The following is a 142,355-nucleotide window of genomic DNA, read 5'->3' as shown; positions in this document are numbered from 1 at the left end:
AGTGTGCCTGCTATACTTACCTACTTACTGTTAAACCGGGCATGGGGGTGCCAGCATATGCCCTAATGGGTCGCCCGCATGCCAGACATAACTGCTGTCTGCCCCCGTGGTGTAGGAGCTCCTAGCAGCCTTGTAATGTGCTGCCATGTAGTAACTCTTTCCTTTGCCTGTTGGTCCACTGGCATGAGAAGGCATCTGACAACATGGGAGCCAGAGCATTAAATTTAGGGCTTCTTAATGTACCTTCTGGCGGAAGCCTGCCCACCCTGGCGACTAGAGCATCTGTACCACAGAGAAGGGAAGTGTCATTCCCCAAGTGGATAAGTGGGAAACCTGATGAGTGGCAACACCCCTGTTTTTCTTCCCGTGTTTTCAAGACCCATTGGTTCAGTCTGTTGGGACCCCAGCACCGTAGACGGGAACTGGTTTAAGACTGTCCACTCCATCCTGAAGACTAGAACTCATCCTCGCAGGCCCCCAGTTCCAAGCTGGCAGCTCAGCTGTGCCTGCACGCGGCCCTTCCTCTGCTGAATCAGGCCGTCGGCTTTCCCGCTGGTGCGGCGTGTGGCACAGGGACTGAACCCCGTGGTCGTGTGCCCACCGCCCTACCTCCCGTCTGTGACACCCGTTCCTGTTCTTTACTTTTAGCAAAACACCGAGGAGAAAAGGGGCATATCTGGGTATAGCTACACCCAGGAGGAGCTGGAGAGAGTGTCCGCCCTGAAGAGTGAGGTGGACGAGATGAAAGGGCGGACCCTGGACGACATGTCGGGAATGGTGAGTACGCTGCTTTGGTGGCTTTTCTTGTGTGGCCGGAAGGCAGATATTTTTGTTTGTCCTGTTTTCAGTGAAACATTTAAATTTTCATTTCTGCATATGCTTATTTTTTTTTCATCTGTCTCTAGCAATCTCTTTTTGAATTTTTGCATTTTAGTAAGATTGTTCAACTTATAATGGTTGATGTATTTTGTGGTTTGGTGGTTTAAGTGTGTAAGGTTATATACAATGTAAAGGAAATATTTAAGGTAAAAAGTAAGTTTTCCTAAAGCATACCCCTCTAACTTATAAAGTTATTTCGCTTTTGTGTATGTCCTTAGTATCTTTCTATACTCGGGGCTGCTGTTCAGCCAGCATGCTCTGGCACAGCTTCATCGGGCATTCAGATGTGGAAGCCTTTCCGTCCCTATGGGCAGATAGCTGCTGCCCCAGACTCTCTGAGCACCCGCCTCCGCCTGTCCTGTCCACAGTGGCCACTCGCCCAGCACCCCCTGCGTCTCCCCCCAGTCTGACGCCCGAAAAAATGAACGCTGAGCACAGCAGAGGCCTGCGAGACCGTGTTTGTCTCGGTGGCCGGCGCCCACGGTCATCGGTCATTGCTTTCCACTTCATCCGTGTTTCTGTGTATTTTATATAACCTACACAATCACGTACCGTTTTATGTACGTGATTGTAGTTGTATATAGGCAACTTTAAGTTTGTCTTAGTCACTCAGTGTTAGATTATAAACATTGTCCCATATTGGTGTGCGGTCTTAATAATTGACATTTTGAGTAGTTTATTGGTATTCCATCTTACTGAAGAATCAAGATTACTAAATCGCTTCCCCATTGTTCGGCATTGAAGTAATTTATAGTTTTTTTTAACTCGCATAACATTTCAATAAATATCTTTATGCACGTAGTATTTTTGTTCTTTTGAATTCTTTTCTTAGATGTCATGCACTTTTTTAAATGACAGGTGAAAAAACTGAATTCACTGGTATCTGAAAAGAAGTCAGCTCTAGCCCCAATTATAAAAGAACTACGACAGTTGCGTCAAAAGTGTCAAGTAAGTAAATTTGATATTGTGATACTTTTGGTATTTTATGTTGTTGAGATGTACTATATTGACATGATTCTGCAAAAAAGAATAATAAAGTTACCCGTAAAGATTTCTCTTTGATTTATGCTACTTGTTTTGTCATAAATTACTGGGCAGGGGGAGAAGGAAGAGTTTAAGCTGAAATCACAAATGCAGCCAGATGACCTTTTTGCTTTAAACCATGCCAGAGCTGTAACTCTGAGGTTACATTCTTCTGTGGCCAGGTAAATCTCCATGTCTGCCTACGGGTGGTGACAGGTTAACTTCAGATTAATTGAACTTGCTTTGCTGGGGGGCAAACCATGACAGCTTACAAGTGGTGAAATGCCATTCCTTGGAAGCTAATTCTGACCGTTGCTGTAAAGATAAACTGTGAGGCCCTGGCCAGGGGGCTCGGTTGGCTGGGGCGTGGCCCCGAACCCCAGAGGACTGCGCTTCCTTCCTCGGTCGGGGCACATACCTGGGCTGCGCGTTCGGTCCCTGGTTGGAGCGCCTACAGGAAGCAACTGACTGATGTTTCTCTCTCTCTCTCTGTGTCTCTCTTTTTCTTTCTCTCTCTCTCTTCCCTCCTCCTCCTCTTCCTCTAAAATTAGTAAACGTACCCTTTGGTGAGGATTAAAAAAATAAAAAATAAAATTCTGCAGCATACCAAAAAAATATATTTTTTGCTGATCTGACCAAAAGAAAGTATTCTTTTGACGTATTCACACCAGATAGCTATCATTGTGTTGGCCGCTGTCATTTTTAATTTGAAAATCTAAAGCAAAAGAGGTCAGTGCTCCTGACTAAGTATTCAGGTAGTGCATGCTTTAAAAATTCCTGCCGCACGCTGGCTGAAAATAGCTCCACTGGTAGAATCCTTGGGAAAGGCCCATAAGAACAGTATCCCCTGATGTGTTCTTGCATGTTCTGGAGTTTGTTGCCTTAAATATCTCAACGACAGCTTGACTGAGCATAAACTTCTTACATCACGCTTTCATTCCTTGAGGATTTTTAAAGTATAGCTCTACAGTCTTCTGGAGTTAAGTGTGTCGTGGAGAGATCTGAAGCCAACCTGGTTTTTCAGTGACTTGACCTTGAAAAGAATGTAGTTTTCGGTGGTTGGGTACCGGGCTCTGCACGTGCGCGTCGCCCCGGGCCTCCTGGCGGTGCGGTCGGGACTGCGGGCGAACGGCGCGTCGTCCAGGGGGTGTGGACTGCATCCGTCTCGCAGGATGGAAAGGGTTCCGGAGGTGGTGAATGTGAATGGACTCATTAACACTGCTGAACCGTACACTTCAAAACAGTTAAGGTGGTAGATTTTATGTGTATTTTACCACAATTTAAAAAAGATTCAAGGTTTAAAAAAACTTCCTGATAAAAATTATTTGTTTTATCATTATGTTTTGACTTTCTATTTGACTCTCTCTATTTTTGTCTAGGAGTCTTATTTTGTCTGCTATGCATACAAATATGCCAGCTTTCTTACGATTAGTATCGCTTGGTATGTTTTTATTTCTGTTTACTTTCAGCTTCCTGTACCTTCATTTTTCTCTGTCTGTGTCTCACCAATAACATGTAACTGGATTTGGTGTGGGTGTGTTTTCTTACATCCAGTGTGAGAATCTGTCTTTTACCTGGTTACCTTAGTCCCCTTTTACTTTTACTCCTATTACTGGTACATTGGGATTGATGTCTCTTTGTACACCCTGTTTGCTGCACTTCTTTGCTGCTTTTCTTCTGTCCTGCCCTCCATTGCACAAATCCTGCTCTCTTTTATCTTCTTTCCCCCTATTTCCTTTTCTATCTTCATCTAATACTGCTTCCTCTTAAGTTTTTAACATCGATTTGCCTGGCTTCAGTCTGAAGGTAGTCAGCGTCGCTCAGGCAGCACAGGGACCTTGGACTGATTCAACACCCCCTTCCGCTCCTCTGTACCTTATTTCCATTTTACTTCTTCACCTCTAAAAGAGGTTGCCATGGCGGTCATTACCGTTATAATTGCTACTTCACACATCATTTCCTGCTTAGATTTACCCACATACTTGGCAGTTTTCACTGTTGCTCCTTGTATTTTAATCCTTCCTCCTGGATTCAGTTTCCTTCTTCCTGAGATTAAATGTCCTTGTTTTGTTTTCTTTAAGTGGTTCTTTTAATAAAGAATCATTACTATCAGTAAATCATTTTTTTCTTCTTCTTAAGTCATGCCTTGGTCAGAAAAAGTTACTGCTTTCCAGTTTCTTTTGTGGTGTTGAAGGGTCTACCATCAGTTTAATTATCATTTCGTTTTATGGGATGTGTTCCCTGTCATTGGTTTTCATACTTTCATCTTCGTCTTCAGTTAAACCCAGGCCTGACTGGTGCAGGCCAGCCTCAGAATGACCTCGGTTAGTGCTCTACTCCTGGGCTCTCGGGTTGGAAACCAGTCTGGACTTCCCGTGGGGTTCGGAGTTCTAACTTCCCCCTCTGCCCAGGCCTCAAGCCTTGTCCCCCCCGCTGCTCGGACACGGAATCCCTCTTGTCACTGAGACTGACAGTCCCCGCCCCCCTTCACCAAGGGGAGCGTGGCCACAGGGGGTCATGCGGTGTTCCTGGCCCTGCTGGTTCCTCTTCCTTGAGAGCTCAGCTCTGGATCGGAAAGGGTGTTCACTCCACCTGACCACGCGTTCGTAGATACTTGTAGCATTCGTAGCTCAAAATGTTTCATTAGAAGAAAGTTGGAAACTACTCAGAGAGGCCCGAGCTGGAACTCTGACACCTGCCCGGCAGTCCCATCCTTGGGAGGCCCGCAGCCTCCCCGAACTGCCCTCAGGCGTCACGTGGGGAGATGGATGCCCACAGGAGCTGTTGTGAGATTTCGTCGTTGTCCAAGGTCGAGCTCGGACACCCCGTCACGGCTCAGAGTCCGCCCGGGCCCCTGACACAGCCTGCAGCCTCTTCTCACGCTCCCCGACACACGCCAGTGTGATGAACTCCTTGTACACCCTACAGTGTTCTCCTCTCCGGCTTCCAAGCCTCTATACATGGTGTGCCTTTCTTCCCGAGCACCTCCTCCCCGTTCACCTCCCCCCGACTATTCTCACGGATCCGCACAGCTCAGCTCGGATGCCGCGTTCTCCAGGAAGGTGTCCCCGCTGACCCCCGCGCCTGGGCGAGGTCCCGTGAGAGCCCCATTTACCCACCACAGCACCAGCAGCCTGTTTACTCGTCGGAACGTAACTTGCGGGGAAGAGTCTTTGGCTGTTTTGTTCACTGCTGTGTCCCAGCTCCTGACAAACAGCCTGGCACACAGCTCAGTACATGGTGGCTATTGTTTTTATCAGCACCTTCATCTGTCATAATTCTCAAATGTCTGATTGTTGTATAAATAACTCTTAAGTATGCCAAGAGGCTTAGAGTTAAGTTACAAGACTAACAAGGGCATGCATTGTGTCAGAGCCACATTTTAGGCCTTTGTTTTTCGCTTATTCAATCATTTGCCCTTTTTATACTAGGAGCTGACCCAGGAGTGTGAGGAAAAGAAATCCCAGTATGATAGCTGTGCAGCGGGCCTCGAAAGCAACCGGTCCAAATTAGAACAGGTAAGAAGACAGTTTTTACTTTCAAATGTAGCAAAGACTGCCTGCGTACGCATAGTTTCTCTGTACCAATGTCAAAAGATTCCTGAATCTTTCCCCTCCTCCCTTGAGCCTGTCTCCTAAGTTACAGAGATCTTTATTTCTTCAGGCGCGGTGCGTACCCCCTGAGTTCTCCACCTGTACCACTGCCACCAAGTCCAGGCCCGCCTGTCTTCCTAGGCCCCGCAGTGCCCCGCCACCTGCTGGCCCCTTGCACTCTTACCTCCCTGCGGTTTAGCCTCCAGAGAGCAGCCACAGAAACTGAGTAAAACTTGGGCCGCCCTCCGGTGGCTTCTGTGACACTTAGACTCTGTAACTTCCGGACCGCGGTCCAGCAGGCCCTGCCTCCCCCTGGACTTCATCACGTCCGTGCGCTGGGCTCCTCATCCGCGGGCTGCAGCCGGCCTGGCCGTCGCCGGGTACTGCAGACAGGCCAGCCCTGCTTCCACCTCCGGGCTTGTCGTGTGCTCCTCCCTCTCCAGGCACCCTGTCCCCAACGCTCTGCCTTGATCGCTCCTTTTCATCTTTCGGGTCTCGGCCTGAATGTCGCCTCTTCCTGGAGACCTGCTCCGGTCTCCCTGTCTGACGTTGCCCACTCAGTCACGCCATCACACTCACAGTACTGCCCCCTTCCAAAATGACCTTCATTCTGTCTTTCCCTGTGACGTCTGTTTCCCCTCTCGGGTGAGAGCAGGGTTCGTCCCGTTCCCTGCCGTGTCCCCAGCACTTAGCAGAGAGCTGGACACAGCCTGGGGACCTAGTCAATGAACGACTGTGCGCGTGGTTGCAGAGTGACGTGAGCCGCCCCTGAAAAGGTGGCCGCCCAGGCCGTGGTCACAGCGCACAAAGTCACAGCCGCGGCAGGGGGACGACTGGCCCACGGCGCTGCTGCGCCCGCGCGCGCGGCCGCCCTCCTCTCCGCGCCGGGCTGCTCCCGGGAACGTCGCTCACCCAGAGCTTCCTGTTGCAGGAAGTCAGAGGGCTCCGCGAGGAATGCCTTCAGGAAGAGAGTAGATACCACTATACAAACTGCATGATCAAGGTAAGACAAAGAGAGTGAGTCAGAACCGCTGCTGAGATTCTCCTGGGCCGAGGGCTCCGCCTAACGCGTGGTCTCCCACCCAGAACCTGGAGGTGCAGCTCCGCCGGGCCACGGAGGAGATGAGGGCCTACGTCTCTGCCGACCAGCAGGGGAAGAGAAGGGCCGTCAGGCAAGTGACTCTGCTGTCTTCATACTGTGTTACCTGGGGTTTCCACCGCTACAAGGTTCATAAGTAAAGTGAAATTATAAAATGTAGAGTCCTTAAATAAGCAGGTACTAAGATATTATTTAGGGGTCAGTCTCATTAAACATCTTCTGGATAATCTAGCCCTGCTAAGTAAGTAGGAATATGTATAGTTTTCTCTCTTGCTTAGTGTCTTTATTGTCACAAAAGATACATATACCATAAAATCTGCCGTTTTAGCCATCTGAAGCATGCAGTTCAGTCGCATTAATTACATGTTGTTGTGCATCCATCACAAGTATATGTTACCAAAACTTTTCATCATCCCAGACAGAAACTCTTGTAATCACTAATAATTCCCCATTTTCCCTTACCCAGGAGTACACATAATTTGATAGTTGGTTTTCAATAAGTACTAAGGTTTGTCTATTTTTAAAGTCCCACGTGGCCTGGACTATAGTCACCTGCCTGCTACTGGTGCAGTGCCAGCGGCTGCGTTTCAGCTGGGAACCGTGGGGCTGCAGCGCCCAGCGTCCAGGCCGGGGAGGGTCTGCCTGTGCGCCCCCGCCCCTTCCTGTGGTGGTTTCCTGTAATCACCGTTTGCAGCAGACTGTCATAAACCAAGTGTTGCCTTAGAAATACACGTGTAGTTGAATTGCTGTCTGTGATAAAATCCAGTAGTTGTACAAGATACACTTTCTTTGCCCCTTAGCACACTTCAAATGTTTTGCTTTTATTACCCAGTAAGAACTCGAAGTGTAGGATTCACATTTGTTCTAGATTGAAGTTGAGATTTTTAGTAGCATAAACTTTAATGTTACAAAAAGGAATCTAAGACATAGAATGTCTTGGCAGAATCTAAATTTTTTTATACATAATGCACTGGAATGCAAACCACACTGAAGATATCCTATAAATAGAATATTTTATCTAATACTTCAACATGGTAAACATATTAAATGCGCTTATTCAGATTCTTTCATTGAATGTAAACTTAACTCAATAAATCTATACGGTCAATGCTAATATTTCACAAATGTAAGAAGTTAATTTTGTTTATTAATATGAATAGCAAAGAAGGAACTCTTGCTCCTGAACTGCTGGTTTTCTGAGTTTTCCAACCAGACATTCTTCTTCACCGTTTTAGCAATCATCATAACCCTTCATCACTCCTCCCTCTCCCCATGGGAAGCTGTCGGGCCGCCTAGAGTGGCGCACGATGAGAGTGTTATGGATGTTACGGGCTTAGCTACATTCTCAGCTCACTGATACGTGCCTCGAGTGTGATTACTGATATAGACACAGTATTTGTTACTGTTATTCCATTTTCCACTTTTGTGGTACTTTCTGGGTAAGGCCAGAGGTCTGAGGAATCAGCTTGGTCGTGAAAGATCATTTGCAAATTTGAATCTTATTTAAAGAGGCAGCATGTTTTATTTCGAAGTACTGGAGAGGGGCTGTCCAATGTGTCTCGAACTTGATTTGTCCAGTTCCTAGTTTTGTGACCTTGAGCAGATCACTTCCTCGTTGTCAGGTAAGGTAAACAGTGTGTACCACCGAGGATCAAGTGCAATACGAAGTGTGCAGCAGGGTGTGGGAAATTCCGAGCGTTCCTGGAGCCCGATGACCACTGGCTGTCCCGTGTCCCTCTGAGACCCCGGGGCAGGACGGGCGCTCCGTAATTGCTTCTGGAGCGGATTAAAAATGCGGGTCAGTGTCACAGGGGGAGGGCATGAGCCTGTGGATTTCTCGACAAAGCAGAAATGGAAATTCTAAAACAGTTGGACATTTCTCAGGCCTAGGGTAATAAACGAATTATTTCAAGTTACCCGAACTACAACCATACCTTCTTCTTAAGTCAGTGAGACGTTTACATCCTCTTAGCTGTTAGTCACTGGACAGCCGGACAGGCGGACAGTGTGACGCAGTGTCTCATGAATTCCAAGGGCAAAAGGGAGGTTCGTCAGGTCGTGTGTGTTCCCTCCCTGCTGTGCACAGACTCTGCCTTCACTTCAGCTCTGAAGCGCTCGGGCCACTGTGGATTGACATTCTCTGTCCTGATCATGTTTACCTTCCTTTTTGCATAAATGTGAATCCTCCTTCGCTTAGACTTCTAGGATTTCTCTTTATAGCCTATGATTTCTTAGATTCTCAATTTTGTGTTAATTCCTTCTTAAGTAGTATAGTGTAGTTTGCACAGAAACATGGTCTCTTTCCATCCAAATTTGTGGTCTTAGGTGTCTCTCCACCCTCCAACCTTTGTCTTTGACACTTTAAATCTCACCTTCGGTGCCTGGCTGGGTGTCGTCCCGCACCCCAGGGGCCTGCGGGTCCCCGCCCCCCCCAGGCAGGGCACGCACAGAAGGCAGTGAAGGCGGCCCAGCGGAGTCTCTCTCCCTGCCCCTCCCCTTCTTCTCTCTCTAAAAATCAATAAACATGTCCTCAGGTGAGGATTACAAGTACATAAATAAATAAATCTCACTTTTTGTCTTAGGTAGTATTAAAATATAATTATACTTTTGTTTAAAAATATAACACAGTTATATGTAGTTTTATCTTTACATTAAAATTTTACCCTTTTTTGAGATTACAAAAGAAACACTTATGAAACCAAAAACTGACCATTATGAAATGCAGTACACAAAAGTTGAAAGTAGTCCACATTGCTATGCCTCAGAAATGCCTAATGTTGTTAATATTTTGGTGTACCTTATTCCATATTCTTTTCCCGTGCATTTGTGTGTGTGTGTGTGTGTATTAGCAAATGCATGGAAATTTTTTTGCGTATATAAAAATAAAATTAAATGACACAATTTTTCTCTTCATAGTTTATCTAGAATTCTTTCCACCTTAGTGTTTATAGATCTACCTCATCCTTTTTTACAACTTTATGTTATTCCTTTAAATGGAGTACTATAGTTTATTTAAACATTTTCCCGTCTGTCGGCTTCCGTCTGTTTGCAGTCTTTCACCGCTACAAGCAATGGTGAAGTAAAGGTTTTTGTTTTTATCTTTATTAAGTTACGAGTTTTCTGTAGAATCACTTCCTAGAATTGGAATTCCAGGTTAGATGCTATCTAGTGTTTATTGTTGTTGTTGTTGTTTTAACGTTTCTCCCTTTTGCAAACCTCCTCAAAAAACAAAGTAATTTAAGCAAATGGGTTGCCATTGTTTTAGGGCTAGATCAACCAGAAATAGTACTTAACATTTTAATTCCCTTAATTTCGTATGCGATGTTTTGCCTTTTTTCCTTTAAATTACTACTTACTCTAACTTACTTCTAAGAACTAAGAATGAGGAGAGAGAGTGTTTGATAATGGGTTTCCTCCTAACTCCAGTGCTCTGAATGTTCTGTTTAATACATTTGACAGGTATGTTAATTTATAATTTAGTTGTGTGATAAAATTATTGCTGTAAATTGAGACTTAATCACTATGCTGGCTCTCTAGGGAACAGTACACCAAAAATATTGCTGAGCAGGAGAACCTCGGAAAGGTAAGAGTGTGTTATTTATTTTTTCAAATGTGTCTAATTTGTACATAGTTATGACATTGTCCTTTTTAAAAGGTTTAGTACAAAAAATAATAATAAATAATATATATGTATGTAAAGTTTAGTGCAGTTTCGAAGGGAAATTGGTTCCATCTTAATCCCTTTAGAAGATGAAGATTCTTTCTTAGGAATTTAGTTTTATAAAAGAAAAAAACAATTTTAAATAACAAAGCGTTCATGAGAAGTTTCTGCATAACAAACAAAAACGCCCCATGTAATGAACTACCAGGTTTTCAGATTATTCTCAGATATCTCTGTGAGGTGAGAATAAACATACTTATCTATTTTATTTAGTAAATACAAGCTCTTACTTTGAGCCAGGCACTGGTCTAAGCCCTCTGCAAACATTGATTCGTTTAATACAAATCATAAAAAAAAAAACCTCGAGCCATTCAGCAGCCTCCCTGTGTCAGTCTTTGGGGAGGGCCCCAGAAGGCGGGGCCGTGTGGCCGAGGCCTGTTTCCTCAGCTCTCTGAGCCACTGCAGGTAGAAGAGGTGCTGGGGAGCCCGAGCCCTGGCCTCCAGGACTCAGGTGACCAGCTGACTGGTTCTCCTGATGAAAGCCCTGGCTCTCCCTTTTTTTAAAAAGCCCTGCCGTATGTTTATCAACAACTCGGGACTAGTCACTGAGTAGGCTGGCTTCAGTCCTCAGGTTGTGGTTCTGGACAAACCCAGTAAGCACTGTGGAGTTGCTTTTCTCATATTGAAACTGAAATAGGTAGATTAAAATGTTAATTAAATTATCTACATGAGTTCCAAGATCATTCTCAATTATTTTAAGTCCATGTTGCGTAGTGCAGGTTAACTGCATTTCATAATACATCATTTTATCTGTTTCTTATTTAGTTTCACTGTTGAAAATTGAGGTTAAGATTTTACCAGTTTTTCATAAAAGTGTCAAGTTTTTAGCATCATAGTCAGGGATCATTTAGATTCAGTTTTCCTTTTAAAATACTGACTCTGTATGGGTGCCTAATTTCATTGTTTAAATATTCTTGAGTCTGCAATGTGGAAATGATTAAATATACATTGAAGTCTGTCCATTCTGAAAATACAAATGAAAAACATAGCTTTGTTTTCATCTTAGTACATTGTATAGTTAAGCTATTGGTCTGACTCAGAAATTGATGAGGGCAAGATTATTCATCTTTATTTACCTTTTCTGGTTTGAATAATTACTACAAAATACATGTATCTATACTTCTACATAACAGCTGAATTGACTCCTATAAACCTGTAAGTAATACTCTTAAGGTGAACTCGAGGAAAACAGTAGAGTAATTGCTAAACAGACTTCTTGGAGTTTTTTAAGAACGACTTTTAGAAACACTTTATTGTGGCAGACTTCGAGCCCACGTGACAAGCAGAGGGGGCGGCGGGACCATCACCCAGCTTCAGTAGCCGGCCTGTGGCCGGTCCTGTGTTTCCGTGTGGTCCCACCGTTACCCCACCCCAAATCGTTTTTAGGCGAATCTCAGTGATCTTATTTTTTTTATGTGGTCGAATTTCAGCATATATCATAAAGACTCCTTTTGAACATAACTGCAATACCATTATCATGCCAAAAATAATTGAACAATAATTGCATAATACCTAATACCCAGTGTTCCAGCTTCACCGGTTGTCTCACAATTGCTTAATGTTTTCTTTGTTCAAGTCAGGATTCTAATTGGAGTCCATACGTTGTTATTAGTTGATATATCTCTTAAGTGTCTTTTTCTCTAGGTTACTCCTCCATCTTTTTTCTTTATAATTTATTTCCTGCAGAACATCGGCGGGGGTGGGGAAACCCGGTGGGTTTTGTACTGAGGGGTGTCCAGCATCCTGAACTTCGGTGATGACATTCTCGTGGTGTCAGTTAATATGTTCTTCTGTCCCCAGTATGTTGTGTGAATTGGTAGTTCGGTATAGAGTCTTAATTAAATATGATTCGACATTTGGGAAGCATACTTCTTAAGCGATAAGGTGCACTTCTCTCAGGAGGCTTTTTGTAATGTCGGCAGCCATTAATGATCGTGTCCTAGATCCAGTACCCATTAGACATTGCAAAGTGATATCATTCTCTTTTTTTAAGATTTTATTTATTTATTTTTAGAGAGGGAAGGGAAGGGGAGAGAGAGAGAGAGAGAGAAACATCAATGTGCGGTTGCTGGGGGCCGTGGCCTGCAACCCAGGCATGTGCCCTGACTGGGAATCGAACCTTTGATGCTTTTGGTTCACAGACCCCGCTCAATCCACTGAGCCACGCCAGCCAGGGCGCAAAGTGATAACATTCTAATTAAGTTGTTCCTTTTTCATTTATTGGCTGGAATAGTTCTGTAAAGAGCAACTTCTTGCCAACTACTTAGCTACCATAAGGTACAGTTCATATAAAAAAGGCAGGATAACTGCTTGATTTGCTTATTTACTAGTTTTCAAAATAATGAATTGGTCCTTTATCATCCTTCAAAAGTATCTTTATGACTTGTAGATTTAATATATTTGATGTTTCAATCTATTGCAATTATTATTCCTATCCAATTGCCTCGTGTTTGGCCAGTGGAAGTTCTTGAATCCTTTTGAAACAATTCTATTAATAGACTTTGATGGCTTTTTTATTTTCTGGTTAGACAGAATGTTCCAGGCTCATCTCGTACATTTCCGTCCCAAACCTGGAGTCAGCCATTTCTCTACAAAGTGTTCATCTGTTCTCTCTATGATTTGTGAAGAAATGTCCATTATATCAATGCAAGTACATGAAAAATGAAAGAAACCTTAAAACTGACTTCTCCATTTTATCAGAAAAATTGAGTTCACTTGCGCTTTATTCCTTTCCTGTAATAAAATGGAATGGCATGCCGTACCGAAAGGAAAAAAGAAATAATCTAAAACTTCAAGACAAACAGAGAAGAGACCTAGCCATGCACGGTGACGGCAGCCTACGTCTTACAACCCAGCACGGAGTGGGCCTTCCCGGGCCTCCGGGGTTCTGAAACTCGGCCTGCCTGCACACAGGGCACACACTGCCGTGTACCTTCCCCTGTGCTGCAGCAGCCCCCCTTCCCGAGAACAGTGAAATCTGTGACAAGTATTTTTTGTACATTGCAACTGTCAACAAAATAATACAACTGTACTAAATGACAGTAACATGAAAAATAAATTATATACTAAAGTCAGTCACAGTCAAAGGTAAAGGTTTCAAACACACGTGGTTGTGAAGCAAATTAAACTTAATTGTGTCTAACGTAGTGCCCACACCCTGCCTTTAAATAACCTTTAGAGGTTGTTAGGATATTTGACAAGGAAATTATTCCAATAATAAAAGAAAAGTGCCCTGGCTGGTGTAGCTCAGTGGATTGAGCACGGGCTGTGAACCAAAAGCATCGCAGGTTCGATTCCCAGTCAGGGCACATGCCTGGGTTGCAGGCCACGGCCCCCAGCAACCACACATTGATGTTTCTCTCTCTCTCTCTCTCTATCTCCCTCCCTTCCCTCTCTAAATATAAATAAATAAAATCTTTTTAAAAAAATTTTTAAAAAGGAAAGTTACAGTTTACGTAGCAATTCAATCTTAAAATCATGCTCAGAACTTGAAAAATTCTTTATCTGACTTCTCTTGTTTTAGTTTATGAAGATAAAAATATTTGTTTTAAGATACTTTATTTGTAACATAGACTTAAATAGATGTATTTGCATCCAGGTATTGTGTCAAAAATTGCTGGTTATATTTAAATTCTATTTTCTTAATTCTGTTTTGTTCCCTGTTGCTGTCTGCTCTTACCTTTGCTCTCGTTAGCCGCGGCTGGGGAGGGCAGTTTTTAGTAAGTGGTTTCAATCTGGGCCTCAGCGTGGTTTAGCCTCTGATGTGGGCACAAGTATCACCTACTGCTGGCCTCCTCATTCGTGTGCTTGGATCAGCTGCTAGCTCCGCTGTGTTCTGAAAGAGGAGAAGATGGGGCTGCTTCTGCATCTTCCCGTGTCTCTCCTTGCTCTTCTGTCCTTCTTGGTGACCTCCCGCACGCAGGGCCAGCGTGTGTCTTTCACACCGGCCCTCACACGCACACACACACTCGCGTCTTCTCGGTTTCCCTCTTCCCTCCCTGCTTACCCTCCGGCCTCTCCGGCCTCTCACTGCGCGCTCCCCTCCTTTCAGTCACCCCTCCTCAGTTCGTCATAATGTAGACCCAAAGTGCCTTTCTGCAATTTATTGACATTTTTTATTAAAGATTTTATTTTATTTTTTGAAAGGAGGGAGGGAGGAAGGGAGAGAAACATGGGTGTGTGGGAGAAACAGCTGCTGGTTGCGTTTTGCACACCCCCCCAACTGGTGATCTGGCCTGCAGCCCGGGCATGTGCCCTGACCAGGAATTGAACCAGTGACCTTTCGGTTTATAAGCCAACGCTCAATCCACTGAGCCATACCAGCCAGAGCTGAAATTTTTTCTTATTCCTGCTTATTGTAGAGTCAGTGAGTAGAAGTTTTGGTACGTGGAACCCTATAGGCTAACAAAAACAATTCTAATAAGGATTTGGGTCTATTTAATAGTGTACTTTTAAAAAAATCACTAGATCTTCTCCCTTAGAAATATATGCATGCAGTTTGATTTTGGGGGACATGCATAGAGCATATACTGAGTCAGGAAAGAATATACCATTCAATAATAATAGCATAACATGATAGTTTATCATGTATTTTAATATCTTTTGTTTCATGTGAAAAAACCTCATAAGGCAGATGCTTTTATAAGTGTCCCCTCATATTAGCCTTAATCGACCATTTAGAAAACTAAAGTTCAGAGAAATTAAGTGTCTTACTTAGAGCTTGTGGCAAAACCAAGGTTGAAACGCAAGTCATCTGATTCCCAAAATCTGCGTTCTTTGTTTCTACGCCGTGGTACTGTTCCATTTTCCGGATTCCCTTCCCCGCTTCCCCTCCTTTTCTTTTATATATTTTTTTTTTGCTTTTGTTGTTGACACTATTACAGATGCCCCCATTTCCCCCTCTTTGCCCGCTCCTCCCCAGCCCCCACCTGCCCTCCTTCTGGCCAGCACCTCACTGTGGTCTGCGTCTGTGGCTTGTGCATTTATGTTCTCTGCCCAATCCTTTCTTTTATATTTTTCTGCTCTTTTTAACTTCAGCTTGTCCTGTACCTACCATAAATGTAATTCACTTGTATAATCTGAGTTTTCATACATCATAGAAGAACCTGGTTTACTTAACTATTCGTTCATCAGTTGTACAAAGCGTATCATATTCTTTTGATTATGGCAATAGAAGTAAATCCCTGTAAGTGAAATTTAATTATTTTTTATTTTTTTTGTAATAGAAACTTCGGGAAAAACAAAAAGCTGTACGAGAAAGTCATGGTCCGAATATGAAGCAAGTGAAAATGTGGCGTGATTTTGAGCAATTGATGGAATGTAAGAAACAGTGCTTTCTGCAACAACAAAGCCAGACTGCCTTCGGTCAGGTAACTCAGGAGGGAGGCGAGGACCGGCTGGTGCTCTGAGTGTCTGTCCTCACGCAGGGCTGGAGCCGGCGCAGCGAGCCGTAGGCAGACTTTTGGGATGTAGTTCTTTTCTTGAAAGGGGTTTATACGCCTCGTACTTTCAGATCAGCCATTCCCTGCGACGTTTTCCTGAAAAATAACGTTAAGGCAGATTTAGGTTTTAAAGGTTTTTTTTAATACAAAAAAATGGCTTTTAGTTTTGCTTAGTTTAAACATTAGTGGTATCTTCTGAGTTTTATGAGACAGGTGACTAAGTTTACTATCTGTAAATGTAAACATATGTCCATTAAGAAACATGTAGTTTTTAAAAAATATAATAACCCAATGGCTTAATGTTTTTCTTAATCTTTTTTTAACTTTAGAAGAATCTTTTAGGAACTAATATCTCTTGTTTTGAAGAAACATTTATCTGAAGTTCAGCAATTTCTACAGTTTCACTTCAGTTTCTTTTTCTTCTGTAAAATTCAAGAACATTTAATATTTTGAATAACATCTTTGTTCTATTTGTATTGTCTAAGGCAAATAAAAGTTGGTATACATATCATGGCTGTTTGTTTAAAAGTTATATAGTGTCAAACTTTACTTTTTAAATAACTATTCATGTTATAATAATGTATTAAATTTAAGGATTATTGCTTATTTTCACCAAAAATCTAAAATAGTATTTAGGTCTTGGGAACTGTTAATTTAAGTATAGAAATTGTCATAAATGTTGATGTTATCATATGCTAAAAAGTTAGCACAGGATTCCAGGTAAAATTCAAGAGTTCAGAGTGCTTCTAGTCTCTGCTTCGTTTGGACAAGGTACGTGAAGATTTAATTTTTCTTTCAAGAAAGATAATAAATTTATATGCTACCATTTGCTTCATTTAAGTTTGCAGATACTTTTCAAAATGTTTTTCCTTTATATTTGAAAACTCAAACTTCATTATTAGCATGTTTATCTTGAGTTAGTTAGGTTTTTTTAGCTATCCTGGGAAAAAATTAATGAAGAGAATGGTTTCTCCCCTGTACAAAATATACAAGCTGGATTATGGCTTTGGATCCTTGTTTCCAAGTGTAACCTACTCATAGTTTTTGTTTGAAAGCCTCTTTCTTAGTAATCAGAGAAACTTACTAGCATGGGATTATTCTAGAAGCTATCACAAGAAGAGTCGGGATCCAAGGAAGAACTTACCAAGAGGGTGTAGAAGGAAACCTCTTTTAACAAATCTTAAGAAAAAAAGCATTTCATTGTTGTTTAAATGGTGTGAATCTGGTCCTCAGCTTCCTTCAGCCTCCTTGTGAGCAAACGTCAACCACCCGCCTTCTCGTTGGTGCCTTTAGATCAGCTGTTCCGTCCACCACGGCCTGAGAATACGGGCTGTTTCACTGTGTGGAAGCAAATCCTTCTTAACTCAGTACTCAGTTTTTGAGCACTGAGGTGCTTGTGTGTGCTCAGCGTTGGCCACTGGCTTGTTGTTGTTAAGCCCGTGGTAAGTGATGTTCCTTTGCCCAGAGTAGGAATTCCTTCGCGGATGTTTGAAAAGGACGAGATACCCTTCATAGATCAGCATTGTATTTGCCAGAGGAAAGTCAGCTTGTAAGATTATTAAGCCTAGTATTTAATAGTTTTTAGCCTTTGTTGTCTTTGGTGATCTTCTCTTAATTTTTAAAATTGTTAATGACAGATACTCAAAGGAATGCTTTTGAATATTGGTAGCCATTTTATCCCACACAGAAAGAGCATGTAGATGAAACACTAAGGCAGCTTTCAAAATTACTTTGTTAACTGAAGCAGAACATTATTATTACTTCAAGAAAAGCAAATTGAAAAAAAACTAAAAGTACCAAGTTATTTATAGTTTTTATGTAACGTTGGACATTTAGTAATGCAGCTTAGTGGGTTTTGTGCAGTGACTTTCCACTCCTTTCAGGATTTGATTGAAACATCAAAGATCTCACAGTTTTTGACAGCTGGCGCTAACAGAAGAGCTTATTACATTTTTCCTTCAGGACCAATACTCTAACTGGCTGGTTGATGAGAGCACTTAATCGTTTTGGAAAGTACTCTGTCTTCCACGTGGGGGCCCAAATAAAGGAGAAGAATGTAGCCTGTGAAACCCGCTCCTGCGCTCGGAGGCCGCCTCCTCCGAGGACCCGGCGTCGCCGGGCCAGCTGTGTGCACTGCTCGTTCCAGAGGCCCCGCTGGCCTCGCCTTCTGCCTTAGTGGGGGAAGTAATCCCATGTTAAAGGTTGTCCTTTAAGAAGAATTTTATCATGGGATGACCTCTTTTCTGTTGTAAATCCATTAACAACTAAATCCAAGATCATGGATTTCCCAGGTTCAGAGCATGTACCAGAAGGGTCTTAGAGCATTGTTGAAAGGCATATGGAAGTCAAACCAGATCTCAGGAAGTTGCTGAACACTAACTTTCTTCTTTAGATTAATGCATCCTATCATTTTGCTTTAATTCAACAGGCAACAGTAAAAAAAGAAGCTGTTTCATTAAACTATCAAATAAATCAAAGTGTATTATTCTGCCTAATTAGTTTATATAACATATAAATATTTTTGAAAATGTTCAGCTCTGTGCATTTTTAAAGTGTGCTGGTTTCTTAAGCTAGCACGAACAGAGTGATTTGAGTAAAATAAGAGACTGAATGTGTTGCTCAAACTAAAAATATATAAATTTGCAGAATTCTTCCAAATTGGATTTGAAGCATGCCCAAATGGGTAGCTTGTCAAAGCTGTCTTTCCAAAGGCAAAATCAAGTTTGTGTTGAAAACTGACTTTGGTCCTGACTGGTGTAGCTCAGTGGATTGAGCACCGGCCTGTGAACTAAGGGGTCGCCGGTTCTATTCCCAGTCAGGGCGCGTGTCTGAGCTGTGGGCCAGGTCCCCAGTTGGGGGTATGCGAGAGGCAGCCGATTGATGTCTGCTTTGCACATGATGTTTCTCTCCCTCTCTTTCTCCCTCCCTCCCCCTCACTCTAAAAATAAATAAGAATCTTCTTTAAAAAAAGAGAAAAACGACTTTGTATGGAGATGTGTGTCTCAGAGAAATCTCCTTGTCTTACACAGGCATTCATTCACCCAACACTAGTGACTAATGAGTGTGAATCAAAGACTTGTTTCCACAAAGGGTTCTAGGCGCCCACATCACTCCTCCTGCTTGGCAGGAAGGAGCGTTCAGTCCCTAGGGAGTGGGTAACTTTCATTACACTCGGTTATGTCAGTAACTTCTCCGTTGTGGTGGTGAATGTGAGCTCTAGATTATATGTACTGCAAATGCTTTTTTTTTTAACAATCCATGGCAGCTAGGAGAGAAGTAAAACTGCATTTTTATTGACTGTGTAAATGTTTCTCCTCCTCCCTTTTCTTTTAATGAAAGCAGTTTCATTGGAGCTGCTTGCTCGGGGCAGGCAGGCCGCAGGTGCGCGTTTCCGTCGGGAGAGGGTCGAGGCGCGTTGTTCTGAGTGTGTCCTCAGTGTTTGCCCTCCCATCGTGGGATGGCCTTACAAAGAGAAGGTTGGCTGTGACTGTCCTTTGGTCCTGTCCCACTCTTGCCCAAGAAACCCAAGACTAAAACACAGAACCCAGGCGAGTGTGCTGAGAAGGACTCGGGCACGCACGCTTTCTGCTCTTGTGCTCCCTCTCTTGGCAGACTGGGCGTCCTTCCTCAGCAAACACGTAATCTCACAATTTCCTTTCTAGAATTGCCCAGGCTTGAGTCACCAAACTTGCTTTACTCCTATGGCAACTCACTCTTCAGAACACAGGAGGAAATTAAAGATTTCTGCTTTTCAGGGAAAGTGTGCGTTTCCCCCTCAGCTCAGGGCGTGTCGGCGGTTCCTGGCAAGGCCGCGGCTGCTCAGCCCTGCACCAGGGGGTACCTGGTGAGTAGTCACGGAATCATGGGGCGGAACCTCAGAATGATTCACGTCGTCCCTGATTCGAGTGGGGACTGGGAAGGATCTCGCCCAGCCTCCGCACAGTGCCGGGACCAGCACGGCAGCGCCGGTAGCAGATCGCTCCCCAGCCTCGGGAGAGTGAGCACAGCATGGCTCACGTCCCCTGAGGGAGCCTGTTCCCTTGTTAAAGAGTACAGTCTGATGCCTTTCTCGGTCCTGAACGTGGAGCACACTTCTAGAGGAGGAAAAAAATCTTTTCTTGATCCTCTTCCGAGGATATGTTCATTGATTCTTGAGAGAGACAGAGAAACATTGATCAGTTGCCTCCTGCTTGTGTCCTGACCTGGGATCAAACTCACGACCTAGGTGTATGCCATGACCAGGAATCGAACCCACAACCTTTTTGTTGTAGCAGATGAGGCTCCAGCCAACTGAACCACCCAGCCAAGGCAGGAAGAAAAAAATTTTTTAAACAGCAGTAAGGCAAAGCAAGATCGAACAAACTTGATTGCCTGTAGCTTTGTGATCGTAATAATCATAACCGTGATCGTGATGATGACAGCGCCAGCAGCCAATCCATTACTGAGCACTGCAGGTGCACCAAACACTGTCCCGAGTGCTTCCTGTGTGACCACTAATGTAACTCTCACGGTAAGTCTGTAAGGTACAGACAGTTATTCTCATTTGATAAATGAGTGACCTGAGGCGAAGAGCGGTGTCCACAGTGCCACACAGCTCGTAACTGTGGCAGAGCCCAGACCTCAGGCCCGTGCCCTTAACTTCCGCGCCTGGCTGCAGCGTGGCCCACGCCCGTACTGGCTGTGTGTGCGTGCGAACAGGCTGATGGCCATTTATGAACGATAATATGTGTGAAAGTATTTTTAATGCTGCTTATAATTCTTTTTTATGTGTTCAGTTACTATGCTTGAAGAAGAAACTTTATTGCTAAGTAATTACAATTAAACTCAACCAACCAGATGAGGGAATTATAATAAAAATGAATGTCAAGGACTTCTGGCCAAGATAGAAGCATAGGTAGACACAGTGTGCCTCCTCGCATAACCAAAAGAAGGACAACAAATTTAAAAACAAAAAAAAAAAACAACTAGAACTGACAGAAAATCAAACTGTATGGAAGTCCGACAACCAAAGAGTCAAGGAAGAAACATTCATCCAGACTGATAGGAGGGGTGGAGCTAGGCAGCGAGGGCAGAGAGGACTCTCAGCAAGGCGGAGGCTGGAGGACCGGGCGGTCCCATGTTTGTGTGCAGATAAACCGGGAGGAACACCTGGGGAGCGAGAGAGACTGAGCAACCCAGGGTTCCAGCTCGGGGAAATAAAGCCTCAAAACCTCTGACTGAAAACACCTGTAGGGGTTGAGGCGGCAGCAGGAGAAACTTCCAGCCTTACAGGAGAGTCTGTTGGAGAGACCCACAGAGTCCTTGAATGTACATAAACCCACCCACCTGGGAATCAGCACTGAAAGGGTCTGATTTGCTTGTGGGTATCAGGGGAAGTGACTGAAAGCCAGTCAAGAGTTGAGCAAGTGGCATTATTCCTTCTCGGACCCCTCCCCCATATACAGCATCACGTCACAGTAGCACGTGGGTTGCGAGACCCTGGTGAACACTTAAGGCTCCACCCCTTAGTACATAACAGGTGCACCCAGACAAAAAATATGGTCCAAATGAAAGAACAGATCAAAGGTCCAGAAAAAATACAACTAAGCAATAGATAGCCAACCTATCAGATGCAGAGTTAAAACACTGGTAATCAGGATGCTCACAGGATTGGTTGAGTATGGTCACAAAATAGAGGAAAAAGTGAAGACTATGAAAAGTGAAATAAAGGAAAATGCACAAGGAACCAACAGTGACAGGAAGGCAACTGGGACTGAAATCAACAATTTGGACTGGAAGGAAGAAAGAAACATTCAGCTAGAACAAAATGAAGGAACAAGAATTCAAAACAAAAAAAAAAATGAAGAGAAGCTTAGGACCCTCTGGGACAACTTTAAATGTTCCAACATCTGAATCATAGGGGTGCCAGAAGGAAAAGAGGAAGACCAAGAAATTGAAAACTTATTTGAACAAATAATGATGGAGAACTTCCGCAATCTGGTGAAGGAAACAGACTTCCAGAAAGTCCAGGAAGCTCAGAGAGTCCCAAAGAAGTTGGACCCAAGGGAGCACACACCAAGGCACACACCATAATTACATTACCCAAAATTAAAGAGAAGGAGAGAATCCTAGAAGCAGCAAGAGAAAAGGAGTTCCCATAAGACTGTCAGCTGATTTCTCAGAAGAAACCTTACAGGCAAGAAGGGGCTGGAAAGAAGTATTCCAAGTCAGGAAAGGCAAGGACCTACATCCAAAATTGCTCTATCTAGCAAAGCTTTCATTTAGAATGGAAGGGTAGATAAAGTGCTTCCCAGATGAGGTCAATTTAAAGAAGTTCATTATCACCAAACCCTTATTATATGAAATGTTCAAGGGACTTAGAAAAAGAAGATGATCAAAAATATGAACAGTAAAATGACAACAAACTCACAACTATCAACAACCAAACCTAAAAAAACAAAGTAAACAACTAGAACAGGAAGAGTCACAGAAATGGAGATCACATGGAGGGGTTCGGGGGAGAATGGGGGAAAAGGTACAGGGAATAAGAAGCATAAATAGTAGGTACAAAATAGACAGGGGGAGGTTAGGAATAGTATAGGAAATGTAGAAGACAACTTACATATACAACCCATGGACATGAATTGAGGATGCGGGGAATGCTGGTAGGAGGAGGGGTGCAGGGTGGAGGGGAGTAAAGGGGGGCAATGGAACAACTGTAACAGCATAATCAAAACATTAAAAAATAATAAATGAATGTCAAGTAAATGCATAAGAGAAATGAATAATAGTTTTACTGATAAGAACTACAGATGCTACATTTGATCTTAGCCAAAAGGCTGAGAAGCAATGAATAAGAGTTTTAGATACAGAGCCAATGGAAGTTTTATAGGTTATAACTTAAATCTTTCTCTCTGAAAGTGTTTAAATTATGTCTCCTAGTGCTGGACATTTAGGTCGATTCCAGTTTTTTAGTTTACGATAGTTCTACAATGAAACTTAAAGACTGAAATACAATAAAATATTAATCAGAGCCACAAAACTTAATTTGGTCAAATCTAGAATCCATTGAATAGACTTGTAGACATTTCTTGCCTTCCCCTGTGGAAATGCCTAGGCCAAGCCAAGGAAATTAGTAAGATACTAACTGGAGGTTGAAAGTGGAAGTTCATTCATTCATTTATATGCAAATGCCATCTTCTGTGTGCCCGCCACTGTGCTAAGGCTAAATATAAAATGACATGACCTGGATTTTGCGCTGAAAGGGCTCACTGTCTAGAACACTGGAATATTGTATAGCAAAAAAAATGTAAAGTTCTCGTTATATAAAAAGGACAAGGATCTCGGAGGAAGAAGCAGTGCACTCTGACATGGGGGAGGAGGGTCTAGGGAAGAGGCCGGACTTGCACTGGGTGTGTAAGGACGAGTTAAGATTGTAATGGGCCTGGGACAGGTGGGAGACCTAGGGGCAGGTAAGGACGTGGCACGCTCGGGAACTGACGAGAAGCCTGGTCTGGCACAGCAGTTACCCAGCTGCGTGGGGAGGGGACGGAGTTCCCGCCGTGCGCCAGGCTCTGTGCTCTGTAACCTGATGTGCTGGGCACTCGGCTAGCCGCTGTGAAGGGTGTAGTAGGAGTATAAGACATGGTGCCCGTCCCTCACAGGACGGACAATACATGAAACAACAGCGAGCATTTCAGAACCTTTATTTGCTGTTTCAGAAGTCAAAATTTTCATGAGCAAAATCAGAATTCTGTTAGACTTCTTTACCTTCTTGTGAGGGTTTAGCGTCTCTGAAAGTTTCAACTCAGCTTTTTGGAATGGGATCCAGAGCTGACAGTCCTGCCTTGACTGCCGTGCTTCAGTGGGTTGGGCGCTGCCCCACAAACCAGAAGGTCGCCGGTCTGATTTCCCGTCAGGGCACGTGTCCGGGCTGGGGGCCTGGTCCCCAGCTGGCGCACCTACGGGGGGCAGCCAATCCGTGTTCCTCTCATACACCCATGTTTCTCTCCCCATCTTCCTCCTTCCCTTCCCCCCTCTCTGAAATCAAAAAAGAAAAATAAAGAGTTAATAATCCTAAGGTAATTCAAAGGAAAAAACAAAACACTGGGCTGGAGCCATCTGGGCAGGCCAGGGAAGGAGACAGTACAAGCTGATGCCCTTCAGGAAGCCCGGGTAGAGTTTGGCTTGGGCGGGCAGCGGCAGCACCGCGGAGGGGGGGGGGTGCCCCGCGGTGCGTGCCAGCAAAGCTGGACACGCTGCGGGGGTTGCAGCTGGAAAGGGAGGGAACCTAAATCACTGGAGGTTTGGAGTTGGTGTGACTGCGAATCATTGTCTGTTTGGTGTGTAATTAGAGTTGCTCTAATATTCCTGCTTCCTATTAGACCCTTGACGGAGTGAGAGGTTCACTACTTTGTAGAGATTGTCTTCCCAGGACACTGCTGTCATGGGCCAAGTTTGGTTTGTTTTTTCATGACAAAGAAGAACAGCGTAGACAATAAGCCAGTTATTTGTTTCACTGTGTTGGGGGGATATTTTTTACACTAATTCAAAGATTCAGCATTTTATTCTTTGACTCAGTCCACAACTCGATGTCCTCCAAACCCTCACTTTTTTGCTGCCTGTAACATTCTCAGAGACATAAAAATATTTGATAAGTCCAAGGAATTTAGCTGGGAAACAGAATATTTAGAAGTTTTATTTTGGTCGGGAGACATTTTTATAAATGTATATGATTTCCTATATATCAAAAAATGTGAGAAAAAATGCAGAACTGGTGTTTCAGCTGTGCTCGATTTCTTTCTTCTTGAGAGGAGGAAAGAGAACCTCCTTTTGCTGCGACAGTTGCCGGGTCCCCGAGGACAGCGTCGGCCTGACTTGCAGAGCTCGGCTTGTGGGGACCTGCCAGTGTCTAACCAACGGCCAACTCTTATTCTGACACTTCTCGAAGAATTTGATTGAAACTATATATGTCCAGATAACACTCAGCAAAGTGCCCTTCTTGCATTTGTTTCAAGATATATTTGGAAACAAGAGAGATGACCTTGGGCTCAGCTGCTTTTCCAATTTAGGACTTCTCTCTGGGTCTACTGAATAATATTCCTCAACGCTGAAAAGTCAACGCGTAGAGAAGCGTTTTAGTTGCTATATGCCATAAGTCCTATGATGGAGAGGTTTTTCCCCCCTCGGCAATATGTTCTGCCTCTAAACGAGTGATATATTTAGAGCACAAACTCTATATTAGCTTTCTAACCATCCACTTCAAAATACATACAGGGACACATTTGCTTTTCATCAGAGTGCCTTTTTGTAATCTAAATTGAGCTGTCCTTGCTTTTTGAAACATTTTCGCATCTAAGAAATAAAAAATAACAAGCACTTAACCCTTCACCTTTGCTTTCTGGCATTCGAAATTTCTTTCGAAGCCAGGGTTCATTGTGGCTTGATGTAAGATCTAAAAGCAGACATTGGAGGCTCCGACGCCCCCGTCTAAGGTTATTGCCACCTGTCCAGATGACAATAGAAGTCCGACCAGTCTAACCTCAAGCCCGAAAGCCAAGGTTGGCTCCCAGCTGTATCTACATTTAGCCCATGGAGGTGGACGGTGTTAACTCTCATTAAAGTGACATTCTTTCAGTTACCATGGTGCATATGTTGAAGGTATAAGCAGTTCCATTTTTTTAAAAGATTTTATTTATTTATTTTTAGAGAAGGAAGGGAGGGAGAGAGAGAGAGAGAGACATCAATATGCGGTTGCTGGGGGCCGGGGCCTGCAACCCAGGCATGTACCCTGACTGGCAATTGAACCTGCGACACTTTGGTTCGCAGCCCGCACTCAATCCACTGAGCTATGCCAGCCAGGGCAGCAGTTCCATTTTTAATTTGTTGTCACAGCCACAGGATAAGACTTGGGGGACCTTTTTGATAAGGAGACTTTACTTTTAAGCAAATAAGAATTATAGTCTGATCATTGTCCTACATGGTATATTACTGGAAATAGTAATATTTTCTATTTTTATGTGGTTTCTGAAGATGTGATAGTCAGAGCATTTTAGAGATCACTGTATTGTTAGCAACAGTCTCCAGCATGTACAATACATTAATTCTAATAAAATGTTGTGTTACGTGCGCACACATACAAGCACATGTAGAAATGGAAAAACAGCCCTGGCCGGTGTGGCTCAGTGGATTGAGTGCCAGCTTTTGAACCAAAGGGTCACTGGTTCAATTCCCAGTCAGGGCACATGCCTGGATTGCAGGCCAGGTCCCCAGTAGGGGGCGCACAAGAGGCAACCACATTGATGTTTCTCTCCCCCTCTTTCTCCCGCCCTTCCCCTCTGTCTAAAAATAAATAAATAAAATCTTAAAAAAAAAAAGAAATAGAAAAACACAACATATTCCATATAATACCTCGAAGGGTACCTTGTTATTGAGGATTCCTTGTTCCATGATTTGTAAGCAAGTATTACATCAACTTAGCCACCAGGTGAATGATTTTGAACAGGTAGTCAACAGATTTTAAAACGACTATTAGCTTAAAATATTTTTAAAGATGATCTGTCTCATCAGATATCACTGATCTTAATTTTTAATTATTTTATTTATTTATGTTTAGAGAGAGGGGAAGGGAGGGAGAACATGTGTCCGGACCAGGAATCAAACCGGCAACCTTTAGGTTTGCAGGAGGACCCCCGACCCCCTGAGCCGCGCCAGTCAGGGCGGGTCTTAAATTTGTAATGTTACAAATTATTGCACCAGCATTACTTTGAAGTTTCCTAGTTAAAAAACTGGTGACTTTTATTTTTAATCAGACATTTACTCCTATATAAAAACAGGTTTTGCATGGGTGTGGCTATCCTGTGTACACTTCCATTATTTTATTGCTGTTGAACTAGCACAATTGCTTCAGTCGCCACACTGCCCTAATTAAGTAAATAAGAGCTCACAGGACCCGAGCTCATTGATTTCATGGGATAAGCAGTGTAGTTTGCCTTCCCGGTGCCAGAGATGACTCCAGCTGCACAACTTTTAAACTGGGCTCTTCAAAGACGGGAAAGGAAAATAAGGTGTTACTCTATAAAATGTTCCTTAGGTCTACAGTGATCAAGGAAGGTTTTATTTTTTTAAACATATTTTATTGATGATGCCATTACAGTTGTCTCATTTTCCCCCTTCACTCCCCTCTGACCTGCACACCTATTCCCACCCACATTCCCCCCCCCTCCCCCGTTGAGTTCATGTCCGTGGGTCGTACATATAAATTCTTCAGCTTCTACATTTCCCATACTATTCTTGCCCTCCCCTGTCTATTTTCCACCTCCCGTCTATGCTACTTATTCTCTGTATCTTTTCCCCCTCTCTCCTCCTCCCACGCCCCTGTTGCTAACCCTCCATGTGATCTCCATTTCTGTGGTTCTGTTCCTGTTCTAGTTTGCTTAGTTTGCTTTTGTTTTTATTTTAGGTGTGGTGGTTAATGATTATGAGTTTGCTGTCACTTTATTGTTCATATTTTTTATCTTCTTTTTCTTAGATAACTCCATTCAACATTTCATATAATAAGGGCTTGGCGATGATGAACTCCTTTAACTTGACCTTATCTGAGAAGCACTTTATCTTCCCTTCCATTTTAAATGATAGCTTTGCTGGATAGAGCAATCTTGGATGTAGGTTGTTGCCTTTCCTGACTTGGAATACTTCTTTCCAGCCCCTTCTTGCCTGCAAGGTCTCTTTTGAGAAATCAGCTGACAGTCTGATGGGAACTCCTTTGTGGGTAACTGTCTCCTTTTGTCTTGCTGCTTCTAGGATTCTCTCCTTCTCTTTAATTTTGGGTAATGTAATTATGATGTGCCTTGGTGTGTGCTTCCTTGAGTCCAACTTCTTTGGGACTCTGAACTTCCTGGACTTTGTGGAAGTCTATTTCCTTCACCAGATTGCGGAAGTTCTCCATCATTATTTGTTCAAATAAGTTTTCAATTTCTTGGTCTTCCTCTTCTCCTTCTGGCACCCCTATGATTCAGATGTTGGAACATTTAAAGTTGTCCCAGAGGTTCCTAAGCCTCTCCTCATTTTTTAGAATTCTTGTTTCTTCATTTTTTTCTTTTTTTTTTTTTTGAGGCATTATTAGGTTTCCCATCTTCTCAGTTAGTGCCTTCTTTTTTTTAAGGTTTTATTTATTTATTTTTAGAGAGGGAAGGGGGGGAGAGAGAGAGAGAGAGAGACAGAGAGAGAGACAGAGACATCAATGTGCGGTTGCTGGGGGCTGTGGCCTGCAACCCAGGCATGTGCCCTGACTGGGAATCGAACCTGTGATGCTTTGGTTCACAGCCCGCACTCAATCCGTTGAGCTACACCAGCCGGGATGTCTCTTCATTCTTTTCTGGTTGGATGTTTCTTTTTTCCTTCTGGTCCACATTGTTGATTTGAGTCCCAGTTTCCTTCCCATCACTATTGGTTCCCTGTATGTTTTCCCTTATTCCCATTAGTGTAGCCTTCATTGTTCCATCTAATTTGTGACCAAATTCAACCAATTCTGTGAGCATCCTGATCACCAGTGCTTTGAACTGTGCATCTGATAGGTTGGCTATCTCTTCATTGCTTAGTTGTATTTTTTCTGGAGCTTTGATCTGTTCTTTTGTTTGGGCCATTTTTTTTGTCTTGACGCACCTGTTACGTAGTGAGGGGTGGAGCCTTAGGTGTTCACCAGGGCAAGGCAACCCAGTTGCTGGGTTGTGACACTGTATGTGGGGCAGGGGTCCAAGAGGGAACAGTGCCACTTGCTCTGCTCGCTGCCGCCTTTTAGTCACCTCCCTCGCTTCCCCCAAGCAAAATGGGCCCTCCTGGTGCTGATTCCTGGGCGGGTGGGTTTGTGTAAGTTCTAGGACCCTGTGGGTGTCTCCAACAAACTCTCCTGTGAGCCTGGGAGTCTCTCCTGCAGCTGCCTCAGCCCCCACAAGTGTTTTCAATCATTCCCTGGAGCTGGAGCTCTGGGCCTCGAGGTCTGTATCGCTCCCCAGTAGTTTCTCCCAGTGCATCTGCGTGCGAATGCGGGACCGCCCGCTCCGCCAGCCGCCACCTGGTGGGGTCCGCCAGCTGCTGCCTTGCGCGCCCCGGTCCTCCGGCCACCGCCTTGCTGCGAGTCCTCCCCGCCCAGCTGCCTGTCTCCGCCCCTCTACCAGTCTGGATGGATGTCTTCTTTAACTCCTTGGTTGTCAGACTTCCATACAGTTCAATTTTCTGTCGGCTCTGGTTGTTTTTTGTTTTTAAATTGTTGTTGTCTTTCCTTTGGTTGTGCGAGGAGGCACAGTGTGTCTACCTGTGCCTCCATCTTGGCCCGAAGTGTCAAGGAAGGTTTTCATGGAAACTCTCAGAGAAAATGTGATTTCATTTTAAGTAACACAGATTACATGTAAGTTTTGCTGAATGTTTTCATGAAACGTTATTTTTCAGATGTGTGTTTTCTCAGCCTTCTCCTAAAAACACACAGAAAACTTTGACCAGAGTCAGAATATTCCTGCACGGCTTCTGCTTCGGTTTGTCAGCACGTTCGGGAGCCTCTGCATTCCCTCCAGCTCTCCGTGTCATCTCAGGCTCTCTTAACCCGATCAGGGCATCACCGCTCTCCAGAAAGGACTCTCTGCTCGAGAATTAGTGTCTCTCTGTCAGCCTTCCTAAGAGAGGAGACATTTCTAGCAACAAGATAAATATATTTCTCTAAACTCTTTTTTCTCTGTCTTCTATAGATAGACTTGGTATCCAGCTGTCTGCAGACTTATGTAGAATCTGGTTTATCCAAATATACGCAGTGCCATCAAATCAAGAGTTTATTTTCTTTTTACTTTGAGAGAGAGAGAGAGGGAGGGAGAGGGAGAGAGAAAAGAGAGTCACCGGTTTGTTGTTCCACCTCCTTGTGCATTCCTGGGCTCATTCTCGGACGTGCCCTACCGGGGATCAGACCTGCAGCCCTGGCGTATTGGGACAGCTCTCCAGCCAACTGAGCCGCCGGCCAGGGCCCCTTTTATTTTTCTCATTATACCCGAATATCTCACCTTGATCTATCTGTTACAAAATCCAGATGTGTTTGTTTAGCAAGGGCAGATCTAACATGTTCCTAGTTAAAACTCGCTTTAACATCTTTCTTTTTTTTTTCTCAGACCCTCTCCATCTCCTTTTGTTCTCATGACCCCCTACCCCGCATTTACGTGTAGCATTCTCTTACTGCTCAAACTTTTTCTGATCATATCTCATACACACACTCTCTTGCCACTTACCGAGTATCTCTTAAAAATTGTATCACTTTGAAAATGCACGCTGCGGTGATGATTGCAGAAGTCCGTGAACACACTGAAAAACAATGGACGCATGAACTGTATGGTGTGAGCATTGTGTCCCAATAACACTGTGAAGACTGAAAACACATGCTCAGTGTAACAAAATTCAAATAATATCAAGGAATATTAGTTTAAAGAAAGAAAAAGCCCTCCCCTACCCCAGAGTTCTCACCTCTCCGAAGTGTTTTCACAGTCAGATTTTAGAATAGTCCAGATATCTTAATTGTATATGCAAGCATATGTATGTATTTACGGTCTTTTAAAATTGTATACAAAAGTGGTTATATTCACGGATCTGCAACTTGCTTTTTGCACTAAACAGTAAATTATAATCATGTGTATATACAGTTATCTTATTCTTACTAGTCGCAGGAAATCCCAGTATATGGATCTAGTGCAATAAACACGTTCCTTGTTGAACATCCTTCTACATATATCTTTGCACCTTTATGCAAGTACATCTGTAAGAAAAAATTTTAGAATGATTAGATTCAGAAGTGTGTACATTTAAAATTTTGATGGGTGGGATGATGGAGACCACTGTACTTGAACAACAATAAAAATATTTTAAAACATAAAATGTTGCCCTGGCTGGCGTAGCTCAGTGGATTGAGCTGAGGCTGCAAACCAAAGTGTCGCAGGTTCAATTCCCAGCCAGGGCACATGCCTGGGTTGCAGGCCATGACCCCCAGCAACCGCACATTGGTGTTTCTCTCTCTCTCTTTCTCCCTCCCTTCCCTCTCTAAAAATAAATAGATAAATAAATAAATAAATAAATAAATAAATAAATAAAATCCTAAAACAAAATAAAATAAAATGTTGATGGGTTTTGCCAAATTGTCCTCCGAAGAGCTGGTGACAGTGTGCGGTCCTGGCCGCCGTGTGTTTGGGCCTCGTTCGCTGTCTCCTACCTGTGCTGGGCGTCCTGACAGGCTTAAAAAATTATTTTCATAGCCCTGGCTGGCGTAGCTCAGTGGATTGAGCGCGGACTGCGAACCGAAGCATCGCAGGTTCGATTCCCAGTCAGGGCACATGCCTGGGTTGCAGGCCACGGCCCCCAGCAACCGCACACTGATGTTTCTCTCTGTCTCTCTCTCTCCCTCCCTTCCCTCTCTAAAAATAAATAAATAAAATCTGAAAAAAAAGAAAAAAAGAAAAGATTTAAATTATTAAAAAATTATTTTCATTGCTATTTTTAAAATTATGACTGAGGTTGAGTTTTTATGGCCTATTTTTCAATTTCTTACATAATATTCTTCCTAACTGAAAAGTTCATATAGTTAATTGTAGAAATTTAATTTTATTTATTTATTTTAGAGGGGAAGGCAGAAAGAGAGGGAGAGAAACATCAATGTGTGCTTGCCTCTCACACGCCCCCCCACTGGGGACCTGGCCCACAACCCAGGCATGTGCCCTGACTGGGAATCCAACCAGCGACCTTTGGTTCACAGGCCAGTGCTCAGTCCACTGACCCACACCAGCCAGGGCTGAATTGTAGAACTTTTAAATAATACAGGAAATAATTTAAGTCACCTATAATCCCTGCACCCAGAGTTTACCACCATTCACAGTTTTACTTCTAGTCTTTCTATGAAATATATCCAGGGATTATTTTTAAGACATTATGAGGATCAGAAAAAGAACTACTTTTTGTACTTAAAATACACTGTTTACAAAATGAGGTTATAATTCAGCTACTTAGAATATTGCTTTGAGCTGTTTTAATCAAGGTGTTATATAAACATTCGATGGGACCGGCCAGTGGAAAAATCATTAGCATTTTCCCTTGACATTGTCCTGTCACTGCCAGGGCTCGGCCTGGGTTGGATTCCCCAGGAGCCGGCCGGTCTTTCAGCAGAGCGGCCGGGGTCTGTGATCCCTGAGCGACCCAGAAGACAAAGAGTCCTGGGCATACAGACCCACACTCCCTTAAATATACATGTGCACTTACATATGTTTAGGCAGGCGTGTTTGCACATGATCATCGTCTGTCTCTCTCACACACACTCAACAGGAGACGAGATGAGCAAGTCAGGGTAGGAACGTGCAGAAAGTGTGGGGGACACCTAGGGATCCACACCCAGGGATCCACACCCAGGGATCCACCAGTAAAGAGATCCGCCCGGAAGGCCAGTCACCCGAAGACGCAAGGCCTGCACAGGACTCGTGATTTCTCGTCTGGTTCTCATCCTGGGCTGGAAACACATGGAATACAGGATTGGTTTCTGTCAACTGCTTCGGCACCCAGGCAACTTGATCAGCAAACGCTATAATAATGAATGAATGAAAGCAAAAGAATGTGACCTTGAGCAAATTACTTAATCGCTTTGGACCTCAGTTTCTTTCCCTGACGACTTCAAAGTGTGGTCGGCCCTCTGAATCGGCAGGTTCTTCATCCCCAGGTTCAACCTACGCAGGAAACAGAAAAAAAAGTTATGTTGGTGCTGGTGTGTACTGTGTGGTTGGGCCTGTGGCGGTTGCATTGGCCCACGTCCCCCAGTTCCACTTTATTTAGAAATAGGTTTTTGTAAAAACTTGACATAAGTAGAAACATTTCTCAGTCTAGAGCTTTGCTATAAGAATAATAGACACGATCTAACAACCATTTACATAGCATTTATATGTTGTTTGGTATTTTAAGTAATCTAGAGATAATTCAAAGCATACAGGAAGAGGGGCACAGGTCATACACAAATACTATGCCACTTTATATAAAGGACTCAAGCACCCATGGGTTTTGGTATCTGGGGGGCCCCTGGAGCTAATACCCCGCAGAAAGCAAGGGCCAGCTGTGCTGTGTGAAGGTGGTGGGTGAGCCTGGGAGCTGTCTCCAAGATGATTGGTGACTTTTACAGAGCTAGGCTCAGGTGCCGTTCAGCTCCATTCAAGGAGGCCCTCCTGCAGCAACTACCCCGGTATCACCTGCTTGGTTCACCAACTACAGAATAAAGTAAATGTAATGTAGCTTTACAATTATGAACAGTCACCACTATAGTCTGAAGACTCTGACTTCTTAACCACAGCCTCATTCTCAGTATTCAAGAATATCTTATATTAATCTAATACTGGAACACCCATCAGGCCTAGGATACAATTTATAGGAAATGGATGTTATCATGCCTTTAACATGCAAATGCATCTGTATGATTATTGCTTAAGAACAGAGATGATCACCCAGGAAAGCACAGGTATGTGTGTGGAATAGTAGCTGTTCCCTGAGTTACATGCTTATAATGAACATCTGTCCTTTGTGGCTTAGTTTATGTCAAATTGCTTCAGACAGTTTTAAGCAGTGGTTACATTTTGGAGTTGATGTGATAAAATCAACATTTATGAAAGATTTTATGTATTACTAAAGATAGTTTCTGTGACCTTTTAAGTTTGTTGAAAGAGGAAAGAAGTGTATATTGTAAAAGCAGGTAAGATAAGAATACACTTGGAAACATAAAATAGCATCAGCCCGTAGACCTTAGGGAAGATACCTGACCTCGTGGCCCAGGTCCCCCAGTTCCACTTTATTTAGAAATAAGTTTTTGTAAAAACTTGACATAAGTAGAAACATTTCTCAGTCTAGAGCTTTGCTATAAAAATAATAGACTAGCGCATAAACTTTCCTTTTTTTCTATTTGTAACCAAAAGCATTGCATAATCAGGCAAGAACCAGGAAGTAAAGATAATCACAAAATTAAACCAAGTGATCTGTTTTCATTACTCCAGCAGGAATAAAAAGTAAAGATAGTCACAGCCAGCAAGTTTCTTTGTCGAATTTGAAAATTCTTTCCATGTCAGTCATACCTTAATAGAATAAAAATGAAATTTTTATTAGGGTTTTTAATTCAACACTGCCCTTTAAAATTTTTTAATTGTGGTGGAAAACACATAATGTGAAATTTACTATCTCAGCCACCTTTGAGTGTACAGTTCAGTCGTGCTAATATATTCACATTGTTGTGCAATCCGTCTCCAGAAGGTTTGCATCTTGCAAAACTGAAACTCCCTACCCATTGAACAACTTTCCGTCCCCCTCCCCCAGCCCCTGGCAGCCACCACTCTGCCTTCCATCTCTACGAGTTTGACTGCTCTGGGTCCCTCGTACAAGTGAGATCAGACAATAAGTACTTTCTTGTGATCGGTTCGTCTCACCCAGCCTAATGTCCTCAAGGTTCATCTTCACTGCAATGTGACGGGATTTCCTTCCTTTTAAAGGCTGAACGGTCCTGTTTAATATCATTTTTATAACGCAGTCTATTTTAATCTCGGGCGTCTTTACTAGTGTTGTCTATTTTAATGTCCCAGGAGCATGTCTAAATGCAGAATGATGAGAAGCAAGTTGAAATGCACATTTGACCTTTCAAAGTCTCTTTTCAAGAAGTCGAATGAGGTTATAAAGTCATTCAACAATGTAGGAGGACTTCCTCAGTGTGAGAAAAACTGTTTGATGCTAAATTAGCAGTCAGGCCTGGGAAGACCTTTTGCAAGCCGCTTGTATTGAACGTTTTGAGTCGTCTTGTTTGTCTAGAAATACATTTGACCGATTACAGCTTTTTTTGAAGTACCTTCTAATCTATCTCTGCAGCCGGGTGGTTTTCTTCTTCCTTGAAGCCTGCAGACCGTCTTTCTAACTTCTTGAGACGGGGTGAGGTGTGCCCGTGTTCGGTGGTAGCGGCCGCCGGTGTGGGGGCGGGGGAGCTGTGGTCGGTTTGGGCGAACCGCCCCGCCGCGCCGTTCGCCTGCGTCCGTGTGGCTTGCCCTCTCTCTAGTTCAAGGTCGCGAATTATAAAACGGGGCTGATGGTTTCTGTCTCCTGGAAATGTCATGAGGACAGAGTAAGTCGTGCTGTTCAAGTGCTTACACTTCCAGGAGGCAAGGAGCTAGGGAAAGCCTGAGAATCCTGCGTGTTTCTCCCTTTTGGCTGAGACAGGGTTTCCTGGGCCGTCTAAGGCAAGCCCAGAGGAGACATTCAATCAGAAAATAGTCTGGGGCGGGGTGGGGGGCGGGGAGCAAACCTGCTCAAAGGGAAAAAAAAAAGCCTTGAAGTCTCAAGTGTTTCCAAGAGATTCTTCAGTAGTTGCTGGCCAGCAACCTGGAGTAGGAGGCTAGAGGTGATTTATTTTTCGTTCTTCCAGTTTCCCTCTCTGGTCTGATCTCTCTCAGAGCGACACCAGCTGGGCCGGGGCCACGGGTCGGGGCAGAAGACAGTGGTCCGCCTGCCCGGGTCCGCCTGCCCGGGTCCGGCTGCGGTGTAATCCACCGGCCCGCCTGCCGCGGCGGCGGCGGCGGAGAAAAGGGACGGCCTTTTTTACTGATTTGCGCTTCTTTGATTGTGTGTCTAAAGGAAGCCATGGTTTCCGAGAACCCGGCTGACTCGGTGCCCTCTGACGGTCTGGCCGTCCGTGGTCAAGTGCACCCGGAGGTGAGCAGCTCAGTCTCCCAGGCCGTCGCCCGGCGGCGCCAGAGTGCCGAGGACCCTCGAACTAATCGTGGGCTGCTTGTCCTTACCAAGGATCCTCGTGTCTTCCGTTGCTCTGTTAGTCTCGTACTGTTGCTGTAACGAATGACCACAAACTTCAAACACCACACGTGTATTTTCTCACATTCCTGGAGGGCAGAGCCTATGAGACTGAAATCAGGGTACAGACGGACAGGGCCGGGTCCTGCTGGATGCTCTAGGGTAGGAGCCAACCCCTTGCCTTTCCAGCTTCTGCAGGCCGCCTGCGTTCCTTGGCTTGTGGCCCCTCCATCCACCTTCCAGCCACATCACTGCAACCCCGCTGTCATCCTCGCATTTGTGACGCTGACCCTCCTGGTGGTACAGGGACCCTTGTGGCTAAGTTGGGCCCCAGCACCCCCCTTCCTTGGGTTTCTGAGGACTCCAGGGGAACAGGGTGTCCAGGTGCTGTCGGGGCTGGGAGCCAATGGGAAATAGGTGGATTCAAGTCTCGGGAACTCCCCTTAGGGCAGGAGGCAGCCTGACATAACAGGCCATTGGAGCACCCCGCCCCCGCCCCAAATGCGCTGGCGATGGAGGGGAGACCCCGGAGACCAGGAATAAACAGAAGGGGCGCCCCATGTGTCTGGAGTGGAGGAGACTCAATCAGCAGAGGTGAAAGCTGGCTAGCTGACACCATTCTCCTTCACCCCGATTTTGGAATCACTTCACCAAAGCACCACCCCACTTTCCATCTGCCTTTATTTTTAGTTTAGGGCATTTTATATTGTTTGAAGGTTGCCTTGCAACCCATTTGCCTGGAGCGTTTAAACAATATAGAGTTTCTCTGCTGAGCGGCAACAGTAGCCAAGAGAGACCGAACATAAACTTTTAAGTCTATTTTCCCAGAGTTCGGATCAGCAATGGCTTTAAACAGACAGCTCACGCCCCCTGGCTGCCTCTCCCTGGGGGGGGGGTGGCTGGAGAACATTTTGTGTTCGCTTATCTTTCTTACTGTGGAAGGGGGATAAGCACCAGAACAGGAAAACAAAATATCTGGCTATTAATATACCCTAAGTCCTCCAGCACATGGATTGGGTTTGTTTATTTGTGAAAGGCAAGGATGCTTCTCTGGGCGCAGGCTCCACTGCCAGCTGGAAGGGGCCCGGCAGGCACGGTGCCCTCTGTTGGGTGATGGGGATGGGGAACCCGCGCCTGACTTCCTCCCCACGGGAGAAAACCCTCAGACTTTTCTCCAGAAAAGTTGCTCTTCTGGCTCGGCCTGCCTCAAGCAGCATCAGTCAGTGAAATTAAGAAAGAAGGGAGGGAGGGAGGGAGGGTTTTACCGTGAAAGAGCCAGAGAGTGCCCCCAGCACCCCCAGCTGGGAGTGCCCGCCAGCCCTGTGCCCCACCTGGGCGGCCAGAGGATGTGCGTGCGTACAGGTTCCTCAGGAGGACGCCTTCACGGGCAGGGAGCAAGGTGGGGCTGGAGCGGCTGCCACCCCAGGGGACGAGCCCTGTGCAGAGGAAGTCGGCCGCGCTGAGCTCAGAGGCAGGGTGCTGTCCTCCAGTTCATTCCCTCGGATCCCTCCGCAGTTTGAACGCAGTGCCCCTGCGCAGACGGAGTTCTCTGGGGGACAGGTGGCTGGTTAACGAGAAGCCTTCTTGCTGGGACAAAGCCAGAAGGGAAGAGATTTCTTTGGGTGGGAGGGTGGAAGCGCAGCCCCGCACCTGCCTGTCTCCAAGGAGGTTCTGAGCACCCTGGGCTGCCTTAAGAGGGCTCTGCTTGCCACCCACGGGGGGTCAGGCCTTCTCAGGCCCCGAGAACACTTGGATCCGCCGGGAGCCCCGGGCAGACGCAGAGAGAGAGCAGCGTTGGCAGTGCCCGTCCTCGCCAAGAGCAAACAGGGACAAAGGTCGCCGTACTCAAGGCCGCCTCTCCCAGCCCGCCCGCCTGCCAGGCTGCATGCCCCAGGTTGTCCCAGCGTTGCTACACAGTGCACGAATCTGTCACCTCTGTGCCTGCTGGGTCACCCGTCACCCCGGATCCAGTTCCCTGGTCAGGAAGGTTCTGACACCCGGGCAGAAGCAAAGGCATTAACATTCAAGAGCTTTCAAGTCGCAGGGCTGACGTGTCTTTACCTGTTTGTGACGCACGTTATGATGCCATCGTGGAAGTATGTGAGAGGAAAGAATTTCTAAGCTGGCTCCCCCGCCTGTCTGAAAAAGGCGGGGGTTGGGGGGGGGGTTCTCCGTGTAAACCACAGCTCTTGGGGCACTGAGAATTTGAGCTCATGTTCTCCGTGATGGGTCCTCGCCCTACATCTCGCCGCTGCCCCGGCGTGTTGGAGTCGGCCTCTGCTCCAGCAGGTCTGCGTGCTCGCCCGGACTCGCCGTGAGGACGTCAACAAGTCGGAGGCCACTGAGGTTGCCAAGGGCGCCCGGGTCTGGCCCGGCCTGGCGTGAGAGCAGCAGGAGGAAGACGCTGGGAGCATGATGAAGGCACCGAGGCCCTGGCCCTCGGCCCTCCCTGTTCGGGGTTAGAATGAGACGTGGTAGTTCGGGGGTTTTTTTTGTTTTCCTTCTTTGTACCCGGGATCAGCCCTCAGCCAGGGCAATGGCAGCTGACATTCACCGAGGTCCCGTGCTAAGCACTCGCCTTGAATTACCGCCTTTCACTTCCACCTCCGACGCGTGAGGTGGACGTGACAGGGTCCCCACTCACAGGCTCCGAGGAGCTGAGTGACCTACTGCCGGTGACCTGCCCTGTTCATCTGCGATTATGGCTTGCCAGCACCCTGCCCTGGACGCAGGCGGAGGAAGAATAATGCATCGCGAGGGCGAGCCCTCCCGAGGGCTGCGGTGGCGTGCAGGCCCCTCAGAAGCCGGGCCCCCCTGGTTCATGCTCCACGGGGCCATCTGAGGAAGTTGTTTAGCTTCCGAGGTGATAGATGAGGCCCGGGCCACTTCTGTTTGCAGAGCGCGGCATGGAAGGGGAAGTCAGGACAGCGCCGCTTCTCCCGGCCGCCCCAGGGCCTCCGCGGGCCGACTCCTGTGGCCGTGTTTATGTCATTATTCCTAAGCCACCAGCCCCGGCTCTGCAGCCCTAAGCTCTCTCTTCCTCTAGCGAGCCTCCACGTGGAAGGAAGCCAAGTGGGAGAACTTCCCCCAGCGTTTCCCCTGCGTGCAGCTGGTACCAACTCGAAACCTAAGACTCGGAACACTGCAGCCCGACTGGAGCCCGGCCGAGCCGTGTTCCTTCCCAGATGCGGCGGGAGGCCGTTCCGCGGTGCGGGGCCCAGGGGGGTGGCCCTGTGTCCTTGGTTTGACCCCAAGGGGTCACTGGCGCACCACGCCAGTCAGTAGTAAATCTGTAGACTGGGACTGTCAGCAGCGGCTTAGGGAAGGGAGGGAAGAGGGTGCCCAGGCTTTGCCTATTTGGTTTGGGGCCTGCCTCTTCTAGAAAAGTAGTCCCTGGGCAAGGAGGCTGGCCCCGGAGTCCCTCCAGCGCTGGAGGAGCCCCCTCCCGGTGTTGCTTTGAGAGGGCGGTGTCCATGCCAGGCCCTGTCCCCCACCCCAGGATTCCTCCGGCCGCCTTCACAGCTATTCGTGTCCCTCGTCCTGGCTGATGGGTTGCTTCCATGGACCAGCAGTGCTGGTCATGACCCCCTGGCTCTCCCGGCCACCCACAGGGTCACAGGACCCTCTGATGTGACGCTCCAGCCTGCCAGGCCGGCTCCAGCACACAGACGGCAGACGACGGCGTGGCCGCGCTCTCGGTTTCCGAATCACACTCGCCCGCGCTCCCTCCCAGGCCCTGCCGGCCCCTGGTTAATAAGCAGCTCACACAGAGACACCGAGAGCTGTTGCAAGAGGGGCCGAGGCCGTCTTGAGTCCGGGCCAGGAAGCCTGGACTTGGCCCAGGATCTCGGTGGCTGCTCTGTTCTCTGCCCTTTGGTAGCCTCCCTCCCCAGCCCCAGCCGGAGGCGAAGCCCGCCCGGGTGCTCCGTGCAGAGCAGCGCACCCTGAGGCGACGCGGCTTGAATATTTATTAATCAGTGAGAGACCCCGCCGAAGCCTGACTTCCCTGCCCAGAGGGTGTCAGTTCATTCCAGAAGAGACCGAATTCCTGCCCTTTGTGCTTTCAAGCCGGGGTTAGGAAGAGCCTGAGGCCCCTGTTAGCTACCCACTCATCTCCCACGTCTCCCTCCTCCAGCTGCCCAGTGGGCCCTTCCCCCGCCACCCCTCCGGACCCCCCACCTCCCGTACTGCTTCATCCCCCGGGGGCCGGAGATGTCCTTGAGGCGACCCTGTGGAAGGAACCAGAGGGGAGTGTGTGCCTGACCCCCCCCACACACACCCCACCCGCCTTCCCTCCTCGCTTTGGTCCGAATCCAACCCCACGAGGGAGCTGGAGCCCGGTCCCTGGGCCTGCGCATTGTCAAGGTCCTGGTCACCTTTAATGCCTCCTGCAGGGATCCCCATTGCCAGCAGAGCCTTTTCTGAGGCTCTGCACCGTGACATTTTAGACTTGGAAATCCCGAGACAAGTATGTCTCACTTAATCCTCGCTGCGCTGGCCCCCAGCAGCTGCTCTCGCTGGGCCAAACTCGTCCAGTACCGCCAGTTCTTCCAGCGAGCGTTCCCTGCACGCTGGGCATTGTGTCCGGGCCGGGCACACAGGATCAACAAAGCCAGGTCCCCGCCCTTGCGGGCAGCCAGGCGCACACCAAGCAGGGACGCCTGTCACTCGGAATGCCTCCTACCCGACGTCCCTGTGCTTTCCCAGGCTCTCCACGGGCCCGCTCTCCAACTGCGGCTTCATTGCTCATTCTAAGCCTCGGGCTGCCCGTCTGTAAAATGGGGCTGTAAATCGTACTCAACCTGGTGAAGACATTGTGAGGACGAAACAAAACCACTCATCGTAAGGCACACGGGGGGGGGGGGGAAGAAACTCTGGCCGCTGCTGCTGTTTTCCCCCTGGGGTAGCGCGTGTCAGGGGCAGCGCAGAAGCGGGCAGAGCTGAGTCTGAGCCTCAGTTTCCCCACCCACTGACAGCTGCTTCCTTACAGGCCAAGTATTCCGTCCGAGCATCAGCTCATGAGCGATGGTAATTTCCTTAATCAGAATGAGTTAGTCGGTCTGTGTGCAAGTCCCTGAAACATAGCAGGAGGTCAACACGTTTGTCTCTTGGAACTTCTTAAGGGTCTGAGGACCCTATGCTCCAGGAAGCTGGAAGAGACTCAGAGAGACTCCAGGGCCTCCCGTAGCAAACGTCCCCACCCCCCTGGTTAATCCTCCAAGCCCGCCCTCCCGGATCTGGTCCGCACTCTCCCGGAGAGGCTGCCGCGCGCGCGCGCTCGCCGGCCGCGCGCCCGCCCTCCGTCCTCTGAGCTTCTGTACTAAGTACCTGGGGCCGCGTCCTGTCCTCACTCAGGCCGCACTCGGCCGAGATAGCCGCGCAGCTCCGCTAATCTTCCCCCGAGCTCCGCGCCCGCCCTCGCCGCGCCCCCCACCCCGTCCCTCGTTCCCCCAGCTCCTTAATCAAATTAAGGGAAAGAAGAGGATTTAGATAGGGTTGCTAAATATACTTGTGTTCAGGGGAGGGAGACGCAGAGAAGCGTTTGCAGGAGGAGGCAGAGTGTGAAATTCCTTGGTGGGACGGGCTCTGAGAGCCTCCTTCTCTAGAGTGAGCCCCAGAATCGCCTATCTGGACAGAGTTTTCTCTCTGGCAAAGTGCTTTCACAGACATTATCTCACCGCGATAGGGCCCGGGTGGCAGAGCGCCCACTCCCTGGAGAGGTCTGTCGAGGCCACCGCGCCTCGTGAGCCGGGCTGACCCTGGGCTATATATTGCACAGGACACCCTGGCCCCACGGGGGTGGCGCTCAGCTTTCTGTGGAGCTTGACAGCGACCCAGGGGCCCTCGCAGCTGGAGGTCACAGTTTTCCCTTCGGTGTCCTTCCCACGGCAGATTCGGAATCTCCTGAAAATCTTTACTTCTTAAAAACTATGAAGTGCTCATGGTGGAAACCTTTGAAATTACACTAGCAAGGAAAGAAGACAAAAATCACCCGTAATTCACAGTTTACCTCCTGGGGTAGCATTTTGAGGCCACTCCTTTAAGCATTTTTTAAATAGATGCACGTATTTGTGTGTGTGTGTGTGTGTGTGTGTGTGCAAAAGTGGGGTTATAGGTTGTATTCTGCTTTTATATTTAATGGGTCATTTTTGCGTTCCGTTTCATCAAAAATTCTTCTGAAATGTTATTTTAAAGTTACACGAGTTAGCATTCTGTTCCTTATTAAAAAATTACACGTAACCATTCTGAAAAATCACTGCTCCCATTTAGATGTTCAAATAATCCGGGAACCCTGCTCAGGGTTAAATCATCACACTTCATTATGCCAGGTAGACACCGATAAACTGCGTCCCCAGGTCAGGAGAATGAGGCCTGATGGGGGGAGGGAACGTGGCCCAGCCAATAAAGACTTAAAATGCTCACGTGATTTCACAGGTTTTAAATCAAATGGCCAAATTTACTGGCTGTGTCATGCCCTCTAATACAGACTTGTCGTAGTTAACCGTCCTCTTTTGAACATTTAACTTGTTCACCCTCATTTCGTGCTGTTATAAGGGAGCCGTGATCCTCTCTGCCTAAAATCGTCTGTGTGTACATCTCGTTATTCCTTCAGGATCATTTCCTAGAAGTGAAATTACTGAGTCATCACTTTAAGTCTTGCTGCTTATTACCGAGTGACTCTCCAAAAGCCAGCATGCACTCCCCCCAGCCCGGTCTTTAGGAACAGTCCGGTTTAGTCGGCAGCCTCTGTCCCTGGCTCACGTTTCCTTGATTCTGAGCGAGGGTGAGCTGCTCTCTCACGCGTTGATTGGGTGTGGGTCCGCGAAGGGTCATCACAGGCCGCAAGCTGTCCTTCCGGCTGGCGCTTCCCATTCGTCCTGTCTGTGGATTCTGAGTCTCAGTCGGGACCCGGAGAACGTAGGGGTGCATCGGCGAGGGAACGATCTTTTATATTTAACATATGCGGTAGACTTTGGTCTCGGTGAGGACTTGCATCCCCATCCCTCCCCCCCACTCCTCCCCCCAGCTGCGCGGTGTAGCTTCCTCAGCCTCGCCCCACCTCAGAGGTCAAGGTCTCCCTTCAGATAACGTGAAGTGCAATCTGCAGTCTCAGACCGTTCTGAGGACAGTGTAGTTTTATCCAGGAAGCAGCTGGGCTATGTCCAGAAAGCCCGTGAACTCTGCTTTCTCTCCCCAATAAACTTTAATTCCTTTAGTCCTCAGGAGGCGAGGGAAGGGTGGGAGCCAAAAGAAGAAACCCCCTTTCTCATGAGCCCCCTGGCTGAGGCTGCATGCATGCACCCCCCCCAACAGAGCTTTCTGACAGGGCCCGGTGTCTTTGAAGAGCCCCACAAGACTTTGAGCTACATAGGAATGCGGTCTCTTCTCCGATGGTTACATAGTCCTGCCTGGAGCCATGGGCGAGCAGAAGGTGCTAGGGAGTTCGGCAGGTGCCCCCTCGGAGTCTGGGATTCGCACCGACCTCCTGGCATTGGGCTCGGCCCAAAATGCCTGCCCGGACAGAGCGCCCCCACTTTGGGAGGGGCTCCATTCACGGTCATTGGAGAGCCTGGGTATGTCCCTTCCGTGACTCCTGCCTCTGGACGCTGCAGTTTTCAGCCCCGTTACCCCCTCCTTCCCTCCACCGACGGCCTTCGGCCCGGGCTGTCGGACACTCGGGCCTTGCAGGTTTCGCCCGCTGGAGCCGAGGGGACTTCCAGGCCCCGCAGGCCGGGGAAGAGGAGGAAGTACCAGTGTGGCCTGAGGAAGGGCAGTAAGACCTTTCCTCGGCCTCTTGACATACTATGTGTTTTTTTAAAGATTTTATTTATTTTTAGAGAGGGAAGGGAAGGGGAGAGAGAGAGAGAGAGAGAGAGAGAGAGAGAAACATCAATGTGCGGTTGCTGGGGGCCGTGGCCTGCAACCCAGGCATGTGCCCTGACTGGGAATCGAACCTGCGACACTTTGGTTCACAGCCCACATTTAATCCACTGAGCTACGCCAGCCAGGGCCAACATACTATGTTTTTTTAACATCAAAATCACGTCTTTGGCTCTATCCCCTATCTCAGGTCATGTTTCAAAAGGTCCTCGTCTGTCATTCTCGCACATCCAAGCCCCAGAGGGTGGGTGGGGTGCTCCACCCACAGTGGCGGCCCTTGTGGAGGGACAGAATGATGGCATGCATCAGAAGGCTGAGGGCGGCGCTTTGCCTGTGCTGGGAGAGCTTCAGCAGCACGTCTTTGGGCAGACCGGCAGTGTTCCTAGGGGTAGGGCAACAAAGATGCAGAGGTCATGCCTCTGAGCCTGACGGGGTCACAACAAGATGAAGTTGGTTTGCAGGGCAAACAAGTGGTCACCCACGACGCCGTGCGAGTTCGGAGGAGGGGGCGCCCACAGACCCCAGGCAGCCAGGAGGGCTTCCCAGAGGCAGCTCTTCATGCTGGACCTCGAAGGCATGATACCTGGTTTGGAAAGTGGCCTCGTGCAGGAGGACATTCCAGCAGGGGCTAAGGAACTAGTTAAAACACAGAGGTGGAAATGCAGTTGGCTCATTTGGAAATGGTGAGGTCATTCTAGCTGCTCCTGCTGCTGTCCAGGGCAGAGGGTCTGCCGGGGTCCCACCAGAGAAACAGGACCAGTGGGAGTTAGAGATTGACTGTTCGGATGCGGGATGAGCACAGGATTTGCGAGGTTTATGGACCGGTGGACAAATGCACGAGGAGCATTCGAGATTTTGCTCCCTGGCATATGTCCTCAGTTTGGCTCAGAGAAACTCATAAAGTTTCAGAACAAAGAGAAAAAAAAAAAAGGCAAAACAGTACAGCTTCCAAAATTGTTCCTGGACCTATATATCTGTAGTAAAAATATAAAAATATGCACAAGGATGACAAACTCCAAATTTAGAACAGAGTTTATCACGGAAAAAAAAAAACAAGGACAAGAGTGAATGCGAGACGCTCACGCGGAACTTCCGTTGTACCGATCACGCGGTATTTCTGAAAGTGGGTGGCGGCTATTACGGATCTTTATTATGTTATGACCATACTTACTTTTTTATATGCCTGGCATGGTTCTTACAAAAAAAAGAAAAAAAAAGGAAAATGTGAAAAACATGAAGCCTCTATATCCTCAATCGTATTCATGGATCGTTTGTTGTTGGGAGACTGAACCAGGCGTTTGAAGACGGCTGGACCCTCAGGTGAGCCTCAGGTAAGGCGCCCTACCAGCTCCATCGGGCGCAGGGCCATGCTCGTCACTTTCTTTCTCTCATTTCACCTTGACAGAAGCCACAGGAGGTAGATTGCATTGTCCACATTTGACCAACTAGGAACTAGGAACATGGGTGATGTCGTTTGCCTAAGAGCGTACATTCCTTACCAGGTGGCAACAATTTCCTGAGTGTTCCCCTACCATTCCCCAAAGGTGATATTCTGAAGACCGGTGACAGCCGGGAATCATGAAGGTGGAAGAACAGAGCAAATGGCAAACAGACCCATTGTCCCACTCGTACAAAGTGGCCTCCGGTTGTCTCATTAGCCTGAAGCCTGGAGTTTGGTTGCCTGTGGTCAGGTCTCGCTCAATCCCAGTGCCTAGAGGGCCCCTGACCTTGGCTGACGGGGAGGCCTGGGCTAGACCTGTCTTTTCTTCGATCTCCAGGCTTTCTCAAGTTTTTATTCCTGCTTACCGTGGGCACCTCTTGCTCTAGTTCCCTTTTTGTGTGTGTTCACAGCATTTTAATTAGGCAATCTTCGAATGCCTTTCTCCTGTTATCACTGCTGAGGAAGTGAGCAGCCCAAATCCCCACGTAAGAGTTCGGGGTAAGACAAGGTCGGCGAGATGTGTGGTGTGGAGGTGGCACTCCGCAGGGGAAAACAGCTCCCTCGGTGGCTCACATTGTTTTGGGGCTTGTTTGCGTTGCTGTGCAGTGGTAATGGAAAACGAATAAAAATAAAAATCCTGGGGCCCATTTTGGCCCGCGCTTGGGAAGTTAATCCCATTGTCCTGGCTGAGTTCCAGCTCAGGTCACTGCATCGGGCTGGCTGGCGGAAGCCTCCGTGTGCAGTTCTCAGTGGATGTAACTTTCTGCTTTGCCTCTTTCCCAGCTCCCTGTGCGGAGAATTAAACAGCTGGCCCTTCCCCACCCCGGGGAGGCTGCGGTTCTGCGGACTCAGGACGGTCCCGGCCAGCCTGGGCGGTGTTTGCTACCGTGCAGATCCGAGTGCACGGATCGTGGGGTCACAGATGCCTTCCCATTAAGGTTTTTCAGGAACCATCTGGTTTGTTTCCAAAACTCTCACGCATCTCTTCCCTCCACTTGTTATGCAAATTTGAAATGCTTCTTGACCGGAAACGTTTCTTTATCTGAAGTACTTAGACATGTATCTCCTTTCCATACCATACATGCTTTTGTTGTTTCTTTTCATTAGTTTACAGGCTTTTTTTCCCCCCCTAATGTTTAACTTTCCCACAAGAAATTCATTGCATTTCGTGGTGGGAGGAATGGATCTATTCTAATTCTTTTCCTTGCAAATAATTTATTCTCAACACTTTATCGAACAGTGATTGCTAATTATGTGACTTCAGCAAATGGCTTTGCCTCTCTGAGAATCAGCTTCCAGTATCTGGAAAAATAGGAATGCTAATGACACCTACCAAACAGCCTCGCCCTGAGGACGGAGCGAGACAACCCGTGAAAAGCTCCTAGCACTTTGCATGCTTAGCAAATACATGTTCCATAAATGATGTCTTCCTTTCATCTCCTTTTCTTCCTTTTCTCTACATCAGCTTTTTTGTTGTTGTTGTTCTTTTCCTTTTTAAGAATCCTGTACGTACCACTGAAATCACGCCTACCTGGAGTGATCCAGAGGTTGTCCATCCCAGGTTTTCACTTAGGAAGTCACTGAGCAGAAGGCTCGGGAGGGAGGCGCGAGTGGGGTGGCGAAGGCACCTTCCTGAGGAGCCTCGCCCGAACAGCACTTGCACTTTCCTGGCTCGCGAGTGACCAGGCCGTGTCTGCAGCCCCCTCCCCTCCCCCCAGGTCAGAGAGTGCTCCTTGAGGCTGTTCCTCTGAGGCCTCAGAAGGCTCCCCTGCCCAGGTAGCCGAGTCAGATCTTTGGGGGGAAATGTGCTATCTGAAGACAACGCTGTGTGTGGGGTGGCTTTACTTTGGGGGTGAGGTGGGGGTAGGAGTTGGCCGTGGGTCTGCTGCATTCCAGGAAGAGGGAGGACTCTTCTCTCCCCGATGAGTCATGGGAGAGAAACGGCGCGTGTTCGCAAGCATCTCCAGGCCAGCCTCTGCTTTCTGGTACTCCACCCATCCCCCACCTATGCAGATGGGACCCACCAGAGAAGAGTCAAACGTCCAGCTTGAGCGCTAAGGCGGAGGGCAGGGGTCTGAGACGGAAAGCAGCTGAAAGGGAAGGGAGGCGGCTGTGTTGTGCCTCTGGGCTCCAGCAAGCGAGACACGGGACAGGAGCTCGCACTGGGTGGGTCGGCCTCCCAACGAGGACATGGTCTGGGTGGTGTGGGAGGACACAGTGAATGAGCAGGCCTGTCCCTGGGCGCCTGCGGGACAGCACGACTGCAGAGGACAAAGGAGCGGAGGGGGTTGCAGGGAAGAGGGCAAGGGCATCGAAGAAAGGGGAGCCTTGCCACTGAGAGAAGCGGGGAGCTCCTCCTTTGCGGGGAAGACGGGGGCTGAGCAGGCTGGAGAGGGACAGGCGCAGGCGAGTGTGTGGGGCAGGACCCTCCCCGGAGCCCCGGAGCCCCGTAGCCCCGGCGGACTGCTGGAGCCAGACGGGCTCGTGGGGCCTTCTCCCAGGCGGAGGGGGTCAGGCTTGTCAGACACGCTTCCCTCAGGATACACAGTGTCCCCCTCCCTCCCCCCTCCGAAATCAGGAGAGAATCTCAAGGTGGCAGGAGGGCAGCCAACCTCCTGGGACCTTTTGTGAACTATCAGGTAACTACAGCGGGATCACAACAGGAGACCCAAACATGCCTCCGCACCCCCCCCCTCGTTTTTTTCTATTGTGGGACATCAAGGGAGGGAGCTGGTCAGCTTGGGAACAAAGATCCTATTCTCGGACTCTGTCCACTGCAACCCTATCCGCTGCGTTCACAGCCCTTGGGTCTCTGCCCGAAGGAAACTCTACCTGCTCCCTGCGCTATCACCGCGGCCGGAGCGGCAGCACCCTGGCTCCCAGCAGGGAAGGGAGAGTCTGAGTAACCCATCATTTAAAGTTAAAATCGCATTCATTCCCTGTTCAGTTTTCTACCAGGTTCAGGAGGCCCTGTCACAGCTGCATTTTAAGCATTTCATTGTTCAAGGTCCGAGCTCCTTGTTGGGGGTTGGGGTGGGTAGGAAGCAAGGCGGTGGGGGAGAACTTTTGAAATCTTTCCACAAAAATCAAAGAACAAACCGACCAGAGGGAAAAAAATAGCTGCTATATTTAAACTACATTATCCCATCAGGGAGCTATGGTTCTGAAAACCATTCCACAGGACTTTGGCACCACTGCATGGGTTTCTTTAGTTTAGTGCTTTATTTTTTTTTAATGGTAACATGTATTTCTCCAGAGCAGTAGTTGCAAAGGAAGTGACGGACATCACTCATTAATTTGGTAGATACGTACTGAGCACCTGCTATATGCCCCGCGCTGCTCTAGGCACTGGGGATGCAGAGTGAATGCGGGAAACTCAGTCCTGAAAGCAAATAACCGTCACACGTTCATTCATAATCGTGCGCCTTCTAAGGGGCATGATCCCTGTTCCCCTGGAGGTTCCAATCCGGTGGAACAAGACAGACAATAAACAAGTGACTTCGGCGATAATTGCTATGAAAGAGAGAGAGAGCTAGTCATACGTCTGTCCCTCTGATTTTCCTCCTGCCCTCCCCGCCGCTCTTCTCAGCTCTGGGTGTGCAAAGGGTACAAAGTGTCCACGGCCCACTTCTCACTTCTTGGAGAAAGGTGACCATCCTAACGCGCCGCCCGCTGCCTGTGTGGCTTTCACAGGTGAGTCCCTGTCCCAGGCAGGTGGAAAGGTCAGGTGGACAGCTGGGTTTAGGAGTCTGGACTTACACACGTGTGTCATTGGTAGCTCGGTGGCGTTGAAAGCCACGGGCCAAGAGAAGCTCATGGGGAAGAACGCCGCGCCCTAAGTCCTGAGCCGCCGCACGTTTCAAGCGGAGCAGGAGTTCAGAGGGGCAGGGAAGGAGGGCTGAAGACGGTCAGCCAGAGAAGCAGGAGGCGAACGGAGGTGCTGCGTTACAGCTGAGCGGTGTACAGGCTGCTGTGTGGGCCGCAGAAGTCGCAACTAAGGTCTGGGTGGTGAGGGTGGGGGGACAGAGAGGGCCATTCTTCCCAGGTGAGGTGGATGTTAGCTTTCACCTTGAAGGAGATTAGGTGCTCACAAGGCAGATCCAAGTGGCAGGAACAGCCTGAGCAAAGGTACAGATCTTCGCCTTTCCTCGACGAGGTGGTGCCTTTTGTTTGGCCAACCCAACATGCATTCCCCTCCTTCTGGTACCAGCACCATGATTTTCTTCTGGGTTGTTGTTTCCCAGGGTATGGGTCCTGAACTAGCCGAGAGCTGGAGCATGCTGATTTGGGGACCACTGCTCTGGGGAACCACTTGTTCCCCGCTCTCGGCACATGTAACTCAGGTGGGGCTGAGCACAGTCCATGCTTCAGTGGGGAACACAGGGCCCTGAGAAAATATTGGGCCTTCCCCTGTATGGAAATCGCTAAGCTTGGCGAGCCGTAAATTGGAGGTGCAGGGGCCATGTCTGCTACCACCTGGAGAGGGCCCGCCCGAGAGCAAAAAGCTAAGGTGAGCAGCAGAGCCCAGAGTCAGGGTCTCGGTGGCTTTATTTGAGCACCTGGATCAAGCTGTTCTGGATCTGGGTCTAGTCCCAGTAAGTCTCTCTCTCCCTCTCTCTCTCTCTCCCTCTCTCTCTCAAGTATAAGTCGGCTTTTTGACACTGAGCCATCAAAAGAATAGTTATTATGGAGGCAGGGAGGCAAATTCTGGAAAGATAGTTTATTAAGTTTGACAATTTCTCAGATGTTAAAGGGCATGTAGAAAAAGAGGTGGTCCCACCCTGGCTGGTGTGGCTCAGGGGACTGAGTGCTGGCCTATGAACCAAAGGGTTGCCAGTTCGATTCCCGGTCAGGGCACATGTCTGGGTTGCTGGGCCAGGTCCCCAGTACGGGGGGTGCATGAGAGGCAACCACACATTGATGTTTCTCTCCCTTCCCCTCTCTAAAAATAAATAAATAAAATCTTTAAAAAAAATCTTTAAAAAAGAAAAAGAAGTGGTCCCGAGGCACTGGCATGTGCTCAGTAGTAATGCAAGTCATGCCAAACTGGACAGATTTCTGTGAAAAGATTACTAGAATGTGGACTTTGAGACTATTGTAGGCAATGTACCTAGATCTCAGCAGCACCTTTGAGAGTCCTCTCATTAACTTCTCAGAGATAAGAAGAGAAATACGGGCTAATACTGAAGTGGACTAACATTCTGTAATCACCTGGAGCGACTTTGATTTACATAACAAAGAGTTTAAATGGCACAGGCAATCCTGCTCATCTTTGCACTCAGCAAGCACGTGTGTTCCCCAATCAGCAAGAGACAGCAGCTGTGACCAAGGTAGACGGTCTTAGTTCCTACCTGCCTATCCTTGTAAACACCTTGCTGTGCTAGTTTCAAGCTTGGTATATAAATATGTATTTTTCATACAGCATGATCCTTAAGTCGAGCTGACCACATCAGGTGTTCAACCAAACAAATGGGCTGCTGTAATGTGGTATGGTCCAGTGTTATGGGAGATAAGGAGGCGTGAGAATGCCTTATCAGGTTTTCACTTTCCTGACTTTGGAACCCGTAGTCAAGTCAATTTACAGCAGCTGGACAACTATCTAGTTGATTGGTTATATTCTGATTTGGAATGAAAGTCTAGAAGTTCTATTGGATAAGGACATAGAAGTCACAAGTCCTGCTATCACATCTGCGTGTCACACAGCTGGGACATGGAGATGCAACATCGCCCACCACAGACTGCAAAGATGGGCCAAAAGGACTCCAAGAACATTCTACTGCAGTCACAGTTCAGTGCCTGGGTTAAAAATATCCATATATCTCAACAGGGGAAGGACACAATGGGAAGATTTAACACAACTGCAGTTTATATACACAGAATTCGGTCTTGAGTTGATTGTTAACACAGATCAACAGTGTGAGGGGGAAACATCCAGAAAAAGGCGGGCAGTGCGAGCTGTGCCCAGGCCTTTGCGTTTGGTAGCAGGTGTGACCAGCACCGGACAGCCGGGACGCGGGGGGTGCAGACTCCTGCTGCAGGAGGAACGGCTCAGGGACCACGCTGTTCTTTTTAGCCGAGAAAAGAGACTTTTATAAAGCACGGTAGATATCTTGAAATACTCAAAGGGATCTCACACAGGAGAGGAATTAAAGTTACTCAGAGTTGTTCCGGAGCGCTAAACAAGAACCAATGTACAGGAGAAGCCAGTGGGAGGTGGGTTCAGCCCAGAATGGGACTGCTTTCATGATGAGAGCCGTCCAGATATGGAACGGGCTGCCTTTTGCCATCTCCATCGCTTTACAGGGGGGCTGTAAAGGGCTGGGAAGTCGGCTCTAGTCTCTTTCTCAGATTCTCTCTTTATACTGGGCCTTGCTGTCTTTTCTGTCCGCCTAGCTTTTTAAACCAGCCTGCCTACTACCAGCTAATGTCCTCCTTTATCAATTCCTTTGAGGTTCTTTGATCAAATCATCCGGCTTCCTGAATCACTGTTTCTCTTCTTTTCCCTCTCCCTGTCCTCAATTAATAGAATGTAATGTAACTGCAATCCTTGGTGGAAAACGAATTGTTTCTAAAGACCCACCATCCTCACGTTGTTTAACCTTGTTAACAAGAAGCATGTGTAGTTCATAAAATAAATCGAGCATCAATTTATTTCTACATCAGAGTGACGAGATCTTTTCTGCCTTTCAGAGGCCGGGCTTATGCTAAATTTTGGCAACTTATAAACAACATGTTTCAGAGACACAACAGGTTGAGGAATCGAGTGTGTGATCGGTGTGTGAGGTACAAAGGGCCCACCTCAGGCCCCAGATCACACTGTTTCAGTCTACGGGAGCACACGAACCTTCAATAAACAGAATGCAAAGAACGTTCTAGGAGGGCGATGACAGTGTGTTAACAGTACCGATGGGAACAGACACATTACTTATCTCTGAGAAACATATAACCTCCCCTAGCTCTGCATTCCCGGGAGGCCCGCCTGTAAATTTCACAAATTGGAAATCAACGAACTTGAGTTCAGCAAAAATTTGCTGAGGTCCTCCCAGGGCAGGGCGGCACTTTGCGAGTCCCTGACGGTGCAGGGATGGTGGGACTCTTATCATTCTCTCAAAGAGGAGGCATTCGATTCAACGTGGAGTGTGTACCGGGGTCCGTGCTGCATCCTGAGGTTGGACAAGCTAGACAAGCCCATGTTCTCTTATATCCTGGAAGGGGGAGGCAGACAGGAAACAGCTAAACAAAATTATGATACCAGGGATGAGTGCTGTGAAGAAAACAAAACAACGTGATAGAGAGGGAGGGTGGCAGGGTAGGTAGCTACTTTACTCAGCCGAGGTGACATGCAAGCTGAGATCCGAATGAGAGGGAACCAGGCACTTGAAGATCTGAGGACCAGCATCCAGTACGAAAGCTGAGGTCAGAAACCCCTTGAAAGGCTCAAAACCACACCGGAGAAGCTCACAACCCCAAGCAGAGAGGGAGTCCTGGAATAGAGACCCAGAGTCCAATAATTTGCAGACTGAGAAGGGTTCATCTTCCTGCCTGCAGTTCTTCCATCGCTGCTGAAACAGATGAGGAGGAAGAATTGGGAAGAAAAGGTGTCGCCCTGATCCATCTCAGAGAGAATAGAGCCACCAGCCCTCCAGTACCACGCCCCCACCATGCTGTGGTCCCTGCCCCTCCTGGAGGAGGCTCCGGTCCTGTGACCCAACCAGTTTCCACCTCGCTTCTCTTAGTGCATTGCCCTACGCTGGACTTTTGTTTGTTTGTTTCGTGTAGGGTTTTGTTGGTCCTTTTCCAAGTATCAATCAAAACTGCATGCCAGCGTCCACTCCTTGGAAATAATTAAATGAAGTGACGCGCCTGATTTTTTTCAGCTGGGTAATAATGCGCTGCGATTTGCATCTGCTGAAGGCATTTATCTTGAGTCCGGAGGCTGAGCCATCTGGGGCATCTGAGGTGATTTTTGCTCTGCTTTGACACCTGTGGATGGTCCACTATTGCCAAACACAAAAGGTGGACTAAAGGCTTCATTCTGCGACACACTCCCTTAAGCAAGCTGTCCTTTGTGATGCCAGTATGTTTACCTTTTGTTTATGAATTCAGCTGCAAAGGCCCCTTCCCCCGTTAACCCGTTTAACTCCTTCATATTGCAAAATTCCCTTTATCTTGCTGTCACCCAGGTTTTGTTCCCATTTCGGGAATTTAAGAACAGGCTTTGAATTAAAGTCCCTTTTCCGCCCATTGGAGAAAGTGGGAGCCTAGAAAATAGCCTTGATTTAAGTGCCTGAGCGAAGCACCTTCTAGCACAAATCTGGCTGATACTTAGCAGGCACAGCAGTGTAACCTGTGTCTTCTATGCCCACGCATATCAAAGGTCGTGTGGGCTCTTAAAAATCAAGCAAAACCTCCTCCTTCCACCACCGAGAGTGGGATTTCCTCAATCAGGGCGCAAAACCCAGCGGGGAAGGGTGGTATTTGCGTGCGCTGGAGGTCTCGGCTGGGGGTGTGGGATGCGGGGTTCCCGAGGAGACAGATGAGGGATTTTGGCCTTGAGGGAAGGGAACTGCAGAATTCCTCCCCTCGATTCCTCAGGCGGGAGGCTATGAAACAGACCTCGCGATGCAGAATGCGGCCCTGGAAGCGGAGGGCGAAAGGGCGAGCCAAGGACACCAACCCGAGCGCGCTTCGGGAAACCCCGTGAGGACCACGTTCCCGGGCACCCCGGCCACAGCCCTGGCCCGAGGCCGACCTTGAAGGGCAGGCGGTGTCCTCGGAGCAGCGAGCGCAGGCAGCCCACTGGGAGCCCTCCACCACCCAGGGTTCTAGTTCTTGGGTGAGGAATAGAAAGCAGTGCTGGCAGGGAGCGGATGGGACCGAAGCTCGCCCTGCACGGCGCGCTGTACCAGCGCCGGGCCGAGCGGCCTGGATCCGGGTTCCCGGGGGCGGTGCGCGGAAGGGGGCGGGGCCTGCGTGGCAGCGTGGGCGCGAGCGCGCCGGCGGGAGGGAGCCGGGAGGAGGGGGCGGGGCCGCGCCGCCCGCGCCGCGCTGGGCCCTCTCGGCCAATGAGCGGCGTCCACATGCCGCGGCGCGGCGAGAGGGGAGGTAGCGGCGGATAAATGCTATTAGAGCAGCCGCCGCGGAGCCGTCCCCGACGCCACCTCCTTGTCCTCCGCCGCAGTTTCCTCCGCCGCTGTCGGGGGTGCGGAGCTGAGGGAACAGGGCGAGCGCGCCGCGCACCACCGGGTCGGCTAGCTGCCCTCGTTCCGTCCCGCCCTCAGGGGTCGGCCAGGCGCCCCCTCCTCCTACCCGGGCGGGGCCGCGAATCACCTTAGGAGAGCGGGGAGGGGGCTCGGGGGCTGCGGCCTGCGGAGAGGACCGGCTGTTGAGGGCGAAGGAGACCCTCTCGCCCGAGGAGGAGAGGGAGGGTCGCGAGCCCCTCGCCCCACCGCCCAGCTGAGCCGGGGGAGGGCACCGCGGCGAGGGCCGGGCGGCGAGAGGGGCGGTTGTCTTGCGGGAGGGGGCGCGGGGTGATTCAGCGCCCCGCGAGGCGGAAGCGGCCGGAGAAGGAGGGGGAGACGCCAGTCCGCGCCTGGGCGCCCGGGGTGGCACGAGCCCGCGGTGCGAGTGCGAGTGCGAGGCGGAGGCGAGGAGGCCGCGGGGACGGGGAGGCGAGGCCGGCCGGGCCCCCGCAGCCATGGAGAACGCGCACACAAAGACGGTGGAGGAGGTGCTGGGTCACTTCGGTGTCAACGAGAGTACGGGGCTCAGCCTGGAGCAAGTCAAGAAGCTCAAGGAGAGATGGGGCTCCAACGGTAGGTGGCCGGGGCTGCAGGGACCCCGCGCGGCCGGGCGCGGGCCCGAGAGCCAGGGAAGATGGCTGACCGGGCCCCACCTCGTGGGTCTCGGCTCCGCGCCCGCCGAGGGCTGCGGGCGGCTGTTGAGCCCCCGCGCCGGCCTCGAGGGAGAGCAGCTGCGGGCGCGGGGGCTGGATCTGCACCTCCTGTCGACCTCCTCGCGGCTCGAGCCCTTGACCTTCCACGCACGCAGCCAGATCCACGGCCAGTCACCAGCAGCAGCCGGCCCCGCGGAGGGAGGGACGAGCCTCCTGCAGCTGGGTTGAGCCCTTCGAGACATTTTCTCTTCCCCAGCCGGTTTATGAGGCGGCGTAGTCATTGAGACTGCCTCTGACCGTTCTTGTACTACCGGCAGCCTCACATCTGGCAGAAGTGATGACATAGCTGAAATGACTCGTTGTTTCAGGATCCCTGTTTAGGTGGCGGTGAGATTTTACGCTTTGGGGTAGACCTAAGGCCATTGGTTACAGCAGGTGTTGCATATTTTCCTGCGGTACCATTTTAGTGTGGTTTTCATTAAAAATGGTTGAATGTACATATGTCTTCGTATGTCTTTCAAAGAGTGATAATTTTTAGCAATTCCTTTTAGATAATGCCAAAATGTGTTTTTTTTTCCCCCCCTTCCTCCTCCTCTTGACATGCTGTCTGGCGAACTTCTGCATTCTACAGAGTTACCTGCTGAAGAAGGTAAGTGATCTTAAAATGTTCTCTCCCCGCTCCTTTGTGTGCTGATGTTAAGGTGACATTTACAACAAATACGTTGTTTGTTCCTAACAGGAAAAACCTTGCTGGAACTTGTGATTGAGCAGTTTGAAGACTTACTAGTTAGAATTTTATTGCTGGCGGCATGCATATCTTTTGTAAGTATAAAGCAATCCATTTTCTCTCTCAAAAAAATGGGGATGTTCCATAGGTGAAAAACCAGGGAATAAATGAAGTCCCTTGGGTGAGAACATTATATTTGGAGATTTAATCAGTGTCTCCGTAAATTTTTTGAAACCCAGGTATTTTTAAATTGCAGACAAAACACTTGAAGCCATTTGTGAACAGAAAATAAACGGATGCCTGACATGTACAGTGCGGTTAGAAATTATTCTCTAATGTGGCGAGGTCTTATATGTTCTTGTGCTTTATCAGCTTTCAATCTCAAAAAGTTCTTTATTGGAAGATCTTTTCTTTTTTGGGTTCTTCCATTGTGTAAAATTGTACTGAGATGATGATGGGCTCTTTATATAGTCTGTAAATAGAACTCCCAAAAGGAATAGTCCAGTTGCTCTCCTGTCCTCGTAATGGCAAGGTGACAGTTGTTTCTGACAGTGACAAGAATGATGACGGTAGTGATGGCACCACTGTTGACCAAATTTGGTCACTGACCTTTAGGGTGGCATATTTATCTAAATTGGACCCTTGTCTTGAGTGACTCCTAGGTAAAGAGAACAAGGTTCAGGACAGTTGGTTCTGGATCTTTAAAAGAAAAAAAAAAAAGAAAACCCATAGTGTTTTTTCTCGTTCTGTATGTATGTGCTTACCCGCTTGATTCCTGTATGGTTGCTAAGGAACTGGTGAAATGCAAAGAACTTCAGCAGAAGAAAGGGGGTGGGGATTGGTGAGGATATTGCTAGGTTACTAACATTTTTTTCTGTTCAATATTAATTTTTTATTGCATTTTTTTCTTGGGCATTGGACTTGGTAGTTTTCCTAAAAATGGTCACGAATAGGAGGACACAGATGCTCCTAAGCCTAAGAGCATGAGATACGTTTTGTTCTTAATGTGTTTTATGCTTATAAGAAACTATGATGGTGAGTGAATTCACCCAGTGCTGTACTCTCTTTAGTCTTCGCAAAACTGACACAGCTTCAGGGTTTCACTTTTGTGTGTTTGTAGGTACGTGAGCCCCAGGGATTTACCTTAGTCTTTATGACAGCCATACCACAGGGGGCCGTTCTGAGAACTAAATGAAGTAGTGGACATTAATTTAGGTGAAGGGGAAAAGTGGAATGAGGTGAACTTTTTTTGAAGTAACTCTGTTCACAAATTCTGCCATGGGACTTGACTATATCATGCCACATTAACCAAGTAACGGGGGGCCATTAATCAGTCCTCTTTTCAATGGTTTTCATTGAAGAAAATTGAATGCTGTATCAACCTATTCAACATCCTGAGTTAAATCATCCATATCCCTTAGATGCCTGCTTAATTAATTTAACCCTTCAATCTCCACTGTCCCCCCAGTAGATAGCTACTGCTTTAACCAGTTAGGACAATAGGATAAAGGAGTAAATTTGTTTGGGTAACTAATTTTGGTATATTGTCATGGGCCGAAAAATTATATATTCCTGTTAGGGTAATATTTATATTTAAGTAGGCTACATAATTTGCAATAGTCTCATCTTCGATAGTTAAAATACTGGGGTTCATTAAAGGCATCAGGGACCTCTTAGAAGTTGATCAGCTAGTGTTAGCAAGCCAGAGATAAAATAACTTCTTGAGTTTTTCTGCATATGTAACTCAAGGTACTGTTGTAACATCAGTGGCATTATTTCCAATAAACAAGCTATTGACTATTTGGGTTACATAGTATCTGTTGAGTGATCAGGTTGAGTGACTGAATTAACATTTTGAAATAGTGATGTGTGTGATTTTTACTTTGAAGTAAGTTGTTCCTAGACATTTTCAAATGGGTTTTAAAATAAATAATTTTGTTGTAAGGTAGCATGTTGGGTTTTTGTAGCTTTATAGAGCTGTTTTGAAATTGAAATTTGAGTTACCTTTGGGTAACTCCTTGGCATTATTGCTGAGGAAATGAACTATGCAACATTTTTACTTTATGGGTTGCTATGCAAAAAAAAAAAGTTTAGGAAGTATTGTTACTTAATTTACTTTGATTTGTTTGATTAAGAAATTGCAGATATAAAACCTGTTTGTTGATTCTCTTCACATGCAGTTGGCACTACTGCATCCTACTTGACCTTTCCCTTATTTCTTTATCTTTCAAAAGAGCACTGAGTCTTTTGTGGTCGTCAGTTTATTCCTATTTAATAGGAAAAACTGGTGGATTATTCATGCCCTTTTGGAGAAGTGAAGAGGTAGTTCTGTATCTATGATAATCATCAGGTTCTCCTCAAGTTAAAAAGAAATATTAGGCTTCAGTGATTTATTTTAAATATCAAACTAGGTAGTAAACTGTTAACCATAGTTAATATTTTGCTGTGGCAGAAAGTAGGAAACTATTAATGTTTTACACTTGTGACCTGTAAGGGATAGTTTAATTAACTTCTAATATTCATCAAAATGGTTTACTTTAAAGGTCACTTGGGTTGGAAGAAGCGAGCTATATATCTCCCATTGCATATGAAATAACATTAGAAATTCCTCAATTTTAACATTCAGGGCCTTCTGTCCTTTCATTTTGTCTTTCTCTCTCTTTTGTCACCAACTCTTTGCCGTGCATAGAACATGTATGGTTGCTTACCTGGAATTCTCCTCCTCTCCTCTCTCTCACTATTTCATTAGGTATTGGGTTGGCCAAAAAGTCCTTCTAGTTTTTTCTGTAAAATTCCTCATTCTTCATTTTCACTAATAATTTTATTGACTTGGGTATTTTGAGTATGTCAGCAATCTCCCAGCATATGGGCTTCTAGTGGGTAGAGGCCAGGGATGTCCCTAAACATCTTCCAATGCGTAAGACAGCCCCACAGCAAAGATTATTTGGTCAGCGTGTCAATAGTACCAAGAAACCTTGCAGATCACTTTTGATAAGTTTGATCAGTCACAGCACCTTCTCCACGCACTGCACAAATCTTGTTTTACCTTTCTTGAAATAATAAAGCATAATATGCCGAAAGTGTTATGTATCTTATTCCATTTTCAATATTAAAATGGTTGCACAAAAATTCTCAAATTTTGAGTTTTTACTGCATACTGGTATGACAGCTGTCACAATTCAATGTAACAAAATTATTTTGAATGAAGTTAAAGATAGCTAAGCACTATTAGAGCGGAAAAAAACTAAATGAACTTTTTTGCCAACCCAGTATTTATTTAATACTTTCGGTACCTGTCACAAACACTGGGGGAAGAGTGTCAAACAAAATGGAAAAAGACTCTTACCTGGAGCTGACACTCCAGTGGAGACACAGTAAGTACAGTGTGTCAGTATAAGAGTCTGTTGGATGTGATGGTGCTGTGGAGAGAAATGAAGCGAGGAGATAAAATGTCAAATGGGGTGGTCAGAAGATGCCCCTAAGAAGGCGACACTTGAGAAGAGGCGGAAGGAAGGGAGCCGCAGGGCCATATATGCCGCATGCGTCTGAATCATAGAGCCCTCTGCCGAAACGACTTGCATTCGGTTTTTCTCCCCTCCACTAAAATGCTCACAGAACTTTCTTAAACCTCGGCGTTTCTCAACTTCTTACTTACTTTTGAATAATTGTCTTTTCTTTCTACTGGACCCTTTAAAGGGGTTCTTAATTGCTTTTAGAGCCGAGATTATTACTTTAGATAAAACAAATACATGTTTGGATGAGTTTGTATTGGAAGCATTTTCAAAATATTTAAGGTCAGTAATTTTTGGTTTTCTCAGAACAATAATATATTTAAGAAGTGTTTGATATGTAGTGATTTGAATTTTTTTTCTGTGTTTTCTTTTACTTATTTTTTAAAAAGAGAAAAAACAGGCAGTTTATTGATTGGTTTAACTAACTTATTTAGAGCATTTCTTTAAAATACCGTTTGAAAGGTGAAAGTATTGCCCTGGCTGGTGTGGTTCAGTGGATTGGGTGCCGGCCTGCGGACCAAGGGATTGCTGGTTCAGTTTCTGGTCGGGGCACATGCCTGGGTTGTGGGCCAGGTCCCTGGTTGGGGGTGTGTAGGAGGCAACCAATTGATGTTTATCTCCCTCTCTCTCTTCGACCTTTTCCCTCTCTCTAAAGGTAAATAAATGAAATCTTTAAAAAAAAAAAAGAAAAGTATGTGTAGTTTTTTCCTTTTTTTCAAAAGATTATTGTCTCAAATCTGAAAATATTAAGTATTTTCTCAAAAGGTTTGTGTTGGCATCAGAAGAAAATGTTGTAGTCTGATTCATAGTTTTTTAATTTTAAAATTTATTTTAATTTTTCTTAAACATTAGGACCTTCTGTAATTAAGGTAGATTTGGTGAATACTCATAGAGCAAATTCCTTCTGAAGTACATAGTTATTGTTGGTGCTCAATACATTAAAGGGATTTTCCTTAGTAATTAAAAAAAAATCTCTAGCTTTTACATGTTCGAAAATACCTGAACAGTGGGGGTTTTTTGTTTTTGTTTTTAATTTTTGAATTCTGAGAGTTGAATGAACTCAGAGTCCAGATGCTTTGCTGAAATCAATGATAAAGATTTATTCAAGGGTCTTAGGGTTTGAAAAGTGGAAATACAACTAGGCAATACCCAGAGTATTCTGAAGGAGAAAGAAAAGCTAAGAGTCCTTATAGTAAAAAGGACATTCTTGAGAAGATTCAGTCCTGCCTTCTCAGCCTCTGGACTGGCCTGATACAGTGATCCTCTGGAAGACGGGCGGTCTGGATAGTGGAGGTCAGATGACTTGGCTACGCGAACATTCTCCTTTCCTTAGTGCTTCAGTGGGTAATCAGGACTATCTGGAGGTTGGATGTGTATCCAGGCTTTGACACAGGACTGGAAAGTTGAAAAGTTTAAGTTCCTAGACTAGTTAAAACAAGAATAAAATTGTTACCTTATGCCTCAAGTTACTTGACTTTAGTTAGTTAAACAGTTTGACTGTAGTGACTTCGTTTTATTTCTTTACCCTCTTCCCCATGAGCATAGTCTGGAAGTCTAGGAAGCCCACCATAACAGGCGCAACTGAACAGCTCCGCTGCAGCTCAGAAGCAAGTTCTTACGCGCTTGTTTTTTAAACTAAGTGTTTTCAGCACCAATAATGATAGTTAACATTTATTGTACACTTATCAGAGCTTTAGATGAATAATTTTATTTACTCCCCCATGAACTTCTAAGGGAAGGTTTTTACTACTATTTCCGGAACCATAGAACCATCTCAAAATGGTCCTGATCCTGTTTTGCAATATATGGAGTAGCATTTTAGAGACACCAGACAAAAACTGCCTAAATTGTACTTTTTTTTAAAAAGGCTTTATTTATTTTTAGAGAGGGGAAGGAAGGGAGAAAAAGGGAGAGAAACATTGATGTGTAAGAGAAATATCAGTTGGTTGCCTCTTACATGCCCCCATCTGGGAACCTGGCCCACAACCCAAGCATGTGCCATGTCTGGGGTTTGAACCTGTGACCAGTCAGTTCACAGGCCGGTGCTCAATCCACTGAGCCACACCAGCTAGGGCCATACTTTTTTTTTTTTTTAATAGCTGAAAGAATTTTTGTTTTTTACCCCAGTAAATTGCCATAACACTTATTGATGATACTTTCTTCATTCTTGTGAAATGTTTAATTTCCGCTTTCTCTTTAAAAAAATTTTTTTATATAAATTTCATTTATCAAACAAGTGAGAGTCCAAAGCAACTTGCGAACAAGGCATTGCAAGTTTCTGAGTGTTCAAGGAGGAATACAGGCCTGTGCCCTCCACCTCAGAAATGTGCTCATGATCTCTCGTTTTCTTTTAATGGTCTTACTAAGAGCTCAGCATGTTATCCAACCTGAAAGATAGCTGATGCACAGTTCCACGACTGTCTCCCAGCTTACACCAACACATGACTTTTTACCTGGGATTAAAATTTGTCCGTTAAACTCAGCTCTCCAGCATCTTTCAGCTCTCCTGTTAGAAGTTACTATGCTATGCAGAGATCAGTCTCACAGGTAACAAGTAGAAGACACCATATCTTACCCTATTTAAGCAGTTTAAACTGTAGTTGAACATTCATTAGCAGGTGGTTACTTTGAATAGATTGGCAGGTTTGAAACTTTGAGCTTGCTGGGTAATGTAAGCCCCAGAAGACATGTAATGTTACTGTGTTTAAACAGCGCAAAGCAGAGGGATAAACTCTTTATGCCTAAAATTATACTGTAGTAGCCTTCCACTTTCCTTTGATGCTGTTGATGTAGTTGGTTGTCTTTTTTGCTCTCTTAATGTTTAAGTTCATATACTGCCATTTAGAGTTGTATGTCTTAGAGGTTGTGTGAGGTTCTGTTCATTCATTCATGCGTCTAATTTAGTAAATCTATAGTAAGCATCAACTGTGTATAAGATATCTTCTAGGCCCCTAGGGATACAACAGTGAACAAAAGGCAATACAGACATCATCTTTTATGTTTAACTTATTCTCAGTAAAGATTTTTTTAAACAGTTTCCCCTTCCTCCTGTATAAATACATTTGCATAACTTCTGGTAACCCATAATGAGAACTGGCTATACTATTATGCTAATAAGGCATCTTGCATTTTGCTAATAATACGTCACTCATCCAGTTTCACTCTCCTTTTCTCTGCTTTCTTCCCCATCTTATGGAGCCTTTCCTTTGTCGGCACCATCTTCCCACTCCCCGAGAGAGGCTCTCTTTTCAGTGCAGCACAGCCGTGAAGGGCTGCACCATGTGCTTTGAACGTAATTGGCTGGACTGCTGCTTACCATGTAATGAAACATGGTTGGTCTTCATTTGGGGCTGTAGCATTTAATTCTTTGGGTTATTTGTGGTTTCAAAATAGACATTTTTGAAAGTATTCAGGAAACTGTTGGTTGTCAATTTTTAATGGGTTCAGTGCCATCCTTCTACCCTAAGAGATTTGCCCACTAGTTTCCTATCAACACAAATTAGTATATCTGTACGACTTTCAATAACTCTGAATGCCTGTGTTTTTACACAAACATTTAAAGCCATGTAGTGGAAAGAAAGGCTAGTTAGTGCATTGTACAGATTAGGATTATTATATTGAAAAAACCACTTGGGCAAAGAAACTACACATTTCTTGCAAAGTGGAGGTTTACTCCTGATCGTTCTGTCACTGCTTGCCTTCATCTTTTCCTTTGCTCCAGCTGATGGCGGATATTGCTCTGAGTTTGTTCCTCAGGTCTGGCTGCCAAGAGGGAAACTCATATCCGCTTTAACAAGGTGTGAGGCTTATCTTACAGTTGCTAATGCTTCACTGACCTTTTGGAAAGGTCCTAGTTACTCTTCAAGTCCAGCAGTTTTTCTCCCCCAAGAGCTAATTAAGTTTCTTATTTCTGTTATGCTGTGCTTGGCAAATATTTGGAAGGCTAATATCAAAGCACCTGTGATATTGCATCTATAAAAACTTAAAACTTCCTAAAGAAGTTCTCATTTTGGCATTAGGCCTGGTTTTAACACCAAGAATGCCCTGTTGAAAGCTTGAAGCAACATTTATATTCATTCTGGTTTTCTGCCTGCCTGGCTCACTAGCTGTCATTGGTGATTGGCATCTCTCAGGACCTGGTCCTAGTGTCTCCTGGTTTTTTCCCTGTTCATTCTGATATTTTTTGTTAATTCGTTGTTACCTTCTTTTACTTGGCAAGATTTATGTTGGGTATTGCCTTAGTCATCTTTCTACTTGTTTGCTATTTGTGTAAACTCTCCCTTTATAGCCCTGGCTGGGTGGTTCATTTGGTTAAAGCATCATCCTGATACTCCAAGGTTGTGGGTTTGACCCCTGTCAGGACACATACAGGAAGCAAGCAATGAACACATAACTAAGTGGAACAACAAATCAACGTCTCTTCTCTCTCCCTCCCTTCCCTTCTCTTTCTAAAAGTCCATTAAAAAATATGGAACTGTTTCCTGGTATATTTAAAAATATACTGTACAGTATTATACTAAGTATGCAGTCAGATGGCTTTTTTATTTTCCTCAATGATATTTGACAGTATTAAAAGGATCAAAAATGGTGTTTTTATTGTTTACTAAATAGACCTTTTAAACAAAAGGTTTTATTGTGAAATATGCAAACATTTTAAAGCAATATTAAAAAGCAAAGGTAAATCTTAGTTCCCAGACTGAACAATTAGACACATTTAACATCCTTTCTGGATTGGCAGTTTTCTATAGAAATTGGTTAAAATTTTAACATTATTTTAAGATTCATTGTGTTGGATTCTCTCTTAGGGTTGCTCAGTAATGAAGTACACCGTGGCTCTCTTGTAGCTTTTAAATCTCAACAAAGTTATGGTTGTGTGATCTAGAAGTTAATTCTCTGCTCATTTTTCTTGGGGCAATATTCTGTGTCCAGTCGTGCAGTCTTAGACTGACATTATTTCTGAAATGTTGTGCTGCTCTTCTAGAGGTCATTTGGAAGGTGACCTTCAAAATACATTCCTGATGATGGGACAGCCTTGCAGTAATTCTGAGACAGCCTTCAGTAATACCAGTGAAAATAAGTGAGGTATTAACAGTTAGAGATCAAGTTATTTTTATTACGAATTTATGCCACAAGATATTATTTGGTATGACTATTACCCAGCTCAGCAAAGTTGTTGGTGATTACGTTTTACTTTAACAAAATTAAGAGTTTAAGTTTTATTTCTTCTGAGTGTATATGTATAAAATGGTATTTATTTCCTTATAAATATTTTATTTGGATTTTTTAAAAAGATTTTATTTATTTACCTTTAGAGAGAGGGGGAGAAAGAGAGGAAGAGAATCATCAATGCTTGAGAGACAACATCTTTCGGTCACCTCTCGCACACCCCCAAGTGGGGACCTGGCTCACAACCCAGGCATGTGCCCTGACCAGGAATCAAACCTGTGATCTTTCACTTAGCAGGCCCAAGGGCCAGTGCTCAATTCAGTCAGCCACACCACCCAGGGAAGATTTTAAAATAGAGTTATTACATAAATAAATGAATTTGTTTTTAAGGATATTGTTAAGAAGTTGTATAGTTTCTATTCTCAAGAAATATTTTGAACAAGACATAAGCTGGCCATTTATGCCATTACATTATGCCTCTGTTTGTTTCCAGGGATGGTAAGAAAAGAGATTTTGTGTGCCGTAATTCCTTTAGTGCCAGCCACTTTTGTTATAAAGTGGCACTAAGCCTAAAAACACATTACAGTTCTAACACATGCCATTTCTTTTTTAGGTTTTGGCTTGGTTTGAAGAAGGTGAAGAAACAATTACAGCCTTTGTAGAGCCCTTTGTAATTTTACTTATATTAGTAGCCAATGCAATTGTGGGCGTATGGCAGGTAAGCAAAAAATCCTGCATTGCTAAGTTTTAGTAATTTATGTGACTTAAACCATGTTCATCTTTCTGTTGTCTGTTTTTCCTGATGTCTTGAGTAAAATACCTCTGGAACGTCTAGAATATGTGTGTATTTTGTACATTAGTACAGATCTCATGCATATATACTTTGCTCATGGTTGCATGGAGTTAAGAACAATGGATGAGACAAGCGACTTAAGAAAAACCGGAAAATTAAGAACTAGTATCTGTCTTTTTTTGTTTAAAGATTTTATTCATTTTATTTTTAGAGGGGAAGGGGGGAGAAAGAGAGGAAGAGAAACATCAGTGTGTGGTTGCCTCTCTCACACCCCCTACTGGGGACCTGGCCTGCAAATGCTCCCTTACTGAGAATCGAACCCGGAACCCTTTGGTTTGCAGGCCGGCGCTCAGTCCGCTGAGCCACACCAGCCAGGGCCAGTATCTGTCTTTATATTTGCTCGATGTTTCTTGTGAAAAACTTAATAAACTCAGTGTCATTTTTATTCTCTTTGGATTTTGGGGGGGGGGAATTGGGCAGTTAGCTAAAGGTAAATTTAAAAATTTTATAAAAACAATATTTATAAAAATTATTTAAATCTTAAGTTGTTTTCATAACAAAGTCCTGGCTGTTTTCCTTCAGTTATCCAACCCTTTCTTACCTCACAGAATGGAAACTAATTTTACTTCAGAAACAAAATGGGATTTCTTCTTCCTGTTTCTCCACCCTCCCAACTCACATCATTGTTATTCTGCATATACCTAGTTTGAAGACTTTAACTTTTCTAGGACTATTTATTGATTTGTTTGATTTTTTAAAGTTACATGTATTTTTAACAGACTGACACTACCACTTCAAATTCATTTTTTTTTTTTTTAAGTATTGATCTTTTAGGTTTTTGGTGGATATAGTCATCGTCTTGAGGACTAAATAAAATAGAGTGTATCTGTTATTAAAGTGTAAACTTCTGATCTTACTAATAAACATGCTGATCTTTATGTGATGGGCTCATGTGGAAAGATGGCCTACATAGAAAATTTAAATTGTGCTATATTCCTTATTTTTTTAATTGTTTATGTTTAAATGATCCTCTCATAAATAATTTAGTGAAAAGAAACATTACACATCATTAGATTGCCCTTCTCAAGCTAGTTGTGTGTATTTTTTTATTAAATAATTGATTCTAGTTATGTGGTAGACACTTCATGTACCTTCCCAGTTCACCCTCACAGTGATCTTGTAGGGCAGGTGATGTTCCCATGTGACAGGTGTGACATTGAAGTTCATAGTGATTAAGTGACTTACCAAAGGCCATACACACAGCACGCAGAGTATCTGCAATTTGAATCCAGACCCAGGCTGGTATGAAGTCCAAAGTAAAGCTTCACATCAGTTTTCACAGAACTTTCGTATTTGTCTTAGTTTAAAAAAATAATTAACATTCTTAGGTCTTAATTTCATTTACACAGAATACACAGTGGTATGGTCAGTACCGGGGGGTTATTGCCTTCTGGAAGTAAGGGGAGTTACAATTCTAGTGTAAAATAGTATTGGGAGGTGGGGGCAGGCACATATTTCTGGCCAGTGACATTAAGGAAGGCTTCTTAATGGAGGTGACAAGCATTTGAGAACTATTGAGAAACAGCTTTGTGGGTGGAGAGGGAGTGGCATTAGGTGGAAGGTACAAAGTGTGTTTGAGGGATGACATTTAGATCCGTTTGGGTTTGAGCGGAAGAAGTGGGATTTGTAAACTAGAACAGAGAAGGTCTTCTGAGTTATCCTTTTGTTTGTAGTGAGTTAGGTATATTTTCATTTCCTCAAATTGAACTGTTTTTGATGGAACCTATTTAAATCTATGATCATAAGCTTCCCTTTCTGATCCCCTACACTTAAGTATTCCTTTTGATAATTTGAGTTGAGGCGAAGGCTTTCTGAGTGACTTTTAGTGGGCATCTGTGTTCTCAGTGTCTGAGATAATTTATCTTTAAGTTTATGCTTCTAAGTTAAATGTATCTGTGCTAGTTTTTAGTAGGAGCAAAATTCAGTGTTCCTGGGATGTCTCCTTAGCTTTGAGTGGTCCAGTTACACTCCGCCTGACATGACCTCGGTGAGGGGGCAAAGCAAGGAAACTGCCACAACTCTTTTTTTTGTGGAAATACTAGTTTTGAATTTGACTGTAATCGAATTCTGAGCATGGTTGCTGTTGCTTTTATAGTATCAGTAACATTTGAACTTAATCTGAAGCACCTTTTAGCAGTGAGTAATCAACTAGGATTAAGTATTCTAACGTCTGTTAATTATAAAGCAATACAGATATACTCATCCTTTAAGCAGATCTGATAGGGGATTAAATAATGGATTTTCAAAATTTAATGCTTCCTAACTTTTTCAGAGATGCATACATGAAATGTGAGACATGCATGCCATTAGCTTTCGGTGTTGTGTCATCTGGATTCTCAGGTTTAAGGATTTTTCACAGTAGACCGTAATTCTTACAGCAGGCAGTAAAAAATAAGATTGCATAGGATTGAGCGTAAATTCTGTCCACGTAAAGGTTAAATTGAAAAGCTTGAGATCAGAGGGCCAAAATGTGAGAGAAATGAAAAAAAATCCTTTCCTTTGTCCATTGAGCGGCCTCACTTGGGCATGCACTTTGTAGACTTGATCCTTAACTTCCAGTTGCTTCTTTCAAAGGAGGGAAGACGAATTTGACACACAAGGTTTTTTTTCTCTCCTTTCCTTGCTTCCCTCCCTTCCTCCCACTTTCCTGTGGCTTTTTTTTTCCCCAGCATGACTCATTTTGGTTCTACATCTTTCATCTTGGAATTAGGAAAGAAAACCTGTGTGACTAAGTCTTGATATGTTCATGTATAATATTACGGGAAATACTGTACACGACTGGCAGTGCTTTGACGAGATCTAGCTGGTTATTGCGCTTTTCTACGGGAGAGATTTCTTACATTTGTGAGATGCAACGATTTTTTTCTTGTTTTTTTTTTAGATAATTTATCATTTTTTAAAGATTTTATTTATTTTTAGAGAGAGGGTAAGGGAGGGAGAAAAAGAGGGAGTGAAACATCAATGTGTGGTTGCCTCTCATGTGGCCCCCACTGGGGACCTGGCCTACAGCCCAGGCATGTGCCCTGACCAGGAATCGAACTGGCAACCCTTTGGTTTGAAGCCGGCACTCAACCCACTGAGCTATACCAGCCAGGGCACGATTTTATTAGTTCATCATTCATGGCATTTACTTTGTGCCAAAACACAATCCAAGCATTTTGCATATATAGCTTGTAAATCCTCATAACCCTTAAGGTAGGTACTACACGAGTCCTGATTTTGTAGGCAAGTAAACCTGTGTGTTGTATAGATTATCCACAGTCATGTAGCTGTTAAGTGGAAAAGGCTAGATTGAACCTAGACCATCAAACTGCAGACTGTCACCTTTCATGTGAGACAGGTGATTTAAATGGTGTAGGCGTGTGTGTCTGGATATGAGGCCATACTCTGGTGTGCTTAGGCATGGCAGACGCATTTTCCCCATTATGGTTTTAATTCCCTTACCCTTCTTAGGGGGCCTGTTTTTTTCATTTTTAATATAAACTCATAAGGGCCTAGTATTTGTCACTTTAAAATGTGAATTGTTTACTACTACAACCGTTGTTAATGTAGTACTTCTCTTGTGTCTTTTTAGATTAGAACTCTAAAATTTGATTCCGTGGGCGGAAAGCAGTGATAGGCACGCCTTTGCTACTTGTATCTTCTATTTTCTCTCTTACAGGAAAGAAATGCTGAAAACGCAATCGAAGCCCTTAAGGAGTACGAGCCTGAGATGGGCAAAGTGTACCGGCAGGACAGGAAGAGTGTGCAGCGGATTAAAGCTAAGGACATCGTTCCTGGGGATATCGTAGAGGTTGCTGGTGAGTTGGTCATTTTCACTTTTTTCTGGATTGTGTATCTGAATGCATTCTCTTTCTCAAAGCTCATTATTAATAAGTGTTTAAAAATGATGTACCAGTTTGAGTGCCATCCAGACAAATCAGGTCTTCTGTAAAATTTCTAAGTGTTTTGGCACCTCCCTTCATGTTTATTGATACTTTTTTTAAAAAGGTGTTTTTCAAGGATTTGTGCTTATTACTTTTTTTAAAAAGACATTTATTTTTAGAAAGAGGGAGAGGGAGGGACAGACAGACAAACATACAAATGTCAGTCGGCTGCCTCTTGCACACCTCCAGCCAGGGACCCGGCGGAAACCCAGGCATGTGTCCTGACTGGGGAATTGAACCAGCGACCTTTTCGGTTCACAGGCCGGCACTCAGTCCACTGAGCCATACCAGCCAGGACTGTGTTTATTAGTTTTGATACATTGTAGCGCACTAGTGCTCATAAGATAATGATCTTAATTTGACAATTAGTTGTAGTGCAATTAGTTACAATACTAATTAGTGGCTACATAGTTTTTTTATTTGGGTTCTTGGCTTAATGGTTAAGTCATACTTGAAATTATCAAACTAAGTTGATAGTTAAGGGTAATTTCATGACTCTAAAAACTCTGATTAAAAATACTCCTACATTATACTGAGCTGGGGCTCTGTGGGTGGGCTTCAGAGAATCCATGAATCCACTGCAAGGCCAGAGCTTTCCACAGATTGCAAAGGGGTTCGTTTCCTCCCTGTGCCAGATCAGTGCCGTGTTTTCAGGGAGCCCAGAACACCCCTGGAACCAATCCGAACGCTCCAGTCTTTGGTAGCAGAGTCATGACATTGGATTATTTAAATCATCATGGTTTTTCACGCCTTTCTGAGCTCAGCATGCTTGTTACTTGGTTTCTTTTTTGTGAATTGTCTCAGTAATGATTTTACACTGATTTATGGGGGGGGGGTGCTTTGTCTTTATTGTCTTACTCGTTTTAACAGGAGTTCAGCGAGCTTTATGTGTTGGTCTGTGCTGTGCAGTTTTGGCCTCTAAGAGGAAATTGCCTTGTCATAGATATTCTCCCATCCGTAATTTTTATCATTCTTATTCCAGCAAAAGAATAGTGTTGCCTGTATACCAGCATGTTGATTACTTAGGGCTGGAGAGTGTGTGTAAATGACCTAATAGCTCAGTAGTGTTAACAAAAGAAAAACGTAGAGTGGAGTGTTTTGGTCACTGGTTTTAAAATTTTTATTTTGACATAATTACAGACCTAAAAGTTGCAAGAATAGCAAGAGTTACCTTTATAGCCTTTACTCAGATTCTCCAAATGTCAATATCTTATCACATGTACATTATTATTTCTTTTTTTTTTAAGATTTTATTTATTTATTTTTAGGGAGGGAAGGGGGGAGAGAGAGAGAGAGAGAGAGAGGGAGGGAGGGAGAGAGAGAGAGAGAGAGACATCAATGTGCGGTTGCTGGGGGTTATGGCCTGCAACCCAGGAATGTACCCTGGCTGGGAATCGAACCTGGGACAGGTTGGGGACACTTTGGTTCCTAGCCCGCGCTCAATCCACTGAGCTACGCCAGCCAGGGCTACATTATTATTTCAGTCTTACCCATATTTTTGTGTGAACTATCTGAGAATTGCAGGCCCAATGCCCCTTTACTCCCAAATACTTGAGTGTTTCATAAAATCGAAGGCATTCTCTTAATATGTCTCCAGTACAATTATCAAAATCAGGAAATTGATAAAGGCTATTATCTAATCTACAGGACTTATTCCGATTTTACCATTTGTTATAGTGGAGTTTTTAGCAAAGATGTGAGTTGAGGAATTCTGGCATTAATACAGAAAATGGGTCAGAATGGGGAAGGCTGGAGGTAAGCTATTTTGAATAGTGTGGGCAAGAGATAACAAGCGCAGTAGCAGTGAGAATAATGAGGGGGCCCTGGCTGGTGTGGCTCAGTGGACTGAGTGCCGGCCTGTGAACTGAAAGGTTGCTGGTTGGATTCCCAGTCAGGGCACCTGCCTGGGTTCCAGGCCAAGGTCCCCAGTTGAGGGTGTGTGCGAGAGGCAACCAATTGATGTATCTCTTGCACATCAATGTTTCTCTCCTTTTTCTTCCTCCTCTCCCTCCCTCTAAAAATAAATAAATAAAGTCTTAAAAAAAAAGAATAATGAGGGGAAGATTCTGAGTTTATAAATAGTGGTTCTTAGGCAGGGGGTACTCTTTAAAAGTTTTTACCAGTCTGAATCCAAATTATTAACTCTCAATTTCTCTTGGTTTGGGATTGTAATTAAGTATAGATTGGAAAGTGAGCCTCGGATTTAGATGCAAAGCAACAGACTTTGATAACTGAATAGGTATGGGGTAGAGTGTAGACTCAAAGATACTGGCAGGATTTCTAGTTGGATGACTGGGGGGTGATGCTGCTAATAACAGAGGAAGGAAACATTGGCGGAAGACAGCTTATCTTTTACTTTTTATTTATTTTAAAGATTTTATTTATTTACCTTTAGAGAGAGGGGAGGAGAGGGAAAAAGAGAGGGCGAGAAACATCAATGGGTGAGAGAAACATCAATCGGTTGCCTCTCACACACCCTCAGCTGGGGACCTGGCCCACAACCCAGGCATGTGCCCTGACCAGGAATCAAACCGGCGACCTTTCAGTTCACAGGACGATGCCTGCTGAGCTATACCCATGAGGGTTATAATCTTCCTGCTGAGCATGTAACAGCTCTCTGAAACTTGAAGTCAGACGTATGGGGTAGGTAGGTTCAGATAATGTGAACATGCTTATTGCACCAAGTTCTCTGCAGAGCAGATGATCTGAAATCCGTATGCATGCATTCACTGAAAGCTACACTTAGTGTACAGATGTTGTGATAAACTCACGAGTGTTTCACCATCCACCACTCTAGTCACATTTTACCGTTGCGGAAGCTGTAGTTAATGTGCTAAAGAATACGCAGTAGACTTAGTAAATGCACACATAGCATGTGTGTCAGTCATATTTCATGTTGTTAGAGGTCCAGGTCACAGTTTTTTAAACAGATGTATTTCACTTGCCGCAACATTCATTCTTCTGAAGTATACAATTAAGTAGTTTTCAGTATTTTCAAAGTTGTGTGGTCATCATTACTAATTTCGGAACATTTTCATCCCCCAAAAGAAGAACCCCATGCCCATTAGTAGTCACTACCTTGTGCTCCTTCTCCCAGTCCCTGGCAACCAGTTTACCTTGTTTTTATGGGTTTGCCTATTCCAGACATTGCATGTAAATGGAGTCATACAATATAGAGCCTTTTAAGACTGGCTTTTCCCACCTAGCTTATTGTTTTCAGGGTTCATCCATGCTGTAGCGTACATCACATACAGTGGTTTCATTCATATGTATAATACATTCTGTTCCTTTTTATGGCTGAAGAGCATCCCATTATTTTGATGTGCCATGTTTTCTTTACCCACTCATCATTTCGCAGACGCCTGAGTTATTTCCCCTTTATGGTTATTGGGAATAATGATGTTAGTAGGAACATTTATGTACACGTTTTTGTGCGAACGTAATGCTTTTACTCTCTTGGGTATATATCTAAGCATGGAGTTGTGGGGCATTTAGCTCAGTCATTCAGTTCTGTGAAACTATAGAAATGAGCTTCAGTTCTAAATGTAGATCTAAATTATTTGTCGAAGTCTTAACTGTCTATGTAGCCTGAAGGGATAAATGTCATGAATTGTGCTTTTAGGTATGGTACCTTTTATTTTATTTAAATTATGAAATTAAATGTTGTGCGTTCTCTAATGAATTGAAAAATTGGAGAATGTGGTGAACTATTTTGAAGATAAAAGGAAGTATGGGGCTGCTGTTTTGATATTTCCAGAAAGAGACCTTTTTGTGGTGATTTTTAGACGTAAGGATAATCTCCTAACTTTAGGCAATAAAGTCCTTTTCATGAGCTTTTGGAAGACATCTGTTAAGACGGTTCTGTGGAGCTTTCTGGAGGCTGGACTGGACCAGGTGGGGTTGTGAATGGGAGATGGAGGGAGTTGAGACAATTAAATTGTAGATATTGCTGTGCCAGCTGATGACCTTTCCAAGGAGACATTGTGTAAGCATGCAGAGCAAATGATTAGATAAACCTTAGAAGTACCTAGAATATAGGAGCCAAAGAAAATTGATTTGACAAGTAAAAATATAAAGTTACCCATATTTCCATCTTCTGAAGCCACACTAATTTTGTATTGTCTTTTAATTTTTTTATTTAAAAATTTTATTTTAGAGAGGAAGAGGGAAGAGAGAGAGACATCAGTTTCTTGTTCCACTTATTTATGAATTCTTTGGTTGGTTCTTGCATGCACTCTGACAGAGGATCGAACCCATAACCTTAGCATAGCATAGCAAGACAGCTCTCCAACCAACAGAGTTACCTGGCCAGGCTAATTTTGTATTAATGTCAGGAAAATATCTCTCTGAGTGGATGAAACCATAGTAGTAAAATTAGGTGTAATTTTTTAAAGAAATGACTATCAGTGTTTTTAAGCTTACTGTATTACCTGCTAATATTATCAAAGTAAACTAAGTTTATGATATCATAAAAGTCTTAAATTTAGAATTTTGGAGGTTTCAGCATATGCCTCAGGAATAGGGGGTTATTTATTGACTTCTCAAGGCCACTGTTTTCAGGATTGTTTAAAACAAACTTCGTGTATCTTGGTAACCCAGAGTTGACGAATAATATCCTCAGATGACTCTGTCCTGTTGTATACTCTGGAGCGAATCATATTTTAACATTATGTAAGTGATAGAAATGGCACAGTCTTAACATAAAATTGTGAATTTACTTTAGCTTCTAAAGAAACTGATTCTATATTTCATAAAATGAAGAGTAAACATTTAGCAACAGTGCCAGCAATTTCAGAATTTATTCAGTTAAAAAAAAAGACATTCTATTTAAGGTGAGAAAAATTTTGCTTTTAATAGTCAACTTGCAGTAATGAAATTTAGTAGCATTTATAAAGTGGTGTCCCCAAGCAGTTGAAGAAGAAAAGACAAAAGTTGTAAATAGAAAGACGATTAATTCCTATAAGAACCTGAGTTCTTATCCTAATTCTGCATGGTAATGGACAAACTGAACTAACTGCTACTGAATTGAGTAATTGGAGCTTTCTGGCTCTAAATAATGTTTGATTCAGATTATGTGGCCATATCATTTGTGGATTTCTTTTGCCTTTAGAAAAAAAGGATTGGAGCATCCTGACTGTACAGTCAGCAGACACGTAATCTATACCTGCCAATCTCCCTAACACAAATGTAGGCATTTCTCTTCTATAGAGCAGAGGGAATGGCAAACTGTTTTTTGGGGGGGTGGGGGGAGTTGTTTTTGGTATAGGCACAAACAGTCTCTGTAGAAAAATCTCTTCCTTTTTTTTTTAACAAGGCCTTTAAAAAGTAAAAATCTCTCTTGGCTCAAAGGCTGTTTGTAAAACAAACAAAAACAGGCCTTCAGATTTGGCCAACTACCATATTTTTCGGACTATAAGACACACACCCCCAAATTGTGGGGGGAAGGGAGTGCATCTTACAGTCCGACTGTAGCTTACCTGGCTCGCTGTGGCGGGGGGGGGGGGCAGCAGTGGAGTGGGGTCACAGGTTATTAAATATTTTACCACATTTTTGCTTCAGAATTTTTTTCCCAGTTTTCCTCCTCTAAAACCTAGGTGTGTCTTATGGTCCTAAAAATACGGTACTTAGAGCGCTGTTTCTTTAACTTCATGTTCATGTGCATTTCGTTCAAGTGCAGATTTCTGACTCTGCAAGTCTGGAGTGGGGCCTGAATGTTCTGCATTTCTACCAAGCTCCCAGGTAGACCACATTTTGAGAAGCAAAGTTTTAGAGCAGTAGTTCTTAATTATTTCTAGATCACAGTTCCTTTGAGAATTAACGAAATCTATAGACCCTCTCCCAGGACACTCATTCAGAGTCTTCTCTGCAATTTGAGGGGTTTCGTTGCCTTTCTCCACAGGATTCTATCTATTGGTTTTTAAAAATGAAGTATACCATATGATCCTAGCAATTCCACTTTTGAAAGAAACAGAAGTCACTGTCCTGAAGAGATGTGTCCCTTGCAGCATTGTTTACAGTAATCTAGACATGATAACATCCTAAGAGTCTGTCGGGAAGTGAATGGGAAAGAAAATATGGGGGCAGGGGGTGTACACAGGGTGGGGCAAAAGTAAGTTTACAATTGGGAATACCCAAACAGTTTATTCTTGTATTATAACTTATTACTGTGTTATTTTCCATACGGACAACTGTAGACCTACTTTTGCCCCACCTTGTATATAATGGAATATTATTCAGCCATAGAAAAAAGGGAAACCCTGCCATTTGTGATTACATGGATAGGCCTTCAGGGTATTTTGCCAAGTAAAATAAGTCAGACAGAGAAAGGAAAAGACTGATTGTGATCTTATATGTAGAATCTTAAAAAAAACCCAGACCCATACAAACAGATCAGATTGGTGGTTGCCAGGAGCCAGGGGGTAGAAGGAGGTAGTCAAAAGGTACAAAATTCCAGTGACAGGTATATTCTAGGGGTGTAGTATACAGCACGATGACTGTAGTGAACAACATTATATTGTATATTCGAAAGGCGCTGAGGGTAGATCTTGAAAGTTCTTACCACAGGGAAAGAAATTGTAACTATGTGAGGTGATGGATATTAATTAATGGCAGTATATAGTAAGTCCTCAGTGTCATCATTAGGTTCTTGGAAATCGCTACTTTAAGCAAATGGTATATAACAAAATCAGTTTTACCGTAGGCTTATCGATATAAACAGGAGTTGAGTTCCTGCAGCGTATTTCTGGTTACAGAAACATCAAACTTTTAAGATAAAACCCAAAACACTTCTGATATTACACATTGAAATAAATGTGAGCCATGCATACATGTGAGAAAGATTAATAATTAATAAAAGCGGGTTATTTTTCAACCCACTTGTTCCAGTCTAGGATCACAGCGTGGCTGGAACCTATTCTGGCCGCTCGGGGGGCGGGGGGTGGGGGCAGGGGTAATTTTAGGAGGCCCTTCCATCACAGGGCACACTGACACCCACATCCTCTCAGACTGGGACAGTTTAGCCACACCAGTTCACTTAATGTGCACATCTTTAGGGTGTGGGAGGCAACGGGAGTACTTGGAATAAATCACTGCAGACAGGATAATGTGCAAATTTCACGCAGTGGCCCCAGCCAGGAATCGATTTTGTCTTTGATGTTATTCGAGGACCAGCTGTGATCATTTTGTAATGTATACATATATCAAATCATTATTTCGTATACCTTAAACTTACACAATATTATATGTTGATTTTATATCTCAATAAAACTGGAAAGTGAAGTGTAGTTACCCTATTTTTCAGACCATAAGATGCACCTAGGTTTTAGAGGAAAACAGGAAAAAAAATTTTGAAGCAAAATGTGGTAAAATACTAACATAAGTAACATAATATTTCACCAATGTAAATGTAAATAGAACTCAACAGCAGCATTAACAACCATTATTCCTCCCAGATGGGGAGGGGGGTGTCTTATAGTCTGAAAAATATGGTAAATAGTGTAACTGAGTATTGTTTGGGTAGGCAGTTTACGTAGTGTTGCTGGAGGAACATTGTTAAAGTAAATAGTGTTTACCATTTCCGAAAATGATACATATTGACTAGAGAAGTAGAAGCGAAGATGTAATTGCCAAATAAGGTGGTGAACAGGTTTGTTCTCTTTTTGTCCTTTCCCCCCGTATGAAATTTTTTCAGTGAGGATAGGAGAACAGGGCTCATTAGAGATGTAGCTCTGAGCCCCATCTACATCTAGATGACAGAGAAATCGTTGTTTTAGTTGTTCTTGGAAGTTATATCTCTGTTTTACAAACAGATGTAAATTCTTAATCTTTTTTTTTCTTTTGATTGTTGTTCAAGTACAGTTTTCTGCCTTTTACCCCCATCCCAGCCTACCCCCCAGCCCTCCCTCCCTCCCTCCCTCCCTCCCTCCCGTTTTCAACCCACTTGTTATTTTTTTTTTTTTAAGATTTTATTTGTTTATTTTTAGAGAGGGAAGGGAGGGAGATAGAGAGAGAGGGAGATAGAGAGAGAGAGAGAGACATCAATGTGCGGTTGCTGGGGGTTTTGGCCTGCAACCCAGGAATGTACCCTGGCTGGGAATCGAACCTGGGACACTTTGGTTCCCAGCCCGCGCTCAATCCACTGAGCTACGCCAGCCAGGTGTCAACCCACTTGTTATTGTCCATGTGTCCTTTATACTTGTTCCTGCTAAATTCTTTTTTTTTTTTTTAAGATTTTATTTATTTATTTTGAGAGAGAGAGAGAGAGAGAGAGAGAGAGAAACATCAGTGTGCAGTTGCTGGGGGTCATGGCCTGCAACCCAGGCATCTGCCCTGACTGGGAATCGAACCTGCGACACTTGGTTAGCAGCCCGCACTCAATTCACTGAGCTATGCCAGCCAGGGCCCTGCTAAATTCTTAATCTTAAGAACTTGTATATAAGCAGAAGAGCTGATGGTCTGAAACAGAAATCAGTGTGAATATTACTAGAATCAGAGTCTCGAGACCTTCATTCAGCACTGTCAGGGTAGCTAAGACATTAAGAGCCACGAGAAAGGAGGAACTTGGGAAGGTCCCCCTGACCATGAGACGACGATGGACCAGTTGATCTTGAAGCCTGAACTGAATTTCATGCCGCTTGCATCTCCTAATTTCTAGTCATCTCTTCCTCTCCACTCCCCGTGACTCAGCGGTAGTCACAGTACCTGTTAAGTGCCAACCTTTTCATCTTGGCCACTGTGATTAGGATTTTGGAAAAATTAGAAGAAACCACGTGGTATATATAGGGAACACATTCCCTAAGTGTTACATAAAACCACCAAGATCCCCAGATTTGACAAGGTAAAAATGTAAAGCAACTTTTACTTTGAAGATAATAAAAGAATTTTGAAAAATAAAGTGCTTGGTATTTACTGGTGCTCAGAAAAATACAAGATTGACAATCCGGGGGGGTGGGGAGAAAGAAAAAAAAATATGGGGAAATGGCAGGGATATACATTTGGTGGAAATATACATTTGTGGGGAAATTCTGCTCCTGTAAATCTATTCCAGAGGTAATCTTAAGGTCACAAAGGTGTACACCATTGATAGCAAAGTACAGCATTATGATAGCAAAAATCAGAACACCCGGATGGCCATGACAGTGGTGACTGACAGATTAGTCTGTCAGGCTATAAACACCTCAGTCAAGCAAGTTTGTTTTCTGTGTCTGATCTTGTATAAATTGGGAAGGAAGGTCATCAGATCTTTAGAGTTAGGAGGATTAAGAGTGACCTGTAAGCCCACAGCAGTGCTTGATACACAATAAGCATTCTCCAAATTTTAGTGGGTGTTACTATGCAGCCATTAAAAAAGAATGAGACAGGTATGTATATGCTAATGTAAAAAAAATTGTGCATTCTACTAATGTAAACTCTTTACATTAGTATATACCATGGCTACTATTTTAACAATGTTTTAATAAGTGTTATCCATAGAGAAAAGTCTAGAAGATAAATACCATTAACAGTTTGATGTTTGTTTATTGCATGAGGGGAGTGATAGATGGGTTTTCACTTTGTAAAAGCATGCTTTACTTTGTAATAAAGACATTACATTGGTGGGCAATGCCCTATGTTGTATACTCAACAACCTTGCTTAGTAATAGGTTGTTTCTGCAGCATTGAAGGAGGAGTTAGTTATCTTACACCTTGAGTAACTGGAAACTTGCCTGCTTGGGACCAGCTATGCCATTTTCAGTCATTTTTATGATAGAATATCTCATATACAGAGCTAATATATACTTGTCTGTTTTATACATTAGTTTTTTGCTTTGGGCACATAGAAGTGTGATTCTTGTTCCTATAATGGCTTGTTTGGTAGTTGAGGGTAAATTCATTGCCCTTTATTTCCAAGTTAGTCTCAGCTTTTTCAGTTTCTCATGTAATTGTTTTCAAACCCTTTACTATTAGGATGGCTCTCTTTGGTGCCCAGACTTGAATGCACTTACATAAATGGAATCTGGTTGATATTCTAGGCACTTTTCCTTCTGCTCCTGCAGCCTAAGGATACTTCTTTAGCAACCTTAATTGCCCTACCAGCTAAAATTTGAGTCTTTCTCATACCTGCTCTTTCTTCCCTACGTCTCTGTTTTTCTACTAGCACATATGTATTTTTGTTTTTAGTCTAAATATAGAATTTAAGCAACAATCACTATTAAGTCTCATTCAGCTCAGCTGAGTCTAAGATCTCTTTGGCTCCTGATTTTTTTTCATTGTTGCTAGCTTTGTGACATTTTTCAAATCGATCATTAACGTGAATTTCTGATGCTTGTTTATTTAAAGAAATAATGTTTGAAAGTATGTACTTCATTCATTGACAGATGTTTTTTAAGGGTTTCTCTTTTTTTTTAAGATTTTATTTTATTTTTAGAGGAGGGAAGGGAGGGAGAAATAGAGGGAGAGAAACATCAGTGTATGGTTGCCTCTTGTGTGCCCTCACTGGGGACCTGGCCTGAAACCCAGACATGTGCCCTGACTGGGAATCGAACTGGCAAACCTTTGGTTCGCAGGCAGGTGCTCAATCCACTGAGCCACACCAGGCAGGGCCATTGACAAATATTTTATTTGGCATCCACTGTGTGCCAGCACAGTGCTGGGGACCAGGAGATCAGTGGGGATGGATGACAGCCTTCGTGGAGCTTTTGGTCTAGTGGGGAAGATGCATCAAACACGTAGTATGGTGAGTGTTCACAAAGGAAAGGACGGCTCGTTGAGGTCACATCGCGAGGGATACCAACCTAACCTTGAAGTTCATGGAGACATTTGCTATTTGGGGGAGAAGCAGGTAGGTGAACACTCAGGAAGAACTGAGGGACTGAAGACCATTGTGGCTGACGCTTAGGTGGGGGGGGAGTGAGTGGTAAGAAGTAAGCGGCAGTTGTGTCATGGAGGGTGTTATGAACCATGGTTAGGATACCGTTTAGCCAGGCACGGGGGCATGTGCCTGTACTGGGTGGTGGGCAGGCTGAGCTGGGAGGAATCCTTGAGCCCAGGAGTTCTGGGCTGTAGTGTGCTATGCCAGTGGGGTGCCCACACTAAGTTGGGCATCACTGTGGTGGCCTCCCAGGAGAGGGGGACCGCCAGATTCCCTAAGAAGGGGTGAACCGGCCCAGTTCAGAAACAGAGTAGGTCAAGATACTAAACTTCATCTCAAGTCTAGTAAGAAGCTGTTGAAAGATTTTAAACAAGCCCTAACTGGTGTGGTTCAGTGGGTTGGGCATCTTCCCGTAAACCAAAAGGTTGTCAGTTGAATTCCTGGCCAGGGCGCGCGCCAGATTCCCAGTTGGGGGTGCATGAGAGTCTCCTGGACGGTGTTACCCTCACACATCATGTTTCTTTCCGTTTCTCTCCCTCCCTTCCCCTCTCTAAAAATAAATAAAATCTTAAAGGAAGAAAGAAAGATTTTAAACGAGAATGATGCCACATTGCATTTTTAAAAGATGAATCTCATCATAGATAATATCCTCATAACCCCCACAAAAAAAACCCAGATTGGCAACAAACTTAATACACTATGGCAATTTGTAGTGTTCCTTCCCTGCTTATGCTGAGGCCTGGAAATAGGTTTAAGTAGGCAAGGAGGGCTTCTCAAGTGGAGAATTTCATTCACTCTGCCTGTCTACAAAATTTATGACTGGGAACAATGAAAATGGTTGAGTCATAGTTATATGTTTAAGTAATTTAGGGTAATTAGTTTTATTATGGCCTGCTTTTCCTGGGAGTCATTTAAACTAAAAAAACAATAGTGGCATTTAGAAAACAATTTCTAATCTTACATATGGTTTTCTTTCAGAAAAGATTTGAATAGCGTTGGTGGAATTTGCCCAGAAAATTAGAATTTTTCCCCCATACACCCAATTTATAAAAAGTCCTTTTCTACTGATTTTAACCAGCAGTATTTACTTATTTACATAGTTGTAAACAGTGTTTAAGTATCATGGCTTAAAAACATTCCTTCCTAGATTTTAAGGTAAAGAAAGCTTGTGTTTAGTTCTAAAATGTGGCAAAGTAAGAATTTTCTTTAACCTTTTACTTGCATCCTTGGTAACCTAGCATAAAGTACACATTGGCGATTTTGTACAGAGTGGAAAAATCTCTATTGTGATAGCAGGTTGAAGATCTAAGGACTTAGGACCTGAGAGCTGAATTGAAGTGTCAAATATTAAACAAGTGGAAGGTAGTTTATAAGGCTTTATTCCTTTATTATACTGCTGAACCCAAGAGACAGAGGAGAAAAGTTTCAGAGGAAAAAATTGCAGAACATCTCCTTGGCAGGAGTGAGAATTTTCCACTACCACTTGCCCTGAGGGCACTGACAGGCTCATCAGGGAAATAGCGCTGGGTGTAGTCCTCGGGCAGCGCCGCCTGCTCCTCACGCACAGAGCCCTGGCTGAAGCTCACCGCGGCCTGCAGACAAAGGGAAACTGTGTCTGAGTTTGAAAAGTGTTTGTTGAATCTTTACTTACATGGATCATTTACTTCCTTAGGTAACCTGTTTCCTAATAGACTCAAACCTAGATTGACTCTCACAGAAACCTCGAAGCAGAGTCACACAGCAATTTAAAGGAAGTTTTCCATTAATTGAGATTTCTTAGGCAAGACTCCTTTTACTTACTAACTTTAGTCTTCTGTCTAAAATGACATAGGCTGGTCAAGATGATTCGAGAGTCTTTCTAGAATATGACAGGTTTTTATGACCATTTAGATTTGTGCTTCTTTAGTACCTTTCCACAAAGAGATCGGTTTCTAATGAAATGAGAAAGGTAAATAAAACCATAAGGTAGTACCTTTTCCAAGTGTTGGGAGACTTTGGGTCTTGTCCTAGAGCTGCAGTACTTGGCACATGAAAAAAGCGCAGAGTAAAGGTTGTTCGAAACAAGTCTGTCACGGGATCTATGACCACAGTTATGCTTGGTTTTGATTTCTTTTATTAATTTTTTTAGTGTGTTTGGAAAACTTTTTTAAATGTGGATCCTTGGACTTCACCACAAAATGCATTGAACTAGACTCTTGAAGAGCAGGTCCTGAGATTCCATAGTTTATAAAAGGCCCCCAGATCATCCTTTCTTTTAATCCCTAAATATTTAATTGCCTCCCGATTAGATGGCCTTTGTAGGATGGAAGAAAAGTTGAGAACTTGAGGCCAGCTTTTAAGGGCTTTCCAGGTCGTTTGTTTCACTCGCATTCAACATTCGAGTCGTTCCTGTGTGTTTGGCTAACAGTTAAATGCATATCAACACAGTTTCTGTACAACAAAGAGAGCCTTCGTGTAATTAAAAGGGACCTTTAGGGGATAAGGAGCTGATTTTTTTATAATACCAGTGTAAATATAATTTTAATGCTGCATCTATATTCCACCTTAAACTAATAACTAATATGTTGACTGCGTTACCCAGAAAAGAAATTTAACCTTGGTATTTTGCCTTAAAAGTACATACTCCATCCATTTCAAATTCTCTGTGCTTCTACTGAAACAGCAAAATAAAGGCTGAGATATTACTTTGGGATCCTGTTGCAGTTTATCTTCAATATGAGTATCAGATTTTCTGGCCTTAAATGTGTGGTAGGGATATGAGAGTATGAGCTAGGGCTTACATACGAAATTTTTTAAATAGAAAAAGAGATTAAACTTTCAGTATGAAATGAAAATGTTCTGTTGCTTCTCAGTCGCTGGTACGTGCATAGCTGGCACAGTGCCAGAAGCGCGGTTGTGCTCGTGGGCGGGGAGGCCTCTGTGCCACCTGAGCGAGCAGAGAGGAGTGTTCTGCTCCTGGAGGACCATGATGCAGGTGGCCATGGACATCAAAGGGACATTTTCAAGTAAATTTTCCATTTAGGGTCATGTGCTCATCATTGAGCTTGTATTCCTTTCATGTTCAGGGTCATGTGGGATAAAATTAATTATGACAACCAGAAATAATACAGTAAAGTTTTTTTACGTTGGTTTAAAATGTTCATCTTGGTCAGGCATTTTAGCTGTTGAAGGTCACTGAAGTTTAGGATATGGTTACTTTATTGTTGTATGAACAGCACTAAATTAAAATGAAAGGTTCTGGCTTATTCAGTCTGAATGTTGCTACTTGTTGCATAAGCCTTTCCAGCAGCAGTTTTACCTGAACTTAATGCGTCCCTGCAGTCAAATGCAAGGATGATCCGTGCCCCTTGAGATTATGTGCCGGCAGTTTTGGTACTGCCTTGTGACCAGCCACATTTTCTGTTCGGGCCATAGGGTGGTTTGATGAATTAGAGTTCAAAAAGCAAACATCTCTCCCTGAATTTAAAAGCTTTGAAATGGCCCTGACTGGTGTGCTCAGTGGGTTGGGCACTGTCCAGCAAGCCAAACGGGTTGCTGGTTGGATTCCTGGTCAGGGCACAAGCCTGGGTTGCGGGCCCGGTCCCAAGTTGGGGGTGGATGAGAGGCAACCAATCGATGTTTCTCTTACACATGAATGTTTCTCTCCCTTTCTCCCCCCTTCCCCTCTCTCCAAAAATAAACAAATAAAATTTTTAAAAATAAATACATGAAAGCTCTGAAGTGTAGAAAAACCAGAACTAAATTGAAGGTTTAACAAATGAAATAAATCTACCTCTTGGACAGAAGGGCTATTTTGCCAGTTTATATATAACAAGTGACAGAGGTACAATTCAGGGTGTGGAATAAATCTGGAAAATTAAGATCTGACTTAAAATAACCATATGCACCCTGGCTGGTTTGGCTCCGTGGATCAACTACCAGCCTGCAAACCGAAAGACCGCTGGTTCAATTCCTGGTCAGGGCACATGCCTGGGCCAGGTCCACAGTTGAGGGTGTTAAGCAACTGATGGATGTTCCTCTCCCTCTCTTTCTTCCTCCTTTCCCCTCTCTCTAAAAATAGATAAATAAAATCTTTTTAAAAATAATCATATGTAATTCTAGGGGAGACTGTACTTATTCTAAATTTTTAATGTCCTTGAGTAAGACTTCAAAACTACCTTAGTTACCTTTCAGAAAGTCAGGGGAAGCTGTCGCACATTTATCTTTACCGTTCAGTTAGCTGCCTTGGCGCTGGTGTGCACGCACTCATCCGGAATTTGGAGCACAGTGCTGGGCGCTGTTCGCCTTTTCCTTCCCGTGAAATTCATGTCCTACACATCTGGCAGCAGGAGAGTTTTTACTACCCTGAGGATGAGTTGGTTATCTTGCCTATTTTAACAGATTTTTATATATTAGTGCTGTACATGGGCTATTTATTTTCTTTAAAAAGCTGCCTTTTTTCTCTCCCATTAATCAGTTGGTGACAAAGTTCCTGCTGATATAAGGTTAACTTCCATCAAATCTACTACTCTAAGAGTTGACCAGTCAATTCTCACAGGTAAGAGTTAATCTTACAGTAGAAGTGTCTGTTTTGTGGAAAGTGCATAATTATTATTTAGCCTTCTTTCCAGGATGGAAAAAAGGCTCCAGAGCGGTGATTTTTTTCATTGGACAAATGCCCATCTCACATATAACACACTTTGCAGTAATCAAATGTACAATTAAGAATACTTAGCACCCTCAAATTGTGAGTGTTTTACAACCTGAAGTTTGCACACTTAGATTTGCAATTGTTTAGAACATTTTCCCATTTTTGTTTAATAAAGGCGCACACTAGGGTGGAGGGTTCATATTAACCAGAAGGAAGGTGGTTAGAAGATTAACTTAAACACAGTGCTAACCTGAATAAAATAGAAAATAAATGTAAATGCAAAGATCATCAGGATTTATCTGATTTTCAGTTTTGAAAAGCAGCTTCTGTCATAGCCATAGTGATATTAGTAATCTGGGTTCTGTGTTTGTTTCATTAAGAATAGCTCCCATTAGCAGCAACAAGCCTGGGAGCTGATTAAGCCACAAAATATAGGGTACAGTATAGTTACAGTAATAGGGTAGAAAACAATACTTGAAAATACACTAAATTTAGTTACTCCAGAAAATAAAGGTAATTGGCTAGAATTCTATTTGAAAATTAAGTTCTTTTATTTTGAAATTGTATTTATTTTTATTCTGATACTGCTCTGGAATCAGTTTATATTACTAAATTTTACTGGTTTACCTCCTTTTGAATGAATTGGGCCTTTTATCCTTTTACTTCTTAAAGCTTTATCAGTTAAACTTTTTAGCTTGAGTGGGTGGATGAGGGCTCCCAGGCTCTGGTGTATAGGTATCACCAAGGCCTAACCAGCCATCCCCTCTGTCTCTCACCTGCTCAGGTGAGTCTGTCTCTGTCATCAAGCACACTGACCCTGTCCCTGACCCACGGGCTGTCAACCAAGACAAGAAGAACATGCTCTTTTCTGTAAGTACTTTATCAAATGAAAAAAAATTTTTTTGAGAGATTCTCCGAGTTTCAGGTCTGCAGATGTTACTTTTTTTCACCGCCTGCCTTCAGTGGTCAGACCTTAGAAAGTGTTGGCTGTTATACCAAAGCGTAATCACGGCCTTCACGGCCAGTGTCCGCTGCCAGAGAAAATCAGGAACTTGTGATGGCGGAGTATGTGACCCGGATGTCTTTTGTTTTAATTGGCAAGTTTTTGAGGATTAAAATAAAGAGACGAGGTCAGACATCTCTAAACTCTTTATCTGTAAACGTAGTAGAAAAGTAGGTTTATTTGGAAAAGGCTCAGCCTATAAAGGATGTTTTAAAAAATGATGTGGACGATACCTGTATGAATTCCCAATAAAAAGGTGTGTTTAGAGAGAAAACACATACAGCAAACCATTAATAATTGGTAAGTCTGGGGGGAAAGTCAGGTGGATGTTCACTATACTATTTAAGCTTTTCTGATAAATTTTTTCAAAATAAAAAGTTGGGAAATGTTTAGGTTTTGCTTGTTTGGAATTTGAAGTAATTCAAGTGGTGGGCTTTTGTGGGTTAGGCTGGAAGCCTAAATACCCGAGGTAAGTTAAGTACTGGTGAGTTACAGTGCAGATGACGAAGCCGTATCATTCCAGCACTGGGAATTAAGGTGGGGTGTGGAGAGAACTCATCCGTGAGTTCATTGATTTTGGAATGCCAGTGCTTGACTGGAGGTCCTCATGGTAGCCCAGGCTGCTAGTTGCCCTCTTACTATAGGCGACCAAAAGTAGGGCCATTTGAGTTGAAGCCAGGGGTGGGGAATGCCTAGGGTTGGGAGCTCAGTGGAGTTTCAAAACACCTTGAGTGCACAGGGGCGAGAGCCCTGCTCCAGTCCAAAGCCAGTCTGCACGCCAGGCTCAGCGTCGTGGGTGGAGATGCAGGCGGGTCAGTGTAGAGCCGCTCCGGGGAGAGCAGGTACCACCTGAAATGGGCATTGGGAGAGGTGTGCCGTGCTGCCTGCACGAGGCACTGCTCGTTGTCAGAGTGGGGTGGCTGGTTCTCGAGTCGGGGTCCACGCGAGTCTGAGTTGATTAGTCCGTAGTTAAGTCAGGTATGTGTTACTCTTGTAACCAGTTCTCCTGGGTCTGTCACAGGGCACAAACATCGCTGCTGGCAAAGCCATGGGAGTGGTGGTGGCCACTGGAGTTAACACCGAAATTGGCAAGATCCGGGATGAAATGGTGGCAACGGAACAGGAGAGAACACCCCTCCAGCAAAAACTAGATGAGTTTGGGGAACAGCTCTCCAAAGTCATCTCCCTTATATGCATCGCGGTCTGGATCATAAACATTGGGCACTTCAATGACCCGGTTCACGGAGGCTCCTGGATCAGAGGTGCTATCTACTACTTTAAAATTGCCGTGGCCCTGGCCGTGGCAGCCATTCCTGAAGGTCTGCCTGCCGTCATCACCACTTGTCTGGCCCTTGGGACCCGCAGGATGGCAAAGAAAAACGCCATTGTTCGAAGCCTCCCCTCCGTGGAAACCCTGGGGTGTACGTCTGTTATCTGCTCCGACAAGACCGGCACTCTCACAACGAACCAGATGTCAGCCTGCAGGGTAAGGGCGGGGGCTGGGCATCTTTCCTGTCGGCGTCTGCTTATTCATCCTGAAATCGGGCCCTCATGCCACAAAAACCTTTGGTTTATAATTTGACACCTTTTATGTGCTTTAAACAGATTGGGTTACATGAGCCCAAGGTAATTTATAATACTTCAGAGGAATTAGTCATTAAATTCCTAAAACCATTTCATGAAATGAAGGAAACCTGGCTGGCAGTGCTTGTATTGGGGAAGCAGCTGCAGGCGGCCTGTCAGTGCTGGGGGCTGCGCTCCCTTGAGTTCTCCGCCCCTCTGTCTCCCAGCGCGTGCGCGCGAGTAAGAGTTCTACAAACGGCTAGTTACCTTCCTACCTACTTAAAAATTCTAACGGGTATTCCCATAACACATGGAAAGATACATGCTTTCTTGTTGAAAAGTAAATAATTGCCTTTAACTTACTTAGTTCTGTGTGTTTCATCCTTCATAGGTGGTTTGACCATCCCTTGGGGGCGAAATAAATTGTTCAAACCGGCTCATACAAAAATAAGAACTAAAGAAATGTAATAATAATGATACGGCAAAATTAAGTTCTTTTGGATAATTCAATTCCCAGAAGTTTTACGTAAACAATTTTGTAGAAGTTAAAGTGTAATTTCCCAAAAAGTACACAGCTCGTTGGACTATCTAGTGGACATATGTCAAAGATTCTGTCTGGCTTATTGATTAGTGAGGGTGTCAGCAAGATGGTCAAACTGGTTATAAGAGCGTTGGAGGAAGTGTTCAAGTTGGAATAGAATTGCTCTATGTCAGATTACAAAGACTGGTTCATATCCTTTGGGGCAGTGAAACTACTCTGTTAGGCCCTGGCTGAGTGGCTCGGTTGGTCGGAGCATCGTCCAGCACACCAGAGGGTTGGGGGTTCTGTTTCCCCGTCAGGGCACATACTCGGGTTTTGGGTTTGGTCCCCAGTCAGGGCACGTATGGGAGGCAAGGGATCGGTGTTTCTCTCTCTCTCTCTCTCTCCCCATCCCTCTCTCCCCATTTCCCTCTCTTCTTCTCCCACTCCTCTCGCTCCAAAATCAATGAACATATCCTCATGAGGATTAAAAAAAGCAAACTACTAAGTTATCTTTTCTACAGGACACAAATCCACAACTTTACATAACATGAGCCCTTAATAGCGTGTGAATACATTTTTCTGGAACACTAAATCTTTGTGCAGGCCTATTAAGTAATGCTTCTGAGGACATTGAAAGGACGTGTGGTCATCTTCTTGGTCTTATCTGGAGATTTTGGAAAATGGTTTTTAGCATTGGAAGTTACTTTTGTTTTAGTGAAGTTAAACCTCCTGAATCTTTATTTTGCCAAATTTAAATTCATAATGATTTTTAGATACAAACACCCCTAACTCTTTATGTAGTCCAAACCCAGATTTAGACGGAATTTGCAGGTGCCTGATAGAGACCAGGGTGTTCTCTCTCTCAAGGGGTAAGCTTCCATTTGACTTGGATTTTCCTAGCACATGTAGTATGTCGTGTTCCACCTAGCTACTTAAGTCCTCATATCCTTGGGACCAGAAGATTTGGACAAATGGGCTAAAAGCTAGTTGGCGGCTAAAAGCTGATTATTTGGGAGAGAAAGGGAATTTCATGGAACCTGGTTTGTATCCCCTAGCACACTGACACTGTTTAAATTTAGCCTAAAAGCTTTTAATTGCTTGTATAAGACCTTTCTATCTGTGAAAGTACGCACACAGTCTGGGAGATTGTAACCTTTAAAAATTTTTAATTTCAAAGTTTTGGCAGCAAATCAGATTTCAAAATAAGAATAAAATAGATGAATAATAAATTTTTTCTTATATTTTCCCCTAGATGGTTTGATATACAATGTTTTCTTCCACTGAAGAACAACCTGCCTCTTTGTTCTGTCCTGCCCAGCACAGGGAGCCGACGCTAATCCCTATTCTGTAGGTTTCTTGCAGTGGACTTGCATAACTGCCCTTGAACTAGGAACACTGTCAGCGTGTGGTTCCTAAATGGTTTACTTACTTACAATCTAAAATGCCAAAGGGCATTCACATTTAGTGAAATTAGAATTTAAGAAATTCTTATTTCTAAAATTAGAATTTTGAAAGTGTTAGAACAGTTTGGACTCCAGTGTAGACTCGGAGTTTCGTTTTTTATAAGCAGCATCCTTAAAGACGTGGCGTGGTGTGTAATAATAATACTGCCAATTCACTTTGCTGCTGCTTAGTGCAGTTCATTTGGTTTTCACATGTGACTGTATTTGAATCTCATGGGCACCCTGCTCAAGAGGTTTGAAAACTAAGACTCTGAGAAGCTGTGACATTTCAGAGGATCACACAACTTTTAATACAAAGGTTAGGCTGGATTTCCTTAATAGGAAAGATTGGTAGTTAGACCCAATCCTCTCATTCAGTAATTGTGTGACCTTGAGCACACCCTTTAGCCAGTCTGGTCCTTTGGTACCTCTTCTGTAAAATGTCAGACATCTTTGGAAAGAGGCTTTTGACAAACTTTCTTTTTTAGAAGTTTATCTGTTAGGGAAAAAATTGTAGGAATTGGTGAATCTTGCTGTATGTGTTGGAACAAGAGCCTTTTATCAGGAGTCATGACTGTTTTAAAACCAATTATATACTTTGATTTAAAAAAACATTTTGTATGTCTTACTCATGGCATTAGTTCAGTTCCAAGGTTGATTTAGTTCTTAGTATACTTTGGAAGTTTAAAAGTATGTGCTATGTAACAAGCAAATCTTGTTAGTCAAAAGAAGTGTGTTTTTTTTGTTTTGTTTTTTTGAAGATTTTATTTATTCATTTTTAGAGAGGGAAGGGAAGGGGAAAGAGAGAGACAGAGAAACATCAATGTGCGGTTGCAGGGGGTCATGGCCTGCAACCCAGCCATGTGCCCTGACTGGGAATCGAACCTGTGACACTTGGGTTCGCAACCCGTGCTCAATCCACTGAGCTACGCCAGCCAGGGCTTAGAAGTTGTTTTAATATAAAGATGAGTTGATTCTCTTATTGAATATGAGCTGGGATGCTCTGAAAAGATGTTTTAAAAGCATGACATGGTTCTCTTACTTGAGTTTAAAATTCCTTATTAAAAATGGTTTGATCGTATTCATATTTCAGAGAGATTTTGGCATGATAAAGTATGGTTGAATTATCACTTTATATGTGGTTTTGCTTTATTTATTTATTTGTTTGTTTGTTTATTTTTTAAAGAAAATATACAAATCTTAGTTTTCCAAACTGGGCTTCTGAATTATAATTAGAAAGCAAATTTAAAAACCCATCTTAAAGAAACTAGCTTGTGTCACCTCACTACTCTATAAAATTAGGAATTCTTTCCTAAGCATGCTTCCATCTGTATTTATTGTCTTGGTAAGGTCAGTTCATTCAGCTCTGCGAGCTCCTTATTGTAACGTGTGATTATGCGGCTTCATAGAAAATGAGCTGCTGCTCCATAGAAAATAAGAATAAGTGGAAAGGAGCAGAGAAGCAGTTTGTCTTCCTTTACTCAGGGAATGTTGATGCAGCTCTGAAGCTGAGTTTATTCTGCACGAGCTTTTACTCTCGGCTCTAAGGCAAGCCTGCCTAGTACCGCCTCGGCCAGCTGTTGGACAAGGGAGGTCCTGAGCATCCTAGAGGACTGATGACCCATAGTCCTCGCCACTCAGGTGTCCTGTGGGTTCTCTTCTGGGCCTTCGGTGCCGCTGCTGCTGCTGCTTACTCAGCGCCTCCGGTGCTGTTTCTCAGACCATTGTCAGGCAGGTGAGGGAGGCCGTCCCGAAGGTCTCCAGTTGGAATTGGGGACAGTGAGCAAGTTTCATTGTTTTCTTAGATGAGAAAGGCTTTTTGTTTTAGCAAGAATTGTTTTTTCTTCCTGTAGCAGATTTTTTGAACCTTTTAAATACTTAATACTTTTTTTCTTCCGCAGATGTTCATTCTGGACAAAGTTGAAGGTGATACTTGCTCCCTGACTGAATTCACCATAACTGGATCAACATACGCACCTAGTGGGGAAGTGTGAGTAAACCCCCTTTATCATTCAGAGGGCCCGTTGCGCCAGTCTGGTGCTTGTGTAGACTGGCAGTGTGCCTAAAAAGGTTAAGACAGCCTTCTGCGTGTGGCTCATGGCATCAGTTATTAAAGGAGAAAATTTTTGTGTGCTTTGGGAGAAAAACAAGTTATAAGCCAGTGACCTTTTTCATCTTACTGAGCTCCTATTTGAAGCCTGAATTTTAAGTGGGGTTTCTGTTTGTTCTTTATTGATACCAGTGGTGGAGCAATTTCATTCCTGGTCTTTATTGGCTGATTCCTGATTTCAGAGGCACATTTGGTTGTCTCCAGCCTCACACTTCTAACAGCCATCGTTCAGGTTCTTTTGAATACTTGCCAGTCTGTCATCCACAACATTCTTTTTATATTATTAAATAACTAAAAGTCAACAGAGATGACCACACTGTGTTCTAAGTGTTTTCGTTTTGACAGGTATAAAGATGATAAACCAGTGAAATGTCATCAGTACGATGGTCTTGTCGAATTGGCAACAATTTGTGCTCTCTGTAACGACTCTGCTTTGGATTACAATGAGGTAAGTCTGCAGAAATGAGAAGCTGGGCCTGACTGTTCCTAGTCTAGGGTGGGGTGGGTGGGTGAAAATCCAGCCTTCCTTCCTCCCTTTTGAAAGTAGGGGTTCCTGGTTTTTATTTCCCCTTTCCATTCAAGAGCCTGTCTTTATCAGAGTCCGCTTGACCAAGCCAAAGAAAGCTGAGAGACTTTCATATATCCTCTGCCACTGAGCGCTGCAGTTACCTAACCAAGAGTGCACACGGCGTTTCATCTGCTCAGAGCTCGGTGTGCTATAAGTGCATGCAACCGGGATGGAAGCCGTCTCCCTGAAAGTGTAGGGTATTGCTTGCAGGACGGGTAGCGTTATGTCCTTGAGGACAAGCTGAGGCTTAGAGGATTGTTTTCATGATGTTGAAGATAAAATAATAGAAAATTTAACCAAAAGAAAACCTTTCTTCCTTTATTTTTAATTACAAATACTAAGATAAGTCTTCTGGTTTCTGTCTAAAAGGCAAGGACTGGCATGGAATTCTAAATACTGTTTGAAACTTTATGAATTAATACTGTGATTAGTGGCTTCTTATAGTTAAGAGAAACAAGAAACCTAATTATTAGAATAAGACAAGACACATTCCTGTGCTTTAGTGCATTTAATGAGCTGGATCCTGGTTGTCCTCCTGTGGAAAAGTCTTTATTGATGACGAATGTACTTGTTTACCACATTTCCCTTTTTAAACTTTTTATGTCTTTAACTAATACAGGCAAAGGGTGTGTATGAAAAAGTTGGAGAAGCTACAGAGACTGCTCTCACTTGCCTGGTAGAGAAGATGAATGTATTTGATACTGAATTGAAGGGTCTTTCTAAAATTGAACGAGCGAATGCCTGCAACTCGGTCAGTATCAGAACTCAGTGTGTTGTTCGTGCCGCCCGTCACTCGTACAACACATTAACTTTCTCACTGTCTTAGCCTGCTAACCGTCTACCTGGTCTCGCACACTAGCAGTGTCTCCTTCCCCATGTTCACTCTCGGGTAAAACAATCTGGCTGTCTATCTGAAGAAAGTAAAGGTGATCAGTAGATAATTTCCACATGCAACCATCTTTGCCAATAAGGTCTGCCTTTTCCCATGGTGCCGCGAGTGGACTGCCCTTGCTCCTGGCAGAAGCCAGCTGCTCCTTGTGCAGTTGGCCCCACCCCCTGTCTTGTGCATTATCAGTGTTCCATCTGCTAGAGCTTCTTTGTCCGCGCCGGAGATGGCAGCGTAGTACGAAATCTGTCACCGCGCTTTCTCTTGACTTTATTTCCCCCTTCCGCACTATAATTCTAATAGCACATTTAAAGCACACAAAGCAAAAACTGACAAAGATGAAAGTAAAGATAGACAAATCCATAAATAGGGTTGGAAAAAATTTTAAAAGATATTTATTTTGGCGGGGAGGGGGGAGAGAAACATCAATGTGTGGTTGCCTCTCACATGCCCCCCGCCGGGGATCTGGGCCGCAACCCAGGCCTGTGCCCTGACTGGGAATCAAACCAGCAACCTTTTTGTTCAAAGGCTGGCGCTCAATCCACTGAGCCACTCCAGCCAGGGCAGAGCTGGAAATTTTAAAAGGGTGTGGAAGATGTGAACGACACTGTAAATGCACTTCACCTCATCCTTATTTCTGCTGCGCTACTTGTAATGTACACTTCATTAAAAATCAGTGATACAGGCTTCTCTCTGAAGAAAGTAGAAAACGAGTAATTAAACAGGATCAGGAACCCATGATGAGCAATTTTATTTGGATAAATTTGACAAGTGTAGAATTGACAGATCCCTTCAGTAACACAACTTTCTAAATTGACACAAGAAAAAGTGGAACAATTCTATATCTCTTAAGTCAATTGACTGTAATTCAAAATCTCTCCCCACAAAAATTCTCAGTGCCATATTCTGTCAAACACTTAAGAAAATAAAAACAGTTCTACTAGACTGTGAGAAAAAGGAAAATGAAACCCCGCTGGACTCATTCGATGAGGCGGGTGCCAGACCCGACACGGACGTGACAAGGATGGGAAGTTACACGCTAATGTTTCTTTACGTCAGAGATGCAGAGGTTCCCAGCACAGCATTCTCAGATCAAGTCTAGTAGCCTTAAACTTGTAACCTGCTGTGTTCGAGCAGAAGCACCCACAACTACAAGGTTAGCTTAACAAAGGTGAACCGGGGTGGTGGCGGTGGCAGAGGGGCAGAGCCTCATCGTCTGCTGTGTCTGTTGTTGGTTGGTGACTAAATCCCTCAGCTTGAAAACAGCTTCACAGAGCTGTCTTCCAGATCTCTGACTACTCAGCAAAGGGAAACAAGTAGCATCATGGAGCTTAAAGGTTGGGCATTGCCCTGGCTGGTGTGGCTCAGTGGATTACCGACTCAGTGCCGGCCTGTAAACCCAAAAGTTGCTGGTTCGATTCCCAGTCAGGGCACATGTCTGGGTTGAGGGCCGGGCCTGCAGTTTGGGGTCTGCAAGCAGCAACTGATCAATGTGTTTCTCGCACATGATGTTTCTCTCCCCCTCTTCCCCACTCTCCAAAAATAAACAGATGAAATCTTTTTTTTTTTAAGTGGAGCCTTAACTGTAATGACTGCCACAAATAACAGCAGGACTGTGTGTTACTGTTCATTGCTCTTTATTTCCAGTGCCTGTCACATAACAGGTGCTCAGTGTGTATTTTTTGAACTAGTGAAAAATTTACAGAAAATGTCATTTAATAGTGTTCCATGTATGTTTTGTTCATAGGTCATTAAACAGTTGATGAAAAAAGAATTCACTCTCGAGTTTTCACGCGATAGAAAATCAATGTCAGTTTATTGTACACCAAACAAGCCAAGCCGGACATCCATGAGCAAGATGTTTGTGAAGGCAAGTACAGCAGGTTGCAGTTGAGATGTTCTTGCCAGAACTAGGGTCCTGGATGAGCTGGTGAATATTATTGTTGATCTCAATCTGTAACATTTCCAGGGTGCTCCTGAAGGTGTCATTGACAGGTGCACCCACGTTCGGGTTGGAAGCACTAAAGTCCCTATGACCTCCGGGGTCAAGCAGAAGATCATGTCTGTCATTCGGGAATGGGGTAGTGGCAGCGACACACTGCGATGCTTGGCTCTGGCCACTCACGACAACCCCCTGCGAAGAGAAGAAATGAACCTCGAGGACTCTGCCAACTTTATTAAATACGAGGTCAGCTAATGAAAAGTTTCCTCACCCACACCCTGCCCATTCATTGTGTTCGAACAGCACTCCTTCGGTGAAAGGTCAGATGAGTCTTGCTTTTGCCAAGAGAGAGGTGTGGTTACTTATTTTTCTGCAGGCCAGATGCATCACCATTATAATTGAGGTTGCTGCTTCAAACATACATAGTTAACAGTTTAATGGTCTGTTATTTTCAAAGTAGACTGCTCAGAACTTGAGCTAAACAAAGTTGTAAAACCTATTTTGTAACATATCTCATGTAAATTAAGATATTTTAAAAATTGGGAGTAGTTTTAAAACATTCATTAGTTATTAAAGGTCAGAGTGTCCAGGTTGAGAGACTCCAAAATGCTCTTTATTCCTCAGAGTGTTTTATTCCCCTCACTTCAGAATATTATCGTCATAAAAGTTAAAGAATGATTTGCTAGTAAGAACGTAGCAGTTTTGTTTCCTATTAATTGGAATTCTGTCTGAAGTGTGGATATTAATATCTTAGATAAGAGTCAAAGTTACAGCATTTAGCAGAAGAAAGTGCAGAAACCTTTGCTCTTAATGGGTAACTAGCCCAGTTTCCCACTAGGGCGAAAACCAGAACTTCCTGTTTTAAAATAAGGCGGCTCTTTTGCTGCAGACCAATTTGACCTTCGTTGGCTGCGTGGGCATGCTGGACCCTCCGAGAATTGAAGTGGCCTCTTCTGTGAAGCTCTGCCGGCAGGCGGGCATCCGGGTCATCATGATCACTGGGGACAACAAGGGCACGGCCGTGGCCATCTGTCGCCGCATTGGCATCTTTGGGCAGGACGAGGACGTGACGGCCAAGGCTTTCACGGGCCGGGAGTTTGACGAGCTCAGTCCCTCGGTCCAGAGAGATGCGTGCTTGAACGCCCGCTGTTTCGCTCGAGTCGAACCTTCCCACAAATCCAAAATTGTGGAATTTCTTCAGTCTTTTGATGAGATTACAGCTATGGTGAGTATCTTCGGACACGCACAAATTTTGACCGTTACTTTTTTTAGTCATAGCTCCCAGATTTGGAATTCCTCGGTTTTTGTCATGATCCGGGCTGTTTCTCTAGGATTCTGTTCCCAGTAGTTGGCCGTGGGTTGCATGCGAGGAAGATTCTAGAGTAGTTTAAGACCTGGGGGGGGGGGAGTGCCCTCTGAGCCAGTCGCGGGGAGAGCCTGAGCGACGTCGGGTTCCCTTCCAGACCGGGGACGGCGTGAACGATGCCCCTGCTCTGAAGAAGGCCGAGATCGGCATTGCCATGGGCTCCGGCACCGCCGTGGCCAAAACCGCCTCCGAGATGGTCCTGGCCGACGACAACTTCTCCACCATCGTGGCCGCCGTGGAGGAGGGGCGGGCGATATACAACAACATGAAGCAGTTCATCCGCTACCTCATCTCGTCGAACGTCGGGGAGGTTGTCTGGTAGGTCCCCGTGGCGAGTCCCGTGTGTCCCTCCGTCTGAGACGGGCTCGTCTGACCAGTTGCCCGTGCTCGCCCCCCTCGGGCCACAGCTCTGGTCCCTGGGCACGAGGCGGGGGTGGGCGCTCAGCAAGGGGGAGGACGCCTGTGGGAGGAAGAAGGGCGCCTGCAGCTCCTCTGGCACGGGAGGCAGTTTAAATCAGCGATATGGAAGAGCAGTTCTTGGCTTTCTGGAAGTTAACTGTAATTTGAAATTGGGTGTAATGCTTTGATGGCCTGAAATGTTATTCAAGTAGCCATTGTTGCTGTCCACTAATTTTTATGGAGGGAGGGGCATGGTGATGCTCTTTGGATAGTGGCAAAAAATAACTTGGAGTCTCTCTCCTTTCCTTGGGTGGAAACAGTATTTTCCTGACAGCGGCCCTTGGATTTCCTGAGGCTTTAATTCCTGTCCAGCTGCTCTGGGTCAACCTGGTGACAGATGGCCTGCCTGCCACCGCCCTGGGGTTCAACCCCCCTGACCTGGACATCATGAATAAACCACCCCGGAACCCAAAGGAACCACTGATCAGTGGGTGGCTCTTTTTCCGTTACCTGGCTATTGGCTGTGAGTAGTTTTGTTTATTTTTTAATGTTGTTGATTTAGAAACAAGATGTTTGTGGCCCAGAATTTTGTATATTTACCTCTTAAAGGCACATTTTTCTTCCGTCCCTGTATTAGGATAGCAGAAAGTGGAGGCTGCCCTCTTACGGTTTAAGGAACTGTATACCGAGTTTATTCCCTGTGTCAGCATCCTCGTCCGTGGACCTGTGGGAGTGAGGTTTTCAGATTTAATTCAGGGGCAAAGGGGCACGGGATGACTCAGGCTTCCTATCACCAAGATACGAAATGAAGTTCCCTTCCCTGAGTGCGGACGGGCCCGTGTGCTCATCAGCAGTGGCTGGTGAGGGCGCGGAGCCCGGCCGGCCGCGGGCCACGCTCTCCTGTGCGCGTCGCCCCGGAGACCGCGGCCCCTGCCCCAGGTGCCAGTTCTCTTCCCCGCGCCACAGGTCAGGGACGGGAGCCCCAGCGAGGTTCAATAACTCCCTGGGGCTCCACGGAAAGGTGACGGTCCCGGGCCCTCCCGCAGGCGCTCTGGAAAACGGGCGGCGGCCTGCCGCACAGCCCTGCGTGCGCGCTTTGTCTTTCTGTGCTCCTGTCCGTCGGCTGGTTTCCACGTCAGCACCTGTGCCCCTGCCTTGTCCTGGGCACCAGCCGCCTGCTGCTCCGTTGCAATAGCCGGCGTGTACACTTGTACCCTTTGGGTGGGTGCTACGACCACAGTGGAACATCCCCTTATTTTTGAGTCCCTGTGTTCCCCACTCCCCCTTGTTGCGTCTTTGTAATAAACTTGCTGAATTCGAAAGTAATTGGTGGGGGGAGTAGTGCAGGATAATCTCCAGGCGTTGCCGTGTCGCTCAGTGTTCTGCACTAGCTGCTTTAACAGCCTTCCATATAAAGGTTCTGCCAAGCCTTTGATGGAGCACATAAATTAGCATGCAGCTGATAGCATCAGCTTGTCTGAAAGTCACGGATGGTGTGATCTGGTCCCGCCAAACGGCGAGGCCTTATATGGAGGACACACACCTGCCTGCTGCCCTAACGTGTGCCGGCTGCGGGCTAGGGCAGGGCAGGGCTGGGGGGGAGGTCCTGCCAGCGCAGCAGGACGATTCCTCACAAGTTCTGGAGCGAAAGTCGCCTGGTTCTTCTGTGCCCCGGACCCCTGTCCTTGCGGAAGCCCTCGGTCCACTGCTTTGGCACAGGCGGCTCAGGTAGCCGTTGACGTGCCTCGTTCACCTGTCCCGGGGAGTACAGTGGCCCGTGGGGCAGGAGCTGCAGTGAATGCTGCAGGCTGCAGACCCGACGTGTGTCAGCGACGCAATGTTCATTCCCAGGTTACGTTGGTGCTGCTACTGTGGGTGCTGCCGCGTGGTGGTTCATTGCTGCTGATGGCGGTCCAAGAGTGTCCTTCTACCAGCTGGTACGTGGCCGTCTCCCTGTCTGTGCCTGGGGTGCACGTGTTGCGGGCCCTCACGAACCAGGTGGTCCTTGAGCTTTCTGTGTTTGGGGTGGCTGTCGGGTGATCGTAAGGCTCCAACAATCTGCGGTCGTATCTGAGATTATTCTGAAGGACTCTGCTTCTCTGGAAAGTGGGGTGAAGTCTTGTGTGGGTTTGTGTTCTGGGCTTAGTGTGGAATTGGTCTGTGGAGTTAAGACAATGTATTTGGCTGATCAGGAACTTCATTGGGCTTTTGTTGCAGAGTCATTTCCTACAGTGCAAAGAGGACAACCCCGACTTTGAAGGAGTGGATTGTGCAATCTTCGAGTCCCCGTACCCAATGACAATGGCGCTCTCTGTCCTGGTGACCATAGAGATGTGCAACGCCCTGAACAGGTCAGTGGGTCGTCCTGGCGGGCTGGGCCGCACGCCTGGCCACCGGGGCACTGTGGGCTGCGCGCGTCGTGGTGGACCGAGGGTCGCAGGAAGGCTCTTCCTTTCCAAAAAGAAGGGGGATCATGCGGCGCTGGCTTCTGAAGCGTGAGCGTCGCCACCTCCAGGAAGCCGTGGGAGTGTTTAGCCGCGTGTTCCTTAAGAGACGGTGGAGGACAAAAATAGGGACTTCGGTACCCGTGTGTGCCAGTGCCCACGGGGAAGGAAGGAAGGAACTTGTTCCCTTTAGCATTGCGACAAGTGGCATCAACCAATTAAGCCAGTGACAAAAATGGAAGCTTCAGAAATAACCTAAGTGTCAAGGGCAAGTGAGCTGCTTTGAGCCCAATGAAATGGAATCTGCTCTGCTGAAGCCTAGATTTAAAATTGGAAGTGTCCTATATCTGAACGTTTTCCCTTGCATTTGCCCCAGCAGAAACTTTATCCAGTGGAATTAGGTCAGTGGGTGATGCCGAGTTAGCTGCCACTTTTGGAGCGTGGTCCTGAACAACCTGTTAACTCTGCGACACGCGCCTTTTCGCTGGGCCTGTTTTACGTACCTCTCTCCCGCCCCTCGTCCCACAGCTTGTCTGAAAACCAGTCCCTGCTGAGGATGCCGCCCTGGGAGAACATCTGGCTCGTGGGCTCCATCTGCCTGTCCATGTCACTCCACTTCCTGATCCTCTACGTGGAACCCTTGCCCGTAAGCCAGGGGGGGCCGGGCGGGGCCGGGCGGGGCTGGGCCGCCTCGCCAGCAAGGCTGGGGGCTTGACGGGCTTCTCTGGGTTTCTTTCAGCTTATCTTCCAGATCACACCACTGAATTTGACCCAGTGGCTGATGGTGCTGAAAATCTCCCTGCCTGTGATTCTAATGGACGAGACACTGAAGTTTGTGGCCCGCAACTACCTGGAACCTGGTAAAGAGTGTGTGCAGCCTGCCACCAAACCCTGCTCGCTCTCGGCATGCACCGACGGGGTTTCCTGGCCGTTCGTGCTGCTCATAATGCCCCTGGTGGTCTGGGTGTACAGCACAGACACTAACTTTAGTGACATGTTCTGGTCTTGACTGACAGTTTTCCATAAAGAAGATGTTTAACTTAATCAATTAATTTTTTATTGTTTAAAGCAACTGTCTTTCTGCTGAATTTTCACATGAACATACTGGCTGGTGAAGGAGGTTTCATACTCTAGATTTTGTTTTGCTTTTTCTGACTCCAGTGGGGCAAGATTTTCCTTTTTTATACACACAATTAAAGTGTCCATTGACATGTACAGAGAACTAACACTATTTTATGCAAATATTTTTTTGTAGATGAAAAAGCATGTACAGTGTTCTGTTTAATACTCATCCTTGTATAAAAAAAAAAGTTGAGCCAGCAGACATTGTCAGCAAATTAATTGGCAGCAGATTTTAGGAAATGAATGTGTGTGGTTTTTTCTAAAATGAAATAGCATGTGTTGTGTCTTTTGCATGATCATCTGGACTTAATCTGAGGTCACAGTCTGATTTTTATTCATAAGCCAATTTTTCTGCACCGGGCAGAGTACTGCTACCTCAGTCAGTATTTTTCGGTTTGCCACGCCCTCACCCCCCTCGGTTCACCCCCCACCCCCCACCCCCCACCACCCCCACCCCCAGGCCCGCTCGGCTGCTTCTCCTTAGGATTTCGGTGGTTCTGTTTACATCAGTCTTAACCAGAGGTATGCCTGTTCTCTCGCTTGTGCAGAAAACATTGTTCCAGGTTCAATTGACTGGGTTCATGTCCCCTCATGTAGCTTTTAAGGTTATTTATTTAAATGTCTAGTGTGTTTTATTGTAACAGACATTTTTTTGCCAACATTGCCTATATCAGGGGCATTTCACACTCTAGTTTAAAAAAAATAAACATTTTAAATGGACAGAAAAATAACTGCCTTGTTTTTAACTCTTAAGTGGCTTAGCTTGAACTTATCACAGGTGTGTTCAGCTGAAGTTGCTAGCTCACACCCTCAGTTTTCACTGTGCTCAAGGGGAAGAAGGGTCCTGCTCTGCTGCGTAGGTAGCTGTAGGAATTTCATTTTTTAATGTATAGGCACTGTCACCTGTGACTCATGCAAGTCCCTGCTGGCCTGTGTAGCCTGGTGTAGAGAACACAAGGGCAAGTGTGTGTGTGTGCGTGCGTGTGTGTGTTTTGTACAATCTGTAAATAGCTCATGACCAAATGCACATACTGTATAGAACTATTTTTATTTGAACGCGGCACTAACCACCGCGGTCGTACTGTGAGGGACGTCTGCGCACGCTCCAGACCAGCCTCGCCAGCCGGGCGTCGGTCACTAACAGCCCTAACCGTGGTGTCCCTCCAATGCCTTCCACCGCCCACCACCTGATGTGAGTATCGCTGGAGCTCAGACGCGTTGGCCGGAGGCGGCTGCCGCCGGGTGAGCGCGCCGCCTGGGGCCAGGCGCCCGGGTGTTCCGTGGCCGTCCCTGAGCGCGGCGGGCTGGCCGGCCGGCCGCCTAGGACGGAGGCACGGCCAGGTGCTGGGGAGGCCGAGGGGAAGAGAAACTTGTTCTGGTTCGGTCCGACTGACAGGCTGGGGGAGCTGTGCCTTTGCTAGTGCTGATGAGGATTTATAAGAAGTCGTGAATCTTTGTTACACCCAAAGGTTGATCTTTGTTAGCTGGAAGGACTCATCCCAGAACCTTGGTTCGTTAAAAAGCAAACAACTAGTGAAAGCAAGTAACTGAACTGGTGAACTCACGTATCCACAGGGTCCTCTTGAATAGGCCACCTGTCTGCACCTTCTGGGTCACAGCTGCGACCTGTCTTCTCTCCGCAGGGGGTGTTGGGGCACAGCTCTGCGCGGCCCGCCGCCGACCGGCCTTGTCGTTCGCGGGTGCAGGAGGCCCAGGCGGCAGCCTGTCCAGCGGGCCGCAGCCCCCTCCCTGTGAGGCCGAGTGCCCTGGGGAAGGTGCTCGGGCCCTGGTCGCAGGCTCAGCCAGACGTGGCGTCAGTGCTGGAAGTTCGGGGGAACGCTAACAGGCCTCAGGCAGGACAGGTGCTGTTGCCAGGGTCGGAGGTCTGAGTGTGAGGGGCCGAGGTGGATCACGGAGACCGAGTGCAGAGCCCTGGCCTGGCTCGCTGAGGCTGCTCTCGGGGGAGGGGGTCGGTGTGCTCCGCAGAGAACGTAGAGGCATAGGTTTGCCAGGTTGGTTGGTTGTGTGTTCTTGGCATCACGAGCGGTGAAGAGAGATGGGCCCAGTGGATGAAATGCAAGGGGCGCGTCCTGGCCGCGCGCTGAAACAGGACGGAAGGGGGTTGGGCAGTGTGCTGTGCCGTGGAAGCTGAACTAACCCAACAGTCACGTTCTCCTGGCTCGGTTCCTCCGTCCAGTGGCCTTTACAGAAATAAGCTTAGTGCTGTGAGCTGCTGGAGGAGCCAGCACAGCCCCAGACGGCCCTGGGCCGGCGCTGCCCTGTGGTTTCTCGGCCTCGGGCCTGTCCAGCCCACGGGGGCGGTTAGGGCGCCCACTTCCCTCGGGCCGGCAGCTGGCGGTGGGGAGCAGAGTCCCGGGTCTGCGCACTTCAGGCCTCGCCTCTGGAGAGCAAGTCTGCGGGGGGGTGCGTCCCTGGCCTCGGGTCTCCGCCCAGCCCCCTCCTCACCCAGCAGGGAGGCGCTGCCGGCCTCTGCCGCTGCCACCGTCAGTAGCGGGATGGGGCAGCCTCTTCCTCAGACTCACCACGCGGGTGCTGCCAGGCAGTTCGCCCCAGCCCTTTCCCAGCGGGGGCTCCCGCCCGGGCTCGCCCAGCCCCTCTGGTCCGGCCTTGCCCGGGAGAGGGCAGGCTCGCACAGCCCGTGCTGCGTTTCCAGGACAGGGAGCCCGTTCCGTCGGGACAGCTGCGTGAGCCCACGGTCAAGCAGGGCCGCCGCCAGCCCCCTCACAAGCAGCTGCCGCCGCAGCACCCTCAGAGTGGGCCCTCGGCCCCCTAAATGTCTGCGTGGTAGGCATCCCTCAGCAATATGAGGCCACGGCGTTAACTCGTGTCTGCCAAGCACCTCCCCGCCCGCAGCCCGGAGCCTGCTTCGTCTGCAGAGCTAAGGGGGCCTTTGCCTTTTAAATCGAACCCCCACGTTCTGTCGGAGCCTGGCCCTCCGGCCTTCTTTCTTGGAAGGGAATGGCGACGAGCAGCCGAGGGACCGGGCAGGGCCGGGCCTGTGGCCCGGAGGCCGCCCCTGGCAGGACAGGGAGGGGGGCCGGAGGCCTGGCGCTGACTGCCGCACCCACCGCTCACTTGTGCTTCGTCCCCGCACTGCTAACCGAGACCTGTTCCTCCTCTGGCCCGGCTCACTCCCGCTGCACCTGAAGCGACTAAGTGTCTGCCTGGCGGCATGCCCCTGAGAGCCAGGGGGTCTGTGTCGCGGAGCCAGTGCTTCTAGATGCTACTGCGTGTGGGCAGCGCCTCAGGGACAGTTGACCGGACATGCTGGTCTTCGAACCTTAAAAGATCAAACCGAATATTCCCTTTCATCTGTCACTACTACTCTTAGTCTTAAGTAGATATTCTCACATTCCCTCCCCATATTTCATAAAGCTGATTTCCTCTTTCTTTCCTTTTCAGCAATACTGGAGTAACCGCTTCCTAAGCCATTTTGCAGAAATGTAAGGGTGTTCGGTTGCGTGCATGTGCGTTTTTAGCAACACATCTACCAGCCCTCTGCATGATTGGTGTTGGGAGGGAAAAGAAAAGTAGAAAAAGTCCCCAACTCATTGTGTGTTATGTGGAGGAAATGTGTATTACCAGTGGGGTTTTTAGCTTTTAAATTAAAATAATTACAGATGTACAATTTAGCTTAATGAATCAGAAAACCTCTCCAGAGAATTTTGGTTTCTTTGCTGCAAGAAGAATGAGGTTCTGAAACCTTATCCAGGAACTTAGGCGCCATCAGCCAAGTCTCTGTATTTCTCTGTGCAAACTGTCATAGCTTATATAAATGTACAATATTCAATATTCAGTTGTAATGCATGCCTTCGGTTGTAAGTAGCCAGATTTCCCTTTGGTGTCATTGAAACATGCTACTTTTTAATTGGCCCTGTACAGTTTTGCTTATTTATAAATTTTTTGAAAACACTACAGGTGTTGAATGGTTAAAATGTAGGTCTCCAGTTCATAACTTCAGTTATTTTTTGAGTGTGCAAACAGCTATTTTGCACTGTATTAAATGTAACTTATTTAATGAAATCAGAAGCAGTAGACAGATGTTGGTACAGTACAAATATTGTGATGCATTTATCTTAATATAAAATGCTAAAAGTCTATCACAACGCATGTTTGACTTTAGACTGTAAATAGAGATCAATTTATTTCTGTGCTGGTAACAAAGGCAGTGCACAGACACGGTCCATTTCGGGTAAATAAATCTATTCTGCGTAAGTTCACAGTGTGGTGGTGCCTGTTTTGTTGGGGTGGGGGGCGGTGCCCCGAGGGCCTGCGGCCCCGAGCAGTTGTGCCCTGGTGTGTGTGAAAGGAAGGGGAAGTTCTCGGACTTGACTTCCTGGGCGGAGAGCAGAGGCGCTGTCAGAGGGTCTGCTCGCGTGGCGAGACTCCTCAGGCGGCCCTGCCCTGCCCTGGCCCCGCTGTCTCCCCTAAGGTGCGGGGGTGGCCGAGTGTGTCCTTGGGGGTGTTTTCAGGGATAATGGACATGATTAAAAAGCCTGTGGCTTGGAGAGATGGTTCTAATACTGCTCGGATGCAAAATGTGAAATTCCACTTTCCTTTGGCTGATAGAGAAAGAACTGATGTAGTAGTAGGGCAGGTCCCGAGATTCATTTATTTGATGGTCATTTACGGCTTGTCTGCCGAGGGTGGACAGGAGTGGGGCTTTCCTGTGTCCTCAATTCCCTAAGATAATTCTTTCGTCACTTAAAAAACCAGGGTTGCAAGGATTGTTGGTTGATTCTTTAAACCTAATAAAGACAAGCCCCATCAACTCTACATATATGGAAAAAAACATTGACTAAAACTTGAGTATCTGTAACTCCCATTTTATAACACGATGAAAAATGAGCCAAAAGTAATGAAAACCCAGAAGCACACTCCCCGCCCGCCACTGCCCCCCACCTGCACTGCTCTGCAGAGTGGGGGGCCTCTGCAGAGTGGGGGCCGCAGAGGAGGGAAGGGGAGGTGCCTGGAGCAAACAGAAAGCAGCAAGGGTCGTACCGGCTCTCTGCAGACATCTGGTTCTCGGGCACGTTTCATGATTCTGGGGGCTGGAGGGGCGACATCGTCACGTGAGGGATACATAATTCCTATGTCAGTGATCCATGAAAATGCCAGTGGGCACTTAAACAGAGAGGCGGCGTTTTAGCTTAGTCAGGGAAAGCTGGGTGGCTCCTTACGCCAGTGGTCCTCTTTAAAATGGGGATGGGGCCGTGGCTTGTGTGGCTCGGCGGATCAAGCGCCTTGCCTGCGAACTGAAAGGTCGCCAGTCTGGTCCCCGGTCGGGCAGATCCCTGGGTTGTCGGCCAGGTAGCCTACACTGGGAAGCGTGTGAGAAGCAACCAGTCAGTGTTCCCCTCCCCAGTTCAACCCTGCCGGCGAGTTGAAACAATGAGATTTCATCTCATGCCCATCACCTGGCCAAACAATGGGTCTTCTGATACCAAGGGTGTGAAAATGGGCCCTCCATTGCAGAACAAGTGGGTATCACCTGGTAAATTTGCAGACGCTTTCAGTACACAACCCAGCTGGTCCACTCCTGGGTCTACCTTAGAATTTTTCACACGTGATGTTTATAAAAGAAAAGTACTGGAAACAACCTAAATGACCAACAGCGGCAGGAAAATGGTTACAAGGATATTTGAGGCATATTGCAGTCACACTGCAGCAATGAAAGTGAATGAACTGGAGGCATCAACAGATAAATCTCCCCGCACAGTGAGACCGAGGGCAGTGTCCATCAAGCTCATAACACGCAAAGCAGAACCACGTAATAGTCTCTCCTGCGGCCCGAGGGCCCTGGCCGGTAAGTCAGTGCACAGCTTCCTTCGTGAGAAAGTCCTGCTCACACAGAAAAGTCAGCTAAACTAAGCTGAAAGTGGGTTCACGTTTGGGCGCAAACTCAGCTGCAAGTGGGCAAGTAGTGAACAGGTAACAAGTTCAAAGACACCAGCCCTAAGGGAGGCGACAGGACAGTGCTTAGTTCCAGGAGGAAGGGAGGAGGGCGGGTGAGCTGGGCTCCACCTCTGGCGGCGATGCTTGGGTGCTGATGGGTGTAGGCGTTCATTGTGCCTGTTTGCAGATCAGATTTAAAAAGCAAACCAGGAAAGTGCCAGGAGGAAATGTGGAGGAAAAGCCTTTCTAGGCATGACACAAAATCCTGGAAGAAGAGCAATAAACGGACTACATAAAAAGGTAAAAATTCCAGAATTGAATAAGCCTCTAGAGTTAGGAAAACAGGTTTGCTCGCAGATAATTAATTCCCTTCACATGTGATCGGCAAAGATGAAAGTGGATACTGATCTCTCTCCCCTTGACAGCTCGCATTAGGAAACAAGTACTCAGGCCGGTGCTGAGAATATTAAACCGGCCCGATCCCTGAAAGGCAATCTGACAACAACCATGGTATTTTTAAATAGCCATAACCTTTGGTCAAGCATTTTGGAGAAATCCGCACACATGTACGCAAAAAAAACAAAAATAATCCTGCGGCACTGGTGTAGCCAAGGAATGGAAACCACCTGGATGCCCATCGGTAAGAAAGATGCTGAGTTAACGAAGAATATTAATACTATGGACTATTACAGTCGTCAGAAACAAGGCAGATCTGTGTGAGGTGGCAAGGAATGATGTCTAACACACGAATGCTCAAGGGCAGAGCAGTCTGTATAATAGCCTGTCATTCGTTTTTAAAAAGGGAGGAGGTTAACAGTCTCCAGCAAGGATGGTTGCTGAGAACCGAAAACGCTGTGATGCAGACGGCAGATGGCGGGGGCCAGGTTTCTCACCATTGGGGCGACCCACACGGCAATGAAGGACAGTTTGAGACACCAGGGTGAACTCATGCTTAGCTTGATATGTACATGATTCCACACAGGACTATTCCTAGTTATGTGCATATGAACATGCATTTCCTCGCACTCTCAACTGAGGGGCGAGGAGCAAGGACATTCCAGTAACAATGAGGACTGACAGGTTGCCGGTTCGATTTCCGGTCAGGGTGCATGGCTGGGCTGCAGGCCAGGTCCCCGGGTGGGGGCGTGTGAGAGGCAACCAGTTGTTCCTCTCCCTTTCTTCCTCCCTTCCCCTCTCTGAAAATAAAAATCTTTAAAAAAAAAAAGACAGCAACCCACAGAAGCAAGAATCCCAACAAATTACAAAGGAAGAACAAAAAAAATCAGCTCAGACTTAGTATAGTGAACCGCAGAAAGCCCAATGCAGAGAGAAAATCTTAAAAGCCGCAGAGGGAATAAAAAGGCATCACTGCTGAAGGAGTGACAGGTGTCACTGCTGACCTCACGGCGGAGGCCCAGGGACAGGAGAACGACAGCCTCAGGTGCTGACAGAGATGCCCAGCAATCTAGAAGCCCAAACCTGGATATACAGTGTGTAAAGAACCCGGCGTACAATACAGATATTTTCAGACAGACAAATTCTTCACCGGCAGACTCCCACTGAAGGAAATTCTGGAAGGGGGGGTGGGGCGGGCAAGCAGTAGGGGTCACGTGAAGGCCTCCGCCACCAGGAGCAGGGAGAGGTCCCGGCCGGCGTCAGACATAAATGTGTGAGTCTGCGTGTCACCAGCAGCAAAACTAACAAACCCACAGAAGGAAAAAAACGAAAGAAACCTAAAAAGAGCAAACAGGATACTAGAAGATGCCAGAGCCCGTGCCAAATATAGCCAATGACACCGTAAGAATGTATTAAATGTGTTCTATTTCTGAAGGAGCGTGACCGGCCGGTCCCGTTGGGAAAAGCGGCCTGTGTTTCTCACGTGAGCCCAGCCGCCGGAAGACACGCACACACGCACACGCACACGCACGTCCAGCGGGCAGCCAGGAAGTGCTGGGGAGTTGAAACTGGATGAGGTCACGGGTGAAAGATGACCCAAAAATTAAGACACAGTCTCCCTGGGCCGGAGGCCGTGCAGGGAGGACCAGACCTGGCGCTGAGCGGGGCTCAGGGCAAACCACTGGCCCAGCGCCGGAGGGGGCCCAGTCCACAGCCCAGAGAGCAGATGTCGTGACCCCCAAGGGACCGAGATTGAGCCTGGAGGCTGCTCCTTCCCCACAGGCCCACCCCACGGCTTGAGAACTGACACCCCCTCCACAAAACCCCCCACACCCGACTACCGGGAAAGGGGCCCCAGGCGCTCCGGGTACAATCCTTTTCGGAAGGAACACGGGGGCACAGCCGGGCCAAGGGGGCTGCCCACAAGCACACGGCCCGACAGGCCATCAACCTGCGGCTTCCGCCTGGCGGCGGAGGGAGGCCCTCCCAGCTGGGAGTCCTCCAGGGGGGCTCTGGGAGCAGAATGGAAACTCTCAGAGGACACAAGCGGCCAGCAGCACAGCCCCCAGCAGCACAGCCCCCAGCAGCACAGCCCCCAGCAGCACAGCCCCCAGCAGCACAACCACCCTCATCAAGCAGGCGGCTGCCCTCAGCCCTAGTGCGCACGACGTCTGACCTCAGTCCAGAAGACACTCCCCATCCCAGAGCCGGCAAGGACCGTCCTATGGGGGACGGGGCCACAGATCCCAAAGGGCCAAGAGGGCGAAGGCAGAGTCCACCACAAGCTCACGACGACGCCAGCAAGAGGAAGGAAATGGGGTGCTCCCGGTGTGCGCCCCTCAAGCTGAAGCCGAGGGAGGCCTCCCTGGGGAGGCTGGGGCGGCTGCGGGAGGCCGCGGGCAGCCCCGCTTACAGACCCCCCGCAGGGACAGGACCAGGGAAGACCCAAACCAAGGTCACTAGACCCATTCACTCCGCAGTCCTCCACCCGGGAATCTACCCAAAGAAGGAAAGAGCTGTGAGCGCCGAGGTCGCCAGGGTCGTTTATACAGGGACGAGCCCTGAAGGCTGCGCTGGCCGCGAGAGCGGCGTCCTGGCGGCGCTGCCCTCGCAGACGGGTGGGCCGCAGCGAGGAACACACCAAAGCTCCGGGGCCAGACGCCCTGGGCGCGCGGAAACAGCGTGTCCGGGACTCGGTTGGCTCGTCCCTAAGATGGGCCGATCCTACCCAGGCTCCGTGGGTGTGAGGCTAAGGATGTGACGACGACACAGGCACAGGGTCTGCCTCCTCTCCAGGCCGGGCCCAGATGAGCGTTCACGGAACAGCAGCTCAAGCAAATCGAAATGACGGAGTCTTGACCGCATCTAAGACGCGAGAAAAACGCAAGAATGCCGCCGGCGCCCCACCCCCACCGGCGCCCCGCCCCCGCCGGCGGGGCGTGGGAAACAGGCCCCCCCACCTGCTGCAGGAGAGCCACCTCCCGGCGGCCTCGGAGCACGTCCCCCGAGGCCCGGAGGTGTCACTGCCCGGGACTTGACCCCTGCGTGCCTCCGGAATGTTCCGCCAGCGTGAGCTTGTGGCACCGCGAACCGGCGATCCCACACACGCAGGACTGGAAACAACCGCCCACGGAAGCGGGCGCGTCGCCGCAGCGGAGCCAGCCGCAGAAGGCGATGCTGAGACGCTGTCACGCGCACAAGGGGGGGCGCGCCGACACCCTGGCGCGAATTTCCGCGTGGACACCTTCCGCACACCTGTCAGTAGGATTGGGTGGAAGCTCAATACCATTTTTCTGGGGATATTACCAGAAACTTAGTTTGCAGACACAGGGACTCGGTACAGACTGGGGAGCAGACATTTTAAATTGTATACCTCTCTCTCTGAAATTTTTTGAACCATGTGTTCATTTTGCTAAGGGAAAAAAAAAAACCCACAGGCCCCAAATGGCATCGCTCATGCTAAAGGCCTGTGCTACCAACCCTAGATTGCACACCTGGTCTAACCGTGGTGTCAGCCTCTCCCAGAAACGTAATCTTAACCAGTCTGGAACTTTCTGGCCAAGCACCCTGAACAGGCATCTGCATGATAAAACCCTTCCCCTTCTCTTCCCCCAAATATTCCTTTCTGTTCCTTTGTCAATAGCCCCCTTGTCCCCCTTTCTGCCTATAAAAACCGCCCAGTTTTGCCCTGGCTGGTGTGGCTCAGTGGACTGAGCACTGGCTTGTGAACCAAAGGGTCACTGGTTTGACTCCCGGTCAGGGCACAGGCCTGGGTTGCGGGCCAGGTTCCCGGTTGGGGGCACGTGAGAGAGGCAACCACACAGTGATGTTGCCCTCCCTCTCTTTCACCCTCCCTTCCCCTCTACCTAAAAATAAATAAAACAAAAACCTTTAAAAAACAGACAAAAAACCTCCCCCTTTGCACAGCTCCTCACAGTGCCCTCTGGTCGCTAGATGGGAGGCTGCCCAGTTCAGGAATCACTTAATAAAGCCAATCAGGTCTTCGACCTGCTGCCGAACTTAGTCTTCAACAGTTTATGTAACACATACTACAAATGCTTGTGTTAGCAGGGTTATTTGGGTAGCAGGGTGGTCGGTCATTTCTCCACTGTTTTTAAGGTTTTCAAGTATCTGTAACCAGACCTGCCACCCTGCCCACCTGTAAGTGCGCTTCAGTGGCATTGAGTGCGTCCCCAGGGCTGTGCGCCACCTGCAGGACTTTCCCGATAGTCCCAGTGGAAACTGTCCCATTGACCCTAACTCCTCACTTATCCCCCCTCCTCCTCCCAGCCCCCACTTCACGTCTACAAATTGGACTCCTCTAGGGACCTCACCTAAGTGGAACCATACAGTGTTTGTTCTTCTGCAGCTGGCGTATTTCACTCAGCATAATGTCCTTAAGGTTCATGCATGTTGTAGCATGTGCCAGGATTTCCTTCCTTTTTCAGACGGAATCACGCCCTGGCTGGCTGGGGTGGCTCACGGGACTGAGCGCCGGCCTGGGAACCAAAATGTCACTGATTCGATTCCCGGGCAGGGCACAGGCCTCGGTTATGGGCCAGGTCCCCAGTTGGGGGGGTGTGAGAGGCAACACGTTGATGTTTCTCTCTCACATCGATGTTTCTCTCCCTCTCCCCCTTTCTCCCTCTCCTCTAAAAATAAATATATATTAAAAAAAGACTGAATCACATTCCATTGCATGGGCTTGTCACATCTTGTTGGTCCGTTCACCCGTCCATCACCAGGTGCCCGGCTTGTTTCCGCCTTCATGAACACCGCTGTGTGGATCTGTTCAAGGCCCTGCTTCACTTCCTCTGGGCCCAAACCCAGAAGTGGGGTCGCTAGATCACGACTGTTTAAATTTTCAAAGAACTGCCAGACTTTTCCACAGTGGCCATATATATCATTTTACATTCTCGCCAGCAGTACACGAGGGTACTCTCTTTTTATTTACTTAAAGTTATTCATTTATTTTTTAAAAATTTTTGAGAGAGAGAGGAAGGGAAGGAGAAAGAGAACAAGAAACATCACGTGTGGTTGCCTCTCACATGGCCCCCCGACCCAGGGACCTGGCCTACAACCCAGGCATGTGCCCTGACTGGGAATCGAACCAGCGACCCTCAGGTTCACAGCCCGCGCTCAATCCACTGAGCCACACCAGCCAGGGTGGGTACTCTCTTTTTACACTGTTTTCTTTCAATGGCTGCTAAGGAGACCGAGTTGTGGGCTTCTGGCTTATTCCTGGTGTTGCCGGTACCGTGTGGTTTATGAAGTATGTGACGTGTCCTATGCTGGCAGCACTGACGCCGCCCACGGCAAGCTGGGAAAACCCCACACACCCTGGCCCGCCGGGCCAGGTGCAGCCGGGCCGGGTCGCTACGCAGGAACCCACCCATTGTGCACCGGGGTTGGGGGGGATGCTGGCTGGGGCCCCTCCGGCCGCCCCCGGTAGGGAGGCCGCTGGAGAAAGCGGAAAACCTTACGAGGGCACTCACCTCTGCAGGCCCTCCCAGTGCCGGGCATTCCTGACGGGCCGGGTCTGACCGCCGTCCCCGGAGGCCACGGTGAGGTGCCTGTGGAGTCAGGCCTCACCGCCTGTCGGCGGAGAACGTGGTGCTGGCAGCACGCGGTGCCTGCGGCCTCGGGGCCGGCCCAGCAGGCCTGGGCACGGGCTCCGGAGACCGGCCGTGGGAGTGCCTCCCACCCACAGGCAGTGCCAGAGGGGGCCCCGAGGGGCCCTTGAGGTCGAGCCCGCAGCTCCCGAGACCCTCAACCCCCCTCGCTCAGGCCCCTTGCTGTTTGGGCCAGGGCACACCTGTGCCCGGTGAGGAGGTCAGGGTGGGAGTGGTGGAAGACGCGGATGCCCGGACCCAGGCCGGGGCCTGGACTAAGGTTCAGTACTGGGCCTGCGGTCTGCACGGCTGAGAAGCGTGCGAGTGCGAGTGGGTTCCGTAAATAGCTGGCCGCCTCCTCTGAGGAATTCAGAGGCGGGGGAGTGCCCCCCAAACTGAGGCTGTCGGGGAGGGCTCTGGCCATCAGCCCTGCAGGGGTCACTTCTGCCCGGCGAACGGAAGGGGGTCAGAACTGGGGTACGAAGGACCAAGCCGGAGGGAAGGGAGCACCCTCCCCTGGGAGCCTGCTTCCCTGCTCAGCTGAGGGACCTCAAGGACAAGGCCTCGGTGGTACCGCCAGGCTCCCCTTCCCCAGGGAAAGATGGGCAGTCGGAGACTCCCCGACGACGGTGATGATGTTCCCAGTGGCTGTCGTGCGGAGCCGCACGCGAGCTTTATCCGTCCACAGACCAGAGGGGCCGGTGTGGGGCCCCGGCCAGGAGGCTGACCGCCCAGCCCGCCCGCCCCGCAGGGCCAACTGCGGGGAAGCTGGGACTTGCAGAACCCGGTCCGTCCGATTCCACGCCTGTGCTACAGATAGCTGGGGGAGGGCAGTGGGGGCGGGAGAATGACGGGAGGAATCAGCTAAAACGCCCCCACGTGTGCAGCTCCAGGCGCCAGAAGGCACCTGGGGGGCCCCTCCCGGCCAGGCTGCTTGCTCTCCCAGCAGGCGGTCCAGGGGGACAGTCACAGGGCAGGGCAGCCTGACTCTGCCCCTGCTCCCTGGGGGCCCTGCCCACGGGAGGTTTTTGTGAGAACAGGTGACAGTGGTGCCACCAGTTGGGCCCTCCAGCCCCCTCCGAGCCGAACTCCTCCCGCTCTTTGACGTGGAACAGGTGTATTTTCAATCCTCCATCAGGCGCTCTAGCACTGCAGCTTCGTTAGCCACGTGCACCCGGAACCCGTGGGGGCGGACACGCTGGAGCTGCAGGCGGGGCCCGAGGGAGCTAGCCCTGGTGATGCTGGGGCGGAGGGGCCTGGCCTGGACCGGACACACGGACTCGGGGGCTCCCGCAGAGCAGCGAGGGCCGGGCCGGGCCGGGGAGAAACGGAAGGGTGCACAGGGCCTGCGCCCTAAGGCACATCCTGACCCGGAGGGACTCTCGGGGGTCACGGCGATGAGCTTGACAAGCAGAAGTGAGACCCAGAGAGTGGGGCTCTGCTCCCTCCGAGTCAGGGGACGGCCAAGAGGTTCCAGCCCGGTCCCCACGCTGCCTGGCGGGCAGTGCCTGCCCGGAGGCTCCCGAGGGAGGGCAGGAGGCTGCCCCGCGGAGGGAGGGAGGGAGCACTCAGGCCGCGACCCCCGCCTGCCCGGTGGGCTCTTCAGACACTGCTCGATCCAATGACGCTGCCCAGGCTTCGGTTCTCATCCTCAAAGGTCCTTTAACAGTCACCTTTTGTCCATTTAAGATGTCAATCATCAGCCGTTCTGAGCTCCTAAACTACGATACATTTCCATTGTTTTTATACACTTTGGAGCTTTCCACTTATATCAAAAACCACATTTTGTACCACTTTTGACTAATTTTGTTTTAATGGGAATTTGGGGGTAGCTGTGCCCCCCCCACCTTCTGGTTACCTACACTGTCAAAAGCATCGCCTGTTAGACAAGGGACGAGTCCGACAGCATCTAAACCCAGGGAACGGGCTCTCGATGGCCCCGCAGATGCGGAACCAGACACAGCCCTCGGCGCGCGGGCCAGCCGGCCAGCAAGAGCCCAAAATCTGGCCGAGGACTCTCCCCCGGAGACATTTACCCAACAATGCGCGCGGATGGACCAGCTCGGTGTCCCTGAGGTTCCCGGTCCTACCACCTGCTCCCCACACCCTGGGAAGGAAGGGGGTCTACTTACGGCAAATAATTCTAGGGCTGAATCACTGCATTGTGACAAAAAATAAATAAATAAATAAAGGGTTTCCATTCTGATCAACCCAACACCATTACTGTACAAAAACCATTTTTATTAGGTAATTACCGCAGGTGTACCTCTGGTCATGCTCTAGGTCACACCTGTTTCTCAGAGCCGGCCCAGGCTCATAGGCAAGTTACCAGATTAGTAAATAGGAAAACTGTTCTGCAAAATAGCAACTGTCGGCTTAAGGCATTACTAACATTGCAGAAGGAAGCAAGGTCACTAGGGAAGTGTGGACAGCCCAGGACGGCGGTTTCTGGGACAGGAGGCCCTCCCCGGAAGGGCCAACCCGCGCTGCTGTCCGACTCCGGAGACGGTCCTCTGGCCCTGGGAGACCCGTCCACGACATCACGGACAACACGCTGTCTACTGCTCGTGTCCAGGTTCAGAGATCAGCTGTATAAAAAGCACTCTGTCCTGGAAGCCCCAGCACATCTGTGGGCCTCCGGGAGGGCTCCCTCGGTCCCCCCTGCCCGGAGCAGGGGAGGATGGAGATGTATGGAAGGCTGGTCGGGCTCAGTTTTAAAAAACGGAGTGGCTACTAGAAACATGGAGCCGGGGCAGCCACCCCTGCTGCCATCACATGCTGAGTCAGTGTCCTCCCAGAGAGCGGGCTCCTACGGTTCCTTCGGTCCACGGAAGCGCTCGGAGCAGGGCAGGCCGGTGCGGCCACGAGCTGCCGCCCGCCTCACTGCATGCCGAACCACTGCTCCTGGTCAGCCCACTGGGCCGCCTCACTGTCGCTGCCCTCCAGGTCCCCTTCTTCCCCACTCCCTTCCATGTCGTCCACATCCTCCTCCTGGGTGGCGTCCGTGGGACTCTCCTCCTTCTCCATCTTCTGCATCCCCTCTAGAGACTTCTGGTCATTGGGGTCCAAACTAGGGGACAACAAAACAAAGGAGAGGCCTGAATCTCTGCCTTGCGTCTTGCTGGCTGATGCGTCACCTCCCTGGCACGGCAGTGCGTGGCCCCCGTCACAGGGAAACGGCTGACGCCTGGCCTCTCCGCACAACCCCAGGCCCACAGGCGGCGTCGAGGGAGTCCGTTGCTAGAAGTGAAAAAAGGGGTCTTGTCCTGGTTTTCAGACTTCTCAATTTGAGATTTTCTTCACTTACTTCTTAAACCTTTTCATACAATCTCCCGTAGCTTTTTGATAGCGGAAGCTACCAGGTAACACAGAAATAGTAAACAACCACTAACAGAAAAATCCAAATGTAATTTCTTAACAGAATTGAGTTTTTAAGCTACAGAATTACAAAAAAATACTGATTTTTCTGTGAGTAAAACTGTTCCATGTTCCTATGATATAAACAAACACATCAGCATTCAGCAGTTAAGCAAACCCATCCTTCCCAGGGAAGAGATTTGGCAGCCCCTAGGTTAGACCGCAGGACCCAGGGCAACCCCCACCTGGCTTCCAGTGCAGCAGCTCAGAGCCCCCCGCACGTGTAGAAGCCCCCGAAGTTCAAAAGCTCAAGAACATTTGTTTGCTTGGCTCCTAGGCAACCCTTCCTCTTCTCTGAGGGACCACCCCAGGCCAGCTGGCGACCAATCTCTATCAAATCCCACCTCTAGTGAAAGTCCGGCATTTTATTTTCTCTCTTGCTTCTGGGCTTCCAAAAAGCAAACGAAACCCATGTGGGAACCCTGCTCCTACTTACATAACTGTAGACCGACTTGTTTCGTCTCCTCTGGATCCTTCCACAAAGCTCTCACCCACACCCAGGGCTCCCCACCCTCCGCACCCCCACCTTGCCTTCCAGAGCCTGCAGTGAAAGCACTTAGCACGTGGTACCCATCCGTGCGCACGCCCGAGACTGAGGGCAACGGGAACGGCAGCACCCCTAGCGGTTACGGAGATGCAGGGCACAGGAGTGGTGCTCAGCTGCTGAACAGGTCAACGGGTGTGATCGGACTCAGTTAAAGGCAGGCCGTCACCAGCACCTCACAGACACGCAGACACCCCTCAAAGAAATCACTTCTGTGTTAAGCAGTAAGAATACCACTATTTATTTAGTATTTACTAGGTATCAGGCACAGTGCTAAGAGCTTTACATGGAATAATCATTTAATCCCCATTTAATCATTTAATATCTAATAAGGTAGATAGATATAGACAAGGAAATCTGTTAGTAACTCGCCCAAGATAACAGGTGGTGAAGGGAGTATTCAAACTTCCGAGCTTAAGTTCTGAACTGCTACAGTAGGTAGAAATATGGGAAAGTATTTACAACACTTTGATTTGAAAAAGCAGAGTATAAAATATATACTACATATAACCCTATAAAAATACGTGTGTGTGTGGTCCAGGCCAGGAAGGTGACCTACACAAACGAACACAGGTATTATAGTGGTACGAGCTGGTCATGAGTGGAACGGTTCTTTAATGCTGTTAATATAATTTTAAAAAATTGCAGAAGTTATGAATTCACAAGTTACTCTTCTAGCATCACTATTATGACTGTGTTTCCAGCCGCGGGCACACTGCGTGTGCGTGTTTCCAGAGTTCCCGTGACAGCTCCCTGCCTTCTCTGCCCCTCGTCGACCCCCCCCCGGGGAGCTAGGCGCCTACCTTAGTGCTATACTATACTGGTCCATGGCTTCCTGATACTCATTGACAGCTACAAGGAAATCCCCTAGGATCCGATGCAGGACACAGTCACTCTGATTGGCTAGTGCGTTCCTCAGCAAAGCAATTCCATCTTCATATTTCTGCTCTCTGCCTGGGATGGGGCAGGAAGAAAAACCCTCATTTTCCAACTCCGCAACATTCTGAAAATACATTCCCATCTCAAGTCTGATCGCAACCCAATAATCTATTTGTAGACACCTTCATGAGATCAGTGGTGTGGCGGCAAGTGAGAACAAGCTCACCTGGGCTCCTATTCCATTAGGAGACCTGCAGTTTGGGTTCTGATTTTTTTTAAAGGTGCTATTAACCTATTCAAACAAAAAGCCAGCATGCATTTTATTTCCCAAACTAGCCCAAACCTAGGAGTTCCTTGTAAAATGGAATAAACAAAAACAAAAAACCCCCAACCACCAAGGGTAAAAGGGAAATCGTTAAGAGAATCCAGATGGGTCAAAACCAGTTATATTCAGTCCAAACCAGATCAGAATCAGCTGAACGAGCATCAACCAAGAACAGCCCACACCAGCCAGGCACCGCCAGCCCAAGCCGGTCGGGGCCGGCTGCACTCGGCTGTGCTAACCAGTCCACCTGGGCTCAGGCCTACTGCAGAAGGAACACACGGGTCACCTGAAACCAGCTGCACTGGGGCAGCCAACTGAGCTCAGGTTTTATAAAATGAAATGAAGGAAGTAAATAAAACACACTCACTAAGCAGTTCCGCTTTTTTCACCACGGCCTTAATGTAATCCGGCCTTTGGTTGAGGGCTTTATCTAACAAAGTTTTGGCTTTCTCCTGTGTTACTGGGTCTTCGAGACAAACGGTGGCTAAAAGGGTAAGGGTCTGTGCATTCGCTCCTAGAGTTTTGTAAACGTTGTTAGCCATCACCATTGCTTCACGAATACTGTTGGAGGCTAAGTAGCATTCAATGAGACCTGAAATAAAATGCAGAAAGACCAACCACATTACCATTCCAAGCCATGCTTCCCCTCTGCCGGCCTTCCCAATTACAAGCCTTCCACGCTGCAGACCCGGGCAGGCCAGGGAGAACTCTGGTGCTGAGGCCAGACTGGAGGGCATGCTGATGGAATAGCTAATGAGCGCTCCTCTGCGGAGCACCGGGAGGATACGGAAAAAGCCTGCAGTGCCGAGCTACCTTCGGTTAGCGAAGGCAACTCACATGCCGAAGTGACCGAAGCGTGCAGGCAGCCCAGCTGAACGCTAGAGGAACACACGTGACACCCATCGTCAGCTGAAAAAGTGACAAATGTTTCCAACAAAACCCAAGGTTCCTCTTAACAAGCTGTTACTGTCCAGCTGTGTTCCATCACCTTCAGTGCTAGATTTAAGCTCCTACAGTCCAAAGTGAAATGTCCAGTTGTACAAACTAAAGGCCCTTGAGAGCAACCCACGGAGAAAGGAAGGCTTTTTCATTTGGAACATAAGGTTATCTCCAAAAGCATTTGCTAAGGGCTTCCCCAAACTAGATGGAGAGCACTTATCGGACGGACCAAATGTACCCAGGCTGGCAGCTCCCGCCGCCTTTCACACCAACGGCAAGACAGGTGCCCTATGGGGACACTTCAGGTAGAGGCAACTCTGGGCTTCTCACGCCAAGTCGAGGAGAACAGAGGAAGTACTTCTTGGCACAAAACATTCATCAAAACAGAAAAACAGCTTAAACCCCAAACCCACACAATCCCTGGCAGATTTTCTCTGCATACTCCTCCACCCTAGCAGCATTTATAACATTTGTGCACATTCCACCACACACTATGGTTACTTAACCAGAAATTACCTAACTCTTAAGGGTGATGTGTTAGCATCAGAATGTGGTTGTTCGCAACTACCTATTGAGAAATCGTACTTCCCTGCTACAGCTTCATTGGGACGTCCAAAGGAAACGGGAAAAACGCGCTTCGGCACCCCAGGGTCACAGCCAGTAAGGGAAGCTGGCCTGGGGGTTGCAAGCAGCACCGGGGGCATAACCAGAGTCGCCATGGTCCAGCCCCCACACGGTGGCTTCAGCGAAGGCAAACCGTGCAGCCTCGCCTGCCAGCCACCTGGGGAGCGACCTCTGCCATTGCCAACTCCAGCCAGCCCGTGTCCCAGCGCTTCGGGGGCGGGGCTCTCCAGCTGCACCCCGGGCTCCAGTGAGCCGGGCGCCCAGCACAAATCAGCCCAACACAAATCAGCACGGTAACAGCAGCGGGGCGGTGGGGAAGTTACCGTTTCAGGGTTGAGAACTTTACTCCAGCCCTGGCTGGTGTGCTTCAGTGGTTGAGTGCCAGCCTATGAACCAAAGTGTTGCCAGTTCGATTCCCAGTCAGGGCACATGCCTGGGTTGTGGGCCAGGTACCCCTGGCAGGGGACATGTGAGAGGCAACCACACACCGATGTTCCTCACCCTCTCTACTTCCCTTCCTCTCTTAAAAAATAAGTAAAATCTTAAAAAACAAACACAAAAACAATTTCATTTGAAACCAAAAGCTTGGTTTGTTGGGGTTTCTTTAAGAACAAAGCCACAACAGGCATAACTCTCCGGCTATCTAAGCAGATCTGTTCTTTACCCCAACTTCCAGATTTTATTTTTCAAATTTGAACTCATCTTCCTGTTAACAGCAAGTCACTCCTAGACTCTTCGTGTTTTATTTTTAAATTCTTATAAAAAATATGCTTTGGAGGAACTGCATCTTGTAAGCTCTATTTTAAAGGCTGTGACTGAATCATCAAGCATCGCTGAAGCTGGCACAGCGCCTTTGAACTCCTAGGGTCAGTTCACAGGAACCTGAAATAGGACACAGCAAGCGGAGTCTGCCCCTGACTGTGCCCACTCTGGGGGCCACGGTGGACCGACCAGTTCCCACAGCCAGCACCACCGTATGAAGATGGAGCTACTCCGTAAGTAATACTTCTGGCCCGAGATAAGGCGACTGTGAAAAATAATGAAGACATAAAAACAATAACCAAGTGATTCAGCACAGTGCCAGCACAGACAGATTCACGTTGAGTTGGCCACATCTGAGAAACCAAGAGGGGGGAATAAAAACAATAAAAAAAGCAAAAAATGACCTTAACTACTACCTTACTCACCAAAAACCAGGAAAAAAAAAAAGAATGAGAAAATGGATTCTGAAAGTATGGAGTGAAAAGTCCAGCGAAAGCTCTCGAGAAACTTAAAATGCCTAATGCAGCGATTCCCAAACCTGCCTGAGCATCAGCATTACCTGGGATGTTCAGAAAACACTGGTGCCGACTTCCCACCCCCAAATACGCTGACTGACACGGTATCGCAGCGAGCCAGCACCCGGTTTTCCGAAGTCCCCCCAGTGGACTCCAAGTGCACAACAGAGCGCGGGAACTGCCGGCCTACCGAAGCCTCCCGTTTGGGTGCTGCGGCCGCACCTACAGCGTCACACTGTCACACTGTCACCCGTAATTCTACCTTACCTTCGTAACAGTCTAGGCGGCACGGTGCAAGCCGGATAGCCTCTCGAAAGTGGATTATTGCTTCCTGGACTCGGCCCATGTTTCTGAGTGCTGCTCCCTTAAGCAGCAAAGCTTGAACACTATTGCTGTTCAGCTGAATGGCCTTAGCTCCTAAATAGAGGGCGCGAGAGTACCGTTTGCTGTAGAAACTATGACACCTGGAGGGAAAAACAACCGAAAGTTTCTGAGAGACCGCAGGCATACCATGTTTTACTGAACATTGCTGCTCTTCACAGAGGTTGTGTTTTTTGCAAATGGAAGGCAAGATCCTCTACCAACAAAAATATTACGACTTGCTTTCTTGCAGAGGTTGGAATTAAATCCATGGTATCTCCGAGGTATGCCTGTGTAGAGAAACTTCATCCAAAAGTTAAAACAGAAGACTCTCTACATAATCACTACAAACCAAACTTAACCTACGATACTGGGTTGGCCAAAAAATCTGTTATGATTTTTTCCATAAAATAAAAGACACATTTTTCATTTTCACCAATAACTTTGTTGATTCGAGTATTTTGAGCATGTCGGCTATCTCCTGTGTGCTAGAACGCTGACTGTTCTCAATTAATGTCTCGATTTGCTCGCTCTCACCTGCAACTGCTCACTCAGCGGCGGGGCACCGCACGCCGAGAGGTCTCCAGCAGGGGACTTCGCAAACCACTGTGACTTGTTCAGTCAGTCACAGTACCTTCCCCACACATGGCACAGATCGTTTTGTGTGTTGTGGCTGCGTTTTTACCTTTCTTGAAATAATAAAGCATAATATGCCCAAAATGTTGCGTATTTTCTTCCCCATTCAATATTAAAATGGCTGCACAAAAATTCACCGATTTTGGTAAATTTTTTTTTAATGCACGCCGATATACCAGCTGTTACGAGGCAGTCTGACAGAACTGTTTCGAGGGAAGGTAAAGGCAACTAAGCGCTACTAGGGCATCTTACGGAAAAAACCAAATGAACTTTTTGGCCCACCCAATACTAGTGAGAAGAAACCAGAACAAAAAACCAACCGACTAAGTGTTTATTTTGATATAGAAGGAGAAAATGATGGGAAAGAACCTGATGACCTGGATAGGTTATCAGATTAGACGCACTCAGAGAATTTATAAAGCCAGGTCAGTAACGAAGTAGCGACTCCTGGCCGTTCACTGACGGCTTCCCACAAGTAAGCGCTGAGCACAACGTGCTCACGATCTCAATCAGCAGCCACCCAGGAGGCCGGGGGATAACCCTCCTTCTCCAAGGGAGAGAAGAGGAGACGGAGAGGTGGCTCAGGTGTCCCGAGTCAAAGACCATGATTTGAATCCAAGTCAGAGAGTATCTCTTAAACCTGTGTTTTCAAACTATATTCTATTCAAGAAAAAACCAAAATTTCCTCAAGAAATTTTGAAAACTGGGGAGGAAGGGGAGTGCATAAACATACCCAGAGACCACCCAGGGTTCTGCATGCTGATCAGAAATGTTGAAAAGGCGGCAGCCGAGGTTCTCCACGTCCTCCAGCCGCCCTTCCCGTGCCAGGAGGTAGCCGTATATGTCCATCCCTAGGAAGGAAGAGGCTCTTGAGCGAAGCAGCAGGGGCCTTGATGAAGGAGAAGCACCCCTCAGAGCCCACACCTACGCCCCAGCTCCTTCAGGGTCTGAGCCCTTTCTGTCAAGAGCTCCTTCCAACAGCATTCGGTTTCCAACAAAATGACTTATAAAAAGACAAAACACACCCAAAACTTCAAAAAGCAAAGAACCTACCTCACAATGGGAAAACCTGTAACTGTCAGACACTGTCTGTCCCTACAGCCTGCGGCATAATATGCAGCTACCCTAACTCGTAACCAGAAAGGACCAGAAAGGGTGTCAAGGAAGTTCTCTCCTCCACGAGGTCTAGGCACAGTCAGGAATACACAGTGAATATGCCCTTTAGTCCTGGAAAAATGCTGGCCTTTTCCAGAAACAGCATCTCGTCCTGGAGTCTAGGTTCACGTAAGATCACCCCCCCACACTTCATTCTTACTCCTGTTGTATGAAAAGGGCCCCTGCCTCCTGTCACCCGACTCTCACCACCACTCCCCTCCCCTGCACCCCCTGCCACCCCTTCGGATTCCCGGGACAACGCCTCGCAAGCTGAGACTGCCGCAGCGCTCCCGGCCAGCCCCCACCTCTGGTCTGAGCCTCCGGCTCCAAGCCGCCTACCGCCAGACCAGCATCTCCAAAACACCATGCGCATCACAGGCAGGACAGCATGGAGCAAAGATAAGCGCTGAGCGAGAGGGAGACCTTGAGCAACCAAATTCACCTTTCTAAATGTGCGCCCCCCTCTCCCTGCTCTGGGGTTCTCAGGGCTACAAGACTTTATTGTAAGACGGTCATCCTCATGGCCTCTTTGGGGCCTCTACAAGCAGACTCAGCCCATCTATTCGGCCTTATTTCGCACTACTGTTCCTGACCACACACTTCTCACTCACTGCCGGTCCCCCAACAGCCACCCTTTAGAAGTCCCCGTGGCTACCCCTTCAGCTGCAGTCTTACTTCAGATCCATGACTTTATTTGTTGTTCACTCCTAATTATTTCCTTATCCCTTTCTTAATATCTGTTCACTTATTCCCTTTTAACTACACTAAGGACACAGTAAAGCTAAATTCCCTAAAAGGATATCATGCATGGTCCTGGGTATGCCATCCAAATTCTCAGTCAGGCACATCATAAATCCATAAATCGTAAGGAGAGGCTGTGACTCCTTCCAAAAGAAAACAAGCTAAATAATGATCTGCGGCGAGATGACACTTGAATGAAGCAGAAACAACTGCTCGAGTGGAACCACCCGAGTGTTAGAGACATGTGCCAGGGCCTACAGAAAGGTAAAAGGCTACTGCAATACATTTTACAAACTATTTCCATGAAAAATGACATCAGAAGACCTTCCTACACCTTCTCCCTGTCTTCTCTGATCTGCCCCTCTACAGCCACTGCCACCCTGCCCCAAGAATGGCTTACCTTTGATCAGATAAGGATCCAACATCTGTGCTTGTTCAAATTTGAGGACTGAGTTTTTATTGTCTCCAGCTCTGAAGTACAGATCTGCTAAGCTCCCCAGGAGATCCACATTATCACGCAACAACGACTTTTTCTCCAGTGAACTTTAAGATATTAAACATTGAACCTTAAAATCTGTTATAAATCCTTTTAGCTGTTAAATCTGGGTAACAAGCATACAGGTACCATTTCATTTTGTGTATGTATAAAATTTTTCGTAAGAAAAAAACGTTAAAAACAAACTGTGTAGTCCTGGCCTAGTTGCTCAGCTGGTTAGTGTTGTCCCAATATGCCAAGGTTGTGGGTTCAATCCCTGGGCAGGACACATACAAGACTCAACCAATGAATGCACAAATAAGTGGAATACAAACAGATGTTTCTCTCCCTCTCCCTCTCTTGCTCTAAAATCAATCAATAAAACTTAAAAAAAATATACATCAGACTTTCTTATTCTGAGCTTATCATTTTTAAAAAGTTATACAGGATAAGATAGTGAATATACAAAATAAACCAGACACCTCCTGTTACCTAGACAGAACTTTCTGGTTACAGTTTTTCAGTGGACACATATGGTGTTAAACGTAGTGTCATTCACAAGTGACAGCTACTTATTACTCAACCAAATGACTGTATAACACAAACCCCAGCGTGTTGTTCTTGGACTTGACCTGACTAAAATAAAAAGAAAATCCCGTCTTAGACACGCAACCCAGAACAGATGCTGCAATAAATTATGCTTCTGGGGTATGCAAAAAGGTGTCTTCCAGGTTTAAGCAAGACACACACTAAAGCAGTCTCCTTTGCAAGGGTTATTACTTTTGCAAGTACAGAGCTAAACTCGGTCCAAGTTTACATTCAACAGGCGCTCAGCAGAGATTATTACATTTGGGACCATTCAGTACATAACAGACTAACAAAGCCCAAGGATAGCTGGCTGCAACACCAAGAGATAAGCATCTAATTTTTCTGCTTTGCTAATTTAGATACATTAACCTCCTCGCAAAGAAAGGGCCTCAAGAATACTGAACTGATTCTGTGGCTCTCACCAGATGGTATTGATTGCTCTCGAGTTGTCCCCAGTATGCACAAAAGCATATGCTTTGATCCACACAGAGAGCCAATCCAAGTTAGGCACAGTCTGGATCACGTTCATTGTCATCGACGCCACCTCTGCGCCTTTCACAGAGAGAGACAGCAAACCTAACCCAACAGAAAGCAGGAGAAAGAAGGTGAGACCTGGCATTGCTCTTCAAGTAGCAACAGGTTACCCTTTCCCTGGGCTGCAAGGCAACCCGTCCTTTCCCTATTCAGAGCAAGACAGGTATGACAGAACAAACAATTTAATATTTCTCGATCAGTGAAATCCATGATAATGGTAATCTATTATATCACTCTCTACAGGTGAAACTTTTTAGAAAACAGAGGTATCCTAATGTACAGCCAGGACCGAGAACTACCACCGCAGGGAGCGGACACTCCGTAAACACAGGCAGAGAAGGACCCGTACCGAGAATCGCATCGAGGGCCAGCGGGCACTGCCTCAGCACTTCCTTGTAGCTGGTGACCGAAGGGCGTTCCTGGCCAGCCTTCCTGTACAAGTTTGCCAGCATCATGTTTATCTGCAATAAATACAAACAGAAGACAATTAAGATTAAGAGTATGTTGCAAAGAAAGTATTTCACCATCAGTTTAAGCCCTAAATTTTATTACCAGCTACTATTTATTTTACTTTTTACTGGAAAATCTACCCATAACCCCATGAAAATAAATAAAGGCCAACCCCATTCCTCAAATCAAACAAAAAATTACTACCTTTGTATTTCCTATGTCCTCCTGTTTCTAAAAGGAAAATCAAATTCCTTTCACTTACCCAACCAAAAGGTCCAATATCTGGACCAAAGATGCTGCCTCTGGAAATGGGAGTAGCATTCATTTGAGAAATGTTACAGAATTCTAATTACCTTGATTCTTTCTTGATCTTTTTTTTTTGGAGATTTTTAAAAAGATTTTATTTATTTTTAGAGAGGGAAGGGAGGGAGAAAGAGAGAGAGAAAGAGAGAGAAACATCAATGTGTGGTTGCTGGGGGTCATGGCCTGCAACCCAGGCATGTGCCCTGACTGGGAATCGAACCTGCGATGCTTTGGTTCGCAGCCCGCACTCAATCCACTGAGCTACGCCAGCCAGATTTCTTTCTTGATCTTAATACAGAAGATAGACTACCCTAGGAGTGCTCAAGTTTACATATTTTAAATGCAATTAACATCACAGCATAGAAAGTGAGGAATTCTTAACACAGCTAGTTAGGAAAGATCAGATGAATTTTCCCCAAAAAGGGAATGACGGATACAAAAGTACAACACTTGGCTTCTCCCTGACAGTTAGTCTAGCAGACAGACTTTAGCCTTTCTAATGCTTGTAGCTTTGATCGATAGGTACTATCTGACTCATCCAAGTTATGCTACAAAAATCAAACTCTAATTGCCCTTTATAGGTGACAACAATCCAGAGATAGTTACACTATTTAAGTAGCATAATTCAAATACGTAACTCTGTAAAGTTCTATAAAAATAATCCTTCCAAAAATGCAACAGGGAAAATTTGAGAAAAACCTAAAATTTTCAAAGAACACAGGAGTTACAGGGAAGGTATAAATGATCTTAAAAGTCCAAAGAGAAAAACACAACATTCCGATTTAAAATTACTAGATCACAATCCAACACAGAGTTTGCCAGATCACTAACCGACGGAAGCAGTCAACATGAGGGCACGAAAGGGAAAAAAAAAAAAGCCAGTCCTAATCTCATCAACCCTCTGTAGCTTTGTAAACCAGACTTTACTCAAAAGAGTGGCTCTGAAGACGAGGAACGCCTGTTCCACTCGTGCACTGACAGTATGTAAAACAACCTAGTATGGCATTAGTCCATGCTGATTCAAACAACAAAATAATGAAATATCAGAAACAAACTATTTTTTATTTGGCCTCACATTTTTCCATTTTAGGCTATGTTGAAAATGCAAAAGAAGGTACTTAAAGGTAAGCTCCAGTATTGGTGCCAATACTTAAAAAGAGTGTGATGTTTAAATTTAAGAACCTTTCTTGACTGCCTGTTATCAACAAATCATGACTGATGGACCAACAAATATTAAAATTCCCCTTAAACCACCTGTCACTACAGAAGAATGAGTTTTGAGTACTACCTAGTGAGAAAGTCAATTCTTTTTAAAACAAAGACTTACTTGGGAACACCACAAAGCCACATTCCACCAGCAGTCATAATTTTCTAAAAACTGAGCGAGAAACTGTATGTTGGTATGTTTGCTCTCAACAGCTAAAGATCTACCAAGATAAAATAATCTCCCACTGGAATTTTCTTTTAAAATGTGGAAGAACGCGTGGCAATGTTTACCACACATTAACAGACGTTCATTTAGATGTATGTTGACTCGACTCACTTCCTTGTCCTTTCCACAGACTGAGAAGCCAGTTAACTCCCTAGCGGACAAGAAAGAAAAACTGTAAGTATCATGGTTGAGCCACATATCTCTGTGTGCTCCTGGCTACCACAGCTCTGCAGAATGAAAGGCTACAAACTCCAAGTACATGCAGAGTCCTGCAGCCCCTCTTAAACAACGGCAGTGAACACCAAAGTGCTGGGTGCCACAAAACCGACTTCATCGTTACCCATTGTTCCCAAACCCCTTCAAGTCATTACAGAGAAAACAATGGTGTTATCTTATCCAATAAGATAATGAAGAGGTATAATTCAAATTTTACAATCAAAACATCTTCCAAAAGGAAGGTATTCTACTTTTTTAAAATATTTTATTTATTTTTTAGAGAGGGGAAGGGAGGGAGAAAGAGGGAGAGAAACATCAATGTGCGGTTGCCTCTTGTATGTCCCCTATTGGGGACCTGGCCTGCAACCCAGGCATGTGCCCTGCCTGGGAATCCAACCGGTGCCCATTTGATTTGCAGGCCAGCACTGAACCACTGAGCCACACCAGCCAGGGGGGAAGGTATTCTTCATAGATGCAAAAAATTATTCTTTGGGTACTATACAGTCTTTCATAGAGTACCAGAACACAGTTTAGAGTATAAGCATTCAAGCTTACTGTGAGACAAGGACAGTCTATAATATACTTCCAAATGTTTCTAACGGTAGCCACCATCATAAAATATGCTGCGGGAATAACTTAATACAGAAACTCAGAAATTGTAAATACACCCTCAATTTGAGGAGATACTTAAGCACATTCGCATCAAGTTTGATTGTTTTTACTTTGAAAACTCAGCAACACTTAGGTGAAAAAACACTAACTAAATACACCAGGTCCTCACTGCTTATATTCCTTTTTTTTAAGGGCAGGAGGATGAACACAGACATTTTGTCTGACAGACAAAATCCCCCACTATTACGCACAAGACAGAAGTTTTTCGATGAAGAAAGATAGGTAATGAGAGTATACAGTAAAATATTAAATACTGGTGTGAATTCAATACTAAGAGCAAGGATTTGCACTGTTCTTCTAAACTAGACATAAAAACAAAACAACAGTAGTCAAAGATGCCAAATATAACACTCCTTACAGAACAGTTCTTTAAAAAAATAAAGTTCAGCCCTGGCTGGTGTGGCTCAGTGGACTGAGAGCCAGCCTATGAACCAGAGGGTCGCTGGTTGGATTCCCAGTTAGGGCAGATGCCTGGGTTGTGGGCCAGGTCCCAGTAGGGGGCGCACAAGAGGCAACCACACACTGATGTTTCTCTCCTCTTTCTCCCTTCCCCTCTCTAAAAAATAAATAAAATCTTTAAAAAACATAAATAAGTAAGTCAATAAATAAGTAAATAGTCGTTCAGTTTGGTTACTCACCTAAGTAGCTGAAGGTGTTCAGGTCACTATGTGTTATCAAATCAAACACAAATATATATCCCTCATACAAGTAAGTACAAAGGGATCTTGTAGACTTGATTTTGAAAACAAAGGGATTAATAAAACCACTCTATCAATTGTGTACACCTACAGGATGCAAAAAATGAGATTCTAAAACAGTCCTGTTACCTCCTGGAAGTATACTGCAAATCACTCTTTTCTACAGTAAGGAAAACCTAAGAATAAGCCCTTGTAGTATTCTCCAGCTACCACTTTCATCAGCTGAATTTTCAGGGGCTCATTAAGATCACTATTCTACCTCTCTGAAGCCCTACCTCCATTAACAAGGGAGCAAAGTGACACGCAGAGGCAAGAATTAAATGTTCAGATGCACTCCCTCGTGCACAGAGAAACATGGAGAAGAGGGGTGGAAGGAACGAGGAGTTGAAAATGAGGTGACAACTTACTTTGGGAGTTCTTTGTCTTGAAGGGATCCCATCCAGTATAGCAATGGCATCTTTATCTTGCTTTAGCATTGTGTAACATTCTGCCATTTTGTATTTCACTTCAATTTCAGACGGAAGACACTACAAGGGAATGAAAACATCTCTTCAAAATACCAGAGCACGAGAATTCAGCACATATACCTCTATCTCGTTTTTCACTTAATAACTCCGTCACATTCAAACTTATGGCTATAATTTAACTAGATCTACCTAGTGGACACTTCTGCTTCATTTCTTACCATTATAAACAATGCTACAATAGGCAGCCTTTGATATACATCCTATAAATCTTTTGTGAGTCTACTATTAGAATTAATTTCTAGCAATGGGATTGCTCTGTCAAATGGTAAAATTACAATCGCCCCTTCAATTAGTTAACTAATTAATTATTAAGCAGCTATCAAAAATGGGTAGGAATTCTTACATTTCCCATGTACTTCCCTAGGTACTCACAGTTGTAACATTGGAGTTCCATTTTATAATGCTAATGACAACTGTACTGTCATTAGCATTATAAAAACACTTTAGATTTTGAGTTTTTTAATAAAAGGAATAATGCATGACTTTGGTTATAACCCAGATAATTCACAGTTAATTCCATTTTTAGATTCATCCAGAGTGAATTTTGCTTTAAGCCCTTAATGTTTGGTTCAATGCATTCTTTCATCTAAGTGATTTTTCACATTTGTTTCTGCAGTTAAGTCCCCTTTAAAATTACATTTTATTTTACCATTTTCTACGTCTAATTAGCAGTCTTGTAAATTCTTTCAGTCTCTCGCTCCCACTGCCCCTCCACCCCCCATCACACTTATCTCCAATATTACCTGACTTTGTGGAGTGGATGCAGAATTTCCAGTTGAAGGTCTCACTTTTGAAGTTTTACTTAAGGCTTTCTTCTGCTGTAAAGCCATGGTGTACTTACTCACAGCATTCCGATATTCCTTGTCATGAAAGAGAGAATCTGCGTGATACACCAAAAGCTGGTACTTCTGAGATGGGGAGAATAACTCACTGGAAAAAAGGAAAGGACATCCCTACATGGGCTGTTTTGAAATGTTAGAGAATACATGCCTGCCCTCAGTGTCCCTTCTTGGTGTCCAAGCCTAGCACAAAACCTTATGCAATGAGTTTACAAGAAAATAAATGTACCTTAAGTGCAAGTTCCTAAAATTAGTGGCATGAGAGTTGTACTCTACACTAATGTGGTCAACACATCTAGGAAACTGCCTTAAATTGTTGTTTTAATGTTTTCTTTAGTCACTACAAAAGCAATGATACTTCCAAATCTGTAGAGGCATACAAAGAGAAGTGTATCTGTTCTTCCCCTTCTTTAGCCCAAGACTTCTTAATTTAACAGTTTGACAGATACCCACACTCCCTTACATTAACATCCATTTTTAGGGTAAGACAAAGAACAATCACAATGACTTAACCAGTATTACCAAAGAAGGGATGAAAACTCAGAAAAGAGAAACTTCACCACTCGAATCCTTTTTAGGAAACTACTGAACAGAAAGGTTTGTAGGAACTGAACACTCTTCAGATATTGAAGAAATAAGAACCGTGAAAGTACGGAAATACAGGGAATAGGACAGGCTAAGCAAGTGGGATAAGAGGATTAGCCTTATTAGATAGTCTTTTTTTTCCTTCAATTTTATATACAAAAGCAAACTTTGCTAGCACTAGAAGAATTTCCATCTCCTGGAGTCTCAGAAGTTTAAAGACAGTGTAAGGAAATCAATGTTCCAAAACTTTCTTTAACCTTGAGTGTTGCTCGCAAGCATTTTAAGTGCCTAGAAGCTGGCTACCATTTTTAATAAGAAACTCATTTTTAATCTCCTATCCCACTCTTCCTTCCCAAGTTAAAAAGAGTTTACAATGTTTTTGACAGGTGAAAGCTACAGATGCTTAAAAATGAAAGAGTCGACCTGGCTGGTGTAGCTCAGTGGATTGAGCATGGGCTGTGAATCAGTGTCGCAGGTTCGATTCCCAGTCAGGGCACATGCCTGGGTTGCAGGCCACGGCCCCCAGCAACCGCACATTGATGTTTTTCTCTCTCTCTTTCCCCCTCCCTTCCCTCTCTAAAAATAAATTTTAAAAATCTTTTCTAAAAAATGAAACAGTCAAAGAACTCTGTAGACAGTTCATTTCTTTAGGTTAGTGGCTGCCAGGGACTGGGAAAGTGAGACTGAGGAGTGACAACGGACAGGTATGGTATTTCTCGTCCTGGTGATGCTGTACTGGAATAGACAGTGGCGATGGCCGCACAATTCTGTGTATGTTTAAAGCCACAGACGCATGTTATTTAAAAGGGTGAATTACATGGTATGTTAATTTTATCTTAACAAACACTATTTTTTTTAAAAAAGGATGCAAAGTTTAAACACAGGATATAGTTAAAAAGGAAATTCAATGACTAACAGGTTGAAAGGTATAGTTCAAATAGTTAAGATTTCTTCCAACACTGAGATTCTATGTATTTAATGAGAAATAATATTTGATAGAAAATTTTACTATACTCAGAAAGCATTCAGATATTTACATATTGTAACACACACGCCTACTTATGTAAGCAGAAGTTGTATCTGGAATGACATGGGAGAAACTGTTAATAGTTGTTTGCCTCTGGAGAAGGGAAATGGTGGGGTGAGGTTCAAGACTCAGGGACACTTATCTGCAGATCCTTTCTGCTTTGTTTGAATTATTCCACTGTGTTATATTGCCAATTCAGCAAGAAATTCTAAAATATAAATAACAAAGGTCAGAATTTAAATGTCTCCTGAAGCTAGGAAACTGCCAGTTTAATCTAGTATGAAGAAGTCCAACTCTGGCTGGTGTGGCTTACTCTCTGGCTGGTGTGGCTCAGTGGATTGAGCACCAGCCTGCAAACCAAGGGGTTTCCGGTTCGATTCCCAGTCAGGGCACGTCCCTAGATTGCAGGCCAGGTCCCCAGTATGGAGTGTGTGAGAGACAACCATACACTGATGTTTCTCTCTCTCTTTCTCCCTCCTTTCCCTTCTCTCTAAAAAAAAATTAGTAAAATGTTTAAAATAAAAAAAGAAAAACAAGTTCAGTCAGAGGATCAAACTGCTTCCAGCTATCTTGTAACAGCTTCAAGAACCCACAACAATGCCTAACTGGTGCATAAATTCCCAGCGGTGGAAACTGCCTTGACAAATCGCTCAGAGCCAATGAAAGGCTCCAGGGTAAACAGAGACGGCTGACAGAGACCAGGCTCCTCCCTGTCAGCACTAAGTGGATGGTGGCAAAATGATGGGTCGCTCCGAGCCAGGTCCAAAAGCACGCTCGTGGAAATGAAGCAGGGAGCAGTAGCCGCCCTGCAGGCACTTAAGGGGCCTTTCTTTTCGGCCCCAGACAGCTCCAGGAGCAGGCCACAGGCGCATGGGTCCGCTCCCCGCAGAGGATTCCGCTGGAACACCATTCCGAGGCAGGAGGCTGTGGCAGGTCAGCCTGGAGACCAGAGTCGAAGGACGGAAACCCAGACGTCGGACTCCTCCCCTCACTACGCGTGTGAACAGCGACAGGGTTATTCACCTCCGCGGGGTTGCACGCACTTCCAACAAACGTGTGCGTGTTCTGTGCCAGGCACTGGGCTGACTGCGTGAGGAGGGAGGAGTGATGCGGATTACGGACCTTAAGACTTCTCGTCAGAAGGAAAACACCTGCAACTACGCGTGGCGACGGACCTTAACTGAATTTACCGTGCCGACCACTTGCGCACTATGCACAAATACTGAATCACTACGTTGTACTCCTGAAACTCATGTAGTGTTCCATGCCCACTGTACCTCCATTTTTATAAACAATGTGATGCAGAATGTCAAACAGGGCAACGTGACAGGACAGTGAGAATACGGGGCAATTCTGACGAGCAAGGAGGAGTCCTCCAGAAGGGCATCTGAGTTGAAACCTGCCTAAGGCGGCAGGTCTGGCGTGAGGACTCCATGCAGAGCAGCAAAAGCCCGGAGTCGACAACGAGCCCGGTGCGTCCCAGTATCAGGAGGCGGCGGCAGGGAGGCTGGGGGACGATGAACCGAGCATGAGATTAAATCTGGGAGAAAGGGGTTTGGCCCCCTTGGCCGTGGGAAGGAACTTTAACTTCAGCACAAGGGAGAAGTTCAAGGAGGAGGGCGACATGCACTAAAGGCTGGAAGGAAAGAGCCCCGCGCTTCTCCCAGCGTTAGGGCTCAAGAAGCGGCACTTCTGAGAACGTGAAAGGGGGCCCTTGCGAGCGCTCACACAGGCGCCTCGCACATCACGGGGGGTGCGGCTTTGGGGGGTTCGCAGAGGCGAGGAAGCGAACCCTCCTAGTACACTCAAGGGGAAACACCCGTCCCACATGCGGGACAAAGGCACAGAAGCAGGAGGCTGGATCTCGGAGCTCCGGTGGGGGAGACCGTGTTCTTCGGGAAGGCGCTGGGAGCAGAGGAATCAGCCCAGCGAAGTGACAGTCGCCAAGCCTGGCGACAGGTACCCCAGGAAACCCTACGCTGCCAGCTTTCGGGGAACCCTCGCCAGGATCGTCCTCAAGAGCCTTCGCCTTCCATGTCTCGAAGCCACCGCCGCCGCCGCTCGCCACGTTCCCGCCAGGGAGCTCATCCCAGCGCCGGGGGCACAACGCGCTGGGACCCAGTGAACTCAACTCGTGTTCCTACGTGGGCTCCGCGCCACGAGGCCCTCGCGGACCCCGGAGCCTCAGCGGAGGCCCGCGCTCGCTCCTTCCCGCCTGTCCCCAGGCCCCCTCAGCCCCGGCTCCCAAACAGGCGCCGCCTTCTCCTCAGCCCCAGGCCGCTCCCCGCCTCAACTCACGGGTTGTTATTACTCATTGTAAGTAACAAGCTGCTGATGAGCCGCACGTTGGAGTGCAGCCCCGCGGCCGCCATGTCCCGCACGTGGTCTATCACATTCATCCTGCCCGGCGAGGCCGCGGGGAGCGGTGGCAGCGGCGGCAGCGGCGGCAGCGGCGCGGAAAGCCGGTAGGAGATCCTTAGGGAAGACTCCAAAATGGCGGTCTCGCCGGGGTCCATCGGGTCCACATGTGGCACCGCCCCCAGGAAAATAGGCAACTACTGAAGTGCCTGGATAAAAACAACCGCCATCCCCACCGCCTCTTAACCCACCCCTCACTCCGCTTGAAGATGGAATGATTTGGTTTGGGGGTTCCTTTTGCTTGCTTTAGCAGAAGCCACACCATCATTGTAAGGCGCACACTTTATTGAGGACAATAAATGCAATGGGGGCAAAATACATGCTCCATTGAAATGAGTCTGGGAGGAGCTGTGTCCCTCAGAAACTAACAAAATGCATGAACATTTATTATAAATAAAAGTGAATATAGTAGATCAGGTATGGTGGGATCCCTAACAGCTGTATTTAAATATTTTAATCAGGCGCCTGGGGAAGGCTTGCTTTTACAGTCACGCATGCGCACCATCCTCAGAGCACCACGCCCCCTCTTCTAAGATCTTGTGTGTTCTTGCTGGAGTCAGGCTTCCTTCACCCTTTGGAGAAATTCCTTGGTTGGAAAAGGGTTTATCTTCGCGCTGTGAAATGACTCTCTAGCTCAGAGTGAGTAAAGGTTAGGTTGGGTTTTAGCCGTCCTAATATGTGTTGTTTTAATGTGCAGTTCCCTAATGGACGTGATGATGTGGAGTGTCCTCTCTTATACGTAGTCCATCTCTCATCTTTTTTTGGTGAGATTTCTGTTCTCAGCTTTTTCTGACTTTTCAGTCGGGTTGTATTCTTACTGTTCAGTTTGAAGAGTTTTTTGGGTATATTTTGGATAACAGGTTTTGTTTTGTTTTTAATCACATCCGTGTTTTGGAAATATTTTCTACCAGTCTGTGACTTGTCATATTCTCTTGGGCACCCCTCTCTTTTACCAAAAAACAAAACAGACCCAAAACCACCACTACTTTCGGTAATAATCCTGAAATGATGGCCAATAATGGCCAGGAAAATAAAACAGAGAGTGAAAATATTATTTTATTAAGCTTCAGCTAAATAATGAGGCCAGTACAATTTTAATGAAAAACAAAACTGATTATTACAGTATAAAAAGGTAATGGAGTAATGTTTTTAATTACATTAATATATTAAGAAAGATTTTTATTCTATATGTTAAATTAGCAAGACATGAATAAACCCTGGCTGGAGTGCTCAGTGAATTGAGTGCTGGCCTGCAAACCGAAATGTCGCTGGTTCGATTCCCAGTCAGGGCACATGCCTGGGTTGCAGGACAGGTCCCCAGTTGGGGGCGTGCGAGAGGCAATCCGTTGTTGTATCCTTTGCACATCAATGTTCTCTCTCTTTCTTGCTCCCTTCCTCTCTCTCTAAAATCAATAAAATCTTTTAAAAAATAAAAAGAGAAAGTGAATAATATAGTGTCTTAACTTATGCTAGTTTGCAAAACTGTTCAGTTAGCACTATAAACAGTTTTGTTGATTGTTGGAGTACTGCCTTGGTGTGCCAGGAAGAGACCTGGAAGAAACTTTTAAATGCACTGAAAGAAGCCAGTCACTAAAGGCTACACACCACGTGGTTCCAACTCTATGACATTCTAGAAAAGAAGAAACAATAAAAAAAAAAGATCAGTGATTGCCAGGATTTGGTGGGGCAGGTTGGGGAGGGGAGGAGTAGGTGGAGCACAGGGTTTTTATGGCAGTGAGACTATATGACACTAGAATAGTGTACACATGTGGTTATATACTTGTCAAAACTCATAGGATGTACACCATAAACTGTGGGCTTCAGCTGCTAACAACGTGTCAATGCAAGCTCATCAGTTGTAACGTGTACCACACTGCTGCTGGATGTGGAAGTGGGGGAAGCTGTGTGTGTGTGTGTGTGTGTGAGTGTGAGAGAGAGAGAGAGAGATGCAGGGGGCAGGTGGGTACGTGGGAACTCTACTTTGCACTTAATCTTGCTATGAACCTACACTTGCTCTCAAACAGGAAGTGAAGAAAGAGGTATACGTATGTAAAAGCTGACCTGCTCTGGGTGCCAACACGTGCTCGATGCACCCCTGCATCAGACACTGAAAACACTGTCTGGCACACAGTAAAACATCCTAAATGCATGCCGCTGTGCTTTTTTCTACTTTTGAACTAGTTAGTAGTTAAAACCACATCTAAGTGTCACAGGTTCGATTCCCAGTCAGGGTACATGCCTGGGTTGCAGGCCATGACCCCTAGCAACCGCACACTGATGTTTCACTCTCTCTTTCTCCCTCCCTTCCCTCTCTAAAAAATAAATAAATAAAATCTTAAAAAAAAAAAGAAATTCATGTTAGGTATTAAAAAAAAAAACCACATCTGATAATAGTCCAAAGGTGGAAACAATTCAAATGTTCACCAAATGATGACTACATAAACCACATGTGGTATGTCCCTACGGTGTAATCTGATTCAACAAAAAATTCAAAGAACAAACTGCTGATAACAACATGGATGAATCTCAAAAGTACCGTACTAAAAATGAAACCATGCTAGGTGAAAGAAACCAGACAGAAAAAAAACACATAATCTTTGACTACATTTATATGAAATGCCCGGAAAGGACGAACTGACAGCAACAGAAAGACTCATGGTTCTTGGTAATGAGGGTAGGAATGGGGGTGATTGCAATTGAGCAGGAGGGACCTTTTGGGGGTTGATGGGTATTTTCTAAAATTGGATTGTGATGACTGCTGCTCAGCTCTGTAGATTTACTAATAAATTACTGAATCGTACACTTAAAATGGGTGATTTTTATTTTGTGTAAATTATACCTCAATGGAACCATTAAAAAATGAACACATCTATAAACCACATGACAGCGAGTCACCAGTTTACCTTCTCCACACTACACTGTAAATGCCAAATACTAATATAATTACGTCCCCATCTGAATTGGCATCTTATTACAAAGACACATAGCCATTGGTCCTAGAATAAACCAACATTCATAGACTCAAGCAACATTTTTGGTTGAAATGGCCATACCTCCTCCCCCTAAAAAGTGATTCCTTTCTCCTCTAATCCCTCGATTTTCTGAGTGGGAATTACAGTTTGGACAATTAGGTTGATAACTAATGACCTCACTGCCTTGTGTGTCTCTCCTTCACCATATTCAAATCTGTGCTTGTTACTTTTTCTCATCTCTGTAAACCTTGTTTCACAAGATGGGTAGAGTGGGTAGGATACTTCTCCAAATTCCTGAGAGTCCTACACTCACCTGGATGACAGGAAACTCACAAGGCAGGTGTCCTATCAGTCTTGATAACCATTCTGTCTTCTGTGCCTGACACATAGTAGGTACTCAATAAATATTTGATAATGGATGAATGAGAAGCATGAGTTAATGACCTCACACATAACTCATTTAAATAAAAGGTTTAAGATATTAATTAGACTTCCGGCCAAGATGGAGGCGTAGGCAGACACACTGTACCTCCTCGCACAACCAAAAGAAGGACAACAATTTAAAAACAACCAGAACTGACACAAAACCAAACTGTATGGAAGTCCGACAACCAAGGAGTTAAAGAAGACATATCCATCCAGACCGGTAGGAGGGATGGAGACAGGCAGCTGGGCAGAGAAGACTCGCAAGGCGGTGGCTGGAGGGCCAGGGCAGGCAAGGCAGGGGCTGGCGGACCCAGTGAGGCAGCGGATGTGGAACAAGGTGCGCAAGGAAGCAGCAGGTGGACTGGCAAGGTGGCAGCTGGTAGAGCGGGCAGTCCCACATTCCTGTGCAGATAAACCAGGAGAAACAACTGGGGAGCAGGACAGGCTGTGCAACCCAGGGCCCCAGCTCGGGGGAATAAAGCCTCAAACCACGGATTGAAAACACCTGTGGGGGTGGAGGCAGCAGCAGGAGAAACTCCCAGTCTCATAGGAGAGTTCCTTGGAGAGACCCACAGGATCCTAGAACTTACACAAACCCACCCACCCGGGAATCAGCACCAGAGAGGCCCACTGCTTGTGGGTAGTGGGGGAAGTGACTGAAATCTGGCAGAGAGCAGAGCAAGTGCCATTGTTCTCACTCGGACCCCTCCCCCACACACAACAGCACAAAGCAGCGATAGGGGTTGTCCTGCCCTGGTGAACGCCTAAGGCTCCACCCCTCACTATGTAACAGGTGTGTCAAGACAAAAAAAAAAATGGTCCAAACTAAACAGATCAAAGCTCCAGAAAAAATACAACTAAACAATGAAGAGGTAGCCAACCCATCAGATGCACAGTTCAAAGCACTGGTGATCAGGATGCTCACAGAATTGGTTGAATTTGGTCACAAATTAGATGAAACAATGAAGGCTACGTTAAATGGAATAAGGGAAAACATACAGGGAACCAATGGTGATGGGAAAGAAACTGGAACTCAAATCAACAATGTGGACCAGAAGGAAGAAAGAAACATCCAACCAGAAAAGAATGAAGAAACAAGAACTCAAAAAAATGAGGAGAGGTTTAGGAACCTCTGGGACAACTTTAAACATTCCAACATCCAAATCATAGGGGTGCCAGAAGGAGAAGAGGAAGACCAAGAAATTGAAAACTTACTTGAACAAATAATGATGGAGAACTTCCCCAATCTGGTGAAGGAAATAGACTTCCAGAAAGTCTAGGAAGCTCAGAGAGTCCCAAAGAAGTTGGACCCAAGGAAGCACACACCAAGGCACATCATAATTACATTACCCAAGATTAAAGATAAGGAGAGAATCTTAAAAGCAGCAAGAGAAAAGGGGACAGTTACCTACAAAAAAGTTCCCATAAGACTGTCAGCTGATTTCTCAAAAGAGACCTTACAGGCAAGAAGGAGCTGGAAAGAAGTACCCCAAGTCATGAAAGACAAGGACCTAAATACAAGATTGCTCTATCCAGCAGAGCTATCATTTAGAATGGAAGGGCAGATAAAGTGCTTCTCAGACAAGGTCAAGTTAAAGGAGTTCATCATCACCAAGCCCTTATTATATGAAAGATTAAAGGGATTTATCTAAGAAAAAGAAGATAAAAAATATGAACAGTAAAATGACAGCAAACTCACAATCATTAACAACCACACCTAAAACAAGAGCAAACTAAGCAAACAACTGGAACAGGAGCAGAACCACAGAAATGGAGATCACATGGAGGGTTAGCAACAGGAGAGAGGGGGCAAAGGTACAGAGAATAAGTAGCACAGATGGTAGGTAGAAGATAGACAGGGGGAGTGTAAGAATAGTGTGAGAAATGTAGAAGCTAAAGAATTTATAAGTATGACACAAGGACATTAACTAAAGGGGGGGAATGTGGGTGGGAAGGAGTGTGCAGGGCGGAGGGGAGTTAAGGGGAAAAACGGGACAACTGTAATAGCATAATCAATAAAATATATTAAAATATATATAATAAAATTTAAAAAGATATTAATTATACATAAAAATTCTTAATAATTCATGAAACACCATGTGAACATAAAAAAAAATCATTATTGAGAAACACTCATTGATAACCAGTTTCTTCTCCTCTCCTTCCAGCTTCTTTGCTGTACTTTCATTCAACATAGATTTATTATGCACCTGCTGTGTGCCTCAAATTGTTCTAGACCGCAGAGATATAGCAGAGAGCAAAAGAAACAAACCCATGTTTTAATGGAGCTGCCATCCTAATGAGGAAAGATAAATAATATTGTAAAACAAATAGTGTATAAGAAAGTAACAATACATACTAAAGTATTTATGAAAGAAAAATGTCTAGGAGTTACTTTATTTTATTTTTTTAAAGATTTTATTTATTTTTATAGACAGAGGGAAGGGAGGGAGAAAGAGAGGGAGAGAAACATCAATGTGTGATTGCTTCTCTCCCGCCCCCTACTGGGGACCTGGCCTATAACCCAGGCATGTGCCCTGATTGGGAATTGAACCAGCAACCTTTGGTTTGCAGGCCCACACTCAATTCACTGAGCCACACTAGCCAGGGCTATTTTTTTAATTTATTGATTTTAGAAAGAGGGAAAGAGAAAGAAACAACCATTTATTATATTACTTACTATACATCCATCGGCTGATTCTTGCATGTGCCTTGACCAGAGATTTAACTCACAACCTTAGTGTATTAGAACAGTGCCTTAACCAACTGAGCTACCTAGACAGGGCCGTGATTTACTTTAAAACACCTGGTGTCAGGTGGGTATTAGACCTACCAGGGGATCACTCTGTAAGTTATATAAATGTCTGTTGTGCAGGGAAGGAAGAAATGAGGGTTATCAGGTGGTGGAAGTAGAAAGAGGTGTTTTTTTTCAAGATGGGAGAAGTAACACATTTATATGCTAGTGAAAATGAAGGAAAACACATCGCTGGTTACGTGGCAGGAGAGAAGGTGATAATCGTCGTAAAGAAATAAAGCAAATACACACCAGAAGGACTGATAAACTTCCACAAAGAATACATGAAGCAAATTATTCATAGAGAAAAATACAGAGGCAAAGGAGAATCCACCTTTTCCAGAATTTTTTTTACAATTCTCTTTCAAATCAGTTACCCCAAAGTAGAATGGATTCCAAGGTTAAGTTCCAGTAACCTGTTGTAAGTCAGATCCTCCTGATTGAATGTCATTCAAAGGACACGTGGAGCAATACACTGACCTGTGGCACACAGGGATATGTCCAGGGGGTCAAGACCTCCTCTTTCTCATGGAACCATCTTCTAAAATGATAATTTTGGAACTAGACGGGACTTTAGAATTTAGCTCACTTTCCTTCCTCTAATGAATGAGGAGACTGAGGCCCGTAATTGACATGAGTAGACAGACACACAGCTTGCTCTGAACCTTTCCGTCAGCCACTTAACAGATGCAGAATGACACGGACATTGTGGGGTGCTGAAGTGGGTACATCAGAGGAACATGTATTCATGTAAAAGTTCGGCTCCACTTCAGCTCATTTCTAAGCGTCCAGCGGCCTCCTAAGAATGAAAATCTTTCCCAGCTGCATTAGACATTTTTCTTAGATCTGTCTTTTGTACCAGGGGAAAAACACAACACTTGTAAATTGCTCTAAAGGAAACATTACTTAACATCCCGTAAGTGTCTCCTGGCAGTGATAGCCTTCCTGTTAGTGGAAAGGAACTTCAGGGCGAAGAATTTGCCAGAACAACGGGAGGGAATACATGCGGCCATCTTTCCAAACGATTTGTCCTCTTTTCGGTACAGGTGGCTGGCCAGGCAACATAGTCTGGAGTTCGAAGATGTCCAGCTTGGCATTCTGTTCCTGAGCTGGTCGGACCAGGAAGGCCGGGGCAACGCACTCATTCGCACACACATGCAAAAGCAAGAGGGCTTGCCCCAGAGTTCCAATGCCAAAAAATACAGTTTCCTGGAGATTTAAATACTATCAATAACTCCAAGAAGTTCCTTTCTCTGAGTTCCATGTTTCACTGGTGAACTTCTTATGCTGATTAACTCCTTAGACTGATTCTTATGTTTGCGTCAGGGATCAGATTCCATCTTCTAATCCCACTAGAACCTCCTGTCTCATGTCTGTGCTTCTATCCCGGATCTTTCCTGTACACTTGAATTGGCATGCTGGGTATCATGCCAGCTGTCGGCTGCCCCCTAAAGGTCCGTGTGCTTCAGAAGTAAACTGTTCTCACGATCCCCTTCCACAGGACTCCAGGCCCAATCAACTGCTTCCAGAAGTTTGCCCAGGATAATCCAGTTTATGTCTCCTGTCCCAGAATTAATCATAGCATACTCTGCAATGCTCAAGAATTTGGATGGCAAATCACATTTCACCCAAGCTACTTCCATCAAAGCCATTGGAACTTCCATTCCAAGTCAACCAGACTCAAAACCGCTGACCCTAGCTCTGCTGCTAAACCCGACACAGCGGAATCTCCCTGCAGAATGCCCCTCGAGCCTCGGTTTTACAGTCCCAGTCACACTCACTGAGCCCTTATTCTGGGACCACTAATAATTCAGACTCCCTGGCATCTCTCCCTCTCCGTTTAGGCTCTCAAAGTCTTCATTCATTCAATATACACTTGGGTGCCTCCTGCATGCACTCACCGTCCCAGGCGTTGGGGCTCCAACGATGCATGGCCAATGATCATGTAAAAAACACTTAAATGACAATATAGGACAGCCAGATAGTGATTCAGGGAGAAGTCTTAAGGTGTCTTGTGATAAAATGGCAATTTTTTTTTAAGCACTGTGAGCAGCAGAAACGGGGACAGATACTTGTACACCAAAGTTCATTGCAGTGTTAGTCACTAAGGCCGAAGGGTGGAAACAATCCATGGACAAATAGCTGAACAAAATGTGGTATATCCATGTAATGGAATATTACTCAGCCAGAAAAAGTAATGTTCTCGTACATGTTACAACACGGAGGAACCCTTAAAACACACTAAACTAAGCAAAAGAAGCCGATCACAAGAGTACAAATAATTGTATGATTCTCTTTATATGGAATACCTAGAAATCCAGACAAAAAGTAGATTAGAGGTTACCAAGGGCTTGGGGGGCGGGGAATGGAGAGATACTGCTTTATGGGTAGTTTGTTTGGAGTGATGAAAAAGACCTGGAATTAGATAATGGTGATGGCTGAACATTATGACCGTAATTAATGTCAATAGATTAAAGTGGAAAATTTTGTTATAAAAATTAATAATAGGCTAAAAAACATTGAATTGTACACTTTATACTGGCTGGGTAACCGGTTGTTTACAGTGTCGTCCTAATACACCATGGTTGTCGGTTCGATCCCCAGCCAGGGCACATACAAGAATCAGCTAATGAATGAATGCATACATAAATGGAACAACAAATCGATGTTTTTTAATCTCTCTCTCTCCCTCTCTAAAAATCAATTAACAACATTTTTTAAAGCCCTTGAGAGCCAAGCGCAGAGACTGTGCAATGGAG

General features: G+C 46.0%; 3 protein-coding genes, 1 long non-coding RNA gene and 1 pseudogene across 8 annotated transcripts in view; 2 read left to right on the top strand and 3 right to left on the bottom strand.

Moving 5' to 3' along the window:
- The window catches only part of IFT81 (intraflagellar transport 81), a 135,096-nt gene extending 118,847 nt beyond the window's left edge, over positions 1 to 16,249 (top strand). For 3 of the 4 annotated variants that reach the window (XM_045841363.1, XM_045841355.1, XM_045841345.1), the window contains 7 exons: positions 649 to 777; positions 1,738 to 1,827; positions 5,334 to 5,420; positions 6,427 to 6,498; positions 6,582 to 6,667; positions 10,132 to 10,177; positions 15,541 to 16,249. In XM_045841363.1, coding sequence (XP_045697319.1) covers positions 649 to 777; positions 1,738 to 1,827; positions 5,334 to 5,420; positions 6,427 to 6,498; positions 6,582 to 6,667; positions 10,132 to 10,177; positions 15,541 to 15,723 — 693 coding nt within the window. In that variant the 3' untranslated portion in view covers positions 15,724 to 16,249. Of the gene's footprint in view, positions 1 to 648; positions 782 to 1,737; positions 1,828 to 5,333; positions 5,421 to 6,426; positions 6,499 to 6,581; positions 6,668 to 10,131; positions 10,178 to 15,540 lie in introns of those variants that run through there. The other variant, XR_006785998.1, reaches the window with a different exon arrangement.
- Positions 16,250 to 22,486: 6,237 nt separating this feature from the next.
- On the bottom strand, positions 22,487 to 22,586 carry LOC123823787 (annotated as a pseudogene).
- Positions 22,587 to 28,394: 5,808 nt separating this feature from the next.
- LOC123822093 lies at positions 28,395 to 37,369 on the bottom strand. Its single transcript, XR_006786214.1, has 6 exons — positions 36,903 to 37,369; positions 32,367 to 32,471; positions 32,014 to 32,257; positions 30,426 to 30,523; positions 30,003 to 30,075; positions 28,395 to 29,569 (listed from the first exon to the last, which is right to left on the bottom strand). It is a non-coding gene; the product is annotated as an uncharacterized LOC123822093 (long non-coding RNA).
- A 16,644-nt stretch (positions 37,370 to 54,013) lies between these two features.
- Positions 54,014 to 104,060, top strand: ATP2A2 (ATPase sarcoplasmic/endoplasmic reticulum Ca2+ transporting 2). Of its 2 annotated transcripts, XM_045844610.1 has the most exons (21): positions 54,014 to 54,708; positions 55,420 to 55,437; positions 55,528 to 55,610; positions 64,807 to 64,911; positions 68,708 to 68,846; positions 84,278 to 84,358; positions 85,236 to 85,321; positions 86,476 to 86,940; positions 90,884 to 90,972; positions 91,438 to 91,540; positions 92,280 to 92,411; positions 94,294 to 94,416; positions 94,516 to 94,734; positions 95,378 to 95,713; positions 95,952 to 96,172; positions 96,574 to 96,776; positions 98,105 to 98,190; positions 98,471 to 98,604; positions 99,226 to 99,343; positions 99,437 to 99,557; positions 103,243 to 104,060. In XM_045844610.1, the coding sequence occupies exons 1-21, from the start codon at positions 54,591 to 54,593 to the stop codon at positions 103,254 to 103,256; spliced, it is 2,994 nt and encodes a 997-aa protein (XP_045700566.1). In that variant the 5' UTR covers positions 54,014 to 54,590; the 3' UTR covers positions 103,257 to 104,060. The 2 variants fall into 2 exon arrangements, with proteins under 2 accessions (XP_045700566.1, XP_045700559.1); XM_045844603.1 differs by lacking the exon at positions 103,243 to 104,060 and having other exon boundaries at positions 99,437 to 100,550.
- A 9,903-nt stretch (positions 104,061 to 113,963) lies between these two features.
- ANAPC7 (anaphase promoting complex subunit 7) lies at positions 113,964 to 133,488 on the bottom strand. The gene is made up of 11 exons (XM_045843973.1): positions 133,285 to 133,488; positions 129,279 to 129,465; positions 128,416 to 128,535; positions 124,587 to 124,698; positions 124,126 to 124,279; positions 123,041 to 123,183; positions 121,478 to 121,595; positions 120,016 to 120,212; positions 117,276 to 117,500; positions 116,508 to 116,658; positions 113,964 to 114,813 (listed from the first exon to the last, which is right to left on the bottom strand). The coding sequence occupies exons 1-11, from the start codon at positions 133,383 to 133,385 to the stop codon at positions 114,624 to 114,626; spliced, it is 1,698 nt and encodes a 565-aa protein (XP_045699929.1). The 5' UTR covers positions 133,386 to 133,488; the 3' UTR covers positions 113,964 to 114,623.
- Between the last annotated feature and the right edge of the window lie 8,867 nt (positions 133,489 to 142,355).

The sequence above is a fragment of the Phyllostomus hastatus genome, unplaced genomic scaffold (genome assembly GCF_019186645.2).
Source record: "Phyllostomus hastatus isolate PE091 unplaced genomic scaffold, TTU_PhHast_1.1 phas_contig_1162, whole genome shotgun sequence".
Lineage (NCBI taxonomy): Eukaryota > Metazoa > Chordata > Mammalia > Chiroptera > Phyllostomidae > Phyllostomus > Phyllostomus hastatus.
The sequence above is the reverse complement of the archived record's forward strand: the minus strand, read 5'-3'. Positions and strand labels throughout refer to the sequence as shown.

Coding starts and splice junctions, on each gene's coding strand:
- ATP2A2 (XM_045844603.1), top strand. CDS start 54,591: ATGGAGAACGCGCACACAAAGACGGTGGAGGAGGTGCTGGGTCACTTC. Junction 64,912..68,707: donor CAATTGTGGGCGTATGGCAG/GTAAGCAAAAAA, acceptor TCTCTCTTACAG/GAAAGAAATGCTGAAAACGC. Junction 99,344..99,436: donor TCTACGTGGAACCCTTGCCC/GTAAGCCAGGGG, acceptor GGTTTCTTTCAG/CTTATCTTCCAGATCACACC.
- ANAPC7 (XM_045843973.1), bottom strand. CDS start 133,385: ATGAATGTGATAGACCACGTGCGGGACATGGCGGCCGCGGGGCTGCAC. Junction 128,536..129,278: donor CATCCACTCCACAAAGTCAG/GTAATATTGGAG, acceptor ATTCCCTTGTAG/TGTCTTCCGTCTGAAATTGA. Junction 121,596..123,040: donor GGATCCTTATCTGATCAAAG/GTAAGCCATTCT, acceptor CTTCCTTCCTAG/GGATGGACATATACGGCTAC.